General features: G+C 47.2%; 1 protein-coding gene across 2 annotated transcripts; it reads right to left on the bottom strand.

Annotated features, from left to right (window-relative positions):
• Positions 1 to 35,556: 35,556 nt before the first annotated feature.
• Positions 35,557 to 111,243, bottom strand: B4GALT5 (beta-1,4-galactosyltransferase 5). Of its 2 annotated transcripts, XM_043553696.1 has the most exons (9): positions 110,959 to 111,243; positions 55,453 to 55,587; positions 45,475 to 45,588; positions 44,731 to 44,855; positions 43,625 to 43,741; positions 42,847 to 43,034; positions 42,011 to 42,133; positions 39,697 to 39,798; positions 35,557 to 38,740 (listed from the first exon to the last, which is right to left on the bottom strand). In XM_043553696.1, the coding sequence occupies exons 1-9, from the start codon at positions 111,071 to 111,073 to the stop codon at positions 38,593 to 38,595; spliced, it is 1,167 nt and encodes a 388-aa protein (XP_043409631.1). In that variant the 5' UTR covers positions 111,074 to 111,243; the 3' UTR covers positions 35,557 to 38,592. The 2 variants fall into 2 exon arrangements, with proteins under 2 accessions (XP_043409631.1, XP_043409632.1); XM_043553697.1 differs by lacking the exons at positions 55,453 to 55,587; positions 110,959 to 111,243 and adding an exon at positions 49,973 to 50,170.
• Between the last annotated feature and the right edge of the window lie 32,936 nt (positions 111,244 to 144,179).

The raw sequence follows: 144,179 nt of genomic DNA, 5'->3' as shown, positions 1-144,179 counted from the left end.
CAGGTCTTCAGGGCACTAACTGTTCCCCCTCTTAGCATCAATTCCCCTTAGGGGCTGCTCTTCCAAGAGAGGATCTGATTGGCTGAGTTTGTGTCATGTGACCATCCAGCTGCCCTTGATGGGTAGCCAAACAAGACCGGAGGAGTAGGTCCCTGAAGGCAGACCGGAAAGTGGAGTGGGAAGGCAGGATGTCGGGCGGGGATGACCACGTGCCCACATTACAGATGAGGAAAGGGAAGCCCAGAGAGGGATGGGAATCAGCAAGGCCCCAGAGCCCTGGGATGGTGGAGTCTGGGCTCTGAGGAGAGAGACCCTTTGCTCTCTTGCCCCTCCGGGCTCTGGGCTGACAGGGGAAAAAGGGAGCCTTGTGCTCCTGGCCGGAATGAATGGCTGGCTCCTGGGGATGTGCCTGACCCAGACGAGACCTCTTGGGCACAGGAAACCACCTCAGACCGACCTGTATTCCGGGGGCGAGGCCTCCCCAGCTCTCTCCTCCTGCAGTGAACAGACCCCCCTTCAAATCCAGCCTTGCCCCTGGGTTCCAGCCCCATGTTTTTTTAAGAGAAGCAGGGGGTGGGGAGGAAGGCTCATTTTTTCAAGATGCAAAACACTGCGGGGATCCAACAAAATCTGTCCAGTCTGGAGACAGCCTAAGGACAGCCCTCCTGTAAATCCTGGAAGACTACTTTGTGCACACAGAGACTGAGGCCGTACGACTAGGGCTCACACTCCTCGGGTTGCACTATTGCACATTTCCTTACTTCGAATTTGGATACGCAAAGAAAATAGCCTTTCATACTTTCCTTACAGGTCATCTAGTGCAATGATTAGGAGTGAGGGGTATTATGGAGCCAGAGGACCTGGCTTCAAATCCCAGCTCTGCCACTTACTGTGTGACCTCAGGCAAGTCACTTAACCTCTCTGGGCGGCAGTTTCCTTGGAGGGACACATATAACCAGCATCTGGCAGACAGTAAGTGCCACAAAAGTTCTGCTCGGGTTCCTGGCCTGATCTTGTCACGAGCCTTCCTGTGGGAAGAAATACAGAATCCTAAGCCAGGACGATAATTTAAACTGTTTGCTCAGGTAAGGTGGGTTTTACCTGGGTGCTTCAGGGACGAGTGTGGTTGCTCGGTTTCCTTCCCTCCCCTGCTTCTCCCCACGATGGCATCTGCCGGCACCCCGCCTTGGTCACAGGGAAACTGAGCTCCAAAGAGAAAAGTTGAGGCTCCCAAGTGCCATTTAGTGAGCGTCCCCTCTGCACGAAGCAGGTGCAGGTGCATGAGGTCCCCAAATCCTCACAGCCCCAGCCCTGTCTCCGTCTTCCCATGGCCTCCTGGTGGCATTTAGAGGCCAGCTGGATAATCCAAGTTAATCTCCTCTCGAAATCCTTGACTTAGTCACATCTGCAAAGACTGCCGTATACGGTAACATTCACGGGTGCCAGGAATTGTGGCCTGGTATCTTGGAGGTCTGCTCTGTAGCCCATTACACCAGCTGTGTGACCTTGGCAAGTGTCGTAACCCCACTGTGCCTCGGTTTCCTTACTGGAAAATGACAGCAACTACCTCAGTGGGCTATTAGGAGGGTGAAACAAAATAATCTCATCAAGTACTTGAAAGGGTGACCAGCACATAATAAGAGCTGTGTTTGTGTTAGCTTCTAATCCACTGGAGAGTCTTTGGCCCTGGCTAAAATTCCCACAAGGACAGTGCCCTCCTCTGTCCTGTTCACCACTGTCTTCCCAGTAGCTGCTACAGAGGCTTGCACATAGTAGGTGCTCAGTAAATATTTAATGCACGCGTGCCACTGGCTGGCTGTGTGCCTTTAGGGAATTAGGAAATTTCCGCTCTGGGCCTCGGTTTCCTCCTTCCTCCATGAAGAGCTGCTGCTGGAGAAAGTACATTTCTCTGTCTGGAAGGGTGTGTCCCGATTAGGGGTGGAAGGCTCCGGGATCAGGGGCCAGCCACAGCTGCTTTCTCTCTGAGTCACCAGATTTCTAGACTTAAGACCAAATGTCTAAATATTATGAGCAAGTCTGTTGGAGATAAGGTGGGGAACCACTGATGTGGCCAAAGCAGCTTCAGCCAAGGCGCTGGGGCTGGACTTCCTGGAGGCAACATGACTTAGCGCTTAGCACCTGCCAGGAAAACAGGCTGCTGACCCACAACCAAGCGGGTCGGCTCAGATGCCTGGCTTTGGTGGTTAGAGCCTGCTCTGGCCATCTTGGCTCCCACGGCCAGTATTTAGCCAAATTCTCGTGGCTCAGGTGGAGAAACGGAGGCCTCAAAAGAGTGAAGACATGTCCAAAGTCATACCGTGACGGCTGCCAGATGAGGCTAAGACCCAGAAGTCCTAAATCCCAGCCCAGCACCTGCGGGCACCACCCAGGCAAAGGGAGAGGGAAGGCTGAGAGCAGGGCTGCAGCCTGTGCATATGCCCAGGGGTGACAGGCAGGACACCAACTCAAAACCTAGGGTGAATGAGAAAAAGAGGGCCCAGGGCTTTAGACTCCATTCTGAGGGAAAACAGACTCATTGATGGTTTTAAGAAGAGGAACAACAGAATCTGAGAGTCTTTTTCCAAGTGTGGTGCATAGACCATCAGCATCAGAATCACCTACAGTGGGGGTGGAGGGGAGATTGTGGTATTGCGGATTCCTGGGTCCACACTAGATGGTCCTCCATTTCAACAGACCAGTCCCCTCCTTGGGGTGACTTTGAAGCACACGCACTGTGCTTTCGTGAGTACAGAGATGCTGGGTACCATTCCAGTGAAAAGATCAGGACTCAGCCAAACTTGGTCTCAAATCCCAGCTCTGCCACTTACTTGTTATGTGACCCTGGGCTGGTTACTACACTGAGCCTCAGTTTGCCCTTCTCTAAAATGGGGACAATCTTAGTATCTGCCACCCCATACCCCCCACCCCCAGTTCTTCCAAGAATTGAGTAACACAATACACATAAAGTGCTCAGTGTAGATCTAGAACATTTTTAGCACTCAGAAAACACTGGTTATTAGGGATTTGCAGTGGTGGGGGTGTGGAAGAGGTGACAGAGTGGGGCAAACATGGAGGCCAGGAGCCCAGTGAGCAGGCGGCTATGGGAATCCGGGCAAGAGGCCTGTGGTTGGAATGTGGAAATGGGGAAGGACAGGTACTCACCGCACTGTGAAAGGTACCCCTTGGTGTAGTGCTAGGAGATGGCCTGAGGCTGGAGAGAGAAGGAAGGGGTCAACAGACAGGATGATGATAATTTTTTTTAATTTTTTTTTAACGTTTGTTTATTTTTGAGACAGAGAGAGACAGAGCATGCACGGGGGAGGGTCGGAGAGAGAGGGAGACACAGAATCCGAAGCGGGCTCCAGGCTCTGAGCTGCCAGCACAGAGCCCGACGCGGGGCTTGAACTCACAGACCGCGAGATCATGACCTGAGCCGAAGCCGGACGCTTCACCGACTGAGCCCCCCAGGCGCCCCATTATAATATTAACTACACTGGCAGGACTGGGTACTTAGCACCGGCCAGACCCTGTATTAGCTGCTTGGTGAACTTGGTCCTCCCTAGCAACCCTGCCGTGTGGGGATCTCTTTCCCCAAGCGTCCCTCAGCCTCGACACCGTCGATGTCTGTGCTGGATCATTCTCTGCTGTGCAGGCGATTTAGCAGTGTCCCCGGCCTCTACCCACCAGATGCCAATAGCAGCACCCCCCACCTCCAAGTTGTGACAGACAAAAATGTCTCCAGGCTTTTCCAAATGCTTCCCGAGGGGGCCAAATCACCCTCAGTTGAGAACCACTGACGTTACCTCATTTTACAGGGAGGAAATGAGGGGCTCAAAGAACCAAAGCACCTTACGCATTGGCCATCCAGCTAAGAATCGGCAGATTTCAAACGCAAGTCTGGCTCAGATCCCCGGATGTTAACCTTTGTTGCGAACGAGGCCGGAGCTTTACGTGGTGGGCCCGGAGGGTCTCTGTGGGAGGAGCTGGGGGCCAGTGGTCTGGTCTGAAGGGACAGCCTACTAAGGCCAGCTGCACTGGCACTGGCCTAGATTGTGTGTTTATCGGGGTGCTTTGGGGAGGGATGGCAGCCACTGTGGGGGAGCCTCCCCACCGAGCCCCCTCTAGGTACCACTGTCGGCTGCCCTGGATTGTGGGGCTGAGGGAGGTGGTCGTGGAGGACAGGCAGGCGGGAGCAGGATGATGCTGTTGGAAGAGCTGAGGGGTCAGCTGTACCTGGAACCCCACAGCCAGGAGCCTCCCCAAAACGCTCCCCAAGATCTTTAAGCTGAATATTTATGCTGTGAACTTTGTTGCCTTCCTGCGTGGACCAGACGGAGGCTCAGAGACGGGCCCAGGAGATGTGGGGAGTCAGGATGCAGGGAAACAGGAAAAGTCAAAGCTGGAGGTCAGAGGTCAGAGGTCAGGAGAAAGTCTTCCGAGGAGGCCGTCCCCTCAGCTTGAGATCCAGAGCCTTCCAGAGCCAGGCACAGGGCCAAAAGTGTCCTCCCACAGGGAGGAGAGGAATTCAAATGTGTTTTTGTTTTCTTAAGAAATGTGGGCTAAAATGACATGTTTCTTTTTGCCCAGTCTTGATCTTTTTCAGCACAGGAGGGAGCTGGAGTGAGGGGACAGTGAATTCAAAAGGTCTTGCCCGGAGAAGAAACCACTTTTTTAGACCCCGAAATACTTTGTTTATACAGATGGCTTCTATGAAAGGCCTGACTCTGAGCCCTTAAAGGAGGCGGATTTACACCAAAGGGGCCTCTGGTTGAGTCAGCGTGAGGCCCCAACGGGACAGCCACGTGGGTCCGCTCCCACCAGACCAGACAGGCCCTGATGGGTTCTTCTCCCTGGCCATGAGCAAGGATAAGGCCCTCGAGTTACCAGTTTTACTGCTGGCCTTCAAGTGTCTGAAGTGTCACCTCTAACCTCTGGGCTGGGGTGACCCCCAGGCCTGCAGATCTTGGTGGGAGGACTGCACGCGGTGTGACCCGTTTCAGTAGGAAATGCCTTCATGGGAGAAATAGGTGCCTCTTAGCTGTCACTGCAATGGTGAATGGCACGTCCAGTGCTGTGTGTGTGTGTGTGTGTGTGTGTGTGTGTGTTTCGTGCACGCGCACAGGGCACCTGTGCCTGCATTTTCTTGTCCTCCTTCATAATTCCACCACAGCGAAAGCGTCCAAAGGTGTCCGAGAGATGAAAAACAGACGGTAACAGCCCTTCAATCCACTCCCCTCTTGGGGGATAGTAATACCTTCCTGGATGTTCCTAGAATGAGACCTGTTTCATCTCCCACGTGCATCTAGAACACCTGGGTATCTTATTAAAAAGCAGATTCTGACTCCATAGATCTGGGGTGGGGCCTGAGCTTCCGCTTATCCAAGCCACGCCCAGGTCTGGGGATCACGTCTACAGCAGCCGGGCCTTAGCATGAAGTCACGTGCCTGCCTCCAGACCTTGGCCCGGCCATCTCTGCCATCTGGCACGCCCCCCCCCCCCCCCCCCCCCCCGCTAAGCCTCTCTGTGAGCCCCTTACCTTCTCCAGAGCGTGCCTGTTCCGTTTACAGACCGAGGGGATGTCTGAGCCAGAAGAATCTTGGAGACAATCTATCTCTCTTCAGAGTTCCCTGAAGCTTTAGTGACAAGAGCTAAAATCCCTGCTCAACCTGGCTGAAGCAAAATAATTATGATAATAATTACTGTTAATAGCTCATGTAAATGAATGCCCAAAATATTAAAGCAACATTTGTGATCATCAAAAAACAGCAAACAATCTAATGTCAATTGCTGCCTTATATTCTGGAATGCTACGTCGCTGTTAAAAAGGATGGGAAGGTTTGCCTAGGCTAACCTGAAAAATCTCCAACATTCATTAGAAAGACAGAAAAGCACGAACATGATAAAACACATCAAAAAGACCTTTATATTTTCTACAGGCGTACCTTTGTGCGGCCGCACAGACTGAGGCAGGGTTTCTCAGCGTCAGCACTGTTGACATTTGGGGCAGGATCATTCTCCGTTGTGGGGACTGTTCTTCTTTGTAGAATGTGTATCCTCAGCCTCAGCCTCTACCCATTAGGTGCTGGTGGTACCTCTCTCCTGGCTACGACAACAAAAATGTCACCAGATGTTGCCAAATGTGCCCTGGGGACAAAATCGCCCTGTTTTAGAACCCCTGGAGTAAGATGGAAAGGGACTGTTGTGAAGAGAGAAAATCCGTTACTGTGATGGTGATAGAACGTCTTCATTCATTACTGATTTCATTCCTTTATCTATTTCACACATATTTGTTAAGCACCTACTATGTGCCAGGCAGTGTGCTAAGTGCTAGGGATGCAGCAGGGAAGAAAAGGAACAAAAACCCCTGCCTTTGTGGATCTGACATTCTTGTGGGAGAGACAGACAAGAAATAAGTGAGTAAAACCTGAATACGTAAGATGGGGCTAATTGCTTGGAAGAAAAATTAGGCCGGGAAAGGGCTGGGGTGGGGGGGGCTCGGGCCACGGTGGGGACTTTACAGCCTCAGTATAATGGTTTAATTTCTTAGGAGAAAAATATTTCCGTGTGTTGACTGGTTTTAGATTCTTTAAAGACTGGGTGGGCCTGGCTCCCGGCAGATGTGACAGCCTTCGTGGGACTGCACTGCCGTGCCTGAGAAGCAGCTGGCCCAGCGCCTCCTTCCTTCCCCACATCCTCCCAACTTTGGGCAAGAAACCTGACAGATACCCTCAGCTGTAGATGACGGCTGTCAGGCCGGCCAGACACATGGAGACCTCATGGTGCTAGAAAAATAATACTAATGCTCCTTGGGGCCCTGAATGTCTGGTCCCTCCTACCCCTCTGACTTCATCCCCCACTTTCCCTCTGACTCACGAGGATCCAGCCATGCTAACTTTCCTTCTGCTCCTTGAATATTCGAGCTTGGCCCTGCCTCTGGGCCTTTGCACTTGCTGCTTCCTGTTGCCTGGGCTGCCTTCCCCACGATCTTCCCATGACCTACTGGTTCTTGTTAACCAAGTCTTGGTTCGGATATCACCTCCCCAGAGAGGCCTCCTCCGACCACCCCAGTCCTCCAAATCTCTTTCCACGGCCCTCTTCCCAGGCACGCTGCCTTCATTGGACTTGTTACTTGATGACATGATTCGGTTTGATTATTTGCTGGACGGTTATTGTTGGTGTTTTCCACTAGCATGCCTGTCCCATAAGAAAAGAATCTTATCTCTTGATAAGGCATCCAAACAAGCGCCTGGCACATAGTAGGTGTTCAGTAAATACTCATCAGCATATGAGCGAATGGATGAATGAAGAAACAAGCGTCATCACAAGTATGATGACTGCCTATCGTATGCTGAGTAAACCTTCCTCCGTTAACTCTGGGTTCTTTTTGTCATTGTTTTGCCATATCTGTGTATTCTCTGTACTATTATTGCTTAGCATTTTTCTTCAGATCAATTCCTTGATTTAAAGAAACGGATAGAAAGGCATCTTGACAATAACACCCTTTCGGGGGGAGAATCACCATATACCTTCTATAAATAGCAGAAAAATGGCACAAATAAATTCCATGAAGACACAATAACATCATCAAATGTTGGACATTTGCTATTGCAGGTGCTAAGCCAGGAGTACTCTGTTGTTGTTTTTTAAATTTTTTTAGTGTTTATTTTATTTTTGAGAGAGAGAGAGAGAGAGCATGAGCAGGGGAGGGGCAGAGGAAGAGGGGGACCCAGAATCTGAAGCAGGCTCCAGGCTCTGAGCTGTCAGCACAGAGCCCCACGCACGGCTCGAACCCACAGACCGCGAGATCACGACCTGAGCTGAAGTCAGATGCTTCACCGGCTGAGCCACCCAGGTGCCTCCGTTTTGCCAAAAAGGAGCAAGTATCAGAGAGGCGCTGGAGACAGGGTGACCCCGGTCTGCGGCTTTCTCCTTGCCACCATCAGTAGGACCGAAGGAGAACTGGAGTGGAACTGGCACCCTCACTGCACGACTTACCATCCTGCGAAGTCAAATCCATGGACGGCCTCAGCCCGCCTACCACAGCGGTGGCTTTCGAACTTCAGTGTTCTCAAGATTAACTCCTAACCACCCAGCCACTGGCCCATTCATCAAACACTCACCAAGGGCCTACTACCTGCCTGCACTGTGCAAATAAGGGACAGAATATGGACTAGACAGGCCTCTGTCGACCCCGAGCCTCCTTCATTCCTGCTTCCAGTCTCTCCTTCTGGGGAAAATCCCTCTCCTGGGACATCAGGGGACAAAGACATCCAGGGACTAGGAGCAGAACTAAGGGCGGCCTCTCTGAGGAGAGATCCAGGCCCTTCCCACCATGTGGAAAAAAGTAAAAACCTGTGGTTTCCCTCCAGGGCCGGAGGCCAGGGAGCCTGGGGCTGGGGCTGGGCTCCTGGAGCGCCAAAAGTGGCTGGTGGTGACATTTCCCCTGGGAGCTTTCCAACGGGAGTGGGAAGAAGTAGGGGGGTAGACGGGGGAGGAGGGGCAGGGAGCACTTGTATCACCAGATGGGGGAGGGGGAGTAGAGGCTGACCGAGACTGAGAGACAGAGCCGGTCGGGGAGAGAAAGACTCAGGAGGACAGCTGGACGTGGAAATAGATCCGGGAGAGGGGACGGAGAAGGGGAGAGGCTGAGACAAGGAAGAGAGGTGAATCCCCACGGATTGTGAGGTGGTGCCCTGGGTCCTGTCCCTCCTGGTCTCAGGCCTCCCGGGACCCCCATGAACCTCAGGACAAGCCCAACCTCCCCTCACCCCAGCTTGTGCCCTGGCCCCTCCCAGACTCCCTCCTGCCCCTCTCCCCTCACACCCCAGCGCCTCACTGACCAGGCCGCCATCTCTCCCCGGCTTTTGGGGCTTGGCCCAGGCTGTGCCCTCTGCCCAGAACCCTTCCCCTCCTCCTCCCCCTGCACATCCTGCATGTCTCAGCTCAGACCCTGCCTCTCCCAGGAAGCCCACCCTCAATCCCTCCCCAGGGGCAGATGTCCCCCTACCCCCGGGCTCCCACAGCCTCTGGGCTCTCTTCCCCCTTCCCAACACTGGCTTCTGTGTGGAGGGATTGTCTGGGTCCCTGTTTGTCCCCCCACTTGACCGGCAACTCCAGAGGACCATCTTGTCCTCTCCGTGTGCCTCAAGGTCAGGCACTCAGTGGGTGCAAGGGACTGGAGGGGTGACTGGGATGGGGGCACCTTTGGCCGAGGGGCTCAGGGCAAGCGTGCATGAGAAAGATGGGGAGAGAAAGAGAGTAAGAGACAAACAGATGTTCAACAAAGCCCCTGCTCTGGCAATCTGGCTCTAGAAACTACAGTATCAGCCCATGAAGGCAAGATCTTGTCTGTCTGGTTCAGGGCCTTGGCCTGGCGTCGAGCCCATGGTCAATACTCAGTAGCTTTTGGCCAATTGTCAGTTGATCAGTCCACTGTGGCTCAGAGGCAGCCCCCGCCACTGACTCTGTGACCCCGGCCGGCCACGGCCCCTCCCCGAGCCTCCCTTCCCACATCTGTAAGTGGGCATTTTGAGACTTGGCTCTTAGGTCCTACACATATTAACACTCAAGGATGAGCTATTGAGTGAGTGAATGGACTCCGAGCCGGAGGGGCCATGAGAGTCCAGGGCTGTGAACTCAACCATCCCGACATCACAGGACGAGAGTCATAAGTGACCAGGTGAGCCGAGTCAGCTCTAGTCACCAGCCACCGGATCTCCTGGTTTCTCAAGGGCAGCCGTAAATACAGTCTTACGAGAACTTTCCTGACTTTTAAGTGGTGACAACTAATTTATAACACTTAGACACATCTGTGAGCAGGATGTAGTTGCAGGCTGTTGGTTTGAGCCTCCCCAAAGGCCAACTGCTACGGCTCAGAGGTGGGGACTGGAGCCCAGAGAGGGTGAGCCAGCAGCCCCAGGTCACAGAGTACAGGAACTGGAGGGAAAGTGGCCATCTTTCTCCCCAGGCCTCAGCCCAGCTGCCCAGGCTCAGGGCACAGGCTGGACTACTTGGCCACAGTCCCAAGGGAGGCAGCCCTGCCTTCTCCACCCAGGCCTGGCCGTCCTGGGACGAGAGGTTACCACATTTCTGCCCACCCCACCTAGACCAGACCGTATCAGGCACTGAGATCCAGAGAATAGTTCTAAGCAACAGGCTGGCCTAAGAAGCAAGAGCTGGGGTGGGCTGGGGGGTGGGCACATTCCTTCCTCACTTCAGCAGAGCTGGGAAAGGGACAGATCTTGGTTCAATTCCTGCTTGGAGAAGTGTGCTCTGCTTCCGAAACTAGACCCCCCCCCACCCCCCAAGCCCAGCACCACCTTTATAGATCTTGTCGGGCGATACCTGTACCAGGCCCGTCTCACCAGAGCTCACTTGACCCCTACACCCTCCCTGACCTCCTCTCTCCATCTCCCCTGCATCTGCCCCAGTCACAACAGCTAGTCCAGACATGCCCCCACCTCAGGGCCTTTGTACTTGCTGTTGCCTCCACCTGGTATACTTCCCTCCATTGTCCGCATGGCTCATGTCCTCACCTCCTTCAGGCCTCTGTGAAATGTGACCTTCTCAGTGAGGCCCTCCCAGCCTGTTCACCCGGTTGAAAATCACAAACCATCCCAACATCGCCGTTCCCCATCTGGCTTTGTTTTTCCCCATAGGGCGTCTCACTAACATCTTATACGCTACACGTGTTTATTTGTCTATTGGTTTCCTGTTGCAGCTGTCACAAATCACTGCAACTTGGTAGCTTACAACCGTGCAAGCTTATTATCTCATAGTTGTGGCAATGGGAAGCTCGAGCTGGGTCTCATTAGGCGAAGCTTAAGGGGCAGGAGTGAGCTCATTCTGGAGACTCAGAAACTATCTGCTTCTTTTCCTTTTCAGCTGGCTACAGGCCACCTGCCTTCCCTAGCCCTGTCTTCCATCATCAAAGCCAGCAGTGGTGAGTCGGTCTCTCGCGCGCTGCCTCCCTCTTGGACTTAGAGGGACCTTTATGATTCCACTGGGCCCACAGGATGGTCGAGGATCATCTCCCAGCTCAAGGCACGTTGATTAGCATCTTTGATCCCCTCTTGCCGTGCCACCTGGTGTATTCATTCTCAGGTTCCAGAGATCAGGCTGTGGACGTTGTGGGGTGGGGTCTCACAGTATTCTGCCTAACACACACACACCCCAAATTGGCTCCAGGAACACACAGGTTATTGTCCATCTGGTCTATACGAAGCCAGTGCCTGGTGCTTAGTGGGTGCTCAATAAACACCAGGCGATGGATGGGTGGATGGATTATACTGTGGTGGCTGAAGGAAAGAGAGGCGTGTGGAGATTCGGACACCCCAAAACTACCCCTATCTGACTCCTGAGGAGACCTTGGCTCAGAAGGACCCAATATTCTCTGACTTAGCCTCTGGCCTTCCTACGCCAGCCAGAGCGTGCCCATGTTGTCATCCTGCGCCCACAAAGACAGGGTGGACACGGGTGCTTATCGCTTAGCTCTGCCCGTTCCAGGAAGGAACGGAGCTCCTTGTCCCCTGACAGGCTGAGGGCAGCGTGTGAGAGCCCCAGGGAGAAGGCCTGAGGTCTGGGCAGCTCAGACAGGGGAGAGGCGTGGCCCTGAGCCCACTCTCCAAACGCCCGCTTACGACCTCAAGCTCTCTCCCCAGGCCGTGCCAGGCTGTGCGTGCAGACAGCTGCCGGGGCCCAGCCTGCCCATCTGGGGGCTGCGGCAGCAGGTTGGGGGGGCTGGTGGGGGGGGTGCAACAGGACCCCGCATGAGTCATGCAGGGAAATTCTCTCCCTCCCAGCCCTGCCTGTCTTCCCGACTTCAGAGAGGACGGGCTCAGGCCCAGGTTTCCTCATGACTGAAAAATGTTCCACCCCAAAGGACGTGAGCAATTGGGCTGCTGGAAAGGATGCAGAAATAAATGGCTTTTCGGCACCGGGAGGGATGCTCAGCCACATGCGGCAACGTGTGGAGATCGTGGGAACAGCATGTTGAGTCAAAGAGGCAAGAAACAGAAGGAGAACCTGTCCTAACGTAGAAACACTCACACAGAAAGTAATACCAAAGACACGTATGCACCCAGAGACACATGTCATGGGCCTGGGCATCGAGAATGAAGGGAGAAATCAAACAAAATAAGATAAAAAGCGGTGGAAATCCCTGACACAAACCAATAATGACAGGTTTGGCTCCACAGCTAAAAAGAGCTCCACTTCACCCTCAGTTTATAAAGAGAAGTTTATGGGGCACGTGGGTGGCTCAGTCGGTGAGCGTCCGACTTCAGCTCAGGTCATGATCCCACGGTTGGTGAGTTCAAGCCCCACGTCGGGCTCTGTGCTGACAGCTCAGAGCCTGGAACCTGCTTCGGATTCTGTGTCTCCCTCTCTCTCTGTTCCTCCCCCGCTCACACTCTGTCTCTCTCTCAAAAATAAATAAACATTAACAAAAATTTTTAAGAGAAGTTTAGGGGCACCTGGGTGGCTCAGTCAGTTCAGGGTACAAGCAGAGCCTGCTTGGGATTCCCTCTCTCCCACGCTCCCTGCCCGCCCCCCAACTCTCTCAAAACGAGTTAAAAACACTTAAAAAGATCTTTAAAAAATAATTAAAGTAAATAAAAAGAGAAGTTTAAACTACATTAAGATACATGCTTTCATCTATTAGAGTAACAAAAAAATCAAAAAGCTCCTAACGCACTGGTGTTGGCAAGCTTATGGGGAAACGGGAACCCTCACGCGTTGTTGGGGGGAGAATAAATTGCTACGACCTCTACAACGTGCAATTTGATCCTATGGACCTCAAATGTCAAATGCACAAATTTGTCCTAAAATCTGACCTCAGGGATTTTCCCCACAGGTCTTCGCACCCACGCACGCGCATACGCACAAAGGCGTTAAAGGAGAAAGACAATTACTCTAGTATTGCTTGGAAATGGCAAATAGCTGGAAATAACCGAATGGTTCAACAGTAAGGGAATGACTAAGGAGGATAAGGTCCCGCCACACAGTGGAATACTGCGCAATTGTAAGATAAGAAAGGATGACGCCCCCGCGACAAATTAAGATCAACAAGATGTGCAAGGGCGCCCTCTGGTGGCTCAGTTGGTTCAGCATCTGACTCTGGGTTTCGGCGCCCCCCCCCCCCCCCTCCCCGAGTTGGGCTCTGTGCTCACAGCGTGGAGCCTGCTTGGGATTTTCTCTCTCCTTCTCTCTCTGCCCCTCCCCTGCTCATGCTCGCTCTCTCTCTCTCTCTCTCTCTCTCTCTCAAAACAAGATATGTCATGTGAAAACAAGCAAGATGTGAGACAGCGGGAACGTCATGCTTCTATTTGTGTATAAAGACCATCTACGGTCACGTCTATTTGCATGCTTATGCTTTCTCTGGAAGAGCCCACAGGCAGCCGCGCACAGGCCTGCTTAGGGGTGGGGCTGGGAAAGCTGGGGGCTGAGGGTGGGGAAAAGACTTCATTTTCACTACATACCTTCTTGTGCCATTTGAATATTTTACCATTTACATGTCTTACCAATGTTTTGGGCATACTTTTTTTTTTAAGTTTATTTATTTATTATGGGAGGGAGGGGCAGAGAGAGAGAGAGAGAGAGGGAGGGAGAGAGAGAATCCCAAGCAGGGTCCATACTGTCAGGGCACAGCCCGACACGGGACTTGATCCCATGAACCGTGAGATCACGACCTGAGCCAAGATCGGACGCTTAACCGACTGAGCCACCCAGGTGCCCCTGAGCATAATTTTTAAAAAATAGAAAAGCCACACTCATTTCTCCCCCAAATTTAGTGAAATGCAGATACTATGGAACCAATCGTCTCTAACCCCTCCCCTGAAACAACGACTATTAACAGCTTTCCAGATTTAGTACATGATCTCAAATTTTGACATGCTTCTGTATTGTTTGAACTTGTATGACAGGGGCATGACCCAAAATTAAACATAAAGTCTTTTCCCGTTTAAGTCAGAACAAGCAAGAAGTCTGTTGTAGTGGCAAAGGTGAGAGAAAATGGTGGCCTGGACAGGCCGTGGAGACAAAGAAGTGGCTGGCTTCAGGAGACAAGCATCAGGGACAGTTGCACAGGCAGGTGAGCAGGGACGGTGGGCCACAGGCTCCCGCGTCCAAGTCCACACTGGGCTGGTAGGCCTGTCCTGGTCAGATGGGGCTGAGTACAGGGTCCCGGATAGGAGCCCAGACAGGATCAGAAACTCAGGGATGGTGGGTCTGGGGGCACGGGGAAGGGGTATGTGGGTCCTGGATATTAGTTAGAGTCTGGAACCCTCAAGCTCGGAGCAAGATTCACGGATGACGCACTCAGTTTCAAGAGTGAAACTCCACGGGTACATGGAGTTCTGGAGTTTGGACTCATTGCTGTGAAGTCTGGAGGGAGACGGTGGTGACAAGAATATTAACGATCACAATAATAATTACAATAGCCAACAGTTTGTAGCACTAACTAGAAGCCAAGTGCTTTATACATGTTAACTCGCTTATTTTTATTTTTTGATATATATTTTTAAATTAATTAGAGAGAGAGAGCACACAAGAGGGGGAGAGGGGAAGACAGAGGGAGAGACAGAGAGTCTTAAGTAGGCTCTGGAGCTCAGCATGGAGGTGGACACAGGGCTCGATCCCACGACCCTGGGATTACAACCCGAGCCGAAGTCCAGAATCAGATGCTCAACCGACTAAGCCACCCAGGTGTCCCTGTTAACTCTTTTAATCCCCATTTCACAGATGAGAAAACCGAGGCGCAGAGGGGTAAAGCAAGTTGCCTAAGGTCACACAGCTTGTTGACATGCACACCACTCAGGGCACACCACTGAGTAAAAAGGAGGTCCCTTCACCCTAGAGCCCCAAGTCCCACCTTCCTCACTCTGCCTCTCCAGCCCACCACAGCGCAGACAACAGCAACAGCCCTCTCCTCGGCTGCCGGCTTCTGCCCTCCTCCCCCATGGTCCCTTCTCTACCCAGCAGCCAGAGAGGCAGTCCTAAAGTTTAAATCTCCTCGTCTCTTGGCCTGGTCCCTGGGAGGGCCGGGGATTCAGGTGAGGCAAGGCCCAGGGCACATAATCTCAGGAGACCCTCACCCTCAGGTGAGACCCTGCACCCGCCCGGCCCCATTAGTGAGGCCCCCTAACTTCTCACCCTCGGCTTCTCACAGGTCCTAGTCTTGGGCCTGCTATTCTGTATCCTTCTCTGGCTCCCCATGGCCTTCTAGAAATGTCCAAAGTCCTGAGCAGGTCTTGGAATTCCTGATCCGACCTGCTGGCCCCATCCCCCTCCCTTCTCCTCTCCACTGGCCCAGCTCCCGGTGCCCTGAATCTCCCACATCCTTCCCACCTCTGGGCCTTTGCTCAGGCTGTACCCCGCCCCCACCCCCCACCCACTCCACCTTTCTCCTGACAAAACACTGTTCAATGATCAACTGTTCCTCACTTGATATCCACCCCCCTTGTCACCCCCCCTGGTCCCCACAGCCAGAATTAACCTCTTGGCTGCATGGATCCCCCATGGGGTCTGTTCCCTGGGGACCTTCCAGAGCGTGAGTCCCATATTCCTCTGCGTCCTCTCGCCTCCCTGGGCCCCTGAACAGGCTCTGCTCAGAGCAGGCTCAGTCACCACAGCAGGAACGGACCCTCACAGTCTTCAACTCAGGGTGGAGAGACGGAGATCAGAACAAAAGTCCGGGAGAGGTTCTCGGGCCGGTACCCTGGCCTGCCTCAGCCCTCTCCCCTCTTGCCCTCGGCCCTGGGCTCTTTCTGTAACCGTCTCACTGACAGAAGCATCCGGAAGGAAGGAGTGGGCTTCCAAGGTGGTGCCCGGGAGACCCATATATCCACTGCACCTGGCACTCCTCCCCCAGGCTCCCCGAGAAGCTATCCTGTGCCGGGTGGGGGACAGGGTGGAGAGGAGATGTGGGGGTGGCCGTCAGAACCCCCACCTGTATTCACTGGGCACTCACCAGTGCAGTCCACACCCCAGTGCCTTGCAGCGGGCCCCTGCTGTCTCTTGAAGGCACGAGGCCAGCAGCCCTCGTAAACTAACAGACTCTTTCCCTACTCACCCAAAAGGGTCCCAGGGAAGATGCTCATTGACGTGGCTTTGGTCACTCTCCACGAGTTGCCAACTGCTCTGGTCACAGGATACTGACTTCTGGAGCCAGAGGTGGGTTCCACCCATCAGTCTGGATCCCCGTGTCCTTGCCTAGTTGTAAGTAAAAATTCAAAGCAAGTGAAGGCAAGCCAGAGGCTATACATCATCAATGATTACTTCTTCCAACCTAGAGCCCAAGTTCTTACAAAGAAGTTGCATTTTTTTTTTCTAATTCCCCTTGAAGCTCTTCAAGTTTCCCCTCTCAGGATTCTTGGTTCTAACTCCCTAAGGTTCAAGTCTCCGTTCCTGCAGGGGACATGAAAATAAAGCCCCCAAGTAATGATTAATTAAAAAGGGAAAAAGTATTTACAGGAAAACTTTTGTTCAGCTTAGCCAGATGATCAAAGTGAACATCACCAATAAATGATAGCAATAATAATCAACAATCGTTGGGGCGCCTGGGTGGCTCAGCTGGTTAAGCATCCGACTCTTGATTTCCACCCAGGTCATGATCTCACAGTTCAGGAGTTCGAGTCCCACATCAGGCTCTGTGCTGACAGTGGGGAGCCTGCTTGGGATTCTCTCTATCCCTCTCCCTGTCCCTCCCCCACATGCACATACACACACACTCTTTCTCAAAAATAAATAAATAAACTTTTTTTTAAATCAACAATTGTTAATAATAACCAGCATCCCGTGTCGCCCGGTAAGATGTACCCAGAAGGTTCCGACATTCACTCCACAGCTCCGGACAAAAGCATACAACCTGAGTCTACACATGAGGAAACACCAGGCTGACCACAGAGGAGGGACAGTCTGCTCAAAGGGTATCCAGATCAAGGACAGAATCTCTCAGATTCAAAGAGACCAGAGAGGCACGATGGCCAAATTCGACTCGGGATTGGGGAAAAACTGGCTGTGAATGACGTTACTGGCACAGTTGGCAGAGTGGTTATGGATTTTAGATAGTATCTGTGTCAAAGCTGCTGAATTTGAGAGCTATGTGGTTGTACAAGAGAATGTCATTACCCTTAGGGAAAAGACCCCAAAATATTTAGGGGTAAAGGAGTATCCCGTCTACAATGTATTCTCAAAGGATTCAGGGTGGGGGGTGGGGTGGGGAATGATCCCGAAGAGAGAAAGAATGAATGATTAAGGAAATGGCAAGATGTAACAACTGGTGAGTCCAGGTGAGGGGTTTTAGGGTTCTGCATCATCATATTCTTGCAACCTTTATTTATTTCAGAATTAAAAGTCTTTTCACAAGTTCCTAGGATCCCTCCCTTGTCATCAGCTTAGGCGGCATTTTCCAGTCTAGTGCTGTCCATTTACAAGGCTACTTGTCACGTTTTATCCAGAATCCCTCCGTGCTCTGGCAGGAGGGTTTCCCAGTTCTCTGACCTGTGCCCAGACTCAGCTTCAGGGCTCCCTGAGGGCAGGAATGTGTCCCTGTAGCCCCTGCAGCCCAGAGGTGGGCCTGGCGAATATTTGCTGAATGAATGAACAAAGCCACTGGTTAACCGCTGGGTTCAAATTGCAGCTCTGTAGTTCCCCACTGGAAAGCTTCTTTGCTCAGAGGAACCTCCCTTTCTCCCTCTGCAAGGAGGATATTTCCAGGTTTTTTAAAATCTTTTTTCTTTCTTTTTTTTTAAATAAACCACAGGTACAGAAAACCACGTGGCACAAATCGATACCTTAATAACCACGGTAAAAAGAATACACTTTCTTGAGATCACCTCCAGGTGGAGAACAGGACTGGCTCCCAGAAGCCCCAGCAGGAGCCCCGTCCCCCAGCCCCTCCTCCCTCCCAGCGGGAACCACTGCCCTGGTTTAGGGTCCTCACTTCTGCTTCTTTCTCTATGGATGTCCCCAGACAGGACACAGTCTTGCCCATTTTGAAAAAACTCCGTGTCTTTTAAGTCTCTCTCCCTTTCTGTTTCCTGCCCCATGCCTTTCTCGTCCCTGCCATCTGTCTGCTGCAGACCCTGTGCCCCGTGATCTGCAGACTCTCCTGGGGGCTGGGGGGCTGCGGGGCTGCTGGGCGGGGGCGGGGGGCTGGTAGTGCTGCACATGTTTCAGCTTTGGCATTTCCTGCAAAACAGCAGCTGCATCCAGAGGCTTGATCAGGGTATTTGCAAGGAATGAGGGTGTGGAGGCAGTGCCTGGCTTGGGTGGGCAGCCCGAAAACCGAGACTATTTGGGGTGCCCACGTGGCCTGACCGCAGCTCAGCCAGGGCAGACATCCGGGCTCCACAGCCCCCAGCTCTGAGTCCTGCCCACCCCACCGTTGGCAGGCTTATCCCAGTGGGAGCTGGTGGCAGAATGGCCAGTAATTTTAGCCCTTTGTCTTCCCTAAAATTATTTCTCATCTGGAAACGGTTTCCAAACCCTCCCCAGGAAGGAGTTAGTGGCACAGGAAACGTTTTTCTATTAAAAACCAGAAAAGAGACACTGAGCACAGAGTCTCTGCATCCCCGGTTCTAGAAGCCTGGCCAGCACCCGCTCTGTACCTTGCCGGAGCGACTCTGCCAGGGAGAAGCAGAAAGTGACCTCCGTTGCCAGGATCCCCCATCCCAACCTGGGCACGGACACAGGGTCCGTGGGTGCAGGGCCTACAGGGACCAGAACGAGCTGGGGAGAAGCATGTGGCCTGGGGTCGAGCGGCTTCCTCAGCTGCTGGGAGACTTGAGGACTGTGGATTGTTCTAGGTAATATAGGGCATCAGGTCACAGAGGGGCTGTTTTCCCCACAGGGATTCTCTCATAGCTGCTCTGAGCATCTCAAGGAATAAAGCTCTCTTGCTGTTGGCATGTTCTTATCACCTGGATAACTAACCCTCTCTCGTGTCCTTCCTTCCTTTCTTTCTTTCTTTCTTTCTTCTTTCTTTCTTCTTTCTAAGGTTTTGGGGTTTTTTTCTTTTTTTTTTTTAATTTTTTTTTCAACGTTTATTTATTTTTGGGACAGAGAGAGACAGAGCATGAACGGGGGAGGGGCAGAGAGAGAGGGAGACACAGAATCGGAAACAGGCTCCAGGCTCTGAGCCATCAGCCCAGAGCCCGACGCGGGGCTCGAACCCACGGACCGCGAGACCGTGACCTGGCTGAAGTCGGACGCTTAACCGACTGAGCCACCCAGGCTCCCCTCTAAGGTTTTGTTTTTAAGTAACCTCTACACCCAATGTGGGGCTTGAACCCACAACCCCAAGATCGAGAGTCACATGTTTCTCAAACTGAGCCAGCCAGGCACCCCTCTCATGTCCCTTTTAACAAAGCTCCAGCAGACCTCCGCTCCCAGGCCGGACCAGCGAGAGTATCTGGCAAGAATGTAATGACATTATTTCGCTCTGACTGTATTTATTCCCACCTTTATCTTCGTGATAAATGACATAGGATTTCCATTTCTGCTAATGATATATAGTTACCTTTGTACAGAAACAGATTCACCTACAAAAAAAAAAAAATGTGGGTGGGCGTCCGTTCAAAATCTACATTAAAGAAGGCAGAGCACAGCACGAAACTCAGAGCTGACTGGGTGACAACTGGGTGCCCCGGGTTAGAAGGCAGACTACAGAGCCTGAGGGCCTGGGCTCAAATCCTGCTTCTGACATTCGTGGGCTGTGTGATCTTGGGCAAATCACTTGCCCTCTCTGAGCATTGGTTCTGTATCTGTGAAGGAAAGGAAAATAATAGCACTTCCCTCATAAAATTATTTCTGAGGATCCAATAAGACAACGCTGGGAAAAACACTCCACACAGCGGGGATGTGAAAGATTCAATAAATTCATCCATTCGGTCAGAGCACATTGAACCTCTCTCCTGAGTTAATAGTGTTTCCTCAAGAAGCCGCGAAGCATCGGGGCAGCTGGGTGGCTCATCCAGTTAAGCGGCGGAAGTCGGCTCTGGTCACGATCTCCAAGTTGGTGAGTTCAAGCCCCGCATTGGGCTTAGGATTCCCTCCCTCTCCCCCTCCCTTGCTTGCTCACTCGTGCTTGTGCGTGTGTATGCACGTGTGCTCCCTCCCTCCCTCTCTAAATAAATAAATAAAAGCTTAAAGAAAAAAGAAGCCGCAAAGCATGGAGGTTTGCCTAGCCGGTTCAACCCCAGCCACTTCCTGGTTGTCTGGGTAACCTGCACCCGCCTCTCTGAGCCTCAGCTTCCCTGTCTGTAAAAGGGAGGCTGATATCCCCTGGAGGTTCCCGAAGGAGGTGGAGGGCCATTTTCTGGGACCCCATGTCTCCCTGTGTGTCCTGTGTCTGACCCCAGGCCCTGCCTCTGCCGCTCAGAGAACTCAGCCCCACAATCTCTCTGCCCCATCCTGCCTTCTTCCCATCTTTTTTAAAAGTTTTTTTTTTTTTAATGTTTATTTATTTTTGAGAGACAGAGCTCGAGCAGGGCACGAGCAGGGGAGGGGCAGAGAGTAGGGGAGGCACAGAATCTGAAGCAAGCTCCAGGCTCGGAGCTGTCAGCACAGAGCCCGACGCGGGGCTCGAACTCACCAACCGTGAGATCATGACCTGAGCCGCCCAGACGCCCCCTCCCATCTTTTTATGCCACTTTAGCAGACTCAGCTATTGGGGCTCCTGGAGTCACCCCGGGGCTTCCGTGCGCACCGTCCCCTCAGCCTGAAGTGTCCCACGGCTTCCACACGGATAACTTGTTCCTCCCGACAAACCCAGTGGGCTTCCCCCCTTCCCCTGCGGCATCCCCTGGGGGCCGGGTGAAGCTGCCCCTCTCTGAGCCTTCCTGATTCCCCGATACGGGGGGCCCACAAGCGTGTTAAACAAACGACTGTGCTCTGCCCTAGCCCACCCTCTTGGGCACACGTGTCCGCCTCCCTCCCTGTGGTCAGCACGCGGATGCGCTCATCCCCTCCTCGCAGGGGACCTGCCTCCGTACACCGTGGAAGGGCGTTGTGTCTGCCCAGGGACCTCACCCGCCCGGCCTCAGTTACCACCTCTGAATAATGGGGGCAGTGACAGTACCCGCCTCATTCCGGTCGTCCTGAAGAAAGGAGCTCATACGTGCGGGATGCCCACAGCCCCTTGCTCTACGCAGAGCAGGAGGAACGCCTATCTGGTAGGACAGAGCCTCTCAGAGCACAGCCTGGGCTAGTGTGAGGCGAGTGAGGTGCCAAGGGTGCAAAATTTAAGGTGGCGCTCACTCCTGTGGCGGTGCTGGTCCTGCGAGCCACGGTCGTCCCGGAGCTCCGTTCGCCCCCTGCTGGCCCCTCTGCAGAATGACATCCCTTCCTTCTGCTCCCGTGGGTCTCCCACCCTCATGGCCGGAGCTGGCTGGAAAGAGGGCACCTCACCAGCCTCTGCCCCCTGGGAGCCTCGGTTTCTTCACCCGTAGACCAGGAAAGCCTGCCTCACAGCGCATGACAAATAGAAGGCATGCCTCAAACATTTATGTACTTCCCTTCCCGCAACACCACTATTCAATGAGCACCTACTATGTGCAAAGGACTGAAGAACACGGCTGAGATATAAGTCTTCCCCTTCAGGGGCTTAGGGCATGGAAGGGAAGGAGGCAGAAGTCTGGGAATGGTGACTGATGTGAGGCACTGTCTCTACTGAGCATGTCTACAGTGCCACATACGGTTCTAAATGCTTGTGGATTAATGGTCTCAGAACACGATGAGTGGGTGCTATTGTTACTTCTTTTAGGAAGCTCAGGCCCAGAGGAGTTAACTAGCCTACCCAAGGTGGCACAGCCTTGGTGGTGGGGGTGAGATTAGAACCCACAGAGTGCTAGTGTGAGGCTGTGATCCATTCAGCAAATACTTGTTGAGCACCTGTTGTCAGAGCTGGACGTTGGGGAGAGTGCAGTGACTGAGCAGACACACCCCTGCCCCCCAGGAGGCTGTTCACAAGGAGCGGGTGGGCAGGAGGGGAGATTCTTGCTGTATATAAAAAATAGAGGGCAGAGAACAAGCAGGCAGGCAGGGATGCGTTTCGATTTTAAATAGCGGGCAGGGCTTTGGCTTTCACTGTGAATGAGGTGGGAGCCACGGGGGGTTCTGAGCAGGGAGGGACATGGGGGTGACCGAGAGGAGTGGGGACGACTCCCTGAGCCTCCCTCCAGATGGAGCTGCCTTTGAGCCAGGGAAGGTGGGGAGTTTGATGGGTCCATTCTCGGTTGCCTGTTAGCGTGGGGGCGGAGCTTGGGTTTCTCCGCATGCAACACGTCGCATTAACCCCGCACGTCGTGAGCCAGCCGGGGGCGAAGCGGGATCGCTGCCACCATTGATAACTTGTCATCACATGAACCCTGGAGGGATCGGTTCTGAGTCTTGGCTTCTCCCGAGGCCGCTGCATTGTCCCGCGGAGCCACCAGGTGGCGCGAGCGCGCGTGCCTCCCAACCAGCGCGGTTTGGGCGGGAGCGCTCTGTTCCTGTGCCCTGCGCGTCGCTCAGCAGCGTCTCTGGTCTCCACTCATCCCGGGTCAGCAGCATGCGCCCTCCTCCCCGGCTGACAACCCAGACTGTCTCCAGACATTGCCAGGCATCCCCTGGCGGGAAAAATTCCCCGGAGCAATCGGGGCCGAGACCTTGGTGCCTGCTCCGTCGCATCCATTTACTGAGAGCGCCCACTGTGTGCCCGAGCCCGGGCTCGGCTGGAACTTGAAGCCCAGAGTAGGCTCCCAGCAGAGACCACGGCCAGACACAGCTGGACCCCAGGTCACGGTGAGGCCGACATTCAAGACAGTGGGACACCAGGAGTCAAGTTCATCCACCCCGTGGGGAAGAGGAGCCCTGGGTTCGACCCAGGGGTTGCCATCTATTAGCCACGTGACTCTGGGCAAGGCGCCTTAGCTCTCGAATTTCCCCGGAGGTAGAATGAAGTAGGAGCCCGTTTCGGAGCCAAGCCCCACGCCGGGGTCTGGGGTCCAGCCGCAGGGAGGCCACCGTCCCCCTCCGGAGCCCACAGGCTTGGACACGCGGCATCTGCAGGGTGAATCCTGCTTGTGCCAGTGCCTGCATGGTCCCCGACGCTCCCAGATGCTTCCCGGCCCGCGTTTTCTCCACTTCGTCACCCGACACACTGTTACCTTCACTCACTTCTCGGGTTTATCCCCAGGCTTCTATCTCAAGCGCGTGAGCTCCCTGAGGGCAGAGGTTTTTGCTACAGTGACTCACTGCCGTGTCTCCAGTGCCAGGACTGTGCCTGGCACACAACAGGGCCTTCATTTGGTTGGGTGAATAAATTCCCTTCTTCCCTTTTGGCCCCATCTAGTCCGTTATCAACAAGGCAGCTTAAGGGAGGCTGTGGAAACCCACCGCAGATCATGTTCCGTGGAACTCTTCTCAGAGTAAAAGGCCATGTTCTCCCTATGGCCTGTAAAGCCCAGCATGATCTGCCCTCCCTCCCCCACCAATCTTACCTTCCTGACTTCATCTCCCACCATCCTTCGCTCAGTCTCTCTGTGCCAGACACACTGGCCTCCTTGCTGTACCTCACACACATTGGCATAGTCCTGCCTCAGGACCTTTGCACTTGCTGTTCCCTCTGTCTGGAAATCTCTTTCTGCCAGATATTGGCATGGCTCCTCCCTTCCATCCAGGTCTCTGCTCAAATGTCACTGCCTCAGAGAGACCCCCAGCCCAGGCACTGGTTATTTTTACAACACGTATCACTGGCAGAAAGGATTTTATTGGGATATTAACTTCTTTATTGTCAGTTTTCACCCCACAAAAGACAAACACCTTCCCTCTTGGAGCTCATATTACAGTGAGCCAGATGGTCAGGAAGGGCCTCTTTGAAATGGTGACGTTTGAATTGTGACTTGAAGAATGAGAAGGGACTGGTCATGGGAGACTGAGGAAAGTCTCTTGGAAGGAGGAATGGCAAGAGCAAAAACCCTGGGGCTGCTCAACCCTCAGAGCCTGCCTCAGAGCAGGCTCTATCTAGGCGGGCCCTGCTCTTTTGGGTGGTGGTTTCCCAGGCCAGGCCCACTTTCTGGCTTGAAAGCCCTTAAGTCATCAGGAAGCCGTATACCGTGGACAGGGGCTGGGCCAGACCTGCCCGCACAGAGGCTTATGGACAGCCAGACAGGAAGGGCCCGAGGTGGCCCGAGCGGTGGCTCCTTCTTGCCAGCTCCCAGGATGCTCTGGCTGGAACAACGGAAAGCCTGGAGCTTCTCGGTAGATTTGTGTTTCCCAGAGTAAGGGAGAGAAACACAGGTGGCCTGGTCCCTTGGACACACAGGGCAGGTGTGCAAGGGCTCTGAGTTCCCACGGCACCGTTCTAGGTCCAGCCCTGCCCTTCGCTAGCTGGGTGACCTTGGCCACGCCCTCTCACTCTCTGGGCTTCAGTTCCCCCCTCCCCAAAATGGGGTGATAAACAGGCCCGGCACTACCAGGATGGTGGAGGTCGCATGGGGGAGCAGCAGGAACCAGACATGAGCCGGGAGGTGCTTGACAGCAGGGGGTCCGCTGCGGTGGCCCTTGTGGGGTAGGCTCCCGTGGTTCTAAGCATTAAGACCAGAGGGGAGCAGGACTCGGGTTTCTGGTTTGGACCAACCTGGGTCTGGCTCAGGTTTCCTGCTTTCTGGCTGAAGGCAGGTATGATCTCCCCGGCCATGCCTCAGTTTCCCCATCTGTAAGGCAGGGATAACAAGAGCCTTACACGGGACAATGACTAAGGCAGCCAGACTGAAGGCCCCCTCTGGTGACAGAGAACAGAGAAAGCATCAGGGCCCACCGGAGACGGGAGGAGAGCGCCGATGTGCGCAGGGCCTGGAGGCAGGTGGGCGACCCCTGCACATGCATGTGAACAGATGTACAAGCTCGACCGCAGGTCAGGGTGGTTGAGCACGTCTCAGGCTCGAGCTGAGACCCTGGGAACAGAGAGCCACACGGCAGCGGCCGAGGCCACGGGCACCTTGAGAAGTCCTGCTAGAAAGGTCGGCAGGCCCCAGAAAGGGGAGCGCAGACACCCCGAAATCAGGAGTGTGGCCATGGGGAGCTGTGGGAGGTTGGGGAACTGAGAGCCAGACCGTTGTGCCCTTGAGAGCTGGCACGGAGAGGAGGGAGACCACACTTCACGGCTTCGTCTCCGGCGCCCAGCTAGGGGCCTGAGGGACAGCTGGTGCCCGGGGAGATGGTTTGGGATGAATACGAGAGTTAATGGGGGAGGGGGAAAGCTGAGCCTTCCCTGGCCCTTCTCCACCCGCATAGCCCGGGGTTCCTTGAAGGACTTAGCGGTAGTTTTTCAAAAGCTATAGTAGCTGCTGTTTGTAGAGCTTGGTTTACTGTGTATCTCCTATGTGCTAGGTACTGGCGAGAGCCAAGAACTAAGCAGACCTAGTCCCAGCACTGGTGGAGCTCACGGTTCAGTGACAGGTAAACCGACCAGTAGGATGCCTTCAGGTAGAGTGCTCAGTGCTTGGGAAGAAGCAGGGTGGGCGTGTGAGGGAGCGAGGAGAGAGTTGAGGACACAGCCGCAGGAATAGCTGAGGGAAAGGCATCTCAGGCAGAGGGACCGGCACAGGCAAATGTCCTGAGGTGGGAATGGGCTCAGTCAGTGAGACGGAGGAGCAGCGAGGAGGCCAGGGAGGCTCGGCAGAGAAAACCAGAGGAGAGGAGCCTCGTAGGGTGACGAGATAGGAGGGCACCTCTGCAAGGTTTTGCACAGGGGAGTGAATGGCTTGATCTTATCTGCACTTTAAATCCTCCTTTCTAAGGGTTCCCCATTTTACAGATGAGAAAACTGAGGCTCCAGAGTTTTCCTGATTTACCTAAGGTCCCACAGCTACTAAGAGGCAGAGCCAGGGTGCAACCCCAGCCTATTTGTGTCTGGGGTCTGCAGGGATGAAAGGAATTAAAAGATGCCTGCTGTGCCCACAGGGCTCCTGAGTCATGGGTCTGGGCCTGGGGCTCGCCTCTAGCAGCCAGGAACTGCCCCGGGAGGTGTCCCTCACAACGCGCCAGGGATCTGTCAGGTGCTTCCACACCCTTTCTACTCTCCGGGCAGTTCCTGTCGCTGACACCAGGGCTGAATGCCTTGAAGGAGACTGAGTGACGAGCCGCTACCCCATCTGCCCCCCCCCCCCCCCCCCGGCTTTTGCCATGTGGCCTTGAGCGAGCACCCCACCCTCTCTGGGCCTGCCCTGTGCCTGCTGCCTGGCCCCACCCCAGTGCACCATGCCCCTCCCTTTGCACCTCGAGTCCCGGCCGATTGCTGATACTGGGTCCGGGCTGAGGGCAGAAGGGCGGGGCAGATAAATGCAGGCAGTGGAAGGCGCCCCGGCCCCACAAGCCCAGATGCCTCTGAGAGCGGCCGAGGCTCAGGCCCCCCCCCCCCCCCCCCCCCCCGCCGATGACAAGACCCAGGAAGCGAGAGACTCCTGGCCGCCCCGTTCCTCCATTCGGTCCCACGTCAGGTTTCTGACCCACTTCTCACTCTACCACCCTCCTCGGCGTCCTCCAACCAGGTTTCCACCCTCTGTGCCACCAAATGGCTCTTGATGTCACAATTCTTGCTGCCAGGTCCAAACGTGGCACCCTGTGCTCAAGACATTCTTGCTCTGCTCTGTCTTTGGACCTCCTCCCATGTCCTTGGTGACCTCCCCCATTCCGCTGCTCTAAGTAAACGTGCGTGCGTGCGTGCGTGTGAGAGATGACTCTAAGATTCCCATCAGCATCCCGATCTCTCTCCTGGACTCTGGACTTGAAACATCCTAAAAAGACATCTTAATTTCCCTCCATCCCACCCTGAGCCTCCAGTCTTTGTTTTTCTTTTGCTTCTGTCCAGCTCTGTTGCCACCACCCTGGCCCAAGCCACCACCATGCTTGCCTACGGCCCCCTTGCTGGGTTCTCTGCCGCCGGATTTGCTCCCCACAGCAGCCAAGACATGCCATTCCCCCACTGAAACTTTGCAGTGGCCTCTGGCTGCTCTCCCCAAAGCTCCAAAGTTCCGCCTTTTCCTCCTCCCCTCCCTTTCAGCCATACTGGCTTCCTGGCTTCCTTTCATTTTCTCCAACAAGCCAGATTCTTTCCTGCCTCAGGGCCTTTGCATTTACCCTTCCTCATCCTGTAACTCTCTTCACTTTTCTTGCCATAACCGCCTCATTTCTTTTATAAACCTCAGCTGAATCATTAGCTCCCCAGAGGTGTCCTCCCTGACCATCTAACCAAAGGAGCCTTACCCTGTTCCTGGTCACTGTCAATGCCATCACCCTGTTCATTTCCTTCATAGCTTTTAGCGTGTCTGGAACCCGCTTATATACTTCTATATTGTCTATCTACCCCTCCTCCCCAGACTGTTTGTTTGAACTGTCTTGTTCACTGCCAGAGGTGGAAACCAGGAGTACAGCACAGTATCTGGCACATAGTACATGCTCATTAAATATCTGTTGGATGTAGGGGCACCTGGGTGGCGCAGTCGGTTAAGCGTCCGACTTCAGCCAGGTCACGATCTCGCGGTCCGTGAGTTCGAGCCCCGCGTCAGGCTCTGGGCTGATGGCTCAGAGCCTGGAGCCTGTTTCCGATTCTGTGTCTCCCTCTCTCTCTGCCCCTCCCCCGTTCATGCTCTGTCTCTCTCTGTCCCCAAAAAAATAAATAAACGTTGAAAAAAAAAATTTTTTTTAATAAAAAAAAAAAAAATATCTGTTGGATGCAAGGATGGCTACATGGATGGATATATATGCAACCAAGTAAGTGAACCTCAACTACACCTTTATTCATGCCACTCTCCCGCTCAAGAACATTCTTTGGCTCCTTACTGTCTATAGAATGAACAACAGATTCTTTGTGCATTCAACACTTTCTGAATTGTTTCCAGATAGGATGGTTACTGCACCCTCAGAAGGTAAACTATTCATTTATACTAAGCCCTTAGGGAGTGGATCACTTAGCTCAGAAGATAAACGATTCATCCATACTAAGCCCTTAGGAAGTGGATCACTTAGCTCAGAAGATAAACAATTCATCCATACTAAGCCCTTAGGAAGTGGATCAGTTAGCTCAGAAGATAAACGATTCATCCATACTAAGCCCTTAGGGAGTGGATCAGTTAGCTCAGAAGATACACAATTCATTCATACTAGACCCTTAGGAAGTGGATCAGTTAGCTCAGAAGATACACGATTCATCCATACTAAGCCCTTAGGAAGTGGATCACTTAGCTCAGAAGATAAATGATTCACCCATACTAAGCCCTTAGGGAGTTGATCAGTTAGCTCAGAAGATAAACAATTCATTCATACTAAGCCCTTAGGCAGTGGATCAGTTAGCTCAGAAGATAAACGATTCATTTATACTAAGCCCTTAGGGAGTGGATCAGTTAGCCCAGAAGATAAACAATTCATGCATACTAAGCCATTAGGGAGTGGATCTGCCTTCCCCACCTGGCCAGGAGCCATTTGAGAGCAGGGTCTTAGTACTCTGCATCTCTGTATCTCAGCATGTAGCCCCTGTCCAGCAACATCAGAAGTCTGACGAATAAACACAAGAATCAGTGAGTGAGTGAGTGAGTGAGTGAGTGAGTGAGTGAAAGAACCCGTAGTGACCCTAGAAGCCAGCAAGTAGGAAGGCTCAGAAACAGAAGCTTCAGACCCAGACAGATGACCTTTTCAAATTTAGAATATGGGAGTAGTTTCGCCGTTTCAGGTGACTGCTCCTGGTCAGGGTTTCAAAGTGTATAAAGCTGGAAAGTGTGGTGACAGGGAAACTTTGAAGCCTGCCAGAAATGAGGCGGGCAGTGTCTCCTCACTCTCTCGGGAGGGGATGATTTGACTAACAACTCCAATTATAAGACCCCGGTGGCGCTGGTTCAGAAAAACACACTGCAGCACCGGAAGCAGAGGTTCTTGAGGCTTCTGGAAGGTCTTGTGGACTCGCTTTCTGTCTTTGCATGCCTCTAAGCCTTTCAGACTCAATTCTTTGGTCCCCGGGTGGGGCGGGAGCAGCGCTGTGATGGAGGGCAGGCAGCTGGGTGACCACGGGTGCGGCCTGGCCTCCTCTGAGTCACCAGCTCTGGAGAACGGACCTGCCCCACAGGGCGGCTTTGTCCTTTTTTATTGCTCTTTGGCTCAGTCCCTATCTTTGGCTGGGTTCACTGGAAGGCAGACTCAGAGACAGGTTTGCACGCAGGCCTTGTTTGTCAGGCCCTTTGCACCTGCTGTTCCCTCTGCCTGACACTCCTTCAGATCTCCCATGGCTGATTCCACACCCTTCAATCTGCCATGTCCCCTCCCTACAGCCCTGAGCTGCCCCGGACGTCACCACTGACCACCAGGAGAAGGAGGACCCCGTCCCCCAGACCTGCTTTGAGGCTCCTGGTGTGGGACAGACACAAAGGCTCCCCATAACCTGGCACCCATAATACCGCAGCCATACATAGTCTGTTCCCCTAATGACCGTGATCGCTGAGTAATGATTCATATTTACCATCATGTGCGAATTTGCTGTGAGGACAAACTCTTAAGGTCAGTTTATGCCACGTATGCAATGAATTCTGCTTGTTGCAGGCAGAAAATTGCCGGGGAGGGTATGAACCGTGCGGCTCCCTTATGAGCACAGCCTTCCGCCCTTTTCTCTCACCCCTAAAGGCGGGCCTTTCCTCTCTGCCACCTGGCCCTGCCCCTCCACTCCCCACTACTGCTGGCCAGGCACCGACAGAAGCGGTGTGCTTTATTTCCAGAACACTGGTGGGTGGCTTAGGGAAGTAGCCAAATAGGAAAGAGGTCCCTGCTTTGCAGAGAGCCTAGAGGTACGAGGAGGGGAGGTCGAGGAGTAAATCTCTTGCTCTTAATTCTAGAAAGAGCAGGGATGTGGAAAGATGTTTGATAGCCAGGGGCGCCTGGGTGGCTCAGTCAGTTAAGCATCCGACTTCAGCTCAGGTCACGATCTCACGGTTCACGAGTTTGAGCCCCGTATTGGGCTCTATGCGGACAGCTCAGAGCCTGGAACCTGCTTCCGATTCTGTGTCTCCCTCTCTCTGCCCCTCCCCCACTCACACTTTGCCTCTGTCTCTCTCTCTCTTAAAAATAAACAAACATTAACAACAACAACAAAAACATGGCCGATAGCCAGATTCTACCTTCTACAACCAGAGCTCCACAGCCTGGAGAAGTTCCTTCACTTCTCCGTTTCCTTCGCTGTTAGAGAAAGAGAAATTAGACAAAACCAGGGGTGGCCCATAGCTTTCGTAAGAAGGACAAATTGAAAAGTCTAGGAATCTGGGTAGATGGCCATGCTATCCCATCCCCCCCTCCTACACATACCTCCTGTCTCTCTTTCGGTTTCTCTCTCATTCAACACATTTTTTTAGAGTTTATTTATTTAATTCGAGAGAGTGTGTGTGTGCAAGCGTGAGCAGGGGAGGGGCAGAGAGAGAGGGAGAGAGAGGATCTCAAGCAGGCTCCAGCACGCAGCCCGATGTGGGGCTTGAGCCCACGAACCGAGAGGTCATGCATGACCTGAGCCGAGATCAAGAGTCTGAGGCCTAACCGACTGAGCCACGCAGGCGCCCCATTCTACAGATATTTTCACCCCATGTACTGGCACACGGAGCTGTGGGTGGCGGGGAGTGCAGCTTCTCTGTCGTCCAGAAGTTTACAGCGTCGAGGGGGAAGGCAGCTAATAAACCAGTGAACAACCAAATGAACAAGGAACTTCTTCTAATGATGTGGTGTGAAGAAAAACTAGCCAGGACTGGGACGGTCAGCTGTTTCAGACTGGGTGTTCCGGGAAGACATCTATCATTTCTGAAATCAAAGAAGTGCTCCCAGCAGAGGGAGAAGCACGGGGGAACCCCCTGGAGGCTCACGTCCCAGCGTCAGCTCTAAATGCATTCCAATTCTTTCCTCTTTCCCTGTCACCCTGCACACGAAGCGTCGGGCTCACGTACAAAATTTAATACTTTGTACAGGAAATGAATCAGTTAGGCAAGGAACTGGCACAAGAAACTGTCAAGGGCCAGAGGGTAAACATTTTATGTTTAAACGTTTGTTTATTTTTGCAGAGGGAAAAAGTGGGAGAGGAGCAAAGAGAGAGAGAAGGGGACAGAGGATCTGAAGTGGGCTCCGTGCTGACAGCAGGGAGCCCGATGCAGGGCTTGAACTCACGAACGGCAAGATCGCGACCTGAGTGAAGTCAGACACTTAACCGATAGAGCCACCCAGGCGCCCCAATAGTGACTATCTTAGGTATGGGGGCCATACGTAGTCTGTCACAACTGCTCTGTTCTGCCGCCCTCCCCTGAGGTAGCCGCGGACAACTCGTAAACAGACGGGCACGGCTGTGTTTCAGTCAAAAGTTTATTCACAAAGACAGGCAGCCGGCTGGCCATAGTTTGCTAACCCCTGAGTTAGGCTAAAAATATACAGAAAAGTGAGCGGCGAAGGAGGGATCACAGAACAAGGAAGGAGTCCAGGGAAAATAAACCCAACGATGTGCACTGGCTGGTTTATCACCGCGTAACACGCAATAGCGGTACCGTGGAAGGAAACCGAACCACCTGGCAAGAGAAGAAAGACAATTGAGGCTCTGGCAACGCAAGGGAAAAGGGAGTGGCAGAGAAGAGTGACAGGTTACACAGAAACACGGAAAATCCAGGCTGACGGGGGAAGAAAGGTCACACCACAGGAAGGACGTGCCCATTAGAACATCGAACTGTAGCTTCTTTGATCCTGGCACGTGGCTGAAGAGAGCTACTGGAGATTTAGGGCAATGAGAGACATGACTTCTGTGGTGTCTGCCCGAACCAATGACCAAAACCAGCGTTGAGGCAAAATAGATTTTTTAAAAATGTACCACTTAAGGGGCGCCTGGCTGGCTCAGTCGGTTAAGCATCCGACTTCGGCCCATGTCATGATGTCACAGTTCGTGGGTTAGAGCCCCGCATCGGGCTCTGTACTGATGGCTCAGAGCCTGCAGCCTGCTTCGGATTCTGTGTCTGCCTCTCTCTCTGCCCCTCCCCTGCTTGCACTCTATTTCTCTCTCTCTCTGTCTCTCTCTCTCAAAATAAACATAAAAAAAAAAAATGGAGGGCGCCTGGGTGGCTCAGTCGGTTGAGCGTCCAACTTTGGTTCAGATCACGATCTCACGGTTGGTGAGTTCAAGCCCCGCACCGGGCTCTGGGCTGATGGCTCCAAGCCTGGAGCCTGCTTCGGATTCTGTGTCTCCCTCTCTCTCTGCCCCTCCCCCACTTGCGCTCTGTTTAAAAAATAAACATTAAAAAAATAGTAGGAGGATAAAAAAACAAAAGTTATTACAAGACAATTTATGTTGTTTTTCTAAGCATACATGTCTTTACCTCCCCATACATACGTGTAGGCAGACAGGCATCAATATAGACACCAGCCAAACTGCTACCATTCAAGGGGGAGAGATTTAATACTTTTTCAGTGAGCACATACTCATGTATTACTTTTATTAATAAAAATATTTAGGGGCGCCTGGGTGGCTCAGTCGGCTAAGCGTCGGACTTTAGCTCAGGTCATGATCTCACGGTTCATGGGTTCAAGCCCCACATCGGGCTCTGTGCTGACAGCTCGGAGCCTGGAGCCTGGAGCCTGGAGCCTGGAGCCTGCCTCGGATTCTGTGTCTCCCTCTCTCTCTGCCTCTTCCCTGCTTGCACTCTCTCTCTCTCAAAAATAAATTTAAAAACATTAAAAAATTAAAAATATATATATATGAACGGTGTCTTAAACAAAAGCTATTAAGAGCACATATACAAAAAAGAAGTCGGACCAGAAGTAGCATAGGGGTTCAGAGCATTTACCTTGGGGCAAAAATGACCCCGTGTTCAAATCCCGGCTGTCTTCGGGTGCTAGTTTTGGGACCTCAAGTGAGCAGTGGCTTTGGTGGCTTCTGTTCCCCAGCACTAGGACAGCCAAGGGATTTTGCTCTCCCCAGGGTCATTTGGCAATGTCTGGTGACAATTTTGGTTGTCACAACTGGGGAGGACGGGGTGCTGCTACTGGCCGGTAGAGGGTAGAGGCCAAGGGTGCAGCTAAATTCTCTGCAGTGCACAGAGCACAGCCACGGCCACCCCCCACACCGTTGCCTGTACAAAGAATGATCCCGCCCCCCACACCGTTCCCTGTACAAAGAATGATCCTGCCCCCAACACCGTTCCCTGTACAAAGAAGGATCCCGCCCCAAATGTTAAGAGCCGGGGGTTGAGAAACCTTGCTCTAGAAAGAGGGACAGTCTCCCCTACAGGGCTGAGGACTAATTGTGTACAATGTGCTGCATTAGCACAGCCCCTGGCACAGGACAAGCATCAATAAATGGGAACTACCATTTTTAGGACTGTACTTCCCCCAAATTAAAAAAAAATCACGAGTGGGGAGGAAGTGTAGTCACCAGGAATCAACTCTGCCTAGTTCCAATTCTGGTGACTCACTGAAAAGGAACCTTGTTTTTTTTGAACAGCTGTAAGGATCTTCACAGGGTGTCGGTGTCTGCCACGTAGAAAAGACTAGGAAGGGGTCCTAATTCCTCTTGGGTTTTGTTGAGTCTCCCCCCTCCCCCCCCAGCAGCCCAGGTACATTCCTGCTAAATTAGCCCTTGTGCCTCGGATACTCAGCTCTCTTTCTCCGGTCGGCGTCTCCCTGCGGTTCGAAAACATACTCAGGTTTCTCTTGTTGGAAAACCAAAATAAAACCCTCCTCGAGCGTCACACGCTTCCCTCAGCTACCAGCCTTCTCTTTTCACCCCTTCACATGGGATCCGAGAGACGCCTGCACCCACTGCCGCCTCGCCTTTCTCGGCCCACCCGCTGCGGGACGTCCATCGCCGGCCTCCTCCTTGCTCCCCGTGAGTTTCAGGCCTCATCGTGCATCAGGTCTCTGTTGACCACTCGCCCTCATACATCTCTTGCCTTGACCTTCCCATCCAGCCCGCTGCTGGCTCCTCCAACCAGCCTGTCTGCCCCGCTCGCTCACCTTCTTCTTCTCAACCGGTATAAATGGAGCTCTTCGACGCTTGGGCCCGCTCCTGCTCGACTCAGCACCGAACCAGCGGGCTCCACTCCTAGACCCGCACTCATCTCCCACACGGGAGACTCCTGATCCATCCTGGTCCCCACTGCGCTTTGCAGTCCCCAGGCTGGAACACATACAACTGCTTGTTGGCCATTTCGGCCTGGGGGGTCTCAAAACCCCCCCGAACTCAACATGCTCACAACTGATCTTGTGGTCTTTCCCGTGAACCTGGTCCAGTTCCAGTGCCCTCGTCCCAGGGAATGGCCTTGCCGTCTACCCAAGTGGGGACGCCGGAGGCCAGGTCACGTTGCCCCAGCTGCCCCCCAGCCCCTCTCCTCCATACTGTCCCCGCGTGACTGTGTGCACTTACCCGAACCCCCTCCTTCTCCTTTGCTTCTCTACAGCACCCATTTTCCCTGCAGCCAGAACCATCTATCACAATTACTACTGAGGGATGCCTGGGCAGCTCAGTTAAGCATCTGGCTTCAGCCCAGGGCATGATCTCATGGTTCTTGAGGTCCAGCCCGGCCTCGAGCTCCACACTGGCAGCACGGAGCCTGCTGGAGATTCTCACTCTTTCCTCTCTCCCTGCCCCTCCCCCGCTCATGCTTTCTCTCGCTCTCAAACTTTAAAGAAACAAGATAAAATAAAACTAATGACATCACACACAGCTCTATCTGCTGGGAACCCTTGAGGCCATTGCTCTAAGGATAAAACCCAATCTCCTTACCTCGAGGCCCCGAAAGGCATTCTGGCTTCATCCACCTTCCAGCCTAGCAGTCCCCAGGGCAGCCCTTTACCGTCTGCACCAACCTGATGCTTTTCTGTTCCTGCAGTTTACTGGGTGACCCCACTTGTCTCCTCTCAGCTCATCAACATCCCCTCGGGAACGCCTTCCACACCTGTGCTCACGTCCTTTGTAACACTCGTGTGGTTTTTAATTTCAATCATTTCAATCATACCCCCCATGGGGGGGTGGGGGGGGGCGTGTGAGGCAAGAGGACAGTAAGCTTTAGGAGGCCACTGACCCTGTCCTTTTTGCTAATCATTGTATTCCTAGCACCTGGGCACGGAACTTTATACTCCATAAAGATCAGTGAGTGGTAAACACTCAACAAATAGAAGCTATGATTACAATCTCCAAGCGGAACCAGGCAGGACTGGCCCCAGAGGACCTTCGATCTGGACTCCATCAACTTTCATCCTCTCTGTACCCAGGTGTCTTGCTCGACTCGATGGGCATCACCTGGGCCAATTCTGGAAAGACATTGTGGGAGGATGCCTGGGCAGCACAGTGGGGTTCAGTGCTTTTGCTCCAACGGCTGAGTTTCTCACTCACTGGTCTGGTCTCGGGGGTCGACAGCGGGCAGGTTTTCTCTCGGGAGTACCCAGAGGTCGGCGGGGCAGCGTGTGGAAGTCAAGCTGCTTGAAGGAGCACACAGGAGCTGAGCTCCCATGAGGAAAGGAGACGAAAGGCCCCCGAGGAGCCAAACGGTTCTAGGTAAAGACAGATGACCACCAAGGTTTGGTTCTTGAATATGTATTTTTTACTGAAAAAATCATTCATAAATTAACATACAAAAATGTACAAACACATGAGTAAATAATGTAATGACAAAGGACTATTTTTGTGAAAAGTGTTTTTAAAACATCTTTAGATTTCAGTGCAAAAATGTACCCCTGGCACCTCTTAAAACATAAGAGCAAGCTCAAAAAAAAAAAAAATGTAGTGATGGAAGGATGCTAGCTAGCTACGTTCAATGCCATCGTCAATGGTGAGTGGACACAATCAGTACATGTGGCTGTTGCTCAGCTATTAATGTCTGTGGTAAAGGAGCTGCAACAAAACAGTCCCTGTAATGTCAAAAGAAATATTTTTGCAATAACTCCTCCCCCCCAGAAAAACCGCGTGAAACGAGAAACCTTTCCCTGCACGCAGCAATCAAAGACGAGACTGATTTAAGGGGTCGCCCATCAGTAGCCTTAAAGAATTTCAGCTGCCAAAATACTCACAAGGTCACATTTGGTTCTTATTGTTCTTTTTTTTTTTTTTTTCTTTTTTTAACATGAGACTCTTACACCATTAACAGCTCACGGGCCTGGTCGTATATTTTGCCTTTTATATTCCCGCACGACACTCCCAACTTGGTGGGTAAATGACTCAGCAGCACGCGGTAAAGCGATTTCACGCGATTTCACACTAAGAGAACAAACTCACATGTGATCGCAAAGATAGTTTCAGTGACCTTACTTCAAGCAGTGAAAAGAGACCTTTCCTCTTGTCCTCAAATCAGCATTTTCTTTTTAAAATCAGGTGTTTCACCTCTTGCCAACATTTTGTTCTCGGTGGCAAAGATGTTCATGAAAAGCTTCGACCGAGACCATTTTACGACACTGCTGGGTACACGCACATCGTCCTTAACCAAGGATCGGTGTATCCCAGCAAATTCTTCCAAATGACATCATATAGTTGTGTCCCACTGAAAGCGGCTCACGGCCTTCAGTGACAAAGGAGGACAGGAGAAGGACCAGAAGCGTCAAGGCCAGCACACAGGCCTGGGGGGAGGGGAGGGCGGAGAAATCTTTATTGCTCTATGCACCAGACTTCAAAAAGGAAAACCAAGTGAGCTCCTGGGTGTAATGTTCCCCCGTGAAGGTCTTTCAAAGCATGAGATGCTCAACATTCTTTTAAAACCTAGGATACAACTTACCAGCATTTTCAAGGGCAACAACCTGCCTTCTCATATGAGCTGATAAGAGCTTTGTAATGCTATTTTCTATATATACCATTCTATTCTTCAAAAGAACAAAAAAGCAAGAACAAAAAACAAGGCCCGGCCAATCACTCCCACAGCTTGTGGGGGTCATAAGTCCATGGAACCAACACATGCAACGGAGAAAACCCCCAACCCGCACGCGAATACACAAATATACCCCCTACACACACATTCATGTAAACCATGAAAATTAAGGAAGTTGAAGGCAAACAAGGCAATTAAAAAAAATATGAAGTACTTTTCAGGAAGTACTCCTAATCACGATATATAAATATGTTTTATGGAAAAGGAGAGGAAAAAGACTGGCATTTGTCGGCGTCCTGCAGAAGCCAACAGGAACTATAACTTGAGGGATTTGGCTCAGGGAAAAACAGAGAGGCACAACTTCGAGGGCAATTTGGAATCTAACTTCAAGAAGTGCATGGGGTGTGAACACAGCGCATGGGCTTGGGTCCTTGCATCCTGGAGCTTTATTAGTCTGCTTTGCAAAGCTCTGATCGGGGCTAACCAGGACCCTAGCTAACCCACGGCACACAAGTGTCACCTGCTCCCCAGCTAAATTCTTCATTCCATCGCTCATTATTTCTATGTACTAGGTTCATAATGTTGACAAACAATCTTTCCAGAAACCCAAACAGGGAAATATTCAGAGGAATCACTGAAGCTAGTTAGTAATTTAGGCACAGATTTCAGGAATTGTGGCCAAGTTCCACAAGAGCAAAAACAAAAAAACAAAAACAAAGAAAAAAAAAAGAGGAGAAAAGAGGCAGAAAACCCCTCCACCCCACCCCCACCCCCACCTCTCTCAGTGATGAAAGGATAAACACTAGAGTCCAGAAATCCAGGGGCGTGTGCACAGGGAGGCCCCCGAGGGCTCCTGTCTAGCAGGTGGCTGGATGAGGGCGTGCGTGCCCAACTCGGGAGAGCGCATCCACAGCAAAAGTCAAGAGCAAAGACTTTCGGAAGAGGAGGATGGGAGGGGGCAGGAGTTAGCGACCAGTGACAGACTGGACCGGCTCGTTCTGTAGGTGACATGCCCTGCATCCTCTCCCTTCCAAAGTGACAGCAATTTGGGAGGGGACATTCTTCCACTTCCCCTGCGTTTTTAACGGAGTTCCTGCATTTGCCAACCAAATAAGTGAGCTAATGTAGAAATCCTCGGTTCGAATTGGAGCCAGCTATAAAATTAAATTTAAAAAAGGCATTTTACATGGCTTATTTACAATTATACTTCTTCAAGAAGTGATTGTTATATGTCTATTTATCTTCCCCAATCCCTGCCCCCCACCCTCAATCCCCACCCAAAGCAGGTAATTTATTTATCTATTTTTTTCCTTTAAAAAAATGAAACCGAAGAGAACACCAGAGATGGAGAAGAATGGTGGGTGGAGTTTCATTTGCGCTGCCCTGGGGTGGGGCTGCCTCTTTGCTCCAAAGGCCATTCGGAGGAACGGGCTCGGCGGTGGGACCGTGGTGGATCTCGGTTCCGGGTGTAGAGATCCTGGCTGAGACTGGACGCTGGGGCAGGAGACCGGGGGAGCAGAGCAGCAGGACAGACGTCGTCTTGTGAAAATAGAAAGCCAGTCCTCATGAAGGGAGTTCCCAAGCCACAGTGAAGGCGTTTTGTGCGTGGACACTGTTCACATTTTTCTTCCCCCCTCGAACCCTGTGATCCTTCATCAGACACTGTATTTCTACTCTCTTCCTGTGTGGAGCCCCCAGACATCACACCAGGCTGCCTTCTGGGTGGCGGCGGGTAAAGCACATGCATCCTCTCCGCCTCTCAGTACTCGCTCACCTGAGCCAGCTCGGGTGTCAGGTTGACAGTAATGTTTTTATACAAGGCGTCGTATGTGATGTTTGCAAAGTAGTTCAAGTTGTTGAGGCCGTCCAGCCCTTGCCGTTCTTTGGACTTCCTCAGCAGAGCATACCTGTTGAAGCAGAGAACAGAGGGGTGGCTCCGAGTGAGGGGCTCACGTCCTCCTGGCAGGGGATGGGGCGGGGCAGACACGGGAGGGGACGCAACTCAGGGCAGCAACGCTGCGCCCCCTGGCGGGTGACTGGCCCACCCGTGCAGCCGCTCCAGGCCAGATGTTATCATGGGAAACACCTCCTACTTCACGCCAGGTGCTTTCCTTATGACATCATTTCAGTTAACGTACCTGCCCCGTAGCAAATGAAGAAGCCAGGGCTCATGATGTTAAATGACTTGCCGAAGGTAAGGGCAGGGGGCAGGGGAGTGGCAGGTAAGATACTAAAAATCCATCAGGTGAGAAGGTCAGGGTCGGCATTCGGTGCCTTCCTACTCCCATGACAACAGAATGCATGCAGTCAGAACTGACGGTCTGGAGAACAGGCCTCCTCCCAGTTAACGAGACAAAAAGCTACTCCTGGGAAGGCAGAGATGTCCCTCCATCTATATGCCCCAATCGGTCCAGTATGGAAGCTCCTTATCAGAAGCAAAGGCGGTAAGAAAGCAAGTACAAACGGAATTTCAGGGGCCACCCTTCCGGAACCGGAGCTCGCAGGACGGGCGCCAGTCTGCTTTGTGGCCAGTCTGCTGTGTAGGTTACACAGAGACCTTCAGCAGGAGTGGATTTTTCTCCAACTCCCTGAAGACTACAGAAGAGACCATGAAGCTTAAGCTGCCAAGTGACCGATTTCCTTAAAAGATCTATGATCAAGTTTTGCACCGATAATCTGATTTCACACAAGCGCCTGCCTCACGGGTAAATGAACATCTCTCCAGGAACTATTCAACAGCCACCAGAACCGGACCTTAGAGAGGAGGTGGGGAGGAAGACAAGGGGTTGCCACATGCTCTGGGACATCTGCAGATGCAAAGTACAGAGGGTATTTGTGAGAAGGATAAACACATTGCACCAACCTTCCAAGAAACTGGACTTCTCCTCGATGGTGATGAGGAATAGATTTGTATTTCCCGGTGTCGCCTTCTGGCCGGCTCACGGAGTAGCCTGCGTTCTGTACTCTGTCCGAGACAAAGAGAATGGGCTTTTAGACCAAATGATCTAGCAGTGCAGGTGTCCACATCTATGCCGAGGCTGAGAAATCCCAAGGCGAACAACAGAACTTCTGCACCTAAATATTCAATTGCTTACCCTCTGGGCAAGTGCATGGTTGCAGACAAGAGGTCTACAATACAAAAAAAGTTCTGAGAAAGAAAAGAAACAAAATTCTCGAGAGTGAGGTGTGCCGCCAGGTCCCCAGGGACAGGTACATCGGTGAGCGTCCCCCAGGGGGTGAGTGCACACGCCCTCTCGGCCGGCTTGTTCGGATCCTATCAAAAATATTTTTCTCACTGGTGGACAAAACACTTTTCCTTTCCACCACCTGCTATAACGCAAGTCAGGAAAGTCAGAGTTGCACTGTGCTTTCCTGGTTGTGAACTTAATTACTCTGCCCAACTCCCCCATCACCACGGAGGTGAACTCATTTGTAGGACATCCTCTGATCTAGATGTAAAACTTCACAACACTATGGGGACAGCAGCATTTAAGGAGGTATTCGGTTATTTATCCTTAGTATGAAAAAGATAGGATTTTGCAAGCTGGGTTTACTGGAAACTTGATGGGACTGTAAGAAACTATGAACACACGGAGGCAGACTTTGGAGAGCTATGTAAAATTTACGGTTGTCTTCATATGTCAACACTGCGGGAGAATATTATTTCAACATCCTCCTCTTGACTCCAAATTACACTCTCCTTTTGATACAGGAAAGTGTGTTCTTACTCTGAGTTGATAAATACATATAGGATGCCTACTGTGTGCCTGGAATTGGGCAGCACACTGGGGGGAACCAGACCCAGATCCTGCACCCAAGGGGGTTCCTGCTGACCTGGGGACAGTGCCAGCGGAGAATTGACAGATGTCCTGATTTGGAGTTTGACTGGACTCAAGGACCAGTCAAACAGTAGGTTTGTGGCAAAGCCGTTCATCCTCACCGGGTTCCTAAGAAACCCAAATTAATTAAAAGGATGAGATGCCATTTTTATCTCTCAGACTGAGAAAGAATTGTCTGGAGCTCCCCTATCCGGTATAGCAGCCCCGGGCCACACGCGGCTGCTGAAGGGCCGAAATGTAGCAAAATGTAAAAGGTTGTTTATAGCCAACGTTGGCCGTGATGGAACGGTGATGCACCATGGCTTGGACTCTTTCTGCAATCTCTTCTGGAAGAAAATCCTGGCGATTACTATCCAAATTCAAAAGAGCAACTTACTTGACTCTGCCGTTCCACAAGAAGGAATTTAAGCTACAGAAATATCTGCACACGTGAACAAGGATATTCAAAACTGCGAACAACAATGTTCATCGACAGGAGAGGATTAAAATAAATTCTCGTGTATCCACATAAAGGAATACCATGCCGTTGTTAAAATTAAGGAAGTGGCTCTCTCTGTATTAGCGTGGTTGGAGAAGGGATGGGCCTGGGTTATTTACGTAGGAACAGAAAAAAGTGGGGTCAGAAACAGCCTGTTCGAAATCGCTACTTCCTAGGAATGAAATAGGATAGCGGTGGGGGATTAAGAATTACGCTCTGGTTTATGCACCTTTGTATTATGTGAATTTTTTACCGGCAAGTATTACTCTGTAATTAAAAAGCAACACGTAGCTTTCTTTTTTAAAGCCAATTTAGAAAGTAAACAGATACAAGGTAGAAATTCTTTTGCTTATTTGTTCCTTACTAGGTTACTATTCACTCACTCTGTAAAAAGACTGGTTGACGCTACTCAAATACAGCATCGTTCACCCAAACTTGTACAACACAAGCCTTATCTGATGGTACGGATAAACGCGTGTACACATCACTAATACGTGACCTCTGGTTTGGGGAGGTTTCAGTGAAATGTGCTAGGAGTGTAAAATAAATACCAGATTTCAAAGATAGAAGGGGAAAAAAAAGATGAATGTGGAGGATCTTGTCAACATTTTATACTGATTGTGTGTTGGACGGATATCATTTTTGATATATTATGATAAATACACTGTTAACATGTTTTATTAATAAAATACGGTGAAATTAATTTCCCGTCTTTTTCTTTTTTAGCCTTTTTACACGTGGCTGCTAGAACACTTCACATTACCTCCGTGGCTTGCACCCTATCCCTCCTGCGTGGCGCCTGACTGGGGGAGCCTAAGGCGGTGTTTCTGGAAGGCACCGGAAACTGGAAAAGGGGGTACCTGTTCCACAAGTCATCATCTTCTCCGCCCCAACCCCAGAAAGCGTTTGGGAAGCCATTGATCTTCCGGAACTGCTCCACCGTTAAGCCGCTCACTCCACCAAAGAACTCGGTGTAAGGAAGCCTGGAAGGGGACGTACAGCTTCAGTCATCTGTGCGTCCAGGGGTGGTGTGTCCCCAGGACTGGCTGCCATCTCACCGGAGAACCGCACAACGTGAAACAGCGCTCCCCGCACTGCTGTCCTGACCCATCTGCAACCGTTTCCCTGTGCTGAGGCACGTCGCCCTCCATAGCTAACTGCATCCTTCTCTAATTGTCTTTTTCGTAACAGCTTTATTGACACATAACTGGCGTTCCATACAATTCACGCATTTAAAGTACACAACTTCGTCGTTTTTGGGATATTCACGGAGTCGTGCCACCACGGCCCCAATCCATTCTAACACCTTTCATCGCCCCAAAAAAGAAGCCTTGTACCCATCAGTGGCCACTCTCCGTTCCCCCTCCTCCCCTCCACCCTAACCATCACTGTCCTTTCTGTGTCTGCGGCTTTGCCGAATTCTGGGCAAGTCACGGAAATGCGATCAGGCCGACACCTGGCCTCTGGTGAGTAGCTCCTGCCTCGCACCAATGCTTTCAGGGTTCACCCACCGGCCAGCGTGTCAGGACTCCCTTCCTGTTTGCTGCCTAACAGCGTACCGTGCTGTGGCCGTGCTCCATTTTGTTCACCCCTTCGCCAGCCGATGCGCGCTGGGTGGAGCTAACTGGCTTTGGCCACCTTTGCATCTCTCGGCATCCTTTCAGATTGGACCTCTTCCCGGGGACGTGATACTCACAGGTACATATACTTGTCCAGCTTGGTTGCGAAGTGTCTCGGCATCTGCCCGCATCCATAGTAGTTCCGATCACTTTCTGGAATGTGATCCACATCATGAAAAATAAGACAGTCCCAGTCCAGATCCTTCATTGCTTCTTGAAAGCCGACGTTGAAAAGCATGGCTCGATTAAAAGGCTGGGTGCCGACCTAAAAGAAGCAGAACTTTATTTTTCTTTTGCTCCCGGAGCGAACTCTTTGCTGTCCCAGCCCTGCCTAAAGGAGCGCTGACTGAACCCGACGGGGAGGGACCCCTGGGGGCCGGGCCAGCACGCTCATCACTGCCTCACAAGCCACCTGACATCTCGCCCCGATCTCCTTAGAAATAAGAGGAGTGGTGACTCTCTCCCAAGACTGTCCTAAAGGCAGGCATTTGACCCTTAACAGCATTTGGAAGCCCCATAAAGGGAGGAAAGAACAATACAGCCACTTCTACTCACGGCTCCTTATCCTTATCTTAAGGGGAGTTTCCTGGGTCTGGAGACTGAAGACACCACCCAAGGCAGCTCTGACTCAACCCCCAACAAGGAGCCTTTGTCGAAGGGCACACACAGGTCCACCCTGGACTCGGGTCTGCCCGTCTCGGGTAACACCTCAAACCCAAACTGCTCTCTCTGCCCTCCCTTTCACCTCTGGGTGGCTCGATCGTCAGATTTCCGTTTCCCTGGCTCTGCACTCCAAAGGTGGACTCTGAACTGCTGCCTCGGAACAGAGAGAAGAGGGAAGGAAGGGCCACTCGCCTGTTCAACCACATAAAACGCAAACCACAGGCGCTGGCGCTGGAGCATGGGAATCAGGTGTCTGAGCAGGACTGGGAGGTGCTCGTGGCGGTTCCGGAAAGGGATGAGGATCGCCACCTGGAGAGGGTCACACGAGAGAAGCCGCCCCGTGAGTCCCCCCGACTTCTGCTCTGTGGCACGAGGCTGCTGCAGAATCGGGGGACCGGCTCTTGGGCTATTCTGGAAGGCTGCCTTGTCCGCAGCCTCTGCTGAAGGAGCGGCTATGTTGGCAGGTGGACCCTCGGAAGTGAGGGGACTCTGTCCTCACACACACCATGCTGTGTACATAGTGCACCTGCTGAGTGAGTTCTTTCTAGGCCACAACCCAGAGGAAGACGTTCATCCTCCACCAAGACCTGTCCCACAAACACGTCCATGGATAGAGAGGCATACAACTAAAACACGCTCCACAAAACAGTACTTCCCCTTAGAGCGTGCAGCGCACTCTGAGATAGATAGATATACATCTATCTCATCTCTTAATGCTGGTCATACGCCCAGTGATGGGCTGGAAATGCCCATCTATTCCAGATCTGCCTTGTTCCTTGCAGGACCGGCACAGAAACAGCACTTGAACAAATACTTGTTGAAACACTGGACTTAGGCCGGTGTCATGAGCCAGATCCACACACAGATGCCTCCTAACTACAGTCATGCAGAGAAACAACCAGAAATTCTCAGTGTCGGGCTGCAGAACTCCGCTCTTGGTCGCACTAAGCTCAGAGTAACGATGCCAAATGAGGCACATGCAGCCCCGGATTTGTGAAGATGGCTTTTGCTAACATGGCGCAAGAGACCTACCAACCCTCCTCCTTGCTTAGCCAAGACGCCTATAAAGAAGACCAAAGGGTCCCGCTCAGCCATGCGGACGACACACACTTCCGGGGCTGTAGCCTGTCCTTAGGGCAACCCACGCCTCCAAAGCGTTTCCATGAACTGCAGATACTTTGCATCGGGCAGTAGGGTGCAAAGCACAGATTATCACGGTCCGTGAATCCCACAGCAACCTGGGATGATGGCCAAGTCCAGGTGGGCCTCCTAGTACCTGGTCTGACTTCACAGCCTACCTTCCATCGAGGCATGCAATCCGAAGGCTTCCAGTGACCTCCGAGCTTGATGGCTGGGTCTTTGGAGAAGATTTCATGGATGTCGTCCATTGCGATTTCACTCATGTTTATGTCTATTGGGCCCTCTGGACAGAGAAAGGGGTGGGGGGGAAGAAAAAGAATTAAGAGGCCAGAAAATGACAGAAGTCTCCCCCCATGTCCGGGGTTTCACTCTCTAGGGAGGTTCAATGCTTTTTCAGCTGACTGCCGTCTTTCACAGTGTTGGGAGGCCCTTCCTCTGCTTTGCAACCCCCTGTATTTCACTTCATCACTATTACTGGGCAAAGCAGTAAGTCAAGAAGTTAAGACTTTAGAGCTTTGGCTCTGCCAATGGAGTGGAAAGAAATTGAGACTGAGTGAATGGCAGCTGAACGTCTCAAAGAGGAAGGAGGAAAGTGGCTGTGCTTGAAGCCTCTCTGAGGGCTCCCGAGGCGAGCACCCACGCACGGCCCCACCACCGATCGGTGACCCCAAGTGATCATGCCCAAACTCAAAACGTCCATCTTCTGCTCAGGTCATGATCTCTCGGTTCGTGAGTTCACGCCCCACATCGTCCAATCCTCTGCAGCCCCCTCTCTCTGCCCCTCTCCCACTTGCACTCTCTCAAAAATAAAACATTAGGGGGAAAAAAAAAAAACCTCTCGTTCTTATTTTAATCAGATAAAAAGACCCGTCAGTCTGCAAAGCCAGGGTGGCTCTACTCACTCATGGAAGGGAGCCTCTCAGGGCAGGTATGGTTTGCAAAGTAGGTGAAGTCTTCGGGAAGAAACGTTGTGGTTTGTAGGAAGGTTTCGCTGTGGTTCAAGTCAAGAGGATAATCTAGAGAGGTAAGAAAAAAAGGCACATGTCCTCAATTCTGCAATTCTCAGAGGCCTACCAGAGAAGTATTTTTCTTAGACAGCATTTCTTGTTTTGCAGAATTGGGACTCTGGGCTAGCTGTGTACCGCAGCTAAAAATGCGAACACGTCAATAAACAGGTTAACAGACCATCTTCTGCCAACCGGTGTTTCTATTCTTATTGTCACTACAGTTTTATGTGCACCTCAGTGTCCAAAGAATTCTAGAACATAATTTAAAAACAAACAAACAAACAAAAAGAAATGAAACAGTGTCCCCCTCCCATGTCTTATTCTCTACAGGAACTTTTTTCACTTCTTTCAGACAACTACTGTGGTATTCACTTCCACTGACAGCTGTTCCAGGAGCTTCTGTTTTAGGTCTCTGGGTTTTGCTCTCTTCCCTCCCTGCCCCCACGACACACACACTCTTTCACCCTCCCATCGCCCAACATATATGATCACTGTGGTTCACAAAATCCTTAGTATTTACACGGAAGGATTTATTCCTCAGATACTATTTGTAGCTGAGAAATGTGGAAGGTTAGGATTCCTTTTCTTTTCCTGCATAATTTTTTCCTGGACTGTCTCTGTTTGCTTAGTTTTTTTTTTTTTTTTTAAGTTTATTTATTTCGAGAGAGGGACAGAGAGAGCAAGTGAGTGGGGGAGGGGCAGAAAGAGAGAGAGAGAGAGAGAGAGAGAGAGAGAGAGAGAGAGAGAGAATCCCAAGCAGGCTCCGCACTGTCAGCACAGAGCTGGACTTGGGGCTCGCACTCACAAAGGCACTGTCAGCACGGAGGCCAGTGTGGGGCTCGAACTCATGAACCGTGAGATCATGACCTGAGCCAGAGTCGGACACCCAACCAACCGAGCCGCCAGGTGCCCGTCTGCTTAGTTTCATGTGGTGTCGAGACTAAGCCGACACCGTGCCCTTTGCCACCACATTCCGGCTTAAGACATTCACAAGCCTCACGTCCTCCCTCAACTCTGTCATCCCAAAGAGGTCCTGCGCCTTCCGGCCAGTCTGGACTGGCTCCCCGCTGTGCCCGCTGTGCAGAGGCCGCCTGGGGTCTCCCCTCCCCTCTCAGCAGGTGTGAAACCTCACTTTTCCTCGGCTCGATTTCTCCCTCTTTCTCGCTGGAACACATCTCCGTCTGGCTTCCTAAGCAGGGGAATGGAAGTACATCTGTTTCTCGTATCTCTCCCTTGACCCATAGGTGGGCCGGGCTTACAGAATTCCGGGCTGGGCACAATCCTCCCAGACAACTGGGCAGGTGCTCGACTCCACGCCTCCTGCTGAACCTGGAGCCGTTCCAATTCCGGGTCCCTGGAAAGGTGACCGAGAATTGCTTTCCCAGAGTGTGATGAACTTCCTCTGGGGTCAGGAAATGTTACATTTCTATTTTGGGGTCTATTCTCACCCGCTGTGTTGACCATTTGGTGGACCTTTACCGTGTAGAAATTCATGTCCTCCTGTTCTAGAATTTGGGGGCAGGAAGAGTAGTATTTTTTTTTTTTAACGTTTATTTATTTTTGGGACAGAGAGAGACAGAGCATGAACAGGGGAGGGGCAGAGAGAGGGAGAGACACAGAATCGGAAACAGGCTCCAGGCTCCGAGCCGTCAGCCCGGAGCCCGACGCGGGGCTGGAACTCGCGGACCGCGAGATCGTGACCTGAGCTGAAGTCAGATGCTTAACAGACTGAGCCACCCAGGCGCACCCCCCCGCCCCGTCCCCCCCCCCCGCCTTTTAATGTTTATTTATTTACTTAAAGAGCACGTGTGAGTGGGGGAGGGACAGAGAGAAGGAGAGAGAGAATTCCAAGCAGGCTCTGCCCTGTCAGATCAGAGCCTGATGCAGGGCTTGAACCCATGACCTGTGACATCAAGACCTGAGCTGAAATCAGGAGTCGGACGCTTAACCGACTGAGCCCCCCGGGTGTCACCATCTTGCCACCACTTTTCTGCCGCCTAAAAGGTTTCCTCGTTTTACCCAACCCTTCTTTTTAATTATCATTCCTGCTAGTTTTTATTTTAACAAGTCCTTTTTACTTCTGAATGTCCGTTTCTTACAATATACTTCTTTTCATGTTTGCAATCCCTTTCCCCACACCCTGGAGAACGTATGTGATGGGTGTTCTGAGTTTTCTTCTCCCAGCATGGCCTGTTTTCTCCTGATTTGCTGCTGCTTGTCCGTTTTGATTCCTCACACAGTCTCCCTTGGTTATCCGCTAGTATTTCAGAGGGCACCAACCAGCTACCTGGCAGGGCTTGGACTGAGCTTCTGAGTTGCAGAATGTTCTGGCAAGAAGTCTGGTTTGGAAGCCTCCAGCGTCAGTTCCTTAGGGGCTTTCTTCTTGGTCCAGATTCCCCAGAGAACTCTATTCTTTTATAAAGATTTTTTTTAAAGCAACCTCTGTATCCAACATGGGGCTCGAACTCACAACCCTGAGATCAAGCGTTGCACGCACTTACCAACTGAGCCAGCCAGGTGTCCCTAGAGCACTCTGCTAACCTCCTGGCAGAATGGCGCAGTCCCTGCCACAGGCACACTGGGACTGAGGAGGAGAATAGGGCGCCTAAGCCAAGCCAGGTGCCCTCAAGTTGGGGGGCCTCTGTCTTACCACCTCTGAGGGTTATCAAGTCTCTAGTTCTTTGCCAGGATAGGGGAGAATCTGGGTTTCTGACTGCTTTTTAAATAGCTTTCAATCTATCTTTACCTAGGCTGCCACTTTTAGTCTTATCTGCAAAAGTACTTAATATTGCTAATTCCTGAGCTTCTGGGGGATTCTGGGGTCGTTATCGGCTTTCCCTGCAGCCGCATTATCAGTCAGTTTTCTTGGGTCTTTTGAGCCCTTTATCACTGGTCTGTCTGCTTTCCAACTTCCAAAATTTTTTGCTGTGGTCTCCCTTCTTGTTCTCCTCATTCTTCAGGGTTTATGCCATTCAACACACACACACACACACACACACACACACACACACGCACGCACTCTTTACTGTCATTTTAGTGAGGCTTTAGGAGTGTGGAGTTGATGCCTCTTTCCTGGGGATCTGTGTGAAGGGGGCCCTCCAACTTCTTCTTATTTTTTTTTACAGAAAAAGAAACCGTGTCTACACAACTGGTACAAGGAGACCTGGCCAGTGCATGGCTACCTCTGGCTTAGTGATCTTTCCATTACACTGTACTATTTTTTCAGAGTATTAAAATCTCTCTTACCGATCCTCGGGGATTCATGCAGCTTCTACGAAATTAAAACTTCCTACTCAAACTCACTTTTGTACCCGAGAATTCTACAATCTTCAACTCATATATTTTTTAAAAACACTGTGAGATGGTTTCCAAGAATCAAACAGTGAGTAAGTACAGGGAATATGTACTCCATAAGCGCTCACAGGACACAACTCAGTGAGCGGTGACTTGAAGAGAATTAAATTTCTTAATAGGGGAGGAAAGGAACAAAATGCTTTCTGTCCTTTTCACTAGCAGCTTTCCTGAAAAACACCGAGCCTGCATCACATCGCCAAGAACAAAGCCAGCACGAACCCTAAAGGCAAAATCACATTTACAACAGAAATGAGTTCAAAAGTCCTCAGCTCATACATGTACACCTGTCCTAAACTGATCCTTTTTGAAAGTATTAACGTTTCAAAAAGCTCTGTCAAGCACCTCCAATACTAATCATTACTCTGGATAATCCTGAGTTTACTTCTTAATCATGTAGATATATGTAGATATATACATGTGTGTGTGTGTTTAAATCTATAAACGATTCTCTTTAAGAAAAGTTTTCACGTGTACTAGAAAATGTGTATTTTGTGATATGTACATGTGCAGAGGGAGAAGCTTCTTCGAAACAGCATCACAGTAATTACATTTGCCTCTCTGAAGGAGAAGAAATTCCCAGGGGCAACATAATAGCATTTTCATAAGCAAATAATAGTAATAAAACACACACACAGAAGAGAATAATAATTCTGGGCAATGACAGAACCAAGCTTTAGAACTACAGCCTAAACAGGAAAGAAGAAGGAAAAAGATAAAACTTCCCATGACGTAGGAGAAGAGACAAGACACTTTCTAACCCTAATGATGCTATAAAGGCCCTTCTACTCTCTTCAAACACTAATGGACCCAGGAGCAACGAGCATGAAACGAACAAGACCAAACCAACATCACTCGTTTCTTCCCTTCTGATTACTGTATTAGTAAACTATTTTTTTAACCCCCACAAATAAACAACTCCTAAGTAGAAGTAACCTTGCCCTATACCGTGAGGGGAAAAAAGGCCCACAAAAACCTTCATTTCCTCATTTCTAACTTTAAATTTTTTACATAAACATTTAAGTAAAATTTGCTTTCTCACCGGTAGAAACCTTTCAAAGAAGTGGAAGAGGCAGAGGAAATTAGCTGCTCGTGACCTGGTAAAACTATGTAGTTACTGTGGGTGCCCAGTCCTCCTCTCCAGCTGCCCAGAAACGGGTGCTTCCAAATGACAGCTTCTTCCTCTTTCTCTCTTTTTTTGAAGACTTTATTTTTAAGTGACCTCTACACCCAACGTGGGGCTGGAACTCACAACCCCGAGATGAAGGGTCGCGCGGTGCTGACTGGGCCAGCCAGAGCCCCTTCCTCTTCCTCTTCCTCTCTGCTGAATGAGGGAGGGAGCAGCTGGGCGGGAAAGCAAGCTGGCTGACTTTCTCTGGCCGAGGCTTTGTGTTTTAAGTCGAATCTGTTTTAAATCGGGACATATTCTTCCAGCAAAGGAGATAGAAAGGCAAAGAAGGTACTGTTTTTGCATTTATAAGACGGGAAAACAGCAGATAGCCCTCGTACCTACAAATTCAGACGGCCTGCTTACTCAACTTTGCTTTCCACCAGGGCTTCGGCAGCCACGCCTGCACATTAGAATCATCTACGAAGCTTGTAAAAACCCTAATAACACACAGGCTATTTCCCAGACTGATGAAGTAAGAACCTCTGGGGGAGGGGTGCAGGCACTGGTCACCCCTGGGAGTTTCCAGTGTGCACTCAGGTCGGCATGGCTACCCCAGTGTTTAGGAGGGGCAAACATCTGCCTTCTCCCTTATCTTGCCAAATCCAGTTGAGCTGGGACTGGGAAACGCTGACCAAGAGATTCCAGGAAGAACCACCACTTTCCCCTTCCATTTGAGAAAAGACCAAACACTTCCCTCTCTGCTTGAAAAATGTGGAAATGTGTATATACTAGAAAGATGTCATCAGAACAAATATCTGTAAAATACAAAGAATTAGCATTTTTCACGAGTTAACAGGCCTAAGGATGACCTTGCACCTGCTGGGTGAGTAGACACAAGGAAGACCATGGACTGAGCACCCAAAAACCAGACAGAAAGAGGGGCGCCTGGGTGGCTTAGTCGGTTAAGCGTCTGACTCTTGATTTCAGCTCAGGTCATTATCTCGTGGTTCATGAGTTCGAGCCCTGCATCAGGCTCCATGCTGACAGTGTGGAGCCTGCTTGCGATTCTCTCTCTCGTTCTCTCTCTGCCCCTCCCCTGCTCGCATGAGCGCGTGCACTCTCTCTCTCAAAATAAACAAACTTAAAAAAATTTTCTTTTCATAAAAATTAAAGAAAAACAACAACCAGAGATAAAGAGGTTAAGAATATCTAGCTCACTGAATCTATTACACAGTGCCCTGGCAATGACTTTATTCACTTTATTTGCCTATGGCAACAGACCTGTTTCCAAGGATGTGGACAAGAGAACATTTTTCTGAGCACATGACTATGAAGGGGTTGGGGCTGTAAGTGTGGGAAGGTTTGTGTGCATGTGCGGACACACGTGTGTACAGAGGCAAGAAATCTCCCTCTGGGTGAAAGTTACTAAGTAGAATGGCACCTGCAAACTCATATTTAAGGATGACAAAGGCCCGGTCCCCCAACCACTCGCCTCATTTATAAAACTAAGTGGGTGGGGACGCCCTGGCTGACTCATTCAGAGGAGTGTGTGACTCTTGATCTCAGAGTCATGGGTTTAAGCCCCCATATCGGGCATAGAGATCACTAAAAAAGTAATAAATAAACTTAAAAAAAATCTTAAGTGGCTAGAAGAGATGAACCCAGATGACTCATTCTGATGTCAATGTTCTTTGAGCATCTCCCCTACTGCTCACAGTAAATTCTGCAGGATTCCTGAGGTCACACACACACATGGCACCGAGAAGCCTCCTCTCCAGGTTATTATTATTATTTTTTTTTTTTGTAACTTTTTTTTTTTTTTTTTTTTTTTTTTTTTGAGACAGAGAGAGACAGAGCATGAACAGGGGAGGGTCAGCGAGAGGGAGACACAGAATCTGAAACAGGCTCCAGGCTCTGAGCTGTCAGCACAGAGCGCGACGCGGGGCTCGAACTCACGGACCGCGAGATCATGACCTGAGCCGAAGTCGGCCGCTTAACCGACTGAGCCACCCAGGCGCCCCTGACAAGTGCATTCTTTTTTTATTATTTTCTTTTTTTTTTTTCAACGTTTATTTATTTTTGGGACAGAGAGAGACAGAGCATGAACGGGGGAGGGGCAGAGAGAGAGGGAGACACAGAATCGGAAACAGGCTCCAGGCTCTAAGCCATCAGCCCAGAGCCTGACGCGGGGCTCGAACTCACGGACCGCAAGATCGTGACCTGGCTGAAGTCGGACGCTCAACCGACTGAGCCACCCAGGCGCCCCTGACAAGTGCATTCTTATTGGACAATCAACACTTTGGCTTTCAAGGATAAAGCCAGCATTATTTAAATGTCACACTAAGCTTTTTAGCTACACTTGGCCTAATGAAAGTCTTTGAAGATGGGCATGGGCCCCAGCACTGTGTCCAGGGTGGGGCAGTGGAGCTCGTGGGCCACCTCCGTCCTGCTACCCTTGTCAAGCCCGTGGTGGGAGTGGTCGGGTCAGAAATGACAGTCACCCACTATCTCAGCAGGATCAGGTCGAGAGTGCCCCTCTGCCTGGCACTGCTTTGAAATGAATAAAAATGGTGGGTTTTCACTGGATACCTTTCCAATGAAATGATATTTCCTCCTTAATACTCACTCCCCAAGGATGTGCCAGGAACATGGAAGCCAATTAAGATGGTAATCTCAGAATTAGGTTACAACACTTAAAATGTTTTCTTGTTAAATCTATTCACTCACACACTCAAAAACCACTTCCCGAGGGCCTTCTGTGTGCTAGGCGGTGTGCAACGTGCTGGGGCTACCAGACCAGAGAGGCCGCGAAGGCTGCCGGCATCCGGAGGTCAGCAAGCCCTACCCCACGGCCACACCGAGCCCTGTATTTTACATTCTCATCCCTAAAGTGGGAACACGGCAGTCGCCTTACTGAGTTCCTATGACGAGTCCATGAGGCAGTGCAAGTGAAGTGTCGAGGGCATAGTAACACAGCCCCTGACAGCTAAAGACTTCCAATCTTTAAGGGAAACAGACACCGTGGACACAAAATGGGTGATTATTCCCACCAGAGGGATGCTGGGAAGAATTATTTTGGTCTATGACAATTTGAAAATAAACACACGCAAAGTCAAATCACAATGGGTCCCTGGATTCGTCTTCCGAGGGCACAACTTGGTTTTCAAGGACAATCACCCCTAGGGTGATTAGTGAGATCCTGTGCTTGTAGGGAGGGCAGCTGCCTGTAGCCCTCTAACTTCTGAGAGAGAACAGACTAACTCACCAAATGCCCGGATGGACGTCCCGGTATCATCTAACTTTGGAGAGGCATGGAGGGAGACTTGGACTGGATAAATGTCATGACAGCACAAATGTTCCTTTTTTCCTGACTGATTCATCAGGGGGAAGGCTGATGAGTAGTCAAAGGACTCCCTAGTTTCATCACACAACGAAAAGCAGGTTTGGGGCAGGGTTCGGGCAAAGTCACCTGAACAAGTCACTCCAACGCTTCCAAGGTTATTTGTGCTACCTGTGCAAAGTGGAAGTAACATAAAATCCTGTCCACCTGACAGGACCATGCTTGAGTCAAGGGTGATGATGTGTGAGCGGATTATTTGCGAAATCTAATGTCATACACGATGAATTAGGAAAGTGTGCTCAGCCTTCTCTCATGCCTTTAGAAACTGTACGGATTCCTCTTCCAGATCTGGTTCAGGGCTCAGGCCAATTGTTTAATGAAACCGCAATTTGGCCGAAAAGCTCTGAAAAGCCAATCACTTGCTCTTTGCAAACAAGAAGAAAGGAAGTATTAAAGCTTTGGTTTGCTAACTGTAGTCCTTTGTTGCTAAGTTGGCCAGCAGGCCAGACTGATGATAAACAAGGATGTGGTCAATTCTTTTAAGGATTTCACTTCCCTTTGAGAGGCAATGCTTTCTCCCGAGATCCCAAGCACCACAGAATTTTCATTTGCAGTGTTTGCAAAGCAACTTCACATTCTACAGTGAGCTCTGGACAATCTCAGAACTTAGAGAAGGCTGATTTGGAGGCAAGAATATTTCTTCAACTATACTCATTTTATGATACTGCACTAGGCTTGAGTGAAATTGGTAATAAAGCCACAGGAAAGCACACTGGGTCTCAGTTAAAGAAATACAAAGGCAAATCATAAATGCTTAGCAAAATAAAATCTCGGGGGTGTCTATTTTTTAAATAAAATACATCCCTGGCCAGACAAGAGACGCCTCACGACCGTCCCATTTAACCATCTGGAAATACTTTCTATGTTCAATTTTTGGAGGAGTTAAAAAGAGAGACCAAAAAGACAGCTTTCAAAGGTGAAGAACTTGCTGTGTATAGCCTTTATAAAAATAGTTAGAGTCAAAACCATGATTCAGGAACAAGCTCTTTTCATATAATGTTAGGCAAGCCATCTGACCTCTGTGTTCTTTTTTCCTCTTTATATAATTAGTGCTTGTAAGATAATAAAAGCCACAGGTAAAAGTTCCAAAAGATTGAGAAGGCAGAAATGTTCACTCTTACGTCCATCACTGCTATCTTTAGCTGAATAGTCTCAAAAGCTTTCTGCAAAGCTGAAGGATTCTGACTACCAAACTCAGCCACGTAGCTGGAATTAAACCACAGGATGAAAACCACACCTGACTAGGGAAGATAAACCAGGCAAACTATTGAACATTTCTTCCAGCAGTGGCTGTTAATTTGCGGAGGCTGTCCCAGATGACGTGATTATTATGAAATGGAAATCTGTTAAGTCTCAATTAAAGCACTCATAACCAACGAGGTAAGCAAGTCCTATGGGGCTGGCGAAATTCAAGCGCAGTCCAACAGGAAGAACAGAGTTGGAGCAACTCTTCCTGTTGGGCAACCACGGCCAGATTTACTTTGAAAATACCGTGGACCACCACTACGTGCAACTAACGAGACAAAACCAACCCACCAACCAACCAACCAGCCAACCAACCAACCCCACAACGTTGAGCCATAAAATAAGCAAGTGTAAGGAAGTCCAACCAAGTTCTGTTTTTCCTCGTTGGCTGTTTGGAACATTGTTTGAAATCAAATTCTTTCCAGAAACAACTGTTTTGCTGGTGTCCTAAACATAAGCTTAATTTTAGTCCCCTCTTAGAGGCTGAAAAAAGGGGTCTTAAAAGATATTCTTTACCCCCCCCCCCCCAACCCTGAAAAGTATCAGGAGCAAAACTGGAGTCATCCAGTCACCTTGAGTATAGTGTTGGCAACACGAACAAGGATTCATTTTGCAAGAACCTCTTTTTTAGGAAGAAGGGAAGGCTCAGCCAAACCTTCTCTCTTTTACAATGCACTTTTTCTCATCAAAAATAATTATTCGAACCAAATTTACCTCTCTGGGGAGGAGACATTCTAATCAGACCATCTCTTGACTAAAAATATACCTGAGTCATTCACGCTACTGTTCCTCTTGGCATAAGCACTCCGAACCACCTGCTCATAAACCTGAGCTCCAATGGTTCTCATGTTGTCCCGGATCAGAATGCCTTGAGCCTGCATCATGAAGAGGTAGGTGTTCACTGCAGAAAACAGAAGAGAAGGGGAAAAGAGGTGAATTCAAAAGCCATCATGAAAACAAAACAAAATAAACACACATACTTTGGCTCACTTGCTTTCCTTCTTTAAGAAAGTTTTTTCAGGGGCGCCTGGGTGGCTCAGTTGGTTAAGCATCCAACTCTTGCTTTCAGCTCAGGTCATGATCTCATGGTTCATGGGTTTGGGCCCCACATCGGGCTCTGTGCTGACAGCACGGAGCCTGCTTGGGATTCTGTCTCCCTCTCTCTCTGTCCCTCCCCTGCTCGCTCTCTATCTCTCTCTCAAAAAAAAAAAAAAAAAAAAGAAACAAATAAACAAATAAACATTAAAAAACAAAACAAAACACTTTTTTCAGCTCTGAAACCCCCAAATGCCTTAACTCTTTTTTTTCATCCTGGGCTCTATGTTCCTAAGACACCAATATTCCTTGGGTAGCTGAGTAGGACTAAGGGGGCATTTCTGTCAATATTCAGCAGCTTGAGGAAAAAAACCCAAACACATAAATTACAAAAATTACATTCCACCAGGTCTTCAAACAGCCAATCGGTATTCTAGCGCTGTGATGATCACAAAACCTTTAATTTAAAGAAGATCTCATCTCGCTTTAAGTTCACCTTCTCAACGCTCACTGGCTATGAAAGGAAACCACTGACCGCTCTGCCTACTGCAAACACTTAGGTCCAGGTCTGGTCTTGGCAACCTTCTGAAAGTGGTGTACTAAGGTCCAGCTACTTTTCTCTGGGGGGATTTGGAGAGAAGCAGAAGACAGTGAAAGACTGCCAGCAGCCTGACTACCCACCCACCCCAGCCCCGAAGTCCAAAGCAAATGGGAAACGAGCAGGCTGCTTCGTCCGCGTGCAACGGAAACGCACTCCCTTCGTACTATACACGAGTAGTGAGCTACGGTGCGGCACGCCCGAGACACGTATGTCAATGACCCTCAATAAGACCAAACCAAAGCAGAAAACATAATCGTGACACACGATCATTTGCACTGACTGTCCAATCATCGTCATCTCTGGGGAGTGAGCTCCACTTGTGTTTTCTGCAAGTGTCTCTGAGATGTCAAACTGGGGAGTCACAATTACGCGCGAGCACAGCGCTGGCATTCCCTGTGCAATCTCAACTACCAAGTCATCCGTTTCCAAGAAATGGTAAGGTTTCAAGACACACATTTGCAAATCTGAACTCCGGCCCGCGCTGGAGACCCTCTGAACACGTGGCTGCCCTCCCACCAAGCCCCAGGCAGGTCCGCCACGTCTGGGCCACTCGGCCAGCCTCGATGCACGTGGCCTCGGGCTGTCCTGGCTCTCTCACGAGACGTGTTTTGTTGACACTGCTTCACCATTATCATCTCGGTGCCCTGCGCACAATGGGCAGTAAATAAGGGCTAAATGGATGAAGCGGAGAAGTCAATTTATTGTATTTCAGGCTACTGTGTTCGCTGCTTGCACTGGTGACAGGGGTGGGGATGGGGACGGACCATCGGGCACAGCTCTCCATGAAAAACCCCAGGTGGCCCGTGTTAAACAGGGACATAAAACACTGCAAAAGATTTCAATGATCCCGAAGGTATATCCGGAGCCAGAAAATAATAAACAAATTAAAAATAAAGTCGATGTTCAGAATGCTTTTTGGGAGAAATTAGGTAGTTTGAATGTAGGCCTTGCACTGACAGGAAGACAACCACACGTTAACTTCTGGCGTCAGCAGAGAGGAGATCAGAGTGTTTATTCTCTACAGTCAGAGGAGTTACGGCAAAAGATGCCTTCAAATCCTTTAAAAAGTGTGATTCCGTGAAGCCTCTGAAAGCAAGAGTCACATCCCACTTTCTTTTTACAGCAGGTAGACAGCACAATGCCCAGTCACAGGAGGTAGGCAGTCCAGAAATATCCCTAAACAGAAGATGTAAAGTCCATCCAGTAATAAATTTCTAATGTAGTTTCATGGTATCTTTTATTATTATAATATGTACATTATACATATTATATATAACTGCCCTGAAGTCTTCCTTCCACCCCCAACATACTACTAAACCAGCTGTCCTCAATAACATAGAAACAAATATTAATTAAACTCTGTGTGTAAAGCTGTTAGTTCGTGGGCACTGCAAAAAAATCACTGCTTTCCTCTCCCTAAATTTCAATCTTCTCGGTGCCTATTATCTCCTACACTGCAAAGGACACTGTTCTTGGCCCCTCTTTTAAATTCTCTCCCTTTCTTTGTTCTGGAATCCCAAGGGCAGGATTCCTCTGGGGCAGTTCTCAAACTTTTCCCTGCCCACTACCTTGCAGAGCTACTTGGAGCCTGAGTGGGGCCTATGAATTTGCACTTGTAGCAACCTCACAGGCGATACCAGTGTGGGGGTCTGAGGACATTTCCAGAACCAGGGCTCTAGAGAAGTGCAGCTACATAATAAATAGTTAAGTTGCATTCACTGAGCACTTCATTACATAATTCTTTATCTCATTTAATCCTCATAATTATCCTAAGAGGCAAGTAAGAACTATTCAACTTACAGTCAGTTTCTAGACTTCAGGTTCTCTATGCAGCTTCACCAAGGTCAGCTGAGCCACGGACCCGCACAGGTGCACCCATGCTCAGAGGACTGAGCTTTAGGACTTTGCTCTAGCCAACACCTCTCCCTCAAAGATTTCAGGTACCCACGTGGCTTACACAATTCCTGTTAAGGAGCTAGCTTTCCAGTCTTTATCTCCTACACAAAGCTGCCAGATGGATCTTTCTTAATTACAGATTTATCCACACTGCTCCTGCTCAAAAGCCTTCCATCCGGGGGCTTCGACGTTCCTGTCTACCATGCAAATCTCATTAATCCTTCGATTCCCAGTTACACACTTCTTTAGTCCTCCTCGAATTTCTGTGGTACTGTTACAGATTATCAAAAATCTGCCCTTTGTTTATATTTTGTCTTAGTTTCCTAACAACTGTCTCATGTGTTGGTCTTCCCATTCAAATAACAAATTTACTCAAACCACCTATTAAGGCTTTTTCTAATTATCTACAGGAATTAGCACAATGCTGGGGGGGGAAAAAAAAAACAAGACTGAGGAGATATATTTTGCCAAACAAAAGAAAATAACATGAATTCACAGACTCAAGATTGGATGAGATTTTGAAAAACACTCCTCAATCAATGAAACCAGAAGCTGGTTCTTTGAAAGAATTAACAAAACTGATAAACCCCTAGCCAGTTTGATCAAAAAGAAAAAGGAAAGGACCCAAATAAATAAAATCAAGAATGAAAGAGGAGAGATCACAACCAACACAGCAGAAATAAAAACAATAATAAGAGAATATTATGAGCAATTATATGCCAATAAAATGGGCAATCTGGAAGAAATGGACAAATTCCTAGAAACATATACACTACCAAAACTGAAACAGGAAGAAATAGAAAATTTGAACAGACCCATAACCAGTAAAGAAATTGAATTAGTAATCAAAAATCTCCCAAAAAACAAGAGTCCAGGGCCAGAGGTTTTCCAAGGGAATTCTACCAAACATTTAAGGAAGAGTTAACACCTATTCTCTTGAAGCTGTTCTAAAAAATAGAAATGGAAGGAAAACTTCCAAACTCTTTCTATGAAGCCAGCATTACCTTGATTCCAAAACCAGACAAGAGACCCCACTAAAAAGGAGAACTATAGACCAATTTCCCTAATGAACATGGATGCAGTAATCCTCAACAAGATAATAGCCAACCGGATCCAACAATACATTAAAAAAATTATTCACCACGACCAAGTGGGATTTATAACTGGGATGAAAAGCTGGTTCAATCCACAAAACAATTAACGTGATTCATCACATCAATAAAAGAAAGGACAAGAACCATACGATCCTCTCAATAGATGCAAAGAAAGCATTTGACAAAATACAGCATCCTTTCTTGATAAAAACCCTCAAGAAAGTAAGGATAGAAGGAGCATACCTTGAGATCATAAAAGCCATATACGAAAGACCCAACACTAATATCATCCTCAATGGGGAAAAACTGAGAGCTTTCCCCCTAAGGCCAGGAACAAGACAGGGATGTCCACTCTCACCACTGTTATTCAACATAGTATTGGAAGTCTTAGCCTCAGCAATCAGACAACGCAAAGAAATAAAAGGCATCCAAATCGGCCAGAAGGAGGTCAAACTTTCACTCTTCACAGATGACATGATACTCTATATGGAAAACCCAAAAATTCCACCAAAAAATTGCTAGAACTGATTTATGAATTCAGCAAAGTGGCAGTATATAAGATCAGTGCATAGAAATCGGTTGCATTCCTATACACCAACAATGAAACAACAGAAAGGGAAATCAAGGAATCGATCCCATTTATCATTGCACCAAAAACCATAAAATACCTAGGAATAAATCTAACCAAAGAGGTGAAAAATCTATACACTGAGAACTATAGAAAGCTTATGAAAGAAATTGAAGAAGACACAAAAAATGGAAAAAGATTCCATTCTCCTGGAGAGGAAGAACAAACATTGTTAAAATGTCCATGCTACCCAAGCAATCTACATATTCAATGCAATCCCTATCAAAGTAACACCAGCATTCCTCACAAAGCTAGAACAAATAATCCTAAAATTTGTATGGAACCAGAAAAGACCCCTAATAGCCAAAGCAATCTTGAAAAAGAAAACCAAAGCAGGAGGCATCACAATCCCAGACTTCAAGCTATACTACAAAGCTGTAATCATCAAGACAGTATGCTACTGGCATAAGAACAGACTCTCAGATCAATGGAACCGAACAGAGAACCCAGAAATGGACCCACAAACGTACGGCCAACTAATCTTTGACAAAGCAGGAAAGAGTATCCAACGGAATAAAGACAGTCTCTTCAGCAAGTGGTGCTGGAAAAACTGGACAGCGACATGCAGAAGAATGAACCTGGACCCCATTCTTACCCCAGACACACACAAAAAAGTCAAAATGGATGAAAGACCTCAATGTAAGACAGGAAGCCATCAAAATCCTTGAGGAGAAAGCAGGCAAAAACCTCTTTGATCTTGCCCACAGCAACTTCTTAACTCAACACATCTCTGGAGGCAAGGGAAACAAAAGCCAAAATGAACTATTTCTGCACAGTGAAGGAAACCATCAGCAAAACTAAAAGACAATCGACAGAATGGGAGAAGATATTTGCAAACGACATATCAGATAAAGGGTTAGTATCCAAAATCTATAAAGAACTTATCAAACTCAACACCCAAAAAACAAATCATCTAGTGAAGAAATGGGCAAAAGACATGAATAGAAGCTTCTCCAAAGACATCCAGATGGTCAACTGACACATGAAAAAATGCTCCACATCACTCATCATCAGGGAAATACAAATCAAAACCACAATGAGATCCCACCTGACACCTGTCAGAATGGGTAACATGAACAACTCAGGCAACAACAGATGTTGGCGAGGATGCAGAGAAAGAGGATCTCTTTTGCACTGCTGGTGGGAATGCAAACTGGTGCAGCCACTCTGAAAAACAGTATGGAGGTTCCGCAAAAAATTGAAAATGGAACTACCTACAACTCAGCAATTGCACTACTAGGCATTTATCCAAGGGATACAGGTGTGCTGTTTTGAAGGGGCACGTGCACCCCCATGTTTACAGCGCAGTATCAACAATAGCCAAAGTATGGAAAGAGCCCAAATGTCCATCAATGGATGAATGTATAAAGAAGATGTCGTATATTTATACAATGGAATATTACTTGGCAATCAAAAAGACTGAAATCTTGCCATTTGCAACTACATGGATGGAACTAGAGGGTATTATGCAAAATTAGTCAGAGAAAGACAAATATCATAGGACTTCACTCATTTGAGGACTTTAAGAGACAAAACAGATGAACACAAGGGAAGGGAAGCAAAAATAATATAAAAACAGGGAGGGGGACAAAACATAGGAGACTCTTAAATATGGAGAGCAAAGAGAGGGTTACTGGAGGGGTTGTGGGAGGAAGGATGGGCTAATTGGGTAGGGGGCATTAGGGTATCTACTCCTGAAATCATTGTTGCACTATATGCTAACTAATTTGGAGGTAAATTAAAAAAATAAAATTATAAAAAAAAAAAAGAAAAGAAAAACACTCTTCAAGACCACTTAATACTTCCACACCAACCCAAAAGCTGTGCCTTCCAAGAAGATTAAATCAGTATGTAAAACAGAGCCATCTTCAAAGAAAATCCTGCTTTGAGTTGGGTCCAAAATGTTTCCGAATCACTTTTACCCACTGGTAAAATTCACATCTTCGTGAAGTAGATATCATCCTGATTTTTTATTTTAGATAAGGAAGTCAAGTCGTCCAGAAGTCATTTACCCAAGGTCATACAATCAGTAAAGTAAAAAACAGAGGCAGGTGAGGTTAGGTATTCTGTGACATTTTGATAAGCTTTTGGGAAAACAGTCCTTCCCAATAATATGGTCTTGATCAACAGTGGCTGAATCACAACAGAAAACAAAACGAAACAAACAAACAAAAAACAAATGAATTTATTTATTAGTATTGTTTTTTTAACCTGATTTAAACTGGCACTCTGTTGTTGAGTCCTCCATTGTGGTAACAAGTATCTACTGAGCGCCTGCTTTCCTGGGTGCTTTTGACAGGCGGTACTAGGTCACTGGGGGCCAAGCATGAGTAAGACAACACAGAGCAAGGTACAGACACAATTAAACAATTATAATGCAGTGTGATAAATGTCAAAATAACATTTACTACAAAGTCAGGCATACTGTTAACTTTTTTACACTTTCACAAGAAACCCTAATTATCATCCAGCCCCAGTATCTAGGTTAAGGGATCTCTTATGACCATAAAGCGGTTGAGAAAAATGAGCCCCATTCGGGAGCACACAACTGGAAATTTCCATCCCCATGCCAGTGTAAGCAGCCTTGGGCCATGGCTTTAACTAGAGCTTTTCCGGAAGCAAAGCACTGGGTCTCCTAAACCGGAAGACATACTCTCTCCTCTCCATTAGAATTCCGATCAGCCTCCACATCCTTATGAATCAGGTAAATGATTTTCACTTGAACACACACATTAATAAGTGACTGTGACTCATAAAAATTCCTTACAAGATCTGAAATTCCAGATTAGGAGCAAAATAATTTAAGGAAAAGACAAAATAACAGAATTCTACACATTTAGAGAGTTCATAATTTTTTTAGGCTAAACATGTGTGTCCTTAATGTTGGTTACATCTGGCTTGGTAAGCGAGAAGTAGAAAAAGCAAGCCATTCTTTTCCTGACCGCTCTTGGAGACCTGTGTCTTACCCCCAATACCCAAACACCCCAACACACACACACACACACACACACACACACACACACACACACGTGCACACCCACAGCCCAATCTGCCTTCCCAGCTTTATTTTCCTAGTTGACACACTACACATTTTCTTCTTTGTCTTGTCTAGGCTACTTCCCTCACTAGAACGTGAGCTCCCTGAGGGCAGGGAGCTATGCCCCTGGTTAGCTAGAACAACGTGTCTCGAACAAGGAAGGTGCACGACAAATAATGTAAATAAGTGAATAAATGAGGACAACAAACAGAGGAATCTTCTGAATGAGGCTGTGCCCAAGGAGGTACAGACACGGGATTCTCAGCCCTTCTCTTATATTAGCCCTTACTCCTTTATGAGAGAAACCCAAAATGTTCCCCAGACTAACCTGTTCCTAGGAAAAGTTCCGCAATTCCTTTTCACCAACTGAGCAGAGCTGCCAAATTGATTAGTTCTTCCCCCCAAAAATGTTCCCTGGGACTCTCCTTCCTCATGAAGTTGGGTTTTTTTTTTTTCGTGCTCCTAATATAACGCACGAGTTAATCAAAACCTTATACATTATTTGTAACAGAAAAACATTGGGAAGAACCTAAATGTGCATCCAGAAAAGACTGGTTGAATACATGACCATACACGTACGTGGATGGAGTGCTAGGAGGCCGTAAAGAAGAGGGAGGAACCATTAAAAATAGCCCCAAACTGGAAAGAACCCACAGGTCTGTCTGCAGTAGAACGGATTAAAAATCTGCAGCTCATCTGAATCAGAATCTATACAGCAACCAGAATGAACTACAATTACGTGCGACCACACAGATGGGTCGCTCATACGTCACGTGGAGCAGAGAAACCAAAGAGCTTACGTATCATTCCATGCACGTGAAGTACAAAGTCAAAAACAGGCACAACTAGTCTACTGAGTAAGAAGTCAGGAGAACAGGTATCCTTGGAGTGGGCAGTGTGGTTGGAAGGGGGCTTCTGGTAACTTTTTAATTTCTTGACCTGGGTACTGTTTACATACTGTGTTCATTTTGTGAAACTTTATCAAGCTGTTCACTTATATTGCTTCACTTATTTGTGGATTTCATTAAATGTACCCCCCCCCCAAAAAAAAGAATGAAGACAATCTGTGAACTGAATTTCAGGATATCCTGTTAAATAAATTAAAAAAAAAAAAGCAAAGAGAAGTAACAGCATACACGTGCACATGTGTGATTGTTTCTGATTGTTTAAGTAACAAGGTGAAACTCATACACTTACATTTTTATAGAAAGAAACACATGAAAGGGAAGCCATTATATACCTATCATGTGCCAAGAACTGCCCTCCACTCTGCAGATAAACAGATCACCATAAATAAGATACAGTCCTTGTCACTGTCTGCAATGCAGGACCCAGGCAAGGAAACCTGTAACTAGTCCCGTTTCCAAGGGACAGGAGAGCAGCCACTAAATCCCTCTGTGAGGGCAGGGTCAGGAAAACAGTCTCAAGAAGAGGAGAGTCTGGAAGAGCACTGCATAGGTCTAGGCCAGGAAGAGGGCCCATGAGGACGAACGGGCACCAGGGGAGAAATATGTTTGAGGATCAAAGAGCAGCTCAGTATGGCTGGAATGAAGGGTGTGTATGGCAAAACGTGCGAGGAGGCCAGAAAAACAAAGGGGGTGAGACCACAAAGGGCTTTATGTGCTATATTTAGGGGCTTGACATTGAAGAAATGGTCTAGGGTCAGATTTCGGGTGGGCCAACTGGCAGGTATAAATCCAAACATGAAAAAGGACTTGTATTTTTACTATCTACAACCTAAGTTCCTTAATCAAAGGAAGGAAATTCTTTGGATGAACTGACTAGGGCTCTGTGTGCAGAATCCCACTTGGTTATTAAAAGCTGGGTGTCCAGGAGCACCTGGGTGACTCAGTCAGTTAAGCGTCTGACTTTGGCTCCGGTCATGATCTCACGGTTCGTGGGTTTGAGCCCCACGTCGGGCTCTGTGCTGATAGCTCAGAGCCTGGAGCCTGGAGCCTGGAGCCTGTTTCGGATTCTGTGTCTCCCTCTCTCTCTGACCCTCCTTTGCGCGCACGCTCTCTCTCTCTCTCTCTCTCAAAAATAAACATTGAAAAAAAAAAGTGGGGTGTCTAAATCTTACCAAAGGCCATATTTTTGCTCTACGTGAAGCAGCAGGGGGAATGTCCTGTCTGCCAAAATCTGGGAAGCCAGCAGATGGAGTGAAGATGTCAGGATGGAAAGCTGGGGACTGCTAACACTAACCACAGCCGGGGAGAGCTGGCGCAGGGGGCGGGCACCTGACAGGCAAAGGTGCCACTTCCCACCGGAGCAGGCTGTCGGACCACGTGTTCTTTCCCTGGATTTACTCACACCGGGCATCTCTGCTCTGACCACCCTACAGACCACACAAATGTGTGACTTATAACAGTGTCAAGGACATTCCAGGAAAACACGGTGACAAATCTATGAACAGATTATACCCCACTAACCCCAATAGGGTTATACCCCATTCAGATGCCCACGCTCTCAATATAAAACGAAGGCCGGGGAAAGGGAACAGAAGCAGAAAAGGAATTAAAGACAGGAAAACAGGAAGGTTGCTCACTTCCTTTCCCTTCCCCCGTATGTAAGCAACACACACAAGATAACAGTGAAAATTAAGGGGAAACAAAGAACAGAGGGGTGTCATAGGAAGTTTGGACTTTGAGTTTTGCCAGAGTATCCGCAAAACCTGCGCCACCTTTTTGGACCAATATTTTCTGAGAAAAACCAGAACCTGAAAAATAACTGATCTCTACCACCAAAAACAGAGATTACCAGGGTTCACGGCTCCGCACAGAGGAGTTCTGTAAAAGAATGCATTCATTTATTCTCCTTTTTTAAAAATGTTTTTAATGTTTACTTATTTTTGAGAGAGAGCGCGAGTGGGGGAGGGCAGAGAGAGAGGGAGACAGAATCCAAGGCAGGCTCCAGGCTCCAAGCTGTCAGCACAGAGCCTGAGGTGGGGCTTGAACTCACGAACTGTGAGATCGTGACCTGAGCCGAAGTCAGACACTTAACCAACTGAGCCACCCAGGCGCCCCCGCTTATTCTGGTTATAATATCCATATAATACACACACACACACACACACACACACACACACACACACAAGCCCTTGCAAAGAGATGGATTCCTAGGAAAAGTCAAGCATTTGTTGAGCCCGCGTGCCAGCACTTTCCTGGATACCTGTGTCTGTCACCTCATTTCCACCTCACACTAAACCAAGGTCGGTTACTACCCTCATTTTATAGACTGAGGGGACTCAGGCTGGGAAAAGTAACTCAACTGTGTGCAGCCAAGATTTCTCTGTCGCCAGAGTCCAAGTTTTTAACAAATACTATGTTCCATTTTCTCCAGTTCTCAAATGCCTAGAAATCTCTTGAATGCACACTTACTGTTCCCACGCTTTGCTTACAGATTCCTTTCATCTGGATCCGCAGGGTCAGTATCTTACACCTGATTGGCTCCCAATATTACACTTCAGTAGTGGGTGTCCGTGCTCATGATATGGTGTGGTACGTCCCTAAAATTGCATTAAGTTTTATAAGAATGTACTAAGTTTGAGGCTCTAATGTGAATCTTGAATCTTTGCGTTTCAGATCTATTTAAATACTGGAGGCTTATAGTAGACATTGAGAGATAGAAAGATCCAAGGTGGCTAAGTATACTGTGGCACATATCTAAGAAAGAAAATATAAACTTTTTTTTAAGATGCAAGGAATTTCTTGAAAATAAATTTAGTCTTTGGCACATCTGTTCTACTGCTCCAGAGCAACTGTGTGGCAATTTTCACACAAAAAGTATTTAAAGAAAACTGGGTGTTATGGGAGGGGAGCATTAAGAGAGTTAGGAATCCCCAAAACTATGGAGGAAAAATTTCAGTCCACAAATCTTTTGCTTTCCTAGTTCTTCCCATGTGAGGCAGAAAAACCACCAAGTCAATCATAAGTTCCATTTTTCACCCTCCCTGGTTATTATTCCCAGCAATTAAAAAAAAGAGCAAAAAAAACCCAAGTGGTAAAAATTAACAACTATGAAATACTCTGTTAACGTTTCCACTGACCTGCTAGTGTATTAGCTGTTAAATTATTAAACTGTACATGAGATTAGAAATGAAAATGCTGCCTAAACAGATATTAACTAGCCAAGCTGCCTAAGGCAATCGCTTAAGCTTCAGCTTTGTTCCCCCCAAATTCCTAAATAGCACGATTACCAACCACAGAAGTACAGACCCACAAGAGGGGCTCAGCAAACACGGAAGCCCCAGTCCTGCACTGTGTAACCTGCACAGAACCCTGGGTCAGAGAAAACTATAAATTACCTATCTGGCACTGTTCCCATCGAATGCCTGCATCTACCCTGGCTCTGCCTTGGGAGTTAAGTTGCAGAGAAGGTGGAGATGTCACTGGGGGGGGGGACCGACAGAGCAACACCGCTGTCAGCAGCTGACTCCAGCCAGACAAAGGCTCCGCCCACCTCTTGGGCCTAACCTCCCGTATGATCAGGCAGAACTCCACCTCCTGCTGAGGCTGCCACCTCTCTTGTCTGAATGTGCTCTGGTGACACTAAGCTTTAATGACCCTTTTCACAGTGTTTCCTGATATCATTCCACCCCCAGGATTAGAATGGTCTTGGCTCTTTCCCAAGTGATACATAACCTCTTATCCATGACCCCATACCTGTGAGCATGGCTCTTCCAGCAGGCTGTGGGTATGTGTTACTCTTCCCACCCCCTCCCATCTATAATGTCTGACAAACAGTAGACACTTCACTATTTATTAAATTGATGAATTACAGCTTGGCACAGAGCATGCTGTTATGGCCATTTGGTGGAGGTGACCTGTTTTCTAAAGCTAGATGTATGCTGTTTTTTTTGCAGCCACACTAGAAAGATTCGGCCAGAAAAGGGCACAGTGAAACTTATCCTTGACTAACTTTGCTGGTTTAAGTGTAAATTGGTATAACCCTTTGGAAAAACTATTTGCAGACTCAACGAAGAGCCATAAAAATGCTCCCATCCTCTGGTCTAGCAATTTCAAGCAAACTATTCCAAACCTGAGGGCATTCTACACGCAGAGTCTTTTATTGAATTATTTCTCCAAGCAAAACTTAGAGAACAACTCAAAAGCAACAATAAAATAAGATACGTTAATTGTGATACGTACTCTTGGCAGAACCTATAACTTTACAAGTACGAACTATGAAACCTTATACGCAGAACAAATGTAGAACACCTAACATAGACTATCACCCTCAACATGAAACAAAGTTCTGTTATATTAGGTAATTACTGCTGAGGAAAGAGCACATGCATGAGGCAAAAGAAGATTAAAAGCAAGTTTACTAACAGGCTTAGGTGTAAACAGTATGTGATTTGATTTTTTTCCTTCTATTTTTACAACTTTTCTCTACAACGTGTGTGTGTGTGTGTGTGTGTGTGTGTGTGTGTGTGTGTGTGTGTAATATGGGGGGGAAAAATCAAGGATTCCTCCAGCCAGAGTGAATTTATCTGACAAGAGACATTAATAAACAAAATATACACAATTTCATTCTTTAGTTGTCAGGCTGGCGGGAGCGGCTGGGGGGGGGGCGGGTGGAGAAGCAAGCATACAAAGTATGTAGCTGTCATATTTGAATTACCCCCATATCAACATTCTGTTCTAGAAAGGTTGTTAATCATGGCTGCTCCAGTGCTCCCTACCTTGAAGCCCATCAGAACTTCTTAGAACCAGAAATGTCTGCAGAAACCAAGAATTCACATACTGACAAGGAGTTCTACCTTTCTGTCTTTGGGGAGTAGAGCATATGTGTACCACGCAAATAACAGATATGATGGGAAAGGTTAGAAACCCCTCATAAATATCTTCCTTCTAACGGAAAAGCTGCAGGGGAAGTTCCTGAACTGGGGGGTCCTGGTTTGAGTCCTGTCCCTGGTGGCTCTGTGCTTTCTGGACCTTGGCTGTCCCATCTGTATCATGTTCATATTGAACTGTATGAGGTTTTCTCCATCTCTTTCCAACCAGGCCACGACCCCCATCACTGATACACAGGAGAAATGCAGATACAATTATACTAAATGCATTCAAAATACAGAATTATGTAATACTGAAAAATTCTGATTCTTCTCCCTTCCCTTGGGACCTTGAGAATCATCGAACTGCTAAGTCTCCTTACCCTTCAAATCTCACGATGCTTAAGTGTGCTGTTTTCTTTCTTCACTTCGGAAAAACTGGCCCACATACACCTCAGATTTACATTTTCTGCCTTCTCTCCTCTTCCTTCCCAGAGCTGGTTAAGGTTTGACTGTCCTACACTGTTGGCCTTCATTTCCAGAACATTGTGCTTCAGCCCCCTTCATGGTAAAGCTGGAGAGGGTGCTCGACTGGATGGGAAAGCACATTCCCAGGGCCACCTCCTTCCCCATACACACGGGTCAGGAAATTATAGTGGAGCTATCTACAATGAACAAGGGTCATAAAAGGGCTTCTAATTCTCTCTCTCTCTCTCTCTCTCTCTCCCTCTCTCACCACGCTGAAAAATTATATTTTAGTTGTGATTTATAAGAACGCAATTCTAGAGCAAAGAGTTGAATTTCTTCACCTCTGAAATGCTATCGCCTACACCTAAGTTTCCTCTATCCTTTTGCAAATAAGAAACCGGACAAATAGGTGTGTTCAAGGATGTTTATCTCAGTATTATCTATAAAAACAAACCCACAAACCTACCTAAATGGGCAACAAAAGGGACTGGGGACAAAAATTATGGCCAAGTCAACGCCATGGAAAACTGAGCCATCATTATTTCACCTGAACAATCATACCGTGGGACAGTGTATGCAGGATACCACATTTGTATTAAAGAAAAAGAAACACAGGAAAATACATGCATAAAACAGTGTTACAATTTGCGCATCAAACGTTCACAGTGTCATCTCTGCTCAGTAGAATTATGGGTCATCAGCACTTTCCTTTCTCTGTCACCATGCACCATTCCCATGGCTGTCAGAAAAACCCTCATATAACAAAGAAGTTCTCTGCTCCAACAGGGAAAGTTCTTGCAGCAACCAAATCTGTTTGACCGCAAATTTCAAGTTTTCCAGAGTTACTGCTACAGCAAATACTCAGCACCCAGGAAGAGACAATGGGGAATCAGAAAAGACGGTTTATTTCACACCTGTGCCAGCCGAGTGGTGTCACCTCCAAAGGCTGAGCCCGAACCTCGGCACTGGCCTTCTCCTATGGCTGGGATGGTAGGGGGCTGAGAGACAAAAGAATAAGGGGGAGGGGGCACTTATCAGTGGTGCTATGCAGGTGGGTGGTACAGGCAGGAGGCAAGCAAGATTACAGAAGCCAAAAGCATGCAAGGGAGTATCCGCCGTGGACATCTGGCTGGCCCCTTTTACCTTGTTTTTACTAGCTTTTCTTCTCATTAGGAAGAATGTCTTTTTCACATAGCACCTATTGAATATCTATGAACACACTAGGAATGCTGCCTTTGAACGTGGTTTCTTTCTTTCTTTCTTTCTTTCTTTCTTTCTTTCTTTCTTTCTTTCTAATCTATTGATTTTGAGAGAGAGAGAGAGAGAGAGAGAGAGAGAGAGAGAGAGAGAGAGAGAATGAACCCCAAGCAGGCTCTGTGCTGTCAGCAAAGAGCCCGATGAGGGGCTTGAACCCACGAACCGTTGAGATCACGACCTGAGCTGAAACCAAGAGTCAAACACTTAACCAACTGAGCCACAAGCACCTAGGTGATTTTTTTTTTAAACAATCATGCATTTTAATATGGGGAAAAGGGGACACAAAAACACAGCTGAGCTTTTGCTCCCCCCTCTTTACTGCTCCAGACCCAAATGATTTCTCCAACCCCAAACCATTATTCCACCTTCACCTACACCCATGTGATTCCTAATTATCCTAAAATTTCTGATCCTTCTAGTTATAACTTCACCAAGCAAGCTTCTTCTACCCAGTCTACAATCCCAAAGTATTCTTCACATACTCTTCTTTGGTCTCTCTCCTGATCCTCTTTTGGAAAGGAGATTATTCTCCATGTCCTATGGGGATAATATATTATAATCATATTACTGTTAGCCTGGAAGATTATAACAGACTAATAGGGTTACCCACTCTTTAGGAATTTAAGTGTTTCCAAAAGGCATCATTCTAGCTGACATTAACACTCACATTGTCAGACACATGAAATCAGAGCCATGATTTCCATAGAGAGGCAAAAATTACCATAGAAAGCACTTGAAAATGTCTGGACTCTAGGCATAAACACTTAGCAAAGAAAGATCTTCCCTTAACACCCTGTGGGTATGATACCTTCCTCCAGACCAGATGGCTGTCTTTAGCAGACATCAAATTGTAGTCCTAGAAAGGGGTCCTCTGAGCCATGCAGAATGCTGGGCTCAGGTCTCTCATCTATTATATTGTTTTATCTTTCACTTGACCCAGAATGATCAGACATTAGCACTTCTTTCTGTAAGTGATGCTCACGTGCTTAAGCAATGCAAGACCTACCAAGTCCAAAGAAATGGAAGGGCCAACCAAGAATACTCTGGAAAGAGGAATGCATGGTCAAAACTTGTAAGACTACTCCGGAACATTAAAAAATTCTTCCCACAGATTACCTGATTACAAAGGGCAAAAGGTACATCTACAATGGAGAGTTCAGACAGGGACCACCTGACCAAGGGATCGAAATGGGCATTACTAACATTGGAACAAGCCAACATTACCTTCAGAATATTCTTGGCAGAAACTCATAACCTAAAACTAATCAAGCTTTCAGAACTATCTTCCAACTTACAAAAATCAGGGGGTTAAAAAACACATCAAACGGACACCAAGCAACTCCAGAATGTAGAACATTCTATAAACCAGTGGCCTGGACTCTTCGAAGTTACTATAATAAGGGATATGGAGAGGGGTGGGACGGCTACAGACTGAGACCAAAGAGACATAATCAAATATAGTATGCAATTTGAAGAAGGGTGGCTATAAATTGAGCACCACTAGGGAAATCTGGATATGGTCTGGATATCAAAACATATTATCAAAGTACTGTTAATTTTCTTAATTGCAATAAAAGTATACAGGAAAATAATAGTATACAGGAACATATTTAAAAAAATACTTTTATTTTTGAGAGAGACAGAGACAGAGACAGAGACAGAGCATGAGTGGGGGAAAGGCAGAGACAGAGGGAGACACAGAATCTGAAACAGGCTCCAGGCTCCGAGCTGTGATGCAAGGCTCCAACTTGCAAACTACGAAATCATGACCTGAGCTGAATTTGGAAGCTCAACCGACTGAGCCACCCAGGCACCCTGAAAATATCATTTTTTTAAAGATTCGATGTTTAAACAATCTCTACACCCAACGTGGGGCTTGAACCTACAGCCCCAAGATCGAGTCACATGCTCCACCCACTGAGCCAGCTAGGCACCCCTATCCTTATCATTTTTAAGAGATCCATGCTGATGCATTTAGAGGTTAAATGTCTTGATGTAGCTACAGTTTAATTTCACAGGGCTCAGGGAAAAAGAAAAAAGCCAGAGTTAAAATAAATAAAACAAAAGGTAATAACTGTTGACCCCAGATGAAGGGTAATGTATACATTGTATTATTCTTTAAAAAAAAAATTTTTTTTTTAATGTTTATTTATTTTTGAAAGAGACAGAAAGAGACAGGGCGTGAGCAGAGGAGGGGCAGAGAGAGAGGGAGAATCAGAATCCAAAGCAGGCTCCAGGCTCTGAGCGGTCAGCACAGAGCCCGACACAGGGCTCAAACTCATGAACCGTGAGATCAGGACCTGAGCCAAAGCTGGACACTTAACCAACCGAGCCACCCAGTCACCCCTCACTGTATTATTCTTTTAATTTTTCTGTAGGTATTAATTTTTTCAGAATAAAAAGCTGGGGGGGGGGTGTTTGATTCTGGACATATCTAAATTGCCAACAAGATCTAAATTAAAGTATATTAATACTATATGAAGAATCCTGTAAATGGATAAAAAATTATAATACAGGGGGTAAACACCTAAGTAACGCTCATGTAAGAAGTGAAAACATTCAGCATCTATTCTATACAAAAAAAATATTCTTTATTTTGTCTTTGAAGCCAATAATTGCATTTACTCTTTACCTATAACTTCATAGGAGAGCTGAGGAGAAATTACAAATAAATTTTCCTGTTGCTTCCTCTATTTATATTTGAATGGCTTTCCACTGCCTCCAAGGTCAAGTTCAGATTCCTCATGCATTGCATGACTTAGGAGAATCCATGAAACTTGGCCTCTGTCTGTGCAATTTCAGACCTTGCCACTCCCCAATCCCACCCTTGATGGACATCAGCAACTCTCTGGAACCAACCAAGATCTCAGACAATGCCGCTCCCTCCTTTTGCCCAGAACTCAGAGACACAAAACCCAAGATGAAGACAAAGCAAAAATTCCCAGGACAAACCAACCATCACAACAAAAGCAAGTGCTCAGAAGAAGGGAAGGGGAATGAAGAGTCCAGTGAACACCAAACCCAGATGTGCTTCCCTCACTCTTTGCAAGTAGTATTCCCGAGTTGGCTTGTTTGTAGCTCCTTTTCAAAATTACATTTGCAGGTTTACAGAAAGAAAAGTGACTAATTCCTGAGGTTGGCCTAACTCTCAGGCAAAAATTCCTAGGACTACACACCCTACAATCAAAAAAGAAAAAAAAAAAATTTTAAGCCTGGGTGGCTCAGTTGATTAAGCATCTGACTCTTGATTTCAGCTTATGTCATGTCATGATCTCACGGTTCGTGAGTTTGAGCCTCACATCGGGCTCTAAGCTGGCAGCAGGATTCTATCTCTCCCTTTCTCTCTGCTCTTCCCCCGCTGTGTCTCCCTCTTTCAAAATAAATAAACTTAAAAAAAAAAAAAAAAAAATTTATCGGTTAAGAATTAAAACTCAGTATGCCCAAAGACTTTATAAAAACGACCCTCTGCTAACAACCACAGAGCACTGAAATGCCAGAAAAATTAAATTACAGGGCTTTGTAATAGATTCAGCACTTTATTTTTAAATATTAACAAGACTGCCGGAGGGAGTAAGTTTATCAAGGGATAAGAATCCTAGCAGAACTCCTATTTCACTCAGAGGCCAATTAACATTTCCCACCACGCCCAACACTTAGGCGTTCAAAGCGGCTTTAGGGCCCTGTGGGTTTTTCTGCAGAGGCCTCTGACCAATAACCTACTGCAATCGATGCTCTAGGGGCTCAACGAACAGGAAGCCCAAACCTGAACTATCACAACCTTGTGAGCCGATTTCGTGTGCCTGTACTCTGTTTTGCTTCTTTTGCTGTCTGGAGACCCCAAAACCCAATAATGTGGCTAGTTGACTTTTAGTCTCTCTTCTCACCTTGCGTTTTTCTTTCCCACAGTTATTTTGAAAATCATCAAATGCCTAACATTCATAAGTTGTCAGTAGTCATCTGTGCTTTTCACAATTAGATCACTGCTAAAAAAGAACAAAATTTTCAGTCCAGACTTTACTTCAACAATCTGGCAAATCATTAAGGGGTAAGTGAATGATTCCACCTTTAGAGTGGGGTCACTGTACTATGAGGCCACCCTAAAAAAACCCAATTCTTAAACAACTGCAGGTCCTGAGTCTTCTGGTTAGAGAAGGCTCCCCCAACCCCAAATTCAGCTCCCCAAACAAAGCTTCATACTTTCTGGATCCCTGCTCATAAAAAGACCAGTCCACTGATGGGGTAACTGCAAAATTTTTGAGGGGTTAAAAATAATACCAGGTGATGGGGCGCCTGGGTGGCTCAGTCGGTTAAGCGTCCGACTTCGGCTCAGGTCATGATCTCGCGGTCCGTGAGTTCGAGCCCCGCGTCGGGCTCTGTGCTGGCAGCTCAGAGCCTGGATCCTGTTTCAGATTCTGTGTCTCCCTCTCTCTCTGACCCTCCCCCGTTCGTGCTCGGTCTCTCTCTGTCTCAAAAATAAATAAACGTTAAAAAAAATTTTTTTAAATAAATAAATAAAATAAAAATAAAAATAAAAATAATACCAGGTGAAAAGCAAAACTAAAAAGCAAAAACAAGAACAAGAAGTTCTAAGAAAGCTGTGAACTAAAGAATAGACGGAAAATTCACCTAGCAGGATACAAAAATGATCAAGTAACCCCAACTACAACCTTCTACCAAATGACTCCTCTCAATGGATCCACAAAAAGGTTCTCTTGAAGTGTCTTTTGCTAATTCGTGGTGGGAGCACAACAAACTCAAGAAAATGATGCTCACAGCAGGCCACTAATACCAAGTAATTTTATGAGATTATATCTGTGTCTGTGCAAATAACTTATTCTGGGAGCAGTATTAAGCAGAGATCAAGTCAAGCTATCGACTGAAGATACTAACCTTGTCAGACAGAGAGAGACAGAGACAGAGAGGGAGAGAGGAGGATGAAAGGAGCACCTTAAGACCCAGCATGATGTCGCTGCCCCGTTGCTCTTACAGGCAACACGGTTTGCACCTGGCAGACAGATGTGCCTTGACTGTGAGGTCTGCGGAGGTCCTGCGGTAGGAGGGCTACGACAGGCATTTAACAAAACCGCTAAGAGGCTGGCTGAAGGGAGGAGAGGCACGACTGGATAGAAGACAGTGAACAGCTGTCCTGGCCCGTTTTGCGGGAGGAAAAGGAAAACCCTGCCCAGCAAGTGTCTCACTCTTCAGAAGAACAAGGTTAAACGGCATTCATACTCCATGTTTACGGTGACTAGACCTGCTGCCTTCTGGTGAGCAATGTGGTGAATAATGAAGGGGAGTCATTCTGAGGAGCAGAGAATTACTTCTGTGTTCCTCCACCTACAGAAAGGCATTACCATCCCCAAATTATGGGACTGGGGCATTTGAATACACCCCCTCCCCAGAAGTGTGTGTGCCTTTCTTTTAAGAGGTGCCATAGTTGTGCTGACTTCTTTGCTCCCTGGGGTCTTTGTGCAGCCTTTTCAGAAGCAACTTAGAGTGCTGGCCAGAGGGCACTGCAACCTTCTGATGTTACGTGGGGAGCATGGGCTAGAAAGCCACAGGGCTTCAAAGATGATCAGAACCACACCAGCTGTCATGGGAAGACGACCCACACTCAAGCCAAGTGCTAGCTCTGCCTGAGTATGAGAAGTCTTAAAGTGACCTCCCTCCCCAAAGTCTGGCCCCAAGATAACACCACAGACGCACAGTCTGGTAAAGTGCGCGCCACCTCCTTCCACCCGTCCCCCCCTGCCCCCGGCACTGCACCTCACTCCTGTTTTCCAAAGCAGCACTTCCGGGACAGCATCGCCCTTTAAGACACTGCAACTTCAACCGCGGCTGACGTGTACTATTATTTCTACTTTCTAATCCCCTTTCACACCAGTTACACTGTGAACACTGATCACTGATCCCAAATGCTATAGCTCCATACACTTATTGGCATCCTGTTAAAGTGAGGCTTCTTTGATCCTATCTTTTTCTCACTTCTAAAGTGGAACGGTCTGCGTAGGGAAAGAGGGGAGAGTGCTGTTTTATTATGCAGCTGAACGGATGAAACAAAGCTTGAATATAAGCAGAACGCAATACAGAGTAAGAGTTACGCCCTCCAAAATTACATACAGATTTGGTTAATGTGATAAGTGAAATATCTTCTAAGTCATATGTTAGCATGTGCTCTAAAAGATATTTTCTATCACAGGGAGCCTGGCTGGCTCAGCTGAAGGAGCATGCAACTCTTAATCTCAGGGTCGTGAGTTCAAGTCCCACAGTGGATGTAGTAGACATTACTTAAAAATAAATGAATAAACATCTGGGGCGCCTGGGCAGCTCAGTCAGTTAAGCATCTGACTTCGGCTCAGGTCATGATCTCGCGGTTTGTGAGTTCGAGCCCCGCATCGGGCTCAGTGCTGGCAGCTCAGAGCCTGGAGCCTGCTTCGGATTCTGTGCCTCCCTCTCTGTCTGTTCCTCCCCTGCTCACGCTCTGTCTCTTGCTCTCAAAAATAAATAAACATTAAAACAAATAAATAAATAAACAAATGTTTTTAAAGCTATTTTTCCACCTTATGGCAGAGTCAACAAATTTTATTTCTTTAGAGCAAAGGAAAATGGCAAGGTAGAGAATCAGATGACATTGGAAGTGAGCCTAGATCTCACCCCTCCTGAAACGCCAATCAGATACAGCCTAGGGCTCCTGAGCTAAATTAAAAGATGAAGGTCAACTTGGTTACTAATTTCCCAGAAACAGCCCAAGGGAACCAAGAGAGAAAACCAGAAGCAACCCTGAACTCAAACAGAATTAAATGCATGTCAAAGCATTATTTATAGTCCAGAATAAGAGTTTAGGCCTTTTCCTGAGTTGACTCACCTACTGTTCAAAGAATGTAGGTGCCTTCCTATTGTAGCCACAAGCTGGGCACCAGCCGTGAGTCCTTAAGCAGACACACTCAGTGGTGTGGACACTGGCTCTGAAAGGCAAGACTTATTATCAGCTGGTCATGAGGTTTTGAAAAAGTCTAGCAATGCATGCTTGATAAGATACATGATCACTGAGCCCTGGAAGCCATCCAGGGGCACACCAGGGCTCTGGGAGGACAAAGTGAGGCAGACAGGTAACAAGGACACGTTCTTTTCAAACTTCTCCTTGCTCAAGCCTTAATCAAGAAGCAAATTAAGAGTTAAGGGGTTTCATTTCATTTCAATGAAGTATTATGATTTCCTAATTTTATAGGAAAACAGCTGAGAGTCAATGATTGCTTTGATGCGGCCTAAAAGCTCCCACTAAGTTTGCTCTAAGACCATGGCGATCCTTGGCCTTCGGAAGTACTTCAACACAGATTGTCACTGCTATTACAGCTAACGGGCAAAAATGAAAAGTTCTCACGGTTCATGGCGCCCAAAGCAAAGTCCCCTCCAATCTCCCAGATGTATTCATTTCATTCCTTGCCTGCTAGATGATTCCATAAAAAAAAAAGAAAAGAAAAATTGTAAAACCTAGGGGCAGCCCGAAGACTAACCACAATTCAAAAGGAGAGAACAACGACTACTCTGATCTTCCTTTTCAACTCCTTGCGGTGGACAGTTTTCAGCACTGCTGGCATGACTCGATGAGCTTTGGGAAATGACCTGAAAGCTGTACCGGAAACAACTAAACCAGGACTGTGTTCTCAAAACAACCGCTTGCCTCTAATTTTCTTCTCATTTTTTTTTTTTTACACAAAGATTTTTTTTTTTTTTTGCAATTGCCAGGCTGCAAGTGAAGCTAGAAATTAATTTTCACTCCCCACCTCCCACCCCCATCATTCTTTGCCACCACAGGGAAGAACATTACCGAGCCTTGTCTAGGAGACTGAATGTTGGTCAAACAAACAACGCCTTGTTCAACACGTCAACTGAGCTTTCAGTGGACTTAACTCCTGAACCCCAAAGGAGGGCCAGGTTCTCCCTCAAAGCACTCCCTGCCATGAATACCACTGTTATCTAGCACAGAGCCAAGAGGTTATTTAGGATATGGCAAATAACACCACAAACGCCTGGAAGCAACAGGTGAACATTACAGGACTTGCCCCCAATCTTAGCAATTTGTTAAATGAGCAACTTGTAAAGTTATGCTCTCCAAAATACTTCTCATCCCAGTTCCAGAAGGATCTATTCTGCCATGATTGCTATCTTTAAGCTGTCACTTTTTGAGGTTTTCTATTTCAAATGAGACAAGCTTATCCTTTGATTAAAAATGACACATAAGGGGCACCTGAGTGGCTCAGTCGGTTAAGCATCTGACTTCAGCTCAGGTCATGATCTCGCAATCTGTGAGTTCGAGCCCTGCGTCGGGCTCTGTGCTGACAACTCAGAGCCTGGAGCCTGCTTCGGATTCTGTGTCTCCTTCTCTGTCTGCCCCTCCTCTGCTCATGCTCTGTCTCTCTCTGTCTCTCAAAAATAAATAAACACAAAACAACTTTTAAAATAAAAATGAAGTAAAAATAAAAATGCCACATAATATCAAAAAATTCATCAAGTCAAGTTAGAGGATAAATCATCCAGCTACTTGATATCACTGTCACTATCTTACTAGCTGCACCAATAAGAATGAGGTTGCATGGGCCGATGGGGCACTTCTTCAAGTTCTCACAGCTTTCCAGACCCACAGACCCGGAGTGCTCTGGAACACAAGGCTGAGTCATTGAGACCTCTCAAACCCCTTTTCGAAATAGGACTCAAACAAAAAGTTTATGTTAATTATTCAAAAGAGTTAAAAAAAAAAAAAAAAAAAAAAGAATGAAGGCCCTGATAGGCTACAACATAGAGGAACCTTGAGGACCTTTTAACCTAAGTGAAATAAGCCAGATATAAATGCAAATATTGTAGGATTCCACTCATATGAGGGACCTAGAACAGGCAAATTCGTTGAGACAGAAAGAAGAAATGGGATTACCAAGGGCCAGAAGAAAGGAGGAGCAGGGAACTGTTGAATAGGTGCAGAGTTTTTGTTCGGGATGAGAAAAAAGTTCCGGGAACGGACAATGGTGACGGCTGCACAACATTCTCAGTGAATTTAATGCCACTTGACTCTGCGCTTACCATGTGTACAACGGTGAATTGTACGCTGTGTATATTTCATGACAATTTCTAAAAAAAGCTCTATGTGAGAACTAGAGTTAGTGAGATTAGAGGTGGCAGATAGTATGTCTACCCCAAGGGGCACGGAGGTTCTATCCTTAAAATCCATTTCAGGATGAAAAGAACCACCACTCCAAGTGTAGTGACGCAGTCCAGACAGAGCTACAGTGGCTCCTACTTTCTCCATCCCGTCAAATGACCCTGGATGCCATTCGCACACTGAAGGCTCCCAGACTGAGATCAGCCGTGACCTCTCCTGGGCACCGACCGGTCTTGTAGGCCAACTGCACCCTTGACAGCCCCACCTGGATGCCTAGCAGTCTTCCCAAGCTTGTCCAAAACCAACTCACCGTCCTCACCTACCACCTGCTCTGCCTACTCCCGCCTTCCTGTCCTGGTTTAAGGGTAACCGTACCGTCACCTCACCCCTAACAGCCATTCTCAACCAGGCGCCCCGCGGCATCCTTTAAGACACAAGTCAACTGATCTCAACCCTCTCCATTCGAAAACCTCCAATGAATCCTCATTTTCTCTGGGAGTAAAGTCCAACTCTGGGCCACAGCCGGTCTCCTAAATCAAGAGTCGGCAAACTTGGGGGCCCAAATCCTGCCCCCCACCTGTTTTTGTAACATGCTATTATCGGAACACCGCCACGCCCGTGCGTTCTGCGTTGTCCAGGGCTGCGTCCGCCACCAAGCTACAAGGTAAAGTAGCCGCCAGCACGGACTGCACAGCCTGGAACAGTCGAGTCTGCCCAGCCCGGATCCACAAATGTGTGCCTCTGCCTCCCCTCTGAGGGCAGCTCCGTTTCCCCTCCAACTCACTCTAGCCACAATGGCCATGTTGCTGCTCCCAGACACCGAGTGCAAGGGCCCACCTCAAGGCCACTGCCCAAGGGGCTCCCCGCCCCCCACAACCACCCACCCTCCAGGCGCAACTTTTCACTTCTAAAAGTATTCAGTCGTCACCTCAGGGAGACCCTCCCAGGCCACACAATGTTTAAAATTGCAACCCTCGGGGAACCTGGGTGGCACCTCAGTTTTGAGCCTCTGACTCGATTTTGGCTCAGGTCATGATCTCTCGGTTCGAGAGGTCGAGCCCCGTGTTGGGCTGCTCGCGGACAGTGCAGAACCGCTTGGGCCTCTCTCTTGTCCCCCTCTCTCTCTGCCCCTCCCCTGCTCATGCGCAAGTGCTCGCTCTGTCCCTCTCCCAAAATAAATAAACTTAAAAAAAAAAAATTTGCAACCCTTGCCCCACAAAAAACACCTATCTGCACTTTCCCTTTTCTGCTTATCCTTCTCCACAGCGCTAATCACTAAATATGATACATAATTTTCTTTTTTGCCTGACTTGACCCCTACACGCTAGAATATTAGCTCCACGAGGCCAGGGGCTTTTGTGATTTCTATTCGCTTATCCCAGTGCCTAACATACAGTAGCAACCCAAAAAATAAATAAATACTTACAGTTGAAAGAGCGTGTGGTATAGTTAGCAAGCCTAAGGCAAAAATTCACGATTTCTATCTAATGGGGGGGAGGGGTCAAATGATTAACAGAAGAGGGGAAAAATTAGGATTCGTACTTAAAAAGAATCTGAAGACACGATTTTGGCTTATGCTACATTCCAAATATAGACAAATACCTCTAAAGTTAAAGATAAACTTCTCAAAAAAAAAAAAAAAACAAACAAACACCAGTCTAGAGTTGCAATTAAGTAATAAATACCATATGTGCTCATAATCTGAAACCTGTTTCAAGCTCTAGCTCTCCAATTTACTCATTTCCTACTGAGCTGTATTTTTAATCTTCAAAGTCCACACCTTCATTGATACATATCCTATCCTTCTATTCCGATGTCCTGTTAACACTGCGTTGCCTTTCACCTTCTGAGCCGAAATGACCAGAACTAGGGGGCGGTGGGAAATCCTGTTTGGATGAAGGAGGTTAAAGACGAGGGGTGTTAGCAAACTACGCAAACCAACCCGGTGCTGAGAAAACTGACAACTCTAGTTTTTATGAGCAATATTTAAAAGAAGAAAAATGGATCATGCAAAAAAAGTGAGACGGAAAATGGCAGTAAATTCTTTGCCCCACAATCAACAACATCAATGAAATCTGTTAAGAAATTGGCCTTATGGACAGATAGCTTAATAAATACCATGTTGATATTTACAGCAAGAATAGTACACCTGAAATGAACTCAAAAACTAGTAATATGTTAGCTTATGTTCAGAGAAAAGCTTAGAAGAATGTGCACCAGGCTGCTTAACGGCACTTACTTGGAGGAGTAGGTGGGATTGTGAAGGGCTTTTGATTTTCCAAGATTATGCATCTCTGTAATGTTTTAATTTTCTATACCTTCATATGCTTTTGTAAGAGAAAAATATAGAAATAATACAGAAGACTGAAAGAAGCTTGTATACAGCAGATAAAAATTCCCAGCTAGCAATGATTAATGAAGCAGTTATGTTACAAATAAACTGTTTTGATCTCACAAATAGTTAATGTTCAGATGAGAAGCTACATAGTAGCCGCACACAAAGGTGTTCTGTTCGGCCTATTAGGTGTCTTCCGGTTTCCTTTCATCTTTAAACTGTGACTTAGCTGCCAGATAAATAGTTTGGTGGTTCAAAGTATTAACTTTGGGGGCACCTGGATGGCTCAGTGGGTTGAGTGTCCCAACTTTTGATTTCAGCTCAGGGCATGGTCCCAGGGTCGTGGTGGGATCAAGCTCCACAAGAATCCTGTTTGGGATTCTCTCTCTCTCTCCCTCTGCCCCTCTCCCCTACTCGCTCACTCTAACATAACATAACATAACATAACATAACATAACATAACATAACATAACATAACATACATAACAGTATCAACTTTATATGTAAACTACCTGTGGTTAAATCCTAGTTGGCCAAAGGACCCTGGGCAAATTACTTAACCATTCTGTGCCTCAGTTTCTTTACCCATAAAAATAGGGGTAACAATATTTGTACCTCATTTAGGATAAAATGAGGTAATATTTGTAAAACACTAAGAAGAAAGCCTAGAACATAATAAGGACTACATTTATTTCAATGTTCGCTGTTATTATTATTTATCTAGAAAGCCAGATTTCTAGAGTCTCTTGAAATATTGGAAGATCTGGCAAAAACAAGCATGTAATTCCCACCTTGCCTCCCTGATGCAATCAATCATCAGGTGCTGAGGAGCCCAGTGGCTGTCTCAACAGAATACAATCTTTTTAGTTGGCCCTAATCCCCCATTTATGCCCTCTGATCTAGACTGAAAAAGGAAAATACTTTATAAAATCAGAATTTCATGGCTTCTACCCTCCAAGGAGTTACTTTTGTTTTTTTTTAATTTTTTTTTTTTTGTTTTACATTTATTTACTTTTGAGAAACAGAGTGAGACAAAGCATGAGCGGGGCGGGGGGGGGGGGGGGGCGCAGAGAGAGAGGAGACATAGAATCCAAAGCAGGCTCCAGGCTCTGAGCAAGCACCTGACGCAGGGCTTGAACCCACAAACTGTGAGATCATGACCTGAGCCGAAGTCGGACACTCAACCGACTGAGATACCCAGGCGCCCCAAGGAGTTACTTTCATAGTAATTTCTTAACATAAGTGTAGAGGCCGCTTTTAGGCAACAGGCTTGAGCAATGGAAACTTGATCGAGGCAAAAGGGCCCACGGTTGACTCCTGACTGAATACAAACTGGTCGATCAGGTGACCCACCCCAAAACACCCATAGGCCCTAACTGACCAATGGACACATCCAGGCACAGCTCCCAAAAGGGGAAATTCCGTATGCCCTCATACCTGCTCCCCTTCCCGCTTGAAATACAGCCCCCGGCCACTGCCTCCTTACAGTCTTTGCTGAGCGGTACTGCCCGTGGCTTCCTTGCAGTGTGTTCAATAAACTCCTCTCGCCTTTGTTCGGCCTCAGGTGAAACACTGCCATCACCACTGGCTTCCCCCCCGACCGGGTCACCCCGCATCGGACACCACAGTAACCATCCTTCAACATGGACGTGTCTACGATGAGGCAATGGAGGATCCAACGGCAGTAAAACAGGAGCACGGCTCAGTGGGTAAGAACTAGCCTCCCAAATAAACTATGTGGGCTCGAGTGCAAGCTGCGTCACATATTAACTGTGTAAACCTGGTGGTCAAGTTACTTAGAGTCTCTGTCCCTCAATTTCCTCACCTAAAAAACAAAGCGAATAATAACACCTATCTCACTGGGCTAGGAAGACATACAAAGCGCCAAGACAGGGCCTTGGATATGATTAACACTCGTGTTAGTTCAAGATGGACTGAAAGGAAAGAAATCGCTAAATTACACACCTGAAACTAGTATTATGCTGCCTGTTACCTAACTGGAATTTAAAGGTAAAAGCTTTTTAAAAATCAAGAAGGAAAAAAAAAAAAGAAAGAAAAGAAAGAACAAGCCAGTCCCTGAACTGACGGAGGCCACGTAGGAAGAACAGAAGTGTAACCATCAGTATGTGCCATGCACTGTTATTGGTGCCACAACAGAAATCGAGGCATATGTACAGGCCTGAGCGCCACGCTCAAGAGCCACCTGTTCAAACAATTACACCCCAGGAGACAGACAGGAAGCTAAATGGGGTGTGATTAGTCTTTCCCTCAGCTCAGAGGAAGGTCTGAGTCAGGACCCCGTGGTCCTGAACTTCTTACAGTCTCGTGAGGTTAGAAATAACAGATGTCAGACCCCTAAGTTAGTGATTAGAATAGAGTAGACCTTCAGGAAGTCACAGTTATTATTCTTTTCATATGCCTTCTACTTTAGAGTAACTTTAGATTTACAGAAATAGAGGATTACATTACAACGCGTTCCCAATGATTACTTCTATCCACATTGTTATTCTGATCCTAGAGACAGAAATCATCTCTATGCTACTTTTAAAACCCATGACAACAATGAAGACTGACACTCTGGGAAAATTCTGATTTAAGCACTTTAAATAAATACACCAGACCACATCAGCGGACTGATTTAACAAGTATGTTTAGATGTGTCATAAGATGTGTTTCAAGGCAGATGTGAGTAAGAGGCTACGATGCTCATCACAGATCTAGCAACACCTTACCCAGGCTACCAACTCCCACAGGAGCTTCGCAGGTATGGAGGGGTGGGTATCTCAGCTAACGCCACAAACCCAGTGGCTTCAAAAGCTCCTCATACGCCCCGCGGGGCCCATCACAACACAGTATTTCCTAACCAACCAGAAAAGGAAAAACTCTACGGCCCAGACAGGCCTGTATGTGAAAGGGGCAGGGATAACAGTGACTGGGCTCCCAAAGGTCAGACCATCCAGAGTGCTGCGGGCTGGCAAAGGTAGGGGAGAAAAATGTTGGATCTGAGCCTGGATCCAAGCGTTCGCTGAACAATTAATTACCAGGTCCTTTCCTTCATATCTGTTTGACTCCTAGCAGATGCCTATCATAAAGGTAATGTGAAAATATCATTTTACATTTTACAAAATAGAAATTACAGACTCGGGAGAGACGTATCAAGACAGTAGCTAGAAAAGTGGGAAAATAGCAGCTATTGTCCCAGAAATCGAATACAATTCGCGCTAACATTCAGACCAACTTTTTTTCTTCTTTTTTTAGACTCACTTTGAAGAGCTCTCTAAAGCTTCCGGTCACAGACCTCTCTGGATAGTTTTTAAAGCCTTGTTCTTTAAGAGTAAGAAGAAAGCATCCTCTGAACTGACGCGTTAAAGCAATCCGTGTGAAATGCTTGCTACAAGATGTAGGGGCAAGGAAAGTGGCAGCGTTTGAGCACTGCAGACGGCTTTTTCTCCTCTTCACCGACGCTGGGGTGAGCCCTCTCTGACTCAGCACCTAAAGAGCACCATGGGAAGGGAGCACCACAAATAGCCATGCATTATTAATTCGAGCCTCGGCATTAAAGCAGAGTGATTTGGAAAACAGGAAAATGTCTGCAGCGTAACAGAAAGAGTAGCCAGCAGTTCAAGTCGCTTTTGGTAGCGTCATACCATTCAGAAACGTCCACTCCAAGTCAGTTCTCTTCTTAAGCAGGCTTTTTCTCTTGTAACCCTTCGTTGGAGCCCTAATTTGGATCCCTTTATGTCCTTCCTACCTTGAACTCCAAACGGTTATTTATATTCTCTGGGCAGATTTCTCGGTGTTAATTTGCTCCTGTCGGCTACGTCAGATCACCGTGAGAAGAGACTGCAACCTTCTGCTCTGCAGAAGCCCGAGGAGATGCCACACATAGGCTGGGACGGTCCCCACCACCTAGAAATCGAGAATCTGTCCTCTCAACTCTAGGACAGGTGCACCAGTGACCTAAACTCTCCATTCACAGCAGGGAAGCGAGTGGTGAACAAACCCACGTACTCTTAGTGCCATTTGAAGAGCCCAGGATCTACCATCAAATGATCAGGCAAGAGCGAGGCTGGAAAGCCGTCCGATGATGAAAGACAGTGACCTGAGTAACTCAGAGTTCACTTCTCTGGCACTGTACACAATTAGGAAAACCACTCCCTCCTCTTAGGTCAGTGCTTTTCAACCAGGGGTGATTCTGATCCCCAGGGGACATGTTGCAGTACTTGGAGACATTTTTGGTGCTCACAGCTCAGGGACCAGTGGGTAAAAAGCCAGGGACGCTGCTAGACGATCTGCAGGGGGGGGGGGGGGGGGGGGGGCAGGAAAACCCCCAACAGCAAAGGATTGATTATCCAGCCCAAAGCACCAGAAGTGCCTGCAGGGCTACTCCCTGAGAGTATAGGCAAACCAGAGGTAAATTGAGCCTTCCCAAAGCCACACCCTGCCTTTGATGGCTCACTCCCTCAGAGGAGAGATGGGATCAGACCCCACACTATTTGCCTGGCAAATGGAGTGAGCCCACTCTAGAGGATGATGAAACCACACAGGACCACTGTAATTTTTTATATACAACATCCAGTTTTCAATCAAAATTACCAAGCATGCCAAAAGACAGGATCAAATGACTGAATAACAGAAGAAGAACCAGACAACAGGAAAAGATCCACAGGCAATACAAATGTTGGAGTTAATTACTCTTGGGCTTTAACAATAACTACATCTGGGGTGCCTCGTGGCTCAGTCAGTCAAGTGTCTGACTCTTGGGTTTCGGCTCAGGTCACGATCTCACAGGTTCGTGTGATCAAGCCCCATGTCCAGCTCGGTGCTGACAGCATGGATCCTGCTTGGGATTCTCTCTCCCCCCCTTTCTCTGTCCCTCCTGCACACACGCGTATGTGTGCATGCTCTCTCTCAAAATAAATAAACTTAAAAAAAAAAAAAACTACATTCAAGAAAACAGAAAAAATAGAGAATAAAGATGTGAAGAAAATGGAGAATTTCATCATAAAATTGGAATCTATGAAAAAAAGTATCAAGTAAACATTCTAGAACTAAGAAATACAGCAACTGAAATTAAGAAGTTAATAGATGGGTTTAACATTGGATTCGATGCAGCGAAACAGGAAAATTAGTGAACTAGAAGTCAGGGCATAAAAAATATCCAAACTGAAGTCTGGAGGAGAATAGGAGAGAAGAGAAACATACAGATTTGTACTGAGCGTTAGCCTTAGAAAGCATCTTGGCAAAACACACGTATCCGTTGGATGTGGTATGTAGAAATGAACACAGATGCTAACTGTGATGATTATACAGGGCTTATATTACTTGGGTCATTCCTAGAACAGTAAAATAACCAGAACAGTAATCTTTGTACTCAGTGAAGAAAGACACTGAGAGACCCCTAACATAGTAAAGATGAAGAATTCAACGATTCTTACTTCGCTATCAATCTCAAAGTGAAAAACATCAAGGCAGTGGTCAGATTCAAACGGCTCCATTTCTGCCCCATGGTGACCAGAATCTTACACATCTTTAAAACCAACATTTTATTATGAAAAATTTCAAACATACAGCAAAATTGAAAGAATTTTATATGTAAACCCATTTCTCATCATCCTGATTCTATTACCTGTCTTACCAAATATATCCATCTAGCCATCCATCAATTCATCTTATTTTTTCCATGTATTTCCCAGTAAATCGCAGAGATCAGCAAACTGCTCTCTAAATACTTGAGTGTGTCATTAGTAAGAGTTCAATATTTGCATAATTTTTCCCCTTTGGATATAAAGTTTCATGAAATGAGTGTCAATTTGCTGAGTTTTTATGAATGCACACCTGTGTAATCCAAATCCCCATCAAGATAGGAAACATACCATCACCTCTCAAAGTTTCCTAGTTCCTTTCTGGTCAATCCCAATGTCCATTTCCCCCTTCTGGAACAAGTGTTATTTCTAACCCATCCTTTTTCAGAAATGTATTTTGAACAATCTTCAAGTCTATGGGGTGAGGAATCAATCTTAGAAAAGCAATGTTTAAAAACGCCATTTTAATGATAAAATATTAGATGAAAGCACATTCCTGAAGTAAATTTATATGCTTATATATGTAAAGTTAGGAAAAAGTAACCTCTCTAAATTCCTGTAATTCCTTTACATTTAAATACCTTTAAATTCCATGTTAAGTGATATTAATCTAACAGCCAAGTTGCTGCCAGTATCTTTCAATGTAATAATATTTAGCTCCCAAGAAGGCACACTGATTGGTATGCCAACATATGTAGCCTTTATTTAACAACTATTCTTGTTTGCTGAAATTCTATTTTTATTAATTCATGGAAGCACAAAATAGTCTAGGGAAGAATCCTCAGCCACGGGTTTCAATTTTATCCATAATTTACATTCCTTGAATACTTGGATTTCCTCTCTGCATATGACCAAAACAAATCTTGCTTGGCAAGAATGGATTGTTCTCTCTGCTGTGAACTATAGTTACCTGGCCTTATCCAGCAACCAGTTAATTTAACATACATTTGCAGACTGCTTGTGCAGATCCTAGAATATTATTTAACGGCAGGTAAGAGCTATAACTGATCAAAACAGGGCTTGCTGAGTCAGGCAAAACTTCTTTGAGGATTAATTTATTATTTCAACTTCTGAGACTATTTACAGATGAGGAAATATGAGCCATTCTGATAAAACCAAGGTGTAGCTTCAGACATTACTACTATATAAAAACATACCAAAAATGTCCTTCTATGGCATATGACAAAGTCCACATTTTTCATACGGGACTGAAAACCTGACACTCTGCCTCCAGATTATACTTTAACATTTTAAGTTAATATATAAAATCATACATACAATATGAGCTCAATTATGTTTCTGAACAATTACACACATACATACCAAAAAAAAAAAAAAAAAAAAAAAGAGAGATAAAACAAGCCCCAAAATGTGAATAGTAAATTAACTTTGGGTTATGAGATTTTGTGCTTTCTTTTCTTTATGCTTGGCTGTATTTTCCAAATTTTATACTTTCAGTGCATTACTTTTAAAATCCAAAGTAAATAAAAACTACTGGGGAAAAACCCCAAAACCCTAGCAGTAACTAACCTGTAACGATCCCCATCCTATTCTGATTATGGAGCTTCGATGCCCTTTGTACCTGTTTTATCTCTGCTGCTCCCCCCAAAGATGCACATAACTGGTTTTCGTAACAGCAAAACACCCTGACATCCCACATACCCCATGTCCGTAAGGACGGCACATGGTACTTGAACTGTTTTAAACCTATGCCCCTACAATCATGCTTTCTCACTATCTTCGGTGTATTCCCATCTGCCAAGTTTTGTGTTTTTTTTTTTAACTTATTCACTGTAGTCTGCACTATAAAAACAATAGGTGTGTTGAGTGTGCTTTTTCTATTTATACACAAGCCTCTCTCAGCCTCGCCCCCACCAAAAAAAAAAAAAAAAAAATCTTGCTATTGTCATATCATCATCATCCAATGCCACCTTTATGAAAATCCTTGGCTTAGTAACTGGACAAGAAATGAGTTCTAGTCTTGGTATTGCCTGGGAGACTGCATAAATCCTTCACCATCTCTAAAATTCCATTTCCCCACCTGTAATATACAGAGGTCATTCCAGTAATCTTGAATATCCTCTCTCACTCTTTTATGTTGTAATTCTTCCATCCTGTTATGTTCCGTACATGTAGCCTGGTCCGAAAAACACATCTAAGATCAGAATCTCCCAAAATGCAGACTACCAATCACAGTTGTCGCCAACATTCACTGGGTACACCACTGGCAGGAACCTTGCTAAGGACTTCACTATGAGGTAGGAACTATTACCATCCCGTGAGAATGCTGACGCACACGCGAACAGAAGAGTGAATAGTTGGGGAATTTGCCCCAAGTCACAACTCCAGCAAATTGCAGAGTTGGGACATGAGCTCAGAAGGTGTGGCTCTGGAGCTCCACGCAGTTTTTATCTCCTACGTGCAGGCAAATTCCCTCCGTCCTGAACAAAGCAGACACAGTACGTGGGTAACTTGGGTGTCTCTGAAGGTCTGCAAGCCAGATGATTGGGAGACCGACAAACAGATACATAGGGAGAGGAGAGAGAGAGAGAAAGCTAGCTAGCTAGCTTTCTACATCTCTGTTTCAAGGAGTCTAGGAAGTGAGTATAAATATCCTTACTATTCTCATGGTTACACGTCATTAAAAAACAAGCTTACTTTCCTCACCACTTTCAAAAAGCCTGGCTGACAGTATGTTTATTCTCAGATACGATTAGCTCAGCTCCACGGTTAGAGAGCAGTGCAAATGAGGTTACGGTGCCAATTCGACTCCAGGGCAGGCCTGCAGCTTTTCATAAAGAACAACTCTTTGCATAAGGAGTAGCCTGGGGGAAGCTCCCGGTCCCCAAACAGCTACCTCACAAAGGCCTGACACCAGTCACAAGGGAGAGCTGTCACGATGGGGGACAAAGGCACAAAACAATTCATCCCTGCACCTAGAAAATAATTCAAAACCACATGATGGACACCCACTTTCAACTGTTATTAACGATGAGACACATCACTCCACTCACAGAATAATAACAAGACTGAGATGGGCTGATAAACTGAGTAACCTCTAAGCTGCTCTTCCTTAAAAGCATCAGGTCTTTGTAAAGGACCTTAATATTCACATTCATTTCCAAAGAGAAGTTAGAAAAGCTGTGATCCTCATTCTTCGAAGTGCCCCTCCGTACGAAGAGCGCGGAGTTGTGGCCAGATCAGAGAAGAAGCAGGCTTATCGGGGGTTCACACCCACCACTCCTCTGGGCCCATTCCAGGAATGCCAGCATTTAAGTGGCACTGTTTCCAGGCAGCTAATGGTGTCTATTTTTCTTCTTCCAACTATAACTTTCAAGAGCTTATGCTTCCTCTTCCTAAATCAAAAGGAATCAAAAACAGGGATTGAAAAATTCAGCCTCCTCAAATTTATCCTAATCCTACAGAGGCAGCATCACACGGTCACGAGGACAGGCTCTAGGAAAAAAGCAGGCTTGGATTCAAATTATACCGCTAACCTCTTACAAGTTATGTGACCTTGAACAAATTATTTAACCCCTCCCAGCCTTGGTTTCCTCACCTGTAAAACCCGTACATCTCACAGAGGTAGGGTGTTTTAATAAGGTAACACATGCAAAACACCTACACAGAGGGCTCAGCCAAAGGGGACAGCACCTGCTGCCACTGTCATGGTGGGAGAGGGGAGGATGGGCCACTGAGCTAGAAGGGGAGACACAGAAATGCAAACTACGGACCAAGACCGTCACTTCTGCAAAAGCAGGCTTTCTCAAACACCACAGTCCCCATCTATATCACGGGGAAGTCTGAAGAGGGGAGGAAAAAAAAAAAAAGACTCATCAGAATTACGTGGGCTACAGACTTCACCCTCTGGTTAGTTAAAAACGGGCAGCCCGTAGGAAGAAATCAAGATGGAGGCCTGAGCACTGCGGGACGAGGGCTGTCCTGAATGCAGTGTCAGAACCAGGAAGGGTGAAGAGGGCACTCAGCAGAAAGAGGGGGATGCCAGAGTTGGGGTGCCACAGCCCAAGCAGGGCTGAGAGGAGTGTCTGCCCAGGGAGGAGCAAGCAGTCTAGTCCACGGTGTCAGAACCCACGTGGGGCAAAGAGGGCACCCACGCTGGCGGAGAGGCTGGTGCAGAGCATGAGAGCTTAAGTGGGATAAGGATGGAGGAGGAAAGCCCGGCAAAGAGAACTGAACTCTTTGGGGTAAGAAGGATGTCCAAACAGGGACTGGGGATAAAGCAGCAAGGTACATACAAAGAATTGATCAATTAAGTAAATATATTAAGAAAAACGGGAGCTGGGATTCTCACTGCCAAAGGAAGGAATTACAAATATGGAGAGGGAGAAAACTAGAATGAACCCTGAGGTGTTAGCTTTCAATGGCAGGTAGTGATGTGAAGTCACAACTTTCCATTTACATGCATGTAGAAATATAGATGTCAACGTGGGTATGTGTCCACATACATATATTCCATAGATTTATGCACTGAGGCAAGAAGCCTGGACACTCCAATAGCAGCGAGGGCACAAAGGACCCGGATCTTCGCTTCTACATATCCATCCTCCACCAAAAAGAATCAGGATTCTTTGGGGAAAGAGCTGATTCCAGATCTGGGATAAGGAAGGCACAAATGTGCCTAGAACATGTTGTCATGCCAGAAAGTAAAAGCAGTGATTCTGAGCCGAACTATTTTTTTAATTTTTTATGTTTATTTATTTTTGAGAGAGAGAGAGAGAGAGAGAGAGAGAGAGGACAGAGTGTGAGCAGGGGAGGGGCAGAGAGAGAAGGAGACACAGAATCCGAAGCAGGCTCCAGGCTCCGAGCTGTAAGCACAGAGCCCGACGTGGGGCTCGAACTCACAAACCACGAGATCATGGCATGAGCCGAAGTTGAACACGTAATCGACTGAGCCACCCAGGCACCCCATGAACTGAACTGTTAATTATTTTGATATAAAAGACATTATTGGGGCAACTGGCAACACTCTGATGGGGACTGAAGGATTAGATGGCCATGAAGTATCAATGTCAATTTTTTTTTTAATGCTTATTTACTTTTGAGAGAGAGACAGACACACCACAAGCGGGGAAGGGGCAGAGAGAGAAGGAGACAGAATCCCAAGCAGGCTCCCAGGCTCTGAGCTGTCAGCACAGAGCACGACGCGGGGCTCGAACCCACAAACCGTGAGATCATGACCCAAGCCGAAGTCAGACGCTTAACTGAATGAGCCACCCAGGCGCCCCCAACAGTTTTTGATTGTTGTGTACCTAACTTCATTTTTTCCCCATAAGTTCTATGGCTTTTATTCAACAGTTTTGTGTAGCATTGTGTTTTTTAGGAACGCTTAAGTCATGTTATAGCAGAACTAACTGTATTTAATATAACCACCTTAACAAAGAAGAATAAATTGCATGACATCAATGGTATCCCTATTCTGTACCTATAGACGTTAAAAAGAAAAAAAAGCGGACAGAAAAAGAAAACATCACATTTAGTTGCAACCTAAATTTCCAACAGCTCGGAAGCAAAGGAATATCCTGAGTTTTCATTCTGTCTAATGGTTCCACAAGGGATCTTCCAACAGGCTAGGGAAGCCCGGTCAGCCTAGAGAAGGCCACACAAATTAACTTTAACTACATATCTAATTCCTTTAACTACAGATTTAGAGGGCACGCTGTGTCACAAAACTACATTTGAAAAAACAAAGGAAATAACGCCAGTAAAGTATGTGAGTGTTTAATGTGGTCGCAGCAACCCACCCTACCCCCTTCGTTTTAAGCTGCTCTGACCTACCTTGGAGTGCCTTCTCAATCATTTCAAGTTTAGTTACTCCCGACAAGCTGGAGAAAACAATACCAGGCTGGAGAAAAATAATCACTACGTACAACAGCTTTCTGAGAAAGCCTTTTTTTCTGCTTTGTAGAATCCCATCAAAGTAGGAGCCAGATTGAATAGTACACTTTCACATTAAATTAGCCACACTGGTATATGAGTTAATGAGATATAAAATTCTTCCGCTTAATTTTTATTCGTAATATTTAGGAATGAGATTAAATCAACCTGACACCAAAGGGGCTACAATTTCCTATCTGGTTTTCCATATATCAGTAAACACAGCAAGTATATTTTCTTTATAGCTCTCCTTTTAAGAACTCCTTGCCAGAAAAAGATCTTTTTTTTTTTTAATGCTTATTTATTTTTGAGAGAGAAAGAGAGAGCACAAGTGGGGGAGGGGCAGAAACAGAATCCCAAGCAGGCTCCAGGCTCGGAGCTGTCAGCACAGAGCCTGATGTGGGGCTTGAACTCATGACTGTGTTCGGCTCAGGTCGTGATCTCAAAGTCGGGCGCTTAACCGATGCTTAACCAACTGAGCCACCCAGGCACCCCCAGAAATAATCTTATAGCGAGACGTTACGTTTAGTTAGAGTGAGGGAGACACAGAACTAACCAGGAAAAGATGTTACAGCAAAGAAACTGCAAAAGGGTAATCCAGCACAAAATAGCATTTACTGAATTGCTACCCTTCTCTACAATCAATTCTCTCAGACTAACAACTCCTAAGGTGCAAAATTTCCAAATATCTGTGTGTATAAAGATGAGAAGGAAAACCAAGAGGTGAAAATATTTGTGAGGAAAAGATTATGAATAAATTATTGTAATTTCCTTCCTGCATTGTTCAAGTGGGTTTAATAGTTTAAAAGTGTTGTTCAACAGCACAAGGGTGGTAACATTTGTGAGACCCTAATTAAATATGATTCATTCTGGAATGTTTCCGGTGACACAAACTTACGTAAATAATCTACTGGTACGTTTATGCAGATATCACAATGAAAAGAGTCTGTTTTTCACACATACAAAACAACCCCAAACTGTAGCTTCCATCTATGCACACTGTTTTACTATTTTATTTATAGAACAATTAAATTAATAAAATAATATTAAAATTAAGTTGGTGGCAGTGATGTTTAATTTGTGGATACTGGGGAATGTTACTGAACACAAACCACAAAACCTATGCCAAAACAAGTCCTAAAAGAGGTATTTTTCCCACTTTCCCTTGTAAGCTTGGTACCTTCGCTTTGGTCAAAGCTGACATAAATAGCTACAGAAATCAGCAATACAGTCTCAGAAAATAAGGCCACGGAACCAAGAGAACACAGGTGGAAAACAGGCTAGCAGTTAATGGTGTGCTCCCAGGGGACCCTAGGGGCCTTCATCATCCTCAGCCATAGCACCTGCTTCTCAAGCTCGGCAGAACCTTCCAGACAACATCACAGGATGAAAAGATTTATCCTTTGCAAACGTACTGACCCTTGTCCTTCTAGCTTTAAATTCTGAGGGTTCAAATAAGAACTGGGTAACAGAAAAAATGAGACCCTCCGGAAACTTTGCTGCAACCAACTGCTTCAGCCCTGGTCTACTACGTACCCCTTCACGGGAATTGGTAACCCTAGCAGGAAGTTCCCCACTTTCCCTTCCCCTCTCTACTCCAATAGAGCACTGTGATCAAGGGGCTGGGGAAGAGGTGGGGACAGTGATTTGTTGAACACCTAACTGGTACCAAGACTTGCAAACATGTGATGATATCCCTCCTTTATCGTCACGATAATCCTGCATTTATGTACCGCTCATCTCCCGTTTTTACATATTAAGAAACACTCATTTGGGCACCTGGATCAGCAAGACATCTAAACAAAAATGAAATCGAATTATCCAAAAGCTTTAAAAATCAGCCTGTCCTTATGTTTTGTTTTGGTTTTGGTTGTTTGTTTTTGTTTTTTGGAGTCTTTGGGCCCTTTTACCTTTATAGTTTTCAGAAATACAAAGGTCACATCAAAAAATTACCTTTGTTCATGGCGGTCCAGTATACTATTCACACTGCTTTTGTATAGGTTTGAAATTTTCTTCAATCAAATAATTAAGGGAAAAAAATGATCTCAAACATAAAGCAGACCAAAAAAGTAGCTTCTTACCTACAGTTAACTGCCAAATGAAGTTTGAATAAATGCCAATCTTCTAACCCACACAAATCTTAAGATTTCTCAATACTTAAAACCAGAATGAAGATAAGCCAAGTCAACAATAAAAAAGAAAATCAGGCCAACACCAAAACAAAACATCTCACTTGCCCTGTGCCACATACATTCTCTCTCTCTCTCTCTGACACACACACACACACACACACACACACACACACACACACACACACAGAAGAATGAAGGATTCCAAGGGCGCCTGGGTGGCTCAGTCACTTGGGCATCCGACTTTGGCTCAGGTCATGATCTCACAGTCCATGAGTTCGAGCCCCGCATCCGGCTCTGTGCCGACAGCTCCGAGCCTGGAGCCTGTTTCAGATTCTGTGTCTCCCTCTCTCTCTGCTCCTCCCCTGCTCACGCTCTGTCTCTTACCTTCAAAAATAAATAAACATTAAAGAAAATTTTTTTTAAAAAAGAAAAAAAGAATGAAGGATTCCAGTTGCCCCTTCCAGACAAAGCAAAGGATGGGTGCCAGCCTAGCACAATCAGCTCAAGTTTTTATCGAAAGCATAATCTTAGCAACAGAGGCAAGGTTATTCCCGCTTTCCATGCACAGAGCACAAGAGACTAGCTACTTCTCAATCACAGACTTGTGCTTCATGCCGTCCGTATGGTCCAGTCTCAGAAGACGCTTCGTCCTCATCTCTCCTTGGATCAAGTAAAATACAAAACAGTTTCTCATTTCCTACGCAAAAACTACCTCTCAAAATGAAAGATTGGCAAGCAGAGCCAACACATAAAGGCATAACTTTTATAAGTTTAAAAACACCAAAGTCATTAACCTAGATACTTTTCTAATTAAAAAATTAGAAATGGGGCGCCTGGGTGGTTCTGTCAGTTGAGCATCCAACTCTTGATTTCGGCTCAAGTCACGATCTCACGGTTCATGACATCAAGCCTTACATCAGGCTCTGCGCTGACAGCAAAGAGCCTAAATGGAATTCTCTCTCTCCCCCTCTCTCTCTCTTCATCTCTCTCTCCCTCCCTCCCTCTCTCTGCCCCTCCCCCACTCTTGTTCTTGCACTCTCTCAAAATGAATAAACTTAAAAAAAAATTAGAAACAATGTTCCTAGCAATATATGAGAATCATCGTAGCTGCCCCATCCTAAATCAATCAGGACTGTTTTTCATCGACATGTCAAGTTTACGCACAAGACAAACCATTAATAAATTCATCTGCGACTTCCAATTTCAAAGCATTATCACACACAGACTAGGTAAGACACAAAATGCTTACAAGGGTTAAAATCCGTATTGAATACAAAACAGGCAAAACCTAAAACTACCACTTGTCAGCTGCCCACACACCAGGCCCACATAAAACCAAACATCTAACTTTTCTGGGCATAATTAATATAAAACCGTGCTCTGTGTCATAGTTCAATTATAATGAACATTTTAACAAATCCATCATGTTTTTATTTGATTCTTGGTTAAAACATGATGTTTTCCTCACGCTGAAGTTTTCTTGGTTAGCACAGCAACCTTTAACATTCCCATATGAGCAGGGAACTAGCTAGTTGTACTTTTCAGCACCTCAGATCTGTCCACCTCTCCTTTACTTCCCTAACTTAACAAATAAATAGTGGGGTGCCTGGGTGGCTGGGTGAAGCCTCCGACTTCAGCTCAGGTCATGATCTCGCAGTTCGTGAGTTCGAGCTCCATGTCAGGCTCTAAGCTGTCAGCACAGAGCCTACTTCGGATTCTGTGTTTCCCTCTCTCTCTGTTCCTCCCCTGCTCATTCTCCCTCTATCTCTCTCTCTGTCTCTCTCTGTCTCTCTCAAAAAAATAAACATTAAAAAAACACAAATACATATTGACTGCACACCTTCTGTGTGACAAGACAGTGTTGTAGGCAGGAATACAACAATGAACAAGAAAGGTAAGTCCCATCCATTTAACACTGAATGAGAGAGAGGTCTGAAGATGGGCAGGAGCACAGAAGTCAGCCAGTGAAAAGGAAAAGGAAAGAGTCTAGTCTATGTTGGAGGGACAGGAGAAGAGTGGCATAAATGAGGCTGGAAAGGGAGGTAGAATCAGGTAAGATAGAGGGCCTTACAAGTTACGATAGGGAGTCTGAACTTTATTCCAAGAGTAATCAAAGTCACCGAAGGGTAGGAGACAAATTCATTATGTCGGACAAATGCCTCCTAAGCACCTACTCGGTGCCAGACTTGTATTCTAAAACCGACACTCTTCCAGGTGGAAGAGAAGAGGCCTCGGCATGTAAATGTGTCCCTCCTCCACTGGTCCAGAGAGCACTGTTCTTATTAAGAAACATCAGGTCATTGCTTACCACCATCACCATGACTCCATTCAGGAGACACACAGCAGCCACATTCCCTGTAAATGTGACCACCAACCAAAACCAGGCACAACCAATGAGCCCAGTGGGGTAGGAAATCAAATGTGTTTTCAAGAATTTAACTTTTCTGCTGCCTTAAATACCACAGTCTTAAATGTCTTAAATTATATGCACTATTATTTCTGGCAATTAAGGAATGTTAACACCAACTGAACAGCAGTTGAAACTGATCTTCAATTAAACACATCCATCCAGGAGTATCAAATCACTCAAAACTGAAATTTTTTACTACAGGGGAGCTGTACTCCCTAGCCAGATACTTAAAAAGTAACAGAGCTATGGTGCCTGCCTCATTCATTACCGAACCCCAAAGCCCAGCACACTGCAAGGGTGCAACACAGAGATTAAATTAATGAAGTTATAGCTCTAGTAGCCAAAGTAGGCAAATGAAAAGCCAAGTTTATGTACTTTTTCCTTCATCACAGAAAAAAAATTTTCTAGGGACCCACCTGTCTTTAATCACCACCATTATCACTCATGTTTAGATAAATACATCTGCAGCTGGCACCGGGCACAAAACAATAAAATTGCCAAATTTCACCTTGTCAGAGGTGCAGGAGTTCAGCAGGTTTTACATATTAGGTTTTCCTTTTTGCTCATTCTTTAGACTCTGTTCATATTCTGATAATGTTACGAAGGAAACAGGATGAAAAATAAAAAATCCTGTGTTCACACCACACCCCTCCTCATCATGCAGGGACCATCCTGGCAGCGTGTACCTCACCTCCACCTGCCGGCCTGGCCTGCGCCGTTGACCGGGAGGCATGGGGAAACAGAACGCTCTGGTGAATAAGGAATTACCAATTTTCAACGAATCAGAAGACAAAACAAAACCAAACAAAAAGACCCCACATTTCATACCAAACTCAAAACCACGCCTCCATTGTCTTCATTCTAACCACCAGCACCTATTATTAAATAACCAAATGTAGGGGCCTCTGGGTGGTGGCTCAGTCGGTTGACTTTGGCTCAGGTCATGATTTCCCGCTTGGTGGGTTTGAGCCCCGCATCAGGCTCCGTGCTGACAGCTCAGAGCCTGGATCCTGCTTTGGATTCTGTGTCTCCCTCTCTCTCGCACTCTGCTCTCTCAGTCTCTCTCAAAAATAAATGAGCATTAAAAAAATAATAACAAAATGTATAAGGTGCTGGTTAATGGAGATTTGGGGTCAACCAAATGCCAAGTAAAATTTACTTTTCCCTATCGTAGAAGTCATCAGCCCCTTTCATTTCTGTATGGAAAAGAATGAGCCCAGTGTTTCACTAACTATGTTCACCAATCTATAATATTTTCCAAATTTCTCTTCTGTAGCAGATGTTCAGTCAGTAAACTGTATTGTCCCCACCACCAAAAATGTGGTATCTCAACATCTGGCCTTGCCTTTACACGGATTTTCAGAGAACCGCGACTCGAAGCAGAAAACGTTTAAGTTATATTTCAGTCCCGCCGGACAAAATAACCAATAAACAAAAAACATCAAATAAGACGTGGATAGTCCCCCTTCCATCAGAAAAAGTCACAGGACTCTTCTAACACTTGAAATACTTGACACAATCCGCACAGCGTGTCAAGTTTAGCAAAAAGAGTAACTATTTTAAAGACAGAGTCAGAAATCAAGCAAGCAGCACCACATTTAAAGAGGTTAAGAGCAAAATAAACCAAAAACCTGTGACTCCTCCTTTCTCAGTAACCAGACCAGTAGTAGCTTGTGCAGGAAATGCACGAAATGCCTTCTGGTAACTTAAGCATTACAAACGCCTATCAGACCTTCACAGGCAGAAAAAGGAATGGGCACGCTGAAGAGAGCAAAAGTTAGCAGTACGTTTTTTTAAAGTGCAAACAAAAGAAAAAAAAGAGACAAATTGAACCTCATTAAAATTAAAAACTTTTGCACACCAAAGGTTGCTATCAAGAGTGAAAAGCAGCCCACAGAATGGGAGAAGATCTTTGCAAACCACAGATCTGATAACAGCTTAATATTCAGAAAATAGAGTTTCTCACAACTCAACAGACAATCCAATTAAAAAATGGGCAAAGTAGGGGCGCCTGGGTGGCGCAGTCGGTTAAGCGTCCGACTTCAGCCAGGTCACGATCTCGCGGTCCGTGGGTTCGAGCCCCGCGTCGGGCTCTGGGCTGATGGCTCAGAGCCTGGAGCCTGTTTCCGATTCTGTGTCTCCCTCTCTCTCTGCCCCTCCCCCATTCATGCTCTGTCTCTCTCTGTCCCAAAAATAAATAAACATTGAAAAAAAAAAAAATTTAAAAAAAAAAAATGGGCAAAGGACCAGAACAGACATTTCTCCAAACAAGATACACAAACGGCCAATAAACCCATGAAAAGATGCTCATTATTCGTCATTAAGGAAATACAAAGCAAAACCACAATGAGCCATCATTTCACACCTAAGATGTTTATACTCAAAAAAAAAAAAAAAAAAAAAAAAAACCACCCAAAAATGGAGAATAAGAAGGGCCGCCAGGATGTGGCAAACTGGAACCCTCATACACCGCTGGTAGGAACGTAAAATGCTGCACCCACCGTGGAAAAGTCTGGCCGTTCCTCAAAAAATTAACTAGAATGACGACATCGCTCAGCAATTCCAATCCTAAACATGTACCTCAAAGAATTAAAAACAGAGACTCAAGCAGGTATTTGTACACTAAAGTTCACAGTGGCATTGTTCACATGCCCAAAAGGTGGAAATAATTCAAGTGCTTGTCAAAGATGAAAAAACAAAATGTGGTGAATACATACAGTGGAATATTCTTCAGTCATCAAAGGAACAAACTTCTGATCATGCCATCACATGGATGAGCCTTGAAAACACTACATGAGCTGAAACAAACCAGGTACAAAAAGACAGTATTCTAGGATTCCACTTATGTGAAGCATCTAGAAAAGGCAAATTCACAGAGACAGAGAGATTAGATGGTACCTGGGGCTGAGGAAAGAGGAGAATGCGGAATTACTGTTTACTGGGAACAGAGTTTCTGCTTGAGGTGATGACATTTTTGGAAACGGTGATGGGTGCAAAACTTGCGAAGGTAACGAAAGCCACAGAATTACACATTTAAATTACTAAAATACAAGGCAAACTTTATGATATGTATTTTTCTACCCCAAAGAAAACAAGTACAAAGTAGTTTGGGGCAAAATGAATGCAAAGCCACTTCAAAACCAGGATTAACAGAAGAAGCAGTCCTTCGTGCAATCCCACAATGAAAGGCTGATTTACCCGGACGACAGTTTCTTCATTCATGCCGTCAAATGCTGAAGTGCATACAACGTGCCAGGCACTATCCTCGACCCCCCAAAAAAATCACAATCCAGAAAACCTCCCGATCAGGACTCTACAGATTATGACGATATGGATAAAGTGAGTTTTTCTTAACAAGTTAAAAGATTAAATGCTTTTATTTAAAATACACAGTTTCATAATAAGTACATCAAAACTCCTAAAACCAGTCTGTTACCATCTTTGGCCCACGTGGTTTAATTGAAGTTGGCAATTTGTCACTTTCTAAACTGGAATAAAGGACCTTTCTTTCTTTCTTTCCTTTCTTTCTTTTAACAACCCAAACATGATCACAGCGCAGCATTTAAGAAAATACTATTTTCTGACCTTCACAAGCCAATGGGCTACCAGTCGGAAAATATATATATACATCACAATCCTGAGTATAATTTAGGCGTGGTGCCTAAAAGCAGAACTCCTCAAGATGGGATCATTAGCAGTTCTATGAGGGGAAACAAACAAACAAACAAACAAACAAAAAAACTCTTGTTTTCCCATCTTTCCAAGCGCATGGTTGTTCAGCAATGAGAACTAAGCAAAAGGTTTAAATGACTATGAATCATAGTTTTGGGACCACCTGGAGGGTAAAGAAAACAGTTTCCCCTTTATGATATTTAAATGTTTTACAGCTCTTTAATAAAAAATAATACACAGTCGTGCTCACTAGCATAGCCTAGATTAATTTAAGTTTTAAAGCACAACACTGAGCTGTCCTACGACCCACGCCTGCTGGTACCTGACGCTCCACAGCATTTTCATCACCATAATTAGGCCACTAATCGCCTCAGAGAACTGTTCATAATTGATGACGGTAACTAAGGTAACTCAGAAACAACGACCAGGTTGCCTTCTAGTCGCTGCAAAGTACCTGGGTATCTGTAACCTGGGAAGGAGCAGGAACAATGCCTACCGTCTAATAATTGCTTACTCAAACCAGCAAAGGGAGGGGAGGGAGGGACACTGGAGAAGAGACAGCACTTTAAATGATTCAGGGTGACTCCCGTGCCTGGGAAAACACTGAATTCAGGGGATCGGCAGGAGGTATGAATGTTCTTCAGGATAAAGCCACAACATAAAAAAGAATTTACTGGGTCAAAATGTAATATTCATTTTCATTTAGCATCCAATTACCTAGAGGACGGAGGACCGAGCAGGAGCTAATGAGTCCGGGGCTATCTCACGCTTGAAAGCAAAAGTGTGATACTAGGGAAAGGACTGATTTAGCAGATTAAAACTTAAAAGGATTTCCCCAAGGACAAAAAAAAAAAAAAAAAAAAAAAAGAGCGGGGGGAGGGGGGTGGGGAGGTTTTAACATCCCCAAGATATTCCCCATAAAATTCTTTTTAGTTTTTTTCCCTTGCCCAAGACAACACACAAATTTTTTTTCTTTTCCTTGTCATAGTAATTTCAAAGATACAGACTTCAGTGCAAAAATTCTTCTTTTTAGGGCAAAAACTGTCCCAAGACAACAGCACTGCACACAGTGAACTTCTCCGTCACCCCAAAGGGGGAACCTGCGCAAACACTTCGCCACCCCAGCAGTGCCACAGAAGCCACGGCTCAGCACCTCACCGAGGGTTAAGCAAGCGGGAAACCCAAATTTTAAAAGATGGGTGCCTTTACGCAACACAAGCCATTATTCCTTCTTCCACATCAGGGTGCCATCCACACTCGCCCAGAATCCTGTAACCTCAGATCTGACAGCATCCCTAGAATCTGTACCACCATCCGTGCCCTCAGTTTACAGACGTGAAGACTGAATAACGCTTCCTGTCTAGTCACCGGTGATGCCCGACTAGAGCCATGGTCCTTCCAGCTCCGTGTGGTGCTAGCATCAGACCCTGGAGGACGTCTCCCACTTGCGAATAATCGTTACAAACCTAGGGAGCTTGGTGTCAAGCTCTGGCTAAGCCCTTTTACATACATGCTCTACTTAATTCCCACCACAACCATGAGAAAGATAGTATCTTCCACTTGGTAGATAAGAAAATTGAAAATAATTTGCCCGGGGGACCTGGCTGGCTCATTGCATAGAGCTTGTGACTCTTGATCTCAGGACTGTGAGTTAGAGCCCCGCTCTGAGCAAGGAGGAAAAGGAGGGAAGGGAGGGAGGGGAGAGGAGGGGAGGAGAGGGAGGGAGGGAAGAAACAATGTGCACATTCAGTGTGTTGATTCAAAACCTAGGTCTGGCTGACTTCTAAGCTAATGTTCAGTCCTATTCTCCAGTCCTTACCATGGCTACAGGGTCCTACACAGCCTGACCCCCCCTACATTTCTGAATTCATCTCCTACCACTCTCCCATCACTTAAAAAAATCCAGTCGGGCCCCCCGGGTGGCTCAGTCAGTTGGGCATCCAACTTCGGCTCAGGTCACGATCTCGCGGTCCGTGAGTTCGAGCCCCACGTTGGGCTCTGTGCGGACAGCTCGGAGCCTGGAGCCTGCTTCGGATTCTGTGTCTCCCTCTCTCTCTGCCCCTCCCCCGCTCATGCTCTGTCTCTCTCTGTCAAAAATAAAATTTTTTTTTAAATCCAGTCAACCTTCACTCAAACTCATCCCTGCCTCAAGGCTTTTATACGTGCTGGGTGCCCCCATCCCTACCCCGACCACCACCCCCAAACCTGTCAACGATTCATTCTACCCCCTCCAAGACAAGTATCACCTCTTCAACAAGGCTTTCCCTAACCACTCAATGTAAAATAGACACTCAGGGGGCACCTGGGTGGCTCAGTCAGTTAAGTGCCTCTTGATCTTGGCTCAGGTCATGATCTCAGGTTGGCAGGATGGAGTCCCACGTTGGGCTCTGTTGGGCTCTGCACTGATAGTGTGGGGACTGCTTGGGATTCGCTCTCTCCCTTCTCTCTGCCCCTCCCCCCACGCGTGGGTGTTCGCTCTTTCAAAATAGCTAAACTTAAAAAAATAAACAAATAAAATATAACAGATACTCCGTCACTCCTACAGCCATCTGAAATCTTCTTGTACGTTGGTTGTCTCCTTATTAGGATGAAAGCACCACAAGGGCAAAAACCTCTCACTGAAATAAAAGCGCCAAGATGGCAAAACGTTCTGCCTTATTCATTTCTAGACTACCCAATACCCAAAAGAGCATCAGACCAGAGGAGGCTCTCAAAGGAACCACTAGTTGCATAAAGGAATGAACGCCTTTATTCTACTTTTCCCTAGTTGTTTCTCGTGATTAATCTTATCTTTTCGACCATACTGCATGTGCCTCAGGGATATCTTATAATTCTCACTTTGGGCAAGTTAATGACTCAACTTGGGCTTATACAATCATCTAGAAACTGAAAGAAGCAGTCGGTCTGGAATTCAGGGGTGCCTGGGTGGCTCAGCTGGAGGAGCATCTGACTCTTGATTTCGGCTCAGGTCATGATCCCAGGGTCGTGGGATCAAGCCTTGCGTGGATCCACCACACTCAGCGTGGAGGCTGCTGGGGACTCTCTCTCTCCCTCCCTCTGTCCCTCTATCCCTCTCAAACGTGCGCACACTCTCTCTAAAATAAAACATCTTTTGTATTTAAAAATGTTTAAAAAGAGGAGCGCCTGGGTGGCGCAGTCGGTTAAGCGTCCGACTTCAGCCAGGTCACGATCTCGCGGTCCGTGGGTTCGAGCCCCGCGTCGGGCTCTGGGCTGATGGCTCAGAGCCTGGAGCCTGCTTCGGATTCTGTGTCTCCCTCTCTCTCTGCCCCTCCCCCGTTCATGCTCTGTCTCTCTCTGTCCCAAAAATAAATAAATGTTGAAAAAAAAAAATTTTTTTTTAAATAAATAAATAAAAATAAAAATGTTTAAAAAGAAGCTTAGAATTCAAATATCTCCCACAGCCGGTAACATCACAAGGTAGATACTGAAATACTCATTATTGACCCATGGATCTTAAATCCCTTTCATTTTCTCACATATTTCTACAAAAATACACCTACTGTGCAAAGGCAAGCACGCTTACTTAGCTGGCATTAGAAACTAAGGAATAACTGGGGCGCCTGGGGGGCTCAGTCAGTTAAGCGGCGACTTCGGCTCAGGTTACGATCTCACGGTCCCTGAGTGCGAGCCCCGCGTCGGGCTCTGTGCCGACAGCGCGGAGCCTCCTTGGGATTCTTTGTCTCCCTCTCTCTCTGCCCCTCCCCCATTCATGCTCCCTCTCAAAAATAAACACTAAAAAAAAAAAAAAGAAGAAAGAAAGAAACTAAGGAGCAACTACCCTTACACTAGTAGCATACGCAGGCCCGCCTCTTCTCGAGGGCTCCATTCGCCTCTTCCAAGCCACACCCAACCTGTCTGCTTCTGATTATCCTTTATCTTGACCAGTGTTAAGCTCCAGTTTTCTCTACTTCTTTGACAGGCCTCAGCAGCATCACATTCTTTTACTTCTTGCCTGCTAAAGTTTTGTTTGCTTTAGATGGTTGGATGTGTCCAACAGATCTCCTATGATCAAAAAAGCTCCAAAATTAGAGCAGTCAGTTGCATTTTGGCTTCTATGGTTTGGAATTTCTACTCTCCTGAAGAGTTCCAAAGAGTCTTAGCAACACAGAGACCCTCCTTCCTGGTAATGTATTATATGCTGCTCCCACTGGCCTGTCAAGCTTGGGGTGGGGGGTGGGATGTCAGGATTGGGGCGGGACCATCTACTGGCTACAGTATCAAAGGCCTGGAACCGTATCTGATACTGTGTGAACGGCTGCTTCTAAAGATTGTCCAAGATGAGCATATTTTCACTGTTAAAGACGTTTCATCTCCAAACCCAGACCTTGTTTCCAACACAGCAAAATGCTGCAGGGGAGACATGAAACATCGCCAAAGTCCTGGTCAAAAATGTGCTGTTCAGTTTTATAACTTCAACCTGTTCCCTAAAGATGGTTTCCTTCTAAGACAACTGACCGGACTCAAAATATTTGAGTGAGGTGAGTGTGAAAATGAGCATGAGGGGGTGGCGATCTTTAACAGGATGAAGTTTTTTTACTTTTTTAAAAAAAATAACCCACATTCCACCATATGTATATCACTCCACAAAAGCTCAAGCACTCCATGCACTGTGGCATTTAGGGGGCATTTTCACATAGGGTACAAAAAAAAAAAACCCACAAAAAAACAAAAAAACGAGGCTGTTTTCACACCAACCTGGGGATTCTGAAATTTTCCTATGGTTATTAGAAAAAGTTGCACTTGACTACATAAAACATGTATCTTATCTAAAATCTTAGGCCCAATATTTGTACAGAATATGAGTGAATTATCAACTTTCTGTATGTGAAAAGATCTCATTAAAAGTTGGTTAAGATGGGGGCACCTGGGTGGCGCAGTCGGTTAAGCGTCCGACTTCGGCTCAGGTCATGATCTCACGGTCCGTGAGTTCGAGCCCCGCGTCGGGCTCTGTGCTGCTGACAGCTCAGAGCCTGGAGCCTGTTTCAGATTCTGTGTCTCCCTCTCTCTCTGCCCCTCCCCTGTTCATGCTCTGTCTCTCTCTGTCTCAAAAATAAATAAACGTTAAAAAAAAAATAAAAAAGTTGGTTAAGATGAAGTTCTGGTTTTTCAAACAGCTTTGGGGTTTTGTCAAGTATAAGATCAGAGAGAATCAAGTGACTTGCTCAAGGTCATTTGGTCAAATCAGGTGGGATTAGCATTACTGATTCCTGCCTTCCAAAAGCCAACCAAAAATCAAACTTTTCTTGGAACTAAGCAAGCCAAAAGGGAAAAAATCATTCCCCATTTCCTCTCCTTGGTAATCCAAGGACAAAAGAAAAATTAGTTTCAATGGCAGAACTTCAATTAATAAAGTTTCGTCAATACATAGATTATTACCTCCAACCATGCACGGCACCTCTCTCAAAATTAGTAACTATTTTACCAATTTGCAAAGGTCAGTAACCTCTATACAACCTTCCCATCTAACAGCCCCATAAACTTACTAAGATGCTTTTAAATCAGCCTATGTACATCTATAAATAGTTCACTTCTCTTATCTTCTATAAGATCTGGTCAGACTGCAATATATAGATGTACTCTGAGCTGTAAGATTTTTTTTTTCTTGAAGTTAAAGGATCATAAATAAGTTCAAAGTTTTCTTCAGAACTCTGAAAGGAATAGGGATATTTTACCAGGACGGGTGAAGCAGCGATTAAATACACGGGAATCGGTCAGGCTGGGGCTGGGGCAGGGCTAGAGAGGCTCCTACACATTTTTATCACCAGATCAGCTGCTGCTTCAGACATTTCAAACCCACCACCTTCATCACATTTTCTGCCCCATCCTTTTCATTTCTACTTTCAACCTGCTGATATAAAACACTACCTTTGAATTAATAACAGAAACGCCATATGCAGTGAAGCCATATTTTGAAATCACTAACTGGACTGGGATAGGGGTATTAAAGCAGCTGGGAACTCTTTGTACTTATTACAAGCACAGTGTACTCATATCTACAAGCAACAGTCCTCACATCCAATTCTCCGAGTCGAATGGTGCCATCACCCCTATTTCAAGTCCAGGATATTGCCCTTTGCTCTCGGACGATAGGTCACCAATATTAAAAGCTGGCATGAGAACTCAAAAATACTAAGTTAGTGGGCAGGCTAAAATTGTGGCTGGATTCTATCATATATGAACAACTTTAAAATATTTATAACTAACACTAATTTTCTCTTACCTCGATTTCAATTCAAGTCTACTTATTTCTGAATATAGTTGTAACACACTTTTTGGACTGATGATTTCTCTGTAGGCCTTTGAGCAAAACGTGATCGCTGGGTATACAAAGCAAATCAAAAGCAGGACTGGAAAAAATTAAACCCGGAAGGAAATGTAAGTCACTAACACTTTCCATTATGCCAAAAGTGAGAAATGTCATTATTTGGAAATGAATCAGGTTAAGCTATTATCACACCGCCAACATACAACTGTTTTTGACCTGCAAAAACAGAAATTTCATATGGTTCAACCTAATGTTATTTTCTAAGCTCATTTTGATAACTGTCTCAAATTAAGGTGTTGACAACCCAAGGTACAGAAAACCTTCTATTTCTCTGGATTGCCTTAACCTTTGGAAAGATTTGCCACCCCACTGTCCAAAGCTGGCCATTTGAGAAATTAAGTGTATTAACAGGAAAGCCAAGGTTTAAAAAACAAAACAAAACAAAAACAAAAACGAGACCAAAAATCCCACCAAACAGCTGAGTATAACTGTGCCTACAAGAACCCTAAAGCCATTCCACATCTTTTGTGCAGTTCACATTCTCCACTAACAGAAGCTGAATCCTGAGAAGGTCGGCCCTTTAGAAGACTTCCATTTAAGGAAAAACTAGTGAAAATGTAAGTGCACCGCATCTTTTTCAGCTTTCAATGATACGGGAATCTAAGCATGGTAAATGTTCATCATTTTACACTGGGGTTCCACTGACCTAAAAATTTATTGTTGAGGAATTCTAACTGAGTTGGTGAGTTCTGCTGGAGAATGTGCCTTCTAACCTTTCTAATCTCAAGGGTGATCACCATCCCAGTGGGATTATTCTGCTATTTGGATATGGTTGATTTATGTACAAACAACAGAAATAACCTGTCACGGAAAGCGGTTATGGCTGCAAGAATACATCTAGGTCTAAATCTAACATCTCACACCCATTGTTAGTAAGTCTAGTAACTAATATGCTAATGACCTCTTTTCTCAATTAATTCCACTAATTACTCACCTGTTCTCATTCTGCCAAAATTCCTCTCTCCTAATCTGATCCATCAGACCACATACTATACTCTCCCAGAGGGATGTTTTTTCCCTAAGATACTTCATAAACTGTTAGGACAATCAGATGGTGCCTGTTCTATCTTTCCAGGTTTCATTTATAGTATACAGCATCAATATTAACCAGCAAGTGAGATACGCTCTTAAAAAAAAAAAAAAATCAGGAGAGAATCTCCTGCTCTATCTGGAAATTTCTCTATTCAGCTAGTTCAGTGTTGACAGGTCAACAGAGAATGGCACTAGGCATTACTACAGTCCTAAAGGGCATGCCCCTATAGTGAACCCATCAACCCTTTCCTAACATCCAAATGACCCAGACTTTTTATAGCAGAATCTACTCTCCTTGCCCCAGCCCCAACAGCGTCTTCTGGTCATTTTTCACCCTGAACTAAAGTTTTCTCTGGAGCGTGTGGTGACACCCTGTCAGTCAAATACATTCTTTAAACCTTCCATCTACTCCCTTCTTTCTCCAAAGTTGCATGTAACTGTTTTTTAAAAAAACACCCTGTGCATCGTAAGTGCTTTAAAAAAGAATGTATCTACTTCCATCCTTAAAACCCTATGAGGCTAGGTTTAGTACTCCCATTTTACAGAGGAGAAAAGCTGAGGCTCAGTAACTTGCCCAAGGTCATAAAGGGCAGGGATTTGAATTCCAGTCCGACCTCGGTGTCCTCTGACCTTAACACTCATGCTGTATTTCCTTCCAATCTCCTTCTTCATGTCCTTTATGTCTGTCTGCTCTGTGGTCTTACAAAGTCTATGCTTGGGCAGTGTTCAGTTTCTCCTGGGGCTGTCTTGCCTTTAAAGGACATGCCTTCCAGAAGAATGAGTACCCATTCCATTTTTTCTCCATGCTCCTCCTTCCCACCTGGCACCATTTCCCCCAAGGCTCTTATCACATCTCCTCCTCTAGGGCCAATTTACGTGTCCTCTCGGTCCCTGAGCAGGCACCACAGGACACTGAAGGGCCACCTTCTACCCTCAAGGCTACGAGAGAGAAGTAAAAGGGCGGAAGGGTCCAGACAGCCCCTCTGCCTAAGTCTTCATTGAGGAAGAAACTGCGGCCGAGGACCGGAGGGGGGGGGGGGGTGGAGAATTTGGGGAAGGAAAAGAGATACGGGGCGGAGTAACAAGGGTGTGCCCTTGGGGGTGGGGGGTGGGGAGATGGAGACGGGGAGGAGGCGTGGGACGCTCAGGGTTTAACAGATTGAATGGGAGGGGGGGTGGACCGCCATAAGGTGGGGGGGGGCGGTGCCACCCGGAAAGGAAAGGGGCCACTTGGAGGAGGAGAATGTGTGCGCTGGGGAGGAGAACCTGGAGGTGGATATAACAGGAAAGTGGAGGGAAGAAAGGGTAGGGAGGAGGAGCAGGAAACGGTGGACTCACCCGGGAGGAGAGAGGGGAAGGATGGATGGGAACCGGGAAGGTGGGGCGCCTCGAGACCCCACCACCGAGGCTCGGCGAGGAGGGGCGGGCGGGCCGAAAGGGTTCGGGGTCCGCGGAATGCCGGGAACCGGGGCCTCGGGAGACCCCGGGGGAGGAGGAGCGGGAGTTCTCGAGCCGAGCGGCGGGAAGGGGGGGGCTCGAGGGAGGCAAGGGCGGGAAAGGGGGCGGCCCGGCCCGGGGGCCGGGGGCGAAGGTATCGTCGGGCTCGCCAGGGGATGGAGTAAGGAGGGCCGGGGGTGCGCGGGAGGCAGGCGGGGGCAGTGGGTTCCGGGGCCCGTCGGGGTGCAGAGGGCGGGAACGTCCTGGCGTCCCCCGAAGGCCGGGCGTGGGGTCTCCCGAGGGTCGGGCCGGGGTCCCCGCAATCTTCCGCGGCCAGGCTCCGGGCGGCCTCCGGCCGGGGTCTTCCAAGGGTCGGCGCGCCGTCAGGGTGGGGCGAGGGGTTCCCGAGGTTTTCCCCCGCTCCCCGAGGCCGGAGCGGCGCCTCCCCGCCCCCCCCCCCCCAGGACCCCAGGCTTCCTTCCTACCTATGCCGGGCGCCACATAGACGAAGTAGAGCAGGGAGGACGACAGCGAGAAGAAGAAGAGTGCGGCGAGCAGCGAGCGGCGCGGCAGCCGCAGCAGCCCCCGGCGGACGCGCATTCTGCAGCCGAGCCTGCTCCCGCCGCTCCCCGTCCGCCGCCTCCTGGGCTGCCGCCGCCGCCTGGGCCTCGGCCACCACCTCCCGGGCCTCGCGGGCCGCCGCTCGCCGCCGCCGCCTCGCCGCTCCCAGCCGCCGGCCGCCGCGGGCCGGGCCACATAGAGCGGGCGGGGGCCTGAGCGGCCCGGAGCGAGCGCAGCGGCGGAGACGGGGCGGGGCGGGCCGCGGGGGGCGGGCCGGGGGCGGGGCCAGCGCCGCCGGGCACCGTCGCAAAAGACCGGCGCGCGCTCCCTCGCCGCCCGACCCCCCGGTTCGGCTCCCGCGGCGGAGCGGCGGCCCGCAGGGAACGTCGCTAAATGGCGACAGCCCCTCTCCTGGCGCGGCCACCGCCCAGGCTTTCGGGGAGCGTCGCTCAAGTGCCGGTGGGCTCCGCGCAAGGGCGCCCCTAGCCCGGGAGCCAAGGGGCCGTCTGCAATGTCTGACGCTGCTGGTCGCCTACTGCGACAGTGGAGCGGGGATTATAGGCATAAGGGCTCGGCATACACCTTCACTCACTCATTCATTAATTCACCTCACCATTTATTAAAAGCCAGACATAGGCCATAGGCCAGACACTGTTGCTGGTGTTGGGCATGCTACAGAGAACAAAACAGACAAAATCTGTCTTCGTGAACTCACGCTCGAAAGCGAGGAGAAAAGGAGACAAATCAGTTCGTAGTATCGGGTACTGATAAATGATATGAACAGAATAAAACACGAGAACGTATTGGAGGCAGGCTAGTGTGGTTAAGGAAGGCCTCATTGACCAGGTGACCTAGGATGAGACATAAAAGGGTGAACAGCAGGCACAAAGGCCCTGAGGTCAGGAAGCCTCCTCTGTCCCCAGGTTATCCAAACCCAGGATAAAGGTTAGATCTCCAGGCAGGGTCCACATCCCACAGAATCATAAGGAGTGTAATGATAACAATTATCAACGTGAGGACTTGGGTTGAGAGACGCTGGGCTTTACTTATCTCGTTAAACTGCCCCAGCAGCCCTGCAGTCTGTGCTCTTACTATTGCTATTACACAAATGAGGAAACTGAGGCTCCTAGGGGAAGCAATTCCCCCAAGCCTTGCAGTAAGGGCTCAAATCAAAACTGACCTGTCTCCCAAGGCAGACCTGTGACCACTAGGTGGTAACTTACCTCAACATTACATCTGGCTACTAATTCGCACCCTGCAAGTTGGTATCCTACTCCGTTAGGATAGTGTGTGTGACCATAACCAAAAGAATGCTTTAAGATCAGCCCCAGGTCGGAAGAACCAGCCCAGCTTCCAGAGCCTTCCAGCTGAATTGGAGAGGAAAGCGTTCCTGGTGTAGACACATCTCCCAGGAACTGTGAGGCTGTCTTGGAATGCCAGAAGCAATCAGGAGGGATTCTTTGAGAGTCAACAATAATCCCACTTTCTATTCCTAAGGTAATTTATACTTTTTGCAGTGTCTGAGCCTGTAAGTGAGGGCTCTAGAGCCAGACCGTCTAGGTTCCATGGCTCCTATCTCTTCCATTCTTAGCTGAGTGACTTCAGGCAAGTTGCTTAACCTCTCTGTGCCTCTCAGTAAAATGGCGGATATTATTAGTAACAATTGCATCCAGTTGTTGCGAGGATTTGAGTAATCCATGCCAAACCAGGCACGTGGTAAATGCACACAGCTCCCACCTAACCAACACCCCTGGAAAATGGGCTGGGGCAGAAGAAGCTTAAACCACAAAATGTCTCTGCTTTTCTCGGCAGGGAATTTTGACTCGGATTTGGGTTCAAATCTTGGCTTGGTCTCAGCTAGCTGTGTGACCATAAACAAGTCATTTACCCCTCAGATTCTATTCATTGCCTACAAAATGGACCCAGTGTTGCCCACCTCTACAGGGATGTGATTCAGAGTAAGTGAGAGCTGAGCTGAGGCCCTAGACCAGAAATCTCAAACTGGCTGGAATAATCTGACCTGTAACTCCTTTTTGTTTGGCCCACACCACGGCCCCTGCCCCACCATGATCTCGCAGTTTGTGAGTTCGAGCCCCACATAGGGCTCTGGGCTGACAGCTCAGAGCTTGGAACCTACTTCGGATTCTGTGTCTCCCTCCTCTCTCTCTCTCTCTCTCTCTCTTTCTCTCTGTCCCTTCCCCACTCTCTGTCTCTCTCTCAAAAATAAATAAACATAAAAAAAATGAACAATCAGGGCACCTGGGTGGCTCAGTTGGTTGGGCATCTGCCTTCGGCTCAGGTGGTGACCTCACGCTTCAAGGGTTGGAGCCTGCATCGGGCTCTGCTCTGTCAGCGCAGAGCCTCCTTGGGATTCTCTCTCTCCGTCTCTCTCTCTGCCCCTACCCTGCTTGTGCTCTCTCTCTCTCTCTTTCTCTCTCTCTCTCTCAAAATAAATAAATAAACTTTAAAATTTTTTAAAAGTGAACAATCATACTGTAATATGCTGTAATAGCCAGTACATTCCCAAATTTCCCAAATTTCCCCAATTGTTTAAGGAATGTCTTTTATAGCTGTTATTTTTTTTCAACAGCATCAAATCAAGACTTACAGATCGCATTTGGAATTATTTCCATAGTATGTACTTACTTACCTACAACCGTCTCTGTACCTTTTTTCATCATTTCTCCCAATATTTTATTTAAAACATTTTTAAACCTATAGGGAAGTTGAGCAAATGATACAGGAAACACCCAGATATTACCATGCAACGTTTTGTTTAACCGAACCAGTGCTGGATCCGTTGGATTTCCACGGGGGGGGGAAAAAGACTCTTCACTCCTACTTCACACTATCCACAAAATCAATTCAAGATGGATTGTAAATCTAAATGTGAACGATCACAAAAAAGCTTTTAGATGAAAACAAAGACTATCTTCATGTCCTTGACGTGGGCAGAAATGTGTCAGAGGACACAAACACCAACCAGGAGGGAAAATTGTGATAAATGAGGCTGCATTAAAATAAAAAATTCTCTTCATCAAAAGACACCAGTAAGAGAAATGATAGGCAGTACAGTAAAAGAAACAGAAATACGTAGCTTATAAAGAACTCGTATACAGAATTAAAAAAGATTTTTTTTAATGTTTATTTTTTCAGACACACACACACGCGCGCAGGGGTGAGTAGGGGAGAGATGGAGACACAGAATCTTAAGCGGGCTCCAGGCTCTGAGCTGTCAGCACAGAGCCGGACGCGGGGCTCGAACTCACAAACCACGAGATCATGACCTGAGCCGAAGTCGGACGGTTAACCGACTGAGCCACCCAGGCGCCCCCAGAATTTTTAAAAAACCCACAGACGTATAGAAACAAGACTGACAACCAAATAAGGGGTGGGCGGGGGAAGACTTGAACAGGCATTTCATAAAGGAAGGTATCTAAATGGCTAATAAGCATATGAAAAGGTGCTTAAAGCTCTGAAAAAAGCAGAGGAAATCCACACCTCCATAGCGTGTGTGGGCCGCTGGTCCTGAGCAAGGGAGGGACAGCTTACAGCCAAGGCTTGGGGGCACTTCAAAGGGCAGAGTAGTAGGAAAGTGAGGCTGTCAAGCTGACAGAGAAGGAGGAGCAAAGCCGGGAGGCTGAGCGCTCGGTGCCTCTGTCCCTGTGAGTAGGCCGACTTGTGCACTTCTGACCACGCTGCGGCAGGGAGAAAGAGGGTCCAGCCCCCTTGGATGACACAAAATGGGCTTCAATTAGGAAAAGGCTGGTGGAGACCCAGCCCGCTTGAACCAAATGTCTCTACAATTGGATTCCCTTACCATCCACCCCCACCCTCGCCTGGGTGGGCAAGGAGTTCAGCTGTTCCACTGTGAAAGAGACAGGAAAGCCTCCCTACCCCTGGCCTAGGTTCTGATGACCAATCTCTACCCCTACTACTCCATCTGAAATAACAAAATCTTGAAAAAGATTGGGGTTTTTTTTTTCAACTTCTTTCTTTGATATTTTTGGAGCTTGACACTTTTTTAAGTTTATTTCTTTATTTTGAGAGAGAGAAAGGGAGAGCACAGGGGAGGGGCAGAGAGAGAGGGAGACAGAGAATCCCAAGCAGGCTTCGCGCCATCAGCGCTGAGCCAGACGCGGGGCTCGATCTCACAAACCGTGAGATCATGGCCTGAACCAAAATCAAGAAATCAGGATTCTAAAACTTAACAGACTGAGCCACCCAGGCGCCCGCTGGGTATTTGTGTGTGCATGTATGTGTGTGTGTGTGTGTGTGTGTGTTTCAACCTTCTCATTTCTGAGTTAGGCTTCCAAGTCACTCAAATACGCATTCATTCATTCATTCATTATTAATTTCCTATTCAGCCGCTCAAACAAGCTCACTGCATTCTGGTCTCTGCTCAAATGTCACCTCTTCTAAGAGACCTTCCCTCTAAAATATCTTCTTCCCCACCCCAGGACTCTCTCTCCCCTTACCCAGCTCTATTTCTCTTCATAGTACTTTTCATTCCCGACATTACATTATACACGTGTGTGTGTGTTCGTTCATTTTCTGCCTCCCCTATCAGAACATAAGCTCTGTGATCTCAGAGATTCTGTTTCATTCTCTGCTACATCCTTGCATCTAGCACGGTGCCCCGCATCCAGCAGGTGCTCAATAATTGTTGGAGGAAAGGTGAAGGAATAGCAGGTGTGCACTAAGCATGATGGGCAGGTATCCAGGGTTTTTGCAGCCCAGGGGCAGCACTGACAGGAAACTGGGTAACTGGTATGAGGTGTAAGGATAGGACCCTTGGGCTAGCAGTCAGGGGAGCTGTTCTGTGAGATTCTAGATGGTCTTTTTTTTTTTTTTTAACATTTTATTTATTTTTGAGAGACAGAGCATGAGCAGGGGAGGGGCAGAGAGAGAGGGAGACACAGAATCCCAAGCAGGCTCCAGGCTCCGAGCTGTCATCACAGAGCCCAATGTGGGGCTCGAACTCACGGGCCATGAGATCATGACCCGAGCCGAAGTCGGTCACTCAGCCCACTGAGCCATCCAGGCGCCCCTCTAGATGGTCTTTGAAAGGGAGTTGAGACAGGCTTGCTGCCTGCCTGATTGGAACAGCCGCTCAGTCCAAGGACAAGGAAAAGACGAGGGGTGAGGCTGGAGGTGGCTTGACCCCATGGCTCAGCAGGGGCCCCTGAATTGAATCGAAAAGACCTGGAGGCCAGCCAGGCCTGCCTCTTCCTTGTTCTCTCCCTGTGATCTGGGCAAGTCTTTTCACCTCTCTGAACCTCCATTTCCACATCTGGTTCCTTCTTCCAGGGTTTCTGGGAGGATTTGAGATAGTACCTATAAAGTGTCTGGATGCAGCAATACTCAATCACTGTTGGTATTCTCACACTTTTTCCTGTGGGCCATAGGGAGCCCTTGAAGGTTTTGGAGGAGGGGAGTGACCTAAAGAAAGGAAGGCCCCTGGAGAAATCCCAGAAAGCACAAGTTGGCCCTCATGTCTGCTCGTCAACACCTAATTAACAGGCTTGCCCAAAGCAAACACATAAAGAAGAGGCTCCACAGCCTAAAGTGGAGTCCCTCCTACCCCCTCATACTTTACTGGGAAAGATTCCAGAAACCCGCCCTGAGGAAGACATTGCATAATCCGTGGACAATAATCACCAGTAGTGCGATAACATCATACACTTCAAACTATCTCAGGTCAAACTCCCAGAGGCGTGAGCAGATAAATATCATTGACTTGTGCATAACTGCTCTCTATGTCCAAGGAGCCCTGGCATTGAGTCCTTCCGACGCCAGGGATGCCTGTTGGCCGAGCATCGACTAGGTGGCTCACCCTGGTAAGCTTTAGCCAGGCAGTAGTTAATCAGCCCCTTTCAGAGAAACTGAGGCTCAGAGCAGAAGTGACTATCACTTCCTGCCAGCAGCTCACGGAGCCAGCGCCCTTTGCCACTCTTTTCCCTCTGCCGTAATAATGAACAATGTTCTGCAGAGCTGAGGCCCCACCAGCTGACTTCCAGAGTGAGGAGGAAACTCCCCTCACCCCATCATGATCAAGAAATAAGGGGCGCCCGGGGGGCTCAGTCGGTTAAGCATCTGGCTTCAGTTCAGGTCACAATCTTGCGATTCCTGAGTTCGAGCCCCGCGTCGGGCTCTGTGCTGACAGCTCGGAGCCTGGAGCCTGCTTTGGATTCTGTGTCGCCCTCTCTCTCTGCCCCTCCCCTGCTCGCATACACTTCTCTGCAACATGCTTTCTCTCAACATTATTTTTATAAGACATGTCCACAGTGAAGCATGTAGCTTGAGTTTATTCATTTTCACGGCTGTGTAGCATTTCACCATATATTGAGGCCTGTTTTTAAGTCCTTTTTCCTGATGATGTCTATTTAGGTCGTTTCCTCTTTTTTGCTACTACTGGCCCATAGATTCTTAGCTAAAGTTCAAAATCCAAGAAACCTAAAACTTAAAAGCTTTTTCATAGTTTATTTCGCAGCGAGACCTGACCTGACCTGAACATCTTTAGTGGCAAAACTTGGCCTCAGTAGACAGAAAGCTGTCTATAATCTTTATCTCACTGTGAATATCTGCATGTTCCCCTGAGGAAACATGTAGATCTTCCTTTACAGAGTAACCCCCATCCCTCTCAAGAGGTGTTCTGTAAATATTCAGTGTATGTCTCATATTATCGTTTTTATTTTCATATTATCTTTCAAAATTCTGTGATTTTCAAAATTTCAAAACACATCTGGCCTCAAGGGATTTGGGAAGGGGATGTGGACCCAATTCACACAGTGTTGCAAGGAACAGCTGCGGCAGAATGCATTTTCCAAAGACGGTCTCAAAAACATTTTCCATCCTCCTGCTCTTCTAGAACTTTCTTCATTCCTCCCTTCTTTGCAGCTGGGTGGGGTTGTGAGTCATTTATAGCCAATAAAAATGCGTGGAAAGTGACACTATGCAGCTTCTGACTTGTTGGTGGGGACACACATCTCTGGAACCTCTGGCCACCATGCGTGAGGAAGCCACACGGAGGGGCCACCTATGGGTGCTCTGGTCAACAGCCCCAGTGGGGATCCCAGCCCACGGCGGGCATCAATCACCAGACGTGAGAGAGAACAAACCTTTAATTTTTTTTTTTTAACATTTATTTATTTTTGAGACAGAGAGAGAGAGCATGAACAGGGGAGGGTCAGAGGAAGAGGGAGACACAGAATCTGAAACAGGCTCCAGGCTCCGAGCTGTCAGCACAGAGCCCGACGCGGGGCTCGAACTCACAGACCGCGAGATCATGACCTGAGCCGAAGTCGGACGCTTAACCGACTGAGCCACCCGGACGCCCCGAGAACAAACCTTTAGATATTCCAGCCCCCATCTGTGACCTTCCGGCCTTCTCAGCTGAAGCCCCCCGACATGCTGTCCCCACTGTGCCCTTCCCAAATCCATGAGCATAATAAAATAGTTACCGTTTACACACAAGTCTGGTTTGCTACACAGCAGCAGTAACCCTAACGCCACCCTTCTGTGCAATCCTGTGCATATGGGCAAGAGTTTCTCCAGAGCACGTACATGCAAGAGTGGATTTGCACATCTGCTTACCTATTTCTGAATTGCTTTTCAAAATGGGTGTACCCGTTTAAACCCCCGGCTGCAGTGAATGAGGGTTCCCGTGACTTCCTGCCTCACCCACAATTGCTATAATCAGACTTTTCCAAGGTTCTGTCCCTCGCCCATGAAACGCCTCTGTAGAGACAAAGATATGAGGAACATCCCTTTTAAAAATTCTGCCACTGTCTTTCTATCCTGGACAGGTAGGCCAAAGGCATAACAGGGTTGCGGCCGGGGAGTATTAGCTGATAGAAGTAATTTTCTCATTCAACAAATATTTATCAAGTACCAAACTATGTGCCAGGCATTTTTATAAACGCTAACTGGAAAAGATGATGATGATGATGATGATGATGATGATGATGTCGTCCTGGTACCAGGCATTTATTGACCTTTTATGGTCACTTAACATTCATTCACCTTCTGCAACAGCTCCGATTGCCTTCACCTCTTGCTTTCATTCTGGGTGGTGCTTTGGGGTTGCTGACTCCATTTCTACCTTCAGACTTGTTATGTGAACCAGCCTGGTCAGTCATAACATTGTATTCCTCTGGTAATAGCGACTGGTTTGGAGTTGGGCAGACTGGTCAGAACCAATGAGACTCAACTCCCAGAAATTTAAATTTGTGCCTTTGGAGAAGCCAACCATGTCTTTCACACTGGACTTTAATATGAAGCGTTGTAAGCCTGGAGCAACGGCAGCCGTTTTGTCAGCATGTGAAACCTGGGAATGAAGCTGGTATATGCAGAGACTGATGTAAGCAACAAGGAGAAATTGAGGCCTGATGATATAATTTGAGTCCTGAATCCACTTAGCCCTGGTGGCCATCATTTTACCCCCACTTTGTACCTGCTAAGGTTTTCCTGTTTTGTTTTAACTGAAGTATAACATACAGAAACATACGCGTATCACAGACATATAGCTCTCCTACATAGGGTGACCGTAGACCCCTCTAGTAGAGCACTAGTCACGGTGCTTCATATGTGCATATGTGCACAAGGATGTAAGTTCAAGTGTATGTACATATTTAAAGAAGCACTTAAATAGTACTTACTCGGTGTCAGGCACTGTTCTAAGCACTTTATACACAGTTACCTTACAAAAACATCTTGAGGGAGGTACAATCATCCTCATTAGCAGAGAAACTGAAACTAGAAAGATTAAGGAACGTGACCAAAGTCACAGAGCTGGTTTCTTTCTTTCCTTTTTTTTTTTAAAGAGGTGGGTTTTTGGGGTTCCTGGGTGGCTCAGTGGGTTAAGCATCTGACTTCAGCTCAGGTCATGATCTCACGATTTGAGGGTTTGAGCCCCGTGTCGGGTTCTGTGCTGACAGCTCAGGGCCTGGAGCCTGCTTCGGATTCTGTGTCTCCCTTTCTGTCTGCCCTTCCCCCGCTCACACTCTGTCTCTCTCTCTTTCAAAAATATACAAACATTAAAAAAAAATTTTTTTAATCAATAAAGAGGTGGGTTTTTTGTTTTGTTTTATTTTGTTTTGTTTTAGAGACAGAGCTCAAGAGCATGAGCAGAAAGAGGGGCAAAAGCAGGGAGAGAGGGAGAGAGACAGAGAGAGAGAGAGAGAGAGAGAGAGAATCTCAAGCAGGCTCCACACTGATCACAGAGTCTGACGCAGGGTTCAATCCCACAACCCTGGGATCATGGCCTGAGACAAAATCAAGAGTAGGACACTCAACCTACTGATCCACCCATGTGCCCCTCACACAGCCAGTTTCTTATAAATCATATGACAGTTATGGCTAAGTAACACATTTCCTTGAGGGCAAGAGCTGTCTCTTTTCCATCTTTGCACCCCCAGTACCTAAATCAGGGCCTGGCATAATGTAGATCTTTGGCAAATATTGGTTGAATGAATGAATGATGAATGAATGAAAGAAAGAAACTTTATGAATTCAACTGAGTCTGCTGTGAGAAAACTTTAAAATACCCCAAAAAATCCAAATATTTAAAAAAAACTCCAGGGTGTTTCTTCTCCCACTAGAGCACAGATAAGCAAACTTCTTTAGTAAAGAGCCAGATAGTAAATGTTTTTGTTTTTGCAGGCCTTACATTCTCTGTCACAACCACTTAATTCTGCTATTGTACAACAGCTAATGTGGCTGTGTTCCAATTGAATTTTACTTTCAAAGACAGGCAGTGGGCCAGATTTGGCCCTTGGGTTGTAGTTTGCTAACTCCTGCTCTAGAGAATGAGTCTTTATTTTATCAAACTATTCGCTGTCGATTATTGCAGTTAGTAAAATCAATCAGTACCTTGATTTTTGCTTTGCTTTAAAAAATTATTTTTAGGCCACTGCCTTCCGGTTGATCCCATTTACTTCCTTCACTATATTAAGCTTCCTAGAACATACTTTCCATCATGCCACTGTATTAATCAAAAAACTTTAGTGGCTCCCTATAGCTTATAGAAAATGGCTACTCTTCCTTTGACTTTTAAGACCCCTCCACGATCTGGTCGTGACCCTTTGCAACTCTTATTTCTCTCCAACAGGTAAGTGGGGGTGTAAACATCTCAAGTTTTATAGTGGGGAGTGTGGTTAGTAACGTTCTATGACTGTAGACCATAGGGCACTCAGTCAACATTCCAGGATTCTACACAGAAGAAGGGGGTTCAGCTAACATTCCTTAAGTCTGTACAGATAAGGAAGCTCTATAGACATTCCAGAATGATTGGCAAAGAGGCTCTGCAAACACTTGATGATTTTGTAGAGACAGGCATCCTGTAAGTAATATAAGATTCAAGCCACAACAAGTGCCTTTGCAAGCATTCCATGATTCTGTGGACCTGAGGGTGTTCCTCAAAGACAGTTCATAATTTTATAAACAGGAAGGAAAAGATGTTCAAACACCCTCAAATTCCATATACAGGGAGTGTTCTGTAAGCATTTTATGATTTTCTACCCAGGAGGAGACTACAAATATTACTTAATTCCATAGATAGAATAAGGCTCTGTAGATCTTCCTTGATTTTCCAATGTGCTTTGCAGATAGTTAGCGATCCTTGAGAGGGCTCTGCAGACGATAATTCTACATGGAGGAGAGTGTTTATTCCCTGAACAGGCTTTCTAGGTAGATTCCTATGGTCGATAAAGATTCCATGGTCCTAAACAATAGGAAACTCTGTCTGCGGTTAGTGATGGTACAGATAGGACAGCATTCTGTGAATATTTCTTCTTTTAATTTTTTTTTAATTTATTTATTTTGAGGGGCGCCTGGGTGGCACAGTCGGTTAAGCAGACTTCAGCCAGGTCACGATCTCGCGGTCCGTGAGTTCGAGCCCCGCATCAGGCTCTGGGCTGATGGCTCGGAGCCTGGAGTCTGTTTCCGATTCTGTGTCTCCCTCTCTCTCTGCCCCTCCCCCGTTCATGCTCTGTCTCTCTCTGTCCCAAAAATAAATAAAAACGTGGAAAAAAAATTTAAATTTATTTATTTTGAGAGAGAGACAGAGAGAGAGAACAAGAGGGGGAGGGCCAGAGAGAAAAGGAGGGAGAGAATCTCAAGCGGTCTTGATGCTTTCAGCGCAGATCCCCACACGGGGCTCGAACCCACAAACTGTGAGGTCGTGACCTGAGCCAAAATCAGGAGTCGGACACTTCACCGACTGAGCCACCCAGGCGCCCCTGTGTAAAGAGTTCTTGTTTTCACACAGAGGAGGGGCAGGGAATATAGGCCATGACTAAACAAAATGGTATTCTGCAAATAACTCTTATGATTCTATACATAGGAGAGAGCTCAACACAGTCCCAGATCTTACACAGGTGAAGGGGGTCCAGCAAGTACTCCTTGAGGAGTATTTGGTCCTCTACCAAGAGGACCAAGAATCTCTGCAAATATCCCTTGGTGTTACCTATAAGATGATTTGGAAGCAGGTCATGATTTAATACACAGGAGGGTGCTTGGCAAAATCTCGGGGATTTTGTGGGCTCTAGTGGGCTTGGCACATCTGGTCTTATGAAGGAAAGCTGGGGGCTGGGCAGTTTTACCAAAGGACACGAGAGGCCAGAGTCTCCAATTGTTTCAAGTGCACATAAAAACGTGTTAGACCTAAAAAACAATATTGACTCCAGAATATAAAAAGGAAGCTCCAAAAGTTGAAATTAATTGATGTTTAATTAAAATGTCTACAAAATAGTAAATCAACTAATCAACGGCCTCTGAATTCACGTGATTACATCTCATGTATCTAGTGGGCCATTGGGGTACATTTTCTTATGCTTAATAGGACATGGGTGGGCCTTAAAAACTCAAGACAGAAGCCCAGGAAGATCCTAAAATGGCCCTAGACTTGGAAGGGGCTGGAAAGTTCATGTGGGAAGGTCAGACGACTCTCCAAGCCACCTGCTGCCCCTGTCCGGCCTCGTTCCTGAACAGGACACTGACATTCCAAGGCTGGGACTCTCCCAAGAGATGGACTGGGCCCCAAATATCACCGCTGATTAGGGGAAAGGCCGCCCATGTCAGCAACAGGGAAAGCCAATTAGCCAAGGACATTATGTTGTGGCAGGTGTCTGGAAGAATCAGACATTGTCATGGTCTCGGGAAGGAAAAGCAGCTGTTTCTGTTTCTCCTCCATCATCCCGAGTCCCAGGAGAGGGCTTTGAGCTAGTAGCATTACTTGGAGCAGGGTAATGGGGGCCAGAGCAAGGATCTGTGGCCACAGGTAAGCCCTAGAGTCACAGGCAAAAATGAAGAGTGTTGATCAAAGCCAGTGAGGGAAAATCTGAGTCTAGGGTCTTAACATCCCAGAGCCCAGCCATAATCAATCAACCCACATGACAGCAAATGTAACGTTGCCCTGAGCTAGAGGCCACAGGATGGCAGAGGTTATAGCTTTGTTTCTCAGTTTTCTTAACCCATACCCCATTTCAATGAACATAAAAGCATCTCAATCTCCTTTGACATCATTTTAGATTATAAAAAAAATGTTTTTTTCTTCGAAAACTCCAAAATGATTAAAGGAACACATAGAAGAATATCTTTATGACTTCGGAGAGAAAGGGATTCCCTAAAATGGCACAAAATGCACAAACTATAAAGGAAAAGATTAATATACTGGAGTACATCAAAATTGAATATTTCCTCTATGGCAAAAGACCTCGCAAAGGGGAAAAACAAGTGACGAGCCAGGAGAAGATACAACCAATGTAACAAAGGAATTAAATCCAGAGTCTATAAGGAACTCTTGTAGATTAATAAGAAAGAAAAGATAGTCATCCCAATGAAAAAAAACACTAAAGGATTTGAAAAGGCATTTCTGCGAGAATAGAAAGCCCGAAGGGCCATAAACATATGAAAAGAGGCTCCATCTCAAGATTAATCAGGGAAATGCAAATTAAAACCAGAGTCAGACACTGCTTTACATCCAGAGATTGACAGAAATTCTACTTCTAGGTATGTGCTCCAAAGAAATTCTGGCATACAGGGTGTTCGTTGCAGCATTGAGTACAAAATTTGCAGACAAACTGAATTTCATTATTAGGGGAACAGGCTAATAAAATACGGTTTCACAGGGGTGCCTGGGAGGCTCAGTCGGTTAAGCATCCGATTTCATCAACTCGGCTCAGGTGACGATCTCACGGTTTATGAGTTCAAGCCCCGCGTCGGGCTCTATGCTGGCAGCTTGGAGCCTGCTTGGAATTCTCTCTCTCTCCCTCTCTCTCTCTCTCTGCCCCTCCCACCACTCGCGTGCTCTCTCTCTCTCAAAATTAATAAATAAATTTTAAAAATATAATGCTTTTACTAGTGACGTGATGGCATGCTATGCAGCAGTTAAAACGAATAAACTAGAGCTTCTCTGTGTATCAATGTGAGAAAGCAGCAAGCTACAGAACGAGACACATGGCTGGATAACAGTGGACTGAACTGTAAAACATATAAACAACGAAACCATGGATATTATGAGAAAATATGAAAGAGGGCTTTCTAACCATGATTTAAAGTCCAGAAGCCATAAAGGAAAAGATTAATACATTTGACTACATTAAAAGAAAAAACCTTATGGCAAAAACAAAGTAATAAAGAGAGAAAAGAAACAACCCATCCTATACAAAGTCAAAACACACATGACAAACAGCGGAAAAATTCTTGCAGCTCATATCACAAAGAGTTACTTTCCCTCATGTCTGAAGAGCTCTTAGAGGCAGATAAGAAAAATGGACAACAGCCCAATAGAAAAATGAACAAAGGGTGTAAACAGACAGTTTATAAAGAAGGAAACTCAAGTGGCCATTAAACATGAAAAATGGCTCCATTGCCACTATGCTCCATCTGTCACACTGGGAAAGTTCCAGAAGCTTGATAAGACTTCGAGGCCGTAGAGCACCTCCATGATTCCCCGTGGGGCATAAACTGGCCCATCCTTTCTGAAGGGCAGTTCAGCAAAGTTTATCAAAATTAAAAATGCGTACACCTCTTTGATCCAACAATTCTATTTCCGGGAGTTTGTCCGACAAATAATCCCATGTATGTGTGAGATGACATTTGTATGGAATTACTTATGGAAAGCGTGGGTTATAACAGAAAAAAAAAAAAGGAAAACCATTGTCTGTTATGAGGAGACTGGTAGCATAAATTGTGATCCACCAAATCATAGAATATTATGCAATAATAGGAAAAAGAATAATGATGTTCTCTACACCTTGATACGGAAAAGTGTTTAAGATAACACTGATTGGTGTGTGGAAAAGCTAGTGTGACAGTATCTACCTTGCATAAAAACAGTAGGAAAACAAACACGTGTGTGTTTGTATTTGTTTATGCATGCAAAAAGAAACTCCAGGGGTGCTTGGGTGGCTCAAACAGTTAAGGGTCTGCTTTCAGCTCAGGTCACGATCTCATGGTTCGTGGGTTCAAGCCCCGTGTCAGGCTCTGTGCTGACAACTCAGAGCCTGGAGCCTCCTTAGGATTCTGTGTTTGCCTCTCTCTCTGCCCCTCCCCTCTGCTCTGTCTCTCTCTCTCTCTCTCTCTCTCTCTGTCTCTCTTTCAAAAATAAACATTAAAAAAAGCAACTCCAAATGAACACATAAGAAATTAAAACACTAGTTACCTGTTGCAGGGTGAGGGGGACATATGAATTATCATCCACTTAGGGATTAAACGTAAAAACAATGAAAATACACATTACACACACACACACACACACACACACACACACACACCTAAATCAGTTTATGTTTCTTCTCCACTTAAAAGGCTCCCAGAGCTGTCCCCTGACATCACAATAAAATCCAACACCTGACTGTGAGGCCTCCCAGCCTTGCATGATCAAGTACCAGCCTTTCCCTCCCAGCCCATCTGTTCACCTTTCCTCACCTCCTTCTATCTAAATGCTCATACAGTTGTGTGTCTCAAAAAACCAGCAGGTATGGAAAGGCATCCCCAAATCGGAACACTTACATGCAGCTGGTGGGAATGCAAAATGGTGCTGCCGCCTTGGAAAACATTGTGCAGTTACTCAAGATGGTGAAACATAGTTACCATATGACCCAGCAATTTCACCCGGAGGTATACATACAAAAGAATGGAAAACACACATCCAGGAATGCCTAGGTGGCTCAGCCGGTTAAGCATCTGCCACTTGATACTGGCTCAGGTCTTGATTTCAGGGTCATGAGTTCAAGCCCCGCATTGGGGTCCTTGCTGGGTGTGGTGCCCACTTACAAAAAACAAAAACAAAAATGTGTCCACACAAAAACTTTGTACACAAATGTTCATAGCGGCATTAGTCATACGGCTCCAGAGTGGAAACCTTCGGTGCAAATCACTAAGTGAAAAAGCCAATCGGAAAAGGCTGTATACTGTATGATTCCAATTATATGACGTTCCAGGAAAGGCAAGACTATGGAGACAATATAAAGACGAGTGGTTGCCAGGGGTGAGGAGAGGGGGAGATGAAGAGAGCACAGAGAATTTTTAGGGCAGTGAGAATACTCTGTATGTTAACGATGGATATACACCATTTCACATTTGTCCAAACCCATAGAATGTATAACACCCAGAGTGAATGTTTCACTGTAAGGTAAACCGGGGACTGTGAATGACTATGATGGGTCAGTATAGATTCATCCTAACAGCAGAGGCTGTGCATGAGACGGGGCAGGGGGTATATGGGAAGTCTCTGTACCTCCCTTTCAATTTTGTTGTATAACTGAAACTGCTCTTAAGAGAACGCGATCTTAGAGCACCTGGCTGCCTCAGTGGGTGCAACATGCAACTCTTGATCTCAGGGTTGTGAGTTTGAGCCTCATGTTGGGTGTAGAGATCACTTAAAAATAAAATTAAAAAAACAAGATCTTAAGAGTGCGCGCACACACACACACTTACCCCAAGACAGAAAAAGACATGTATATTTTTAACGTTTATTCATTTTTGAGAGAGAGAGAGAGAGCATGAGCAGGGGAGGGGCAGAGAGAGAGAGGGAGACACAGAATCTGAAGAAGGCTCCAGGCTCTGAGCTGTCAGCAAAAAGCCTGACGCGGGGCTCGAACTCACAAACCGCGAGATCATGACATGAGCCACCCAGGCGCCCTGAAAAAGACATAATTAAACAAAAAATTATTGAATGGAAGTGAAACTGAAGGCCACCTGTAGCCAAACCAGATGGCAAGCCAGGAGGAGCAAAGTGCCAGTCCGAAAGACTGAGTGAGCTAGGGAAAGGCAAATCCCAGTGTGCCTTCCCTTCTCCACCGCCCCCCACCCCACTTCCCCGCCCTCCACCTCTCCTGCCCACATACACACCTTTTCTCTGAAACCCTTCTCACCCTCCTAGGCTCACATACACCTACACCTACACACCTGCCAGCCTCAACTCAGACTTCACCTCCACCAGGAAGCTTCTGTGATAGAGGTTACAGCTCACACTAGAGCCCAGGGGAGGGACCAAGGTGGTGAGTCAGGGCAGCAGGGAGGAGGTCAGTGTGGCTGGAGTGGAGCTGGGGGGAGCTGGAGGAAAGAGATCAGAGGTAATCTGATCAGGGAGGGTGATCACAGAAGGCCTTATTGATCATAGTAAGGCTTTTACTCGAACGAGGTGGGAGCCACGGGTATTTTGAGGGACACCGCTGGCTTAGGATTCCTTTGCTTCTGGAGAGCAGTTGGTGACAGCGGAAGCAAGAAGCGACACCCTCAATCAGAATTGGGGCGCCTGGGTGGCTCAGTCGGTTAAGCAGCCTACTTTGGCTCAAGTCATGATCTCGCAGTCCGCGAGTTCGAGCCCCGCGTCGGGCTCTGGGCTAATGGCTCAGAGCCTGGAGCCTGCTTCCGATTCTGTGTCTCCCTCTCTCTCTGACCCTCCCCCGTTCATGCTCTGTCTCTCTCTGTCTCAAAAATAAACATTAAAAAAAAAATTAGGGGCGCCTGGGTGGCGCAGTCGGTTAAGCGTCCGACTTCAGCCAGGTCACGATCTCGCGGTCCGTGAGTTCGAGCCCCGCGTCGGGCTCTGGGTTGATGGCTCGGAGCCTGGAGCCTGCTTCCGATTCTGTGTCTCTCTCCCTCTCTGCCCCTCCCCCGTTCATGCTCTGTCTCTCTCTGTCCCAAAAATAAATAAACGTTGAAAAAAAAAATTAAAAAAAATTAAAAAAAAAAAAAAGAATTAATTGGCGATGTATCCAGACCACATGCGTGAGCTCCTTCGACCAAGAAAAAGCCTTTATTTCTTCTGTTTTATGTTCCAGTTGACTATAAGCAGGTGTGAAGCATGGTGGTTAAGACCAAGGGCTCTGGAGGCTGGCCTCTGGGTTGAAGCCCAGTCTCCCCCATCAAAAAGTCCAGTGTTGTTTCGTTCATTGGAACTTTGGGTTTTTCATCTGTAAAATGGGGTTGATAAATTGTATTGACCCCACAGACTTTTGAGGATTAAATGAGTAAATCTACATTAAAGGATGCCAAGAGCATAGTGAGTGCCCAGTAAATATTAGCTATTATTAAAAAGCGACTGTCTGCATGACTGTAACCAGAATTTCTCAGGAACCCTGTATTGATTTAAACAGGTACACTGAGGCAGCCCTCGGGGGAAGCTGGATGGAGAGTCAATTCTCTACTCACGGCAGAAGGTCTCCCTACCTCCCTCCGTTACCTCCCTCTCTCCCTCCTTCCCCTCTGACCCTTCCTCCCCTTCTCCCCCTGGGTTTGTTCTGATTCTTGTACCAGGTTCCTGCAGACTCTTTACCTGTTAACACTTCCAAATAACTCCATCCAGCAATCCACGCATCTCTAGACAGGTGGAGAGAGTGATGGAGGCATTCAGTCACACGGTGGAGGGGCTGGCAGGGCCTCAGAGCCCTTGCCTCATGTGCATTAAGGTAAAGAAATGGAGGAACAGAATGGTTAAGCCGCCACTTCCTGCACGAGTTAGGAACAAAACCAGGGCAGAAATACAAGTTTCCTCTCTCCAGGAATGAGGTACTTTTGTTTCCTTTTATAAATTTCTCATTACACAAGTAAAGCAGTCTCCTCATTAATAAAAAAAAAAAATGCAGGTGAGGGGCACCTGGGTGGCACAGTGGTTAAGCATCCGACTTCTGCTCAGGTCAAGATCTCACGGTCCGTGAGTTCGAGCCCCGCGTCAGCCTCTGTGCTGACAGCTCGGAGCCTGGAGCCTGCTTCCGATTCTATGTCTCCCTCTCTCTCTGCCCTTCCCCCATTTGCAATCCTTGTGTGTATCTCTCTGTCTCTCAAAACTAAACAAACATTAAAAAATAAAAATAGAAAAATGCAGGTAAGTGTAAAAAGTGTCTTTAATGATCACCCTGTGCCATCTGCTAGCATTCTTTATCCAAAGCACCCATTTCCACGACCTACCACCCGCTGGAACAAAACCCCCAAGAGGGCAGGGAGTTGGGTCCATTGTATCCACAGTTGAGGTCCCAGTGTAAGGATAGTGCCTGGCACAGAGTAAGTGCTCAATAAACACCTGCTCAAAGAATAAACGATATTCTGCAATCCTTCCTGTCTCCACGCCAGGGTAATTGTTATTATCAATTTGACTTCTTTTTTTTTATTCCAAGTTAGTTATTGCATGCAGAGTTTCCCTCAGTTTGGCTTTTTTTTTTTTTAACCCATCCAGACCAGCACCATCCGATAGAATGTACTGAAATGATGGAGATATTCTATACCTGCACCGTCCAATATGCTAGCCGCCAGCCACTGGCCACATGAAGCTACCGAGCCCTTGAAGGGTGGCTGATACCACTGAGGAGCTGAATTTTAAATTTTAGTTAATTTTAATGACTTTTCATTTAAATGCAAATAGCTGCCCGTGGCTAGTGACAGCTGTAGCAGACTGCTGCTCTTCAAGACGGTTTTCCTGTGCATTTGCATATGTACGTTACTGATAGACGGCTTTGCATTTTTGTGTTTTGCGCAAGTTTTCAGGCTTTTTGTATCCTTCTGCTTCTTGGGTTTTGTTTTTTGTGTTTTTTTGGCTGCACACTAGATTTTAGAAGTTTTTCGTATCAGGCCACACAGCTCTCTCTCCTTCCCCAAGCACTCTCTTTGAACTGCTGCACAGGATTCTATAGTGTGGATGTGCCATGATTGGTTCAGCCCTTTCCTACTGAGAGATATTTAGCTGGTTTTCAATCTGTCACTATTAAAAGTCACGCTGGGGCGCCTGGGTGGCGCAGTCGGTTAAGCGTCCGACTTCAGCCAGGTCACGATCTCGCGGTCCGTGAGTTCGAGCCCCGCGTCAGGCTCTGGGCTGATGGCTCGGGGCCTGGAGCCTGTTTCCGATTCTGTGTCTCCCTCTCTCTCTGCCCCTCCCCCATTCATGCTCTGTCTCTCTCTGTCCCAAAAAAAAAAAAAAAAAAAGTTAAAAAAAAAAATAAAAGTCACACTGCAATGAATATTACTATCCATATCTTCCTGGGCATAAAAATGACCTTTCTCTTTTGAAAATTAGCAATAATAGTTATTGTTATAATAATAACCGCTTGCACTTATTCAGCCTGTATTATATGCCAGGCATTGTACTGAACCTTTTCCTTGTATTAAATGATTCAAATTCTATTTCAGTCTGATAAGGGAGGTTTTTGTTATTCTCTCCGCAGTACAGATGCAGAAACTGGGCACAGAGAGGTTCAGTAATTTCCCCAAAGTCACACAGCCAGTAAATGGCAGAGCCAGGATGTGAGCTCAAGGAGTTGCCTCCAGAGTTGCACATCCAGTCTCAGTTTTCCTAACCCCTGCAAACTACTCTGCAGAGGGTAGAGAGGCTGTGCCAGTGTCCACACAGCCACGGGTCCTTCCCACAAGGGTGAAATGTCACCCTAGGGATCTCTTTTCTGGCATGAGACCCTGGGATCCTCATTCTAGGGTCAGTCACACATCCCTGGAAACTGGAAACCTGGCGGGGCCACGCTGCTGTTTGGGTCTGTCTGGGCAGCAGCAAACTCCTGCTGATATGCCCTGTGTCTTCCTCCCAGGCTGGTGTGAGCTCCGAGACAACAGCAAGAGAGAGACAGTGCTGGCAGCCGGCAGACTTATGCGATCCGGCGATACAGGCCGACTGGCTGATTGGAAACAAACAGGAAAGGAGTCAGGCAGAGCTTCCCGGAATCCAGGTCTAGGAGCTGCCGAAAGCAGGCCTCTTCTCTTAGGAACAATTGAATGTCACCGGGGTAACTGAACTCTGCTGGCAACAGAGGCCTCCTGCCCACGGCCTCACAGAGCGGCCTGTGTGAGCCAGGCCGGGCTCCAGAGGAAAAAAGGGCCTGGCAAAGTGCCCTGTGAGGCCATCTGAGGAGACACTGCAGTCTCTCACGCTGGACCGGCCTCTGCTGTAGCCAGGCTGACGGGCCACAGGCGTGGGGATTCCCAGGGCGAGTCTCAGGCACAGAGACAGCTCGCGGGGAGGGCCCTAGCCCAGTGGTCAGGCCCTGAGCTCAGGAGGCAGGATGCCTGAAAAGCAGAGACGGTAGGTATCGGCTCTACCACCCAGCTGGCTTTATGTGAGAACCGCTGTTATGCCAAACACAAGGGCAGGAAGTGCAGTGGCTTCAGACGTTTCTGGAACCGGCGTCCGAAAAGTCACCTGGAATTGTGGCGTCTGTATTCTGTGTTCCTTTACCACTCTGCCCACAGATTCCTTCATCTCTGCTCTCTGCTTCTCCTCTCTCTCTCTCTCCTTCCCCAAGCCCATGACCAAATATGGCCGCCTCACAGCACCTGAGGGTGCACCCATCCCGTAAGCAACAGCTCACGAAAATCACTAGATCATAACCCCAAAATCTCAGGAGAGAGGATCCAGTTGGCTCAGTTAATCAGGTCCCCGTCTTTATCCAGTCAACTCCGGCTGGAGGGTAGGGTTGTGCAGTTGTAAGCATGACTCCCTGGGGCGTCCACACCTGTTCCAAAGAGAGGGGTCACCATGGACTGGCCCAACCCCACGTAATGTGTCCACGATGCTCTGTACCTGAAGGAGACAATCCACAGAGAGATGGGAGCCAAGTTGCAGAAGCTGTGCCAGCAGCCAGGAATTTGTTTCCTCGGGACAAGACCGAGTCCTGCCTCTGGGGAAGGGCTGAGGCTGCTTGCCTGAGCACAGGACCCAGCTGTTGGGTGGGGCTCTGCAGGGCCCGGAGGAGCATCCTACCAGAGCCTCATTCCAGCAGGAAGCCACGAGAACTTCTGCAGGAAACCGAAATCATGACAATATAAAATAGTGCTATGAGTAATCCTTAGTGGTACTGCAGGCTTCGGGTAGGTATTGTACACGCTTCACATTTTTAATCCTCACGAGGATACAATAGAGTAGGTCTCGTGCTTATTTACAGAACACTTGTCGAATGACTTAGCACTAACTGATCACTCGTCTCCTTTGTCCATTTAGTCCTTCACTCACTCCGTGAACGGATATTTAACGGAAGTCAACTCTATGCCAGACATACGTGTGTTGCTGGCTGTTGGGGCCACAGTGGGGAGCAAAAGTGATCCTGCCCTCACAAAGGCTGGAGCCCCTGAAGGACCGATAGCCACTAAGTAGCCATAGAGGGAAGGGAACAGCATCCTAGCACAGGGAAGAACATGTGCTAAGGCCCCGTAGGGGGAGGGAGGGTGTGAGGCAGCAGGAATGCTGTTAGACTAATGTAAACCAGGTAGACAGAGAAACAAGCAATTTACGACAGCTAACTCTCTGAGCCCTTACGGTCCCGTGAGATTGTTTTTAATCTTACTTTGAGAGGAAGAAGAGAGGGCGAGAGAGAAAGAGAGAAAGAATCCCAAGCAGGCTACACACACTGTCAGCACAGTGCCCAACGTGGGGCTCGATCTTACAAACCATGAGATCATGGCCTGAGCCCAAATCACGAGTCAGACCCTTAACTGATGAGCCACCCAAGCATCTCAGTCCTGTGAGATTTTTTAAAATATCACTTTGAAGATGAGGAAACTGGGGCACAGAGAAGGTGAGTAACTTGCCCAAGAACACACAGCTCCATCAGCAGTGGGAAAACCGGGGTTAGAACCCAGGCCTCTTCGACTGGAATCCCAAGCAGCTCTAATCTTTAGTAAAGAAGGAGACATTCATCCAGTGGGAGCAGGTGTGCAGTCTGGGGGCCCTCCAGGACTATTTTTATTTGCAGCTGTAGCCACAGGATTTGTGGTTTCCATAACAGAGGGGAGAAGAGTGCACGCAGTCTTTCTCGGCCACGGACAGGAATCCTTTCAGGCCGTTATTGATATTCGGCTGCAGGAGATGCCACAGGGAGACACGCAGACGAGCCAGCCCAGGGAGAGGAAGTGAGGAGACCGGCATTTATCCTGGAGGGGCCCGTTTCCCTTTCCGTTAGGGGAGAGTCTGTTAGAATGGAAGGAGCTTGGACTCTGCAGCCGGGCCAGCCAGCGTCTGTTTCAAATGACAGCCCCTGCCACCCACATGCTGTGTGGCCTTAGGCGAGTTACATCAGAGCCTCCATTTATTTCCTTGTACAAGCAGGATAAAAGGACCCAAAAAAAGTAAGCCTCTCTGTCTCTCTTCCTTCCCTATCCCACTTCACCCGGTCCCCCACCCCAGGACGTATGCATCATTGCTAGGTTCGTATGTCACCTTCCAGGTAAATTTTAAATCAGAGATACATGGATAGATAGATGATAGATAGATGTACACCTATATATAATATATAGGGGCGCCTGGGGGGCTCAGTCAGTTGAGCGTCCAACTTCGGCTCAGGTCATGATCTCACAGCTCGTGAGTTCGAGCCCTGCGTCGGGCTCTGCGCTGACAGCTCAGAGCCTGGAGCCTGCTTTGGATTCTGTGTCTCCCTCTCCTTCTATGCCTAACCCTCCCTTACCGAACACCTGGTTGCTCAATCCCAAAGGCTCATTAGAATCACTCTCGATTTCTCTCTTTCACTCACTTGTTACATCCTGTCCAACAACCAGTCCCGCCTGGCTTTCCTGTAAACCCAGAGGTAGATCTGCCAAGAAGTGGATGAAGCATGGGTTCAGCACCCCTCAACTGGACAGCCCTTTCAGTGTGGTCACAGCGTCTTGTGATTCTGTAACACCTGCGAAGGGAAGGTGTTAGAACTACAGCCCTCAAGACCACTGTCTCTCCAGCTCCCCTCCCCCCGCCCATTCCCTACCTCAGTGTCAGGTGACATGGGAGAGCCTTGGGCACTTGGAGGGATCAGCTAAAAATAAGCTGAACTGGGGAGTCCACTCAGTGGGGTTTAGTGGATGTGATCACGAAGCTGTCCATCTCTTTTCAGCACAGTGGAGGTATGGCCTGCCGTCCTGGCATAGCAGTGGCGTTCGGGACACTCTTATAGCCCACGTACCGACTCACCTAATATAGAGACACAAAGGTGCAGGGACCGGTGTCATACGTCTAAGGAGGATGCAGCAGAGGGACAGAAAGAATCTGGATCTTTGATGATATCATTACTTTCCCAAATGAACCAACTCTGAAAGTGTTCTATGAAAAGTCACACATTTGTACGTTAGATATTGGTTTTTTGGGGGGATTTTTTTTGTTTTTTAATTAAAAAATTTTTTTTACATTTATTTATTTTTGAGAGACAGAGACAGAGCACAAGTGGGGGAGGGGCAGAGAGAAAGGGAGACACAGAATCCCAAGCAGGCTCCAGGCTCTGAGCTGTCAGCACAGAGCCTAACATGGGGCTCGAACTCACGGACCGTGAGAATCATGACCTGAGCTGAAGTCGGACGCCTAACCGACTGAGCCACCCAGGAGCCGTGGTTGGATAGTGTTTTGTACTTAGAGCCAAATCATCTCAATAGATACAATGATATATGCTTATATACATCTAAGGTTTACCTGGAAGGGGATGTGCAAAACTGGAATCCTTAGATGCCTCCTGGGATGGGGACAGGAGTCAGTGGGAAGCAGATGAGAGGGAGACTCACTTTTCCCGGATATTTTTATTCTGCTTGAATTTTGTTTACTTTGGGTCAGCTTTTCGTATCTCAAGAACTAGAAAATAAAACTTCAAAATCAGTGGAACACTTGAATTTTACATTTCTTTTAGTGTATGAAATAAATAAATTTAATCTGACAAGACTGGTCCTTGCTGAAATAGTCTCCAAGAGGCTGTTAGGATGGTGAAAGAAGAAATGTTGACAAGTTCAGTTACTTAAGGGTCAGAAGGTGATCTGGGACCCAGCACGCAAAGCTCAAGGGACATTCAGAATTTTTCCTGCCTGCTTTCCCGCCACTGAGCAGCTCAGCCAACCCAGCCTGATGTTCCCAAGGATTTCCAGGAAACTAACACCGGCCACACCCCTGGGAAGTTCTTTTGAATGACTGTTTCAAATGCATCAGGCTCCTTCCTTTTTAAAGACAGTAGAGAAAATGTTGCTGACTAGCCAAGGAACCTGGAAGATGGTTTTGCCATCTGTTTTAGGAGTCAAGGGGTGGAATTTTTTTTCAAGGTCACACAAAGTCAATAGATGACCAGGAGGGAGTCATCAAGGATTTCCCCGTCTGCCTGTGTGTACTTGGCCCCTTCATGTTCCCGGTTTGCCCAGGGTTCCTTATCTCCTCCAAGAGGCTTCCCTGATTTTCAATGTTAGTAAGGGGAGGACCTGTATGAAAAAATGACCTTGACATTCAAAGTCCATGAATCCAGAGAACAGCTGCATTCTATAGCCCCTTTTGTGGAGATTTACAGTGCATAATAGATGAAAGTCTCTGGAAAGTTCTGTTGGAAAGAAAACCACTTAAAAAAATTTTTTTTCCTCATCAATAAAATGAGGATACTAAAAGGACCCATCTCACAGAGTTGTCATGAGGATTGAGAGCACAAGTCCACAACCTCTTATCAGAAATCAGTGTTTCGGGGCGCCTGGGTGGCGCAGTCGGTTAAGCGTCCGACTTCAGCCAGGTCACGATCTCGCGGTCCGTGAGTTCGAGCCCCGCGTCGGGCTCTGGGCTGGTGGCTCAGAGCCTGGAGCCTGTTTCCGATTCTGTGTCTCCCTCTCTCTCTGCCCCTCCCCCGTTCATGCTCTGTCTCTCTCTGTCCCAAAAATAAATAAACGTTGAAAAAAAAAATTAAAAAAAAAAAAAAAGAAATCAGTGTTTCAAAATTTAGATATTTCTAGATTTTAGAAAAGCCATGTCGTCTATGTTCCACATATTTTAGAGCCATCCCATAATCAAACATTGATATGAAACATATGAATACGGATTCACATGAAAAGGGTTTAACGAGATTATAAATAACCTCAGATCAGGTCAGGGTTTGCTCCCAAATGAGTTTGGGGTGCCAAATTTGTGGGAAACTGTTGTTTTTCACAATTGTAGATAAAGGAATGGGGGCTTAGAACAAAAATAATTACTAACATTTATTGAGCATTTGTTTGTTTATTCATTTATTTATTTTAAAGATTTTCTTTTTAAACAATCTCAACACCCAGCGTGGGGCTCCAACTCAGAACCCCGAGATCAAGAGTCACATGCTCCACCAACCGAGCCAGCCAGGCTCTCCCTTGAGCATTTATTTGAGTCGGGCAATGTTCTGAGCACTTCACATTTAATGAAGGGAATCCACAGGACCCCAAGTGATAGATAGATATTATTGTATCGCCCCATTAGGCAGAGGAGAAGACTGAGGCATACAGGGGCTAAGGAACTCACTCAAGCAGCAGAGCTGGGATTAAATGAGATTATGAATACGAATGGTTTATCACAGTGCCTGGCACATAATCACCATTCCATCAATGGTAGCTATTATTACCTTACTAATATCATCCTCATCGATGGTGGAAGAATTATGATTGATTCTCATCTTCTTCTCTGCACATATGTGAAATTTCCCATTTTGCTATAGTGAAAATATCCTATGTGTGAGAAAAAATGTTTTTCTAAAGGTGAAACTCAATTTCTGAATTGAGCCTAATCTCTCAATGGTTCTTCTGATTCCTTCTGCCAAACTTGATGCTGCCCCTGGGCAGAAATGGATTTGTCACCTCAAATTTGACTTCTTTGGGCATAGCCAGGCCAGACACTGGGCACCCTATGACAGTCCTGGAGGGGCACAGCTTCAAGAACTTGCTAGTTGCCTGTGAAGAACGCAGCGAGCTGACAGCCTCCAGCTGCAACATCTTAAGGGTCTGTCTCAACTTTCAAGCCGAGGCCATGCTCTTCCTGCGTTGCCCCAGGTCAATGACTGAGTATGGCGGGACACCAGGGTGGGGCTCCTCTAACCAACAATCTTTGCTCCGGAGCCCCCCATGGAGTTGACAAGGACTTTGCGGACCTGCATCGAAGTGAGGCCCCCTTGATCAATTCTGCTTTCTCTCACATTTATTTTTCACAAGCAGAACACCTCTCCTACCTTCTACAAACCTCACTCCGTCTGACACACTGCCCCTTGCTACCCCAGAGGCATTCCCACCCCGCTTCCACATCTTCCCTGCCCAGAGAACCTTGATTTGGGGCCCAGCTAAGGGGTAGAAATCCCTTGATCTTTGGAGGGTGGCTGGCTCTCCAGCCCCAGCAGATAAATCATGACCCATCTTAAGTAAAAGTGCGCATTCTCCTTAAGCAATGATTCGTCCAGAATGGGCATATGATCCAGCTCTCAGCCAATGAAAGGTCAGGGGAAATCTGAGGATCCACTTCATTAATAATATAGAGCTTCAAGGGGGTGAAAGCCTTTTGTCCCCCCATCCCTTCCTTCCTGCTTGGATCGGTGTCCTGTGATCAAACGTTCTATGATGCAGCAGTAGCTGGGATGGGCATGAGTCTGAGGCCAAAAGCCAACCACTGGAGATGACGTAGCAGAAAGATAAGCCTGGGTCCTTGACACATCAAAGCGACTTTGGAGCTGCCGACCTCCAGACTTTTTGTTATAAAGGATAATTCCACTTCTTCCTCGCTTAAGCCACGGTCAGTCAGGCATGCTGTCACTTGCAGTTGAAAATATCGTAACCGGTGCGGTCACTTTCCCCATGCTCTATTGCCCAGATTGCCTGGGGGAAATAGAAGGAAAGGAAGGAGAAGGAAGGAAACCAAAGTTAGCAAACCCTCGAAGATGCAGGGCTCAGGGTTGCCGTAAGGTATTTGGACTTTTCCTGGAAGGGCGACATCAGAAAATCCTCGCATCTCCAACTTGCTAACACCTCTGTATGACACGTCCCTCCCCCTGCTTCAAATCCTTCCATGACTTCCCGTTGCTCCTAGGACAGAGTTCAAACTCCTTGTTATAAAGACCTGCAAACACCCTGGCATCACCCTGACCCTCTTTATCTCATACTTAGGCTCCAGTCAGACTGATCTACTTTTAGCCCTCCAATATCCGATTTCACCTCTAGGCATTTGCATGTGCTAATTCCTCCCCTCTTCCCCCATTTCAACTGGCTCTCTCTTTACTATTTAGGTCTCAGCTCAAACGTTGTCTACTCCAGGAAGACTTCCTTGGTTTCTAGACTCGATCCAGTAAACCCTTGCATCTCTCATTGTACCTTATGTTTGCTTCTATTAAAACACTCACTAAGGGGTGCCTGGCTGGCTCAAGTTGGAAGAGCATGCGACTCTTGATGCCAGGGTTGTGAGTTCGAGCCCCATAACGGGTGTAGAGATTATGAAAACAAATGAACTTAAAAAAAAGAAACACTTGTCAGACCAGTTTTGTAGTTGTTCTGTTCTCATGATTGGAGAACTTGTCTTTGCTTTCCACTATTCCACTTCTAGCTAGTCCTGCTGGCCAAAAGCTGTCTTAGGCCCAGGCAGACTCACAGAGGTAACTACTTCCCATAGATCTCTCCATTAACTCCCTACAGAGCCTGCCGTGGGGCTTGAACTCACGGACCAAGAGATCACCACCTGAGCTGAAGTTGGACGCTCAACCAACAGAGCCACCCAGGCGCCCCAAGAAATATTGTTTTTTAAAAAGAGAGCGAGACAAGGGGGTGGGAGAGTATTATTCAAAAATTTCAAAGTCACACGAGACAAAGAAAGACTGATGCTCCAGATGAAAGGAAATTAAAGAGACATGACAACTAAATGCAATATCTGACCCTAAACGGACGGGTTCTTGTGCTGGAGGAGAAAAAACACTTTAAGACATTTTTGGATCAATTAGCAAAATTGTATATTATTGTATATAATTGCATATTATTGGAATTAGTAAAATTTGTATATTATTGGAATGCAAATGGTAGAAAAGGTAGATTAAAGATTTTTTATCAATAATTTTAAAGTATGAAGGTTGAGGGGCTCCTGGCTGGCTCCGTTGGTGGAGCACGTGACTCTTAATCTCGGAGTCGTGAGTTCAAGCCCCACGTTGGGCGTAGAGATTACTTAAAAATAAAACGTTAAAAGGAGCGCCTGGGTGGCTCAGCCGGTTAAGCGTCTGACTCTTGATTTCAGCTCAGTTCATGGTCTCACAGTTCGTGGGATCGAACCCCGTGTCACACAGCCTGCTCGGGATTTTTCTCTCTCCCTCTCTCTCTGCCCCTCTCCTGCTCATGCTTTCTCTTAGGTGTTCTTTGTCCCATTTTTATTCATCCAACTCTTCTGTAGGTTTGATATTATTAACAAATTAAAAAAAATTCAACACAAAAATTACACTGTTAGAGGCCAAACTCCTAGGTTAGCCCCGTCTTACCCTCTACATGGTAAATGCTTGCACAGGGCTTCAGGAAACCTTCAGACTAACAAGGAAGTTTACACAATTCAGCCCAGAGTGGTGGGGTCCTGATGAATTATTAATGCTTATTCAGCCGCAAGAGCTTCACGAGGAAAGAGTCAAAGAGCAAAGTGGGAGAAGCCTGATTGGCTGTAGAACCAGAACAATCTCAGAGAAGTGGCAGCCTTTTTGGTTCTGCCTTCCGTGCTTTAAACTTCTTTTTTTTTTTTTTTTAATTTTTTTTTTTTCAACGTTTATTTATTTTTGGGACAGAGAGAGACAGAGCATGAACGGGGGAGGGGCAGAGAGAGAGGGAGACACAGAATCGGAAACAGGCTCCAAGCTCCGAGCCATCAGCCCAGAGCCGACGGGGGCTCGAACTCACGCGAGATCACTCGAGATCTCGCGAGATCGTGAACTCCCGGACCGCGAGATCGTGACCTGGCCGAAGTCGGACGCTTCACCGACTGCGCCACCCAGGCGCCCCGCTTTAAACTTCTAAAGTCTGCAGGTGGATCCGTTAGGGCACGTTTGGGCTGCAGGTAACCTGACAGTTAAGAGAGCCTAAAATGTCGATCTTTATTATCTCAGGTAACAATAAGTCAGTAAGTAAAATGTTGTGGGATTGAGGACTTCGGCATCTCAGTATTAGGGCAACGGGTCAGTTTCTTGAGTGAGGATTCCCTCGGCCGTTCCCTTAGAGTCTCAAAGTAAGTGCTCTAGCTCCAAAAGTCACGTCCTAGTACAACCATGTCCAAAGAATGGAGGAATATATGTATGAAAGAAAAGGGGTTGGGGAGAAAACTTGTCTCTTTTAACAGAAAGGAGAATCCTACCCAGAAGCCCTCAGCATACTATCCCTGCTGCCTCGCTGGCCAGGATTGGGTCCCACGCTCACCCCAAGACTAGGTCAAAGGGAGACAGGATTCCCACGCTGGCTTAGACCAAACAGAATTCATCCTCTGGGCCTTGCACGCTGCTCCTTGGTCCCGCAAAATTCGGTTCTGATGGCCAGGAAGAAGGGAAAAGAAGCAATCCACAAAGCCTGCTTTATGGTTTTGGTTATTTCCTGAGTAGGAGCCTAATATTCTCCTTTTGTGATCTGAACCAAAGAATAACTTGGAGCCACAAGGGTGCCAAGAAGCCCAGAGCCCTCAAGATACATGGCCTACACCAGGGACTCCACCCTGACCACAACCGGCCTTGCCTGTCCAGAATTCATTCCCCCATGTTTGCACACACCGCTCAGTACTCCTTCAGGGAACTTCCTCTCCCTACGTCCAGGTGGGGCCATCCCTGCCCCAACAGGCATGTGACCAGACCTGGACAATCTGAACGTCACCTTCCTTTGGTGACAGTGACCGGTTCAGAGACAGACCATGTCCTAAGTTAGTCCAATCAGAGTGGATGCTGGAACTACAGTAGGGTTTTCGGGAAATGACCCTCCTTTTCCCACCGGACTTGTACCCAGCAGAATGCAGGCCTGGAGCCCCACTCGCCATCTTGTCAAGTGGAGTCTGAGAACGGAGCCAACGCGCTGAAGAGAAAAGGCAAGAGATGGCAAGAGACTGTCTGGCGACCTCATCTGAGTTCGTGAATCCAGCTAGGCCTAAAGCCAGAACTCTTCGGTTACTTCAGCCAATAAATTGCCTCTTTTGCATAAGCTCGTTTCAAAAGGGTTTTCTTCACTTAAATAAAGGAGTCCTAAGTTTCTTAACCTTTGGAGAAGCGTGTTTGAAAGACAAAGTCCCGGGTCTGGTCCTCAAAGGTTATGACTGAGTCCCCCCAGGGCTGGGGCCGGAGACTCCACTTTGGAACCAGGTCCTCCGAGGCCCCCCTCGTAGGTGGTCCTGCTCACCACAATCTGAGCCTCTAGGACCTTGGGGAAGGACGGCCTGTTTTCCTAACTGGGGGTAAAAGGAAACCCAGATCTTTCGATCACAAAGTCCAGCCACCTTCTTGGCACAGAGTCGGGGAAATACCTTTCATTCTTTCCCAATGACTCTGGAGTTGAGGAAATGAAAAGTAGTTGATTTCTCAAACAGGTTATTCCGCCACCTTGAACGTTGGTAACTCCCCTTGCTCCACAATGTTGCTAAAGCAACTCAGAACACTCAGGCAAGAACGATTTCCCGGCCAAACCCAGGGACTGCAAACCCTGTCACTCGAGGGGCCAGATAGGGAGGGCAAACCCGAGGAGCTATGGGAAATAGGCCTGCCTGTGGGGAGCAGGAGAGCTCAGGATGGACCAGGCTAATAAACGGCACTTCAAATCATACACTGCGCTGGAACCAGGGAGGCACATAATATGCCACCTGGATCTGATTTCGCTTCCTCAGCTCAGCACCAGCATCCTCTGAGGCGGCTTCATCCTCAGAGAACACCGGCCCCCAACCTAACGTCCCAAGAGTTTGGGGACCGCAGCAGAAAAAGGTTCCCGTTCCCAATCGTCTCGGTAGAAGTCCAGGAAGAAGCTGTCATTGGCCTGGTTGGGGGTCACGTGACAACCCCTGAACCAATCGCTGTAGCCAAAGAGGTATGGTGGTGTGATTGGTCAGCTCCGAGTCATGTGCCCATCCCTGGAGTTGGGGGATGGGGTCGGTCTCAGTTTTACCGCATAGACAGAGACCCGGAAGTGGGGGAGACAGTCGCGTGCGTTAGCTTGGGTTCCCGCACGAGGAGACCCTGACACAAAGATCTCGAGTACAAGTAGATTACTTGGGAGACAATCCCAGGTGGCACCATTTGGAGCTTGAGGGAATGAGACGGGGAAAAGAAGGCAGTCGATGGAGGATGTGTTTTCACACAAGTTACTACTATAGTCAATTGGAGCTTAATCCCATCGGGGAACTCTGGGAGCCAGCATAGAACGTATGCCTCAGAGTTATCCCATTTTAGGGTTGAAAGCGCCAAGAGGTTTAGCTACCAGCGCCTGTCAATCCTTGTTGGAGAGCTGCTCCCACTGGCGTTAACTGCCAATTGCATAATTTTAAGTATTGAAGAGCAAACTGGTCCCTGGTGACGTAAGAAAGTCCTCGAACATGGAGCGTTAGAACAGCGGCTAGGGGGGCGCCTGGGTGGCGCAGTCGGTTAAGCGTCCGACTTCAGCCAGGTCACGCTCTCGCTGTCCGTGAGTTCGAGCCCCGCGTCAGGCTCTGGGCTGATGGCTCAGAGCCTGGAGCCTGTTTCCGATTCTGTGTCTCCCTCTCTCTCTGCCCCTCGCCCGTTCATGCTCTGTCTCTCTCTGTCCCAAAAATAAACGTTGAAAAAAAAAAAAAAAAAAAAAAAAAAAAAAGAACAGCGGCTAGGTCAGGAGATTGGAAATGGGCAGTTCGAGCAGAGTGACCGGCCACCCCAGTTGGGGACAAGAAGGGTTCTGGTCAATGGTAAAACCCAGCTGCAGGATTTGTGGCCAATCCCACGTCGCCTGAGACCCCAACTCCAGTTTGAGAAGTTTATCCTCTGTACTGTCTCCTCTTCCTAACAACCTTCTCTTTCCGGGTATCAACTCCTCTTTGGCTAAAAGACGGCCGGGGCTTCTGCCTATGCTCTGTCCTCCTTGTTGGACCTCCTTGGCCCCCAGCTGTGCCCTGCCTCCTGGGAACCCCAGTGATGCCAGAACCTCTGTCCAGCTCCCCAAATCCCCCACGTCCTACCATCTTGTTTTTCGATCATCTCAGCCCTGGGAGTCCAGGGCTTGCAGAGCGAAAACTGAAGGATCAGAGTAGAGAAGGCACGAGCCGGTGTCTTTCACAGAAACAAAGTCAGGACTCAAACTCCTGGCCCAGGTGTTTCCCTCTGTACCCCTCAAAATCCTTAGTGTCTGTCATTCGGCTAACTAGACATTTCTCCAGAGCTGAGATAAAATCCTCCCACGTGCCCCTGTGCTCAGCAGGCGGCAGAGGGCATGGCGTGTAATGTGGTCTCAAGAAACACTCTGCAAAATACCTCTAGGGTCCTCTTCCCTCTAGCTCCCAAATGATCTCAGGGACTGCTCGACTTGTCCGAACACAACTTATCCCTTCCGTTCCCCAAGCCTGTCCCCCACCACCCCAGACAGCTGGAGGTGGCTTTTCGTGTTTGTTTGTTTAGTTAGTTATTTTGGAGAGAGAGAGGGAGAGAGCAAGCAGGGGAGGGGCAGAGAGGGAGACAGGAGACAGAATCCCAAGCAGGTTCTGTGCTGCCAGCACAGAGCCCAATGCGGGGCTTGAACTCACAAACAATGAGATTTTGACCTGAGCCGAAATCAAGAGTCAGAAGCCCAACCGACTGAAGTACTCAGGTGCCCCTGGAGGTGGCTTTTACCCCAATAACAACAGGATCCTGGAGAAACTGGAGTTTCTCAACATCTGCACTATCGACATTTGGGGACAAATGACATTGGGGGGTATCCTGTCCTGTGCCCTGGGGGATGTGGAGCAGCATCGTTTGGCCTCCAC

The sequence above is a fragment of the Prionailurus bengalensis genome, chromosome A3 (assembly GCF_016509475.1).
Source record: "Prionailurus bengalensis isolate Pbe53 chromosome A3, Fcat_Pben_1.1_paternal_pri, whole genome shotgun sequence".
Classification (NCBI taxonomy): Eukaryota; Metazoa; Chordata; class Mammalia; order Carnivora; family Felidae; genus Prionailurus; species Prionailurus bengalensis.
This window is presented reverse-complemented; position numbering and strand designations above follow the sequence as displayed.

What these genes read in the sequence shown, in the direction of transcription:
- B4GALT5 (XM_043553696.1), bottom strand. Translation starts at nt 111,073, where the DNA reads ATGCGCGTCCGCCGGGGGCTGCTGCGGCTGCCGCGCCGCTCGCTGCTC. An exon ending in CTATGTGGCGCCCGGCATAG is followed by an intron (nt 55,588 to 110,958) that starts GTAGGAAGGAAG and finishes TGTTTTCTGCAG; the next exon opens with TGAACACCTACCTCTTCATG. An exon ending in ATTGCATGCCTCGATGGAAG is followed by an intron (nt 43,742 to 44,730) that starts GTAGGCTGTGAA and finishes GACCCTCTCCAG; the next exon opens with GTGGCGATCCTCATCCCTTT.